The 144179-nt window shown below is 35.4% G+C and overlaps 10 protein-coding genes, 2 non-coding genes and 1 pseudogene across 21 annotated transcripts; 9 read left to right on the top strand and 4 right to left on the bottom strand.

The window, feature by feature from the left end:
* Positions 1-25872: 25872 nt before the first annotated feature.
* Positions 25873-28065, top strand: LOC116126045 (40S ribosomal protein S13). The gene is made up of 5 exons (XM_031411739.1): positions 25873-26007; positions 26098-26170; positions 26270-26408; positions 26770-26956; positions 27842-28065. Exons 1-5 carry the CDS (start codon positions 25985-25987, stop codon positions 27873-27875), a joined length of 456 nt encoding a protein of 151 aa, XP_031267599.1. The 5' UTR covers positions 25873-25984; the 3' UTR covers positions 27876-28065.
* Positions 28066-28960: 895 nt separating this feature from the next.
* Positions 28961-31931, top strand: LOC116126074 (chloride conductance regulatory protein ICln-like). Its single transcript, XM_031411783.1, has 7 exons — positions 28961-29259; positions 29408-29531; positions 29620-29734; positions 29867-29926; positions 30051-30110; positions 30209-30300; positions 31683-31931. The coding sequence occupies exons 1-7, from the start codon at positions 29093-29095 to the stop codon at positions 31749-31751; spliced, it is 687 nt and encodes a 228-aa protein (XP_031267643.1). The 5' UTR covers positions 28961-29092; the 3' UTR covers positions 31752-31931.
* Positions 31932-46464: 14533 nt separating this feature from the next.
* LOC116126011 lies at positions 46465-56203 on the bottom strand (annotated as a pseudogene).
* A 19158-nt stretch (positions 56204-75361) lies between these two features.
* LOC116126042 (cytochrome P450 CYP736A12-like) lies at positions 75362-91723 on the bottom strand. Its single transcript, XM_031411735.1, has 3 exons — positions 90721-91723; positions 90197-90538; positions 75362-75738 (listed from the first exon to the last, which is right to left on the bottom strand). Exons 1-3 carry the CDS (start codon positions 91603-91605, stop codon positions 75466-75468), a joined length of 1500 nt encoding a protein of 499 aa, XP_031267595.1. The 5' UTR covers positions 91606-91723; the 3' UTR covers positions 75362-75465.
* A 6326-nt stretch (positions 91724-98049) lies between these two features.
* On the top strand, positions 98050-98121 carry TRNAW-CCA. The gene has a single exon. It is a non-coding gene; the product is annotated as a tRNA-Trp (tRNA).
* Positions 98122-98412: 291 nt separating this feature from the next.
* Positions 98413-103248, top strand: LOC116125957 (pentatricopeptide repeat-containing protein At4g39620, chloroplastic-like). Of its 4 annotated transcripts, none has more exons than XR_004127419.1 (3): positions 98413-98828; positions 99497-100760; positions 101222-101464. XR_004127419.1 is itself a non-coding variant. In XM_031411669.1 (3 exons), the coding sequence occupies exons 1-3, from the start codon at positions 98460-98462 to the stop codon at positions 103234-103236; spliced, it is 1482 nt and encodes a 493-aa protein (XP_031267529.1). In that variant the 5' UTR covers positions 98413-98459; the 3' UTR covers positions 103237-103248. The 4 variants fall into 4 exon arrangements, 2 of the variants coding, with proteins under 2 accessions (XP_031267529.1, XP_031267527.1); XR_004127420.1 differs by having other exon boundaries at positions 101200-101464; XM_031411669.1 differs by lacking the exon at positions 101222-101464 and adding an exon at positions 103212-103248 and having other exon boundaries at positions 99497-100584.
* Positions 101570-109896, bottom strand: LOC116125959. Of its 2 annotated transcripts, none has more exons than XM_031411672.1 (6): positions 109551-109895; positions 108566-108901; positions 108418-108464; positions 102881-102943; positions 102158-102290; positions 101570-101882 (listed from the first exon to the last, which is right to left on the bottom strand). In XM_031411672.1, the coding sequence occupies exons 1-6, from the start codon at positions 109669-109671 to the stop codon at positions 101866-101868; spliced, it is 717 nt and encodes a 238-aa protein (XP_031267532.1). In that variant the 5' UTR covers positions 109672-109895; the 3' UTR covers positions 101570-101865. The 2 variants fall into 2 exon arrangements, with proteins under 2 accessions (XP_031267532.1, XP_031267531.1); XM_031411671.1 differs by lacking the exons at positions 101570-101882; positions 102158-102290; positions 102881-102943 and adding exons at positions 106819-107132; positions 107408-107540; positions 108133-108195 and having other exon boundaries at positions 109551-109896.
* On the top strand, positions 103300-103371 carry TRNAW-CCA. The gene has a single exon. It is a non-coding gene; the product is annotated as a tRNA-Trp (tRNA).
* Positions 103663-106714, top strand: LOC116125958 (pentatricopeptide repeat-containing protein At4g39620, chloroplastic-like). 3 transcript variants are annotated; one of them, XR_004127421.1, is made up of 3 exons: positions 103663-104078; positions 104747-106010; positions 106472-106714. XR_004127421.1 is itself a non-coding variant. In XM_031411670.1 (2 exons), exons 1-2 carry the CDS (start codon positions 103710-103712, stop codon positions 105857-105859), a joined length of 1482 nt encoding a protein of 493 aa, XP_031267530.1. In that variant the 5' UTR covers positions 103663-103709; the 3' UTR covers positions 105860-106714. The 3 variants fall into 3 exon arrangements, 1 of the variants encoding a protein (XP_031267530.1); XR_004127422.1 differs by having other exon boundaries at positions 106450-106714; XM_031411670.1 differs by having other exon boundaries at positions 104747-106714.
* A 1087-nt stretch (positions 109897-110983) lies between the features above and the next one.
* LOC116126040 (glutathione hydrolase 1-like) lies at positions 110984-115639 on the top strand. The gene is made up of 7 exons (XM_031411733.1): positions 110984-111245; positions 111987-112333; positions 113634-114152; positions 114248-114483; positions 114591-114855; positions 114955-115092; positions 115225-115639. Exons 1-7 carry the CDS (start codon positions 111239-111241, stop codon positions 115441-115443), a joined length of 1731 nt encoding a protein of 576 aa, XP_031267593.1. The 5' UTR covers positions 110984-111238; the 3' UTR covers positions 115444-115639.
* Positions 115640-116328: 689 nt separating this feature from the next.
* LOC116126038 (pentatricopeptide repeat-containing protein At2g22070) lies at positions 116329-119331 on the top strand. 2 transcript variants are annotated; one of them, XM_031411732.1, is made up of 2 exons: positions 116329-118896; positions 118997-119331. In XM_031411732.1, the coding sequence occupies exon 1, from the start codon at positions 116392-116394 to the stop codon at positions 118747-118749; it is 2358 nt and encodes a 785-aa protein (XP_031267592.1). In that variant the 5' UTR covers positions 116329-116391; the 3' UTR covers positions 118750-118896; positions 118997-119331. The 2 variants fall into 2 exon arrangements, with proteins under 2 accessions (XP_031267592.1, XP_031267591.1); XM_031411731.1 differs by having other exon boundaries at positions 118994-119331.
* A 2852-nt stretch (positions 119332-122183) lies between these two features.
* Positions 122184-126541, top strand: LOC116125964 (alanine--glyoxylate aminotransferase 2 homolog 1, mitochondrial-like). Of its 3 annotated transcripts, XM_031411679.1 has the most exons (9): positions 122189-122626; positions 123359-123589; positions 123752-123922; positions 124380-124523; positions 124636-124815; positions 124967-125192; positions 125875-125988; positions 126063-126149; positions 126266-126537. In XM_031411679.1, exons 1-9 carry the CDS (start codon positions 122384-122386, stop codon positions 126307-126309), a joined length of 1440 nt encoding a protein of 479 aa, XP_031267539.1. In that variant the 5' UTR covers positions 122189-122383; the 3' UTR covers positions 126310-126537. The 3 variants fall into 3 exon arrangements, 2 of the variants coding, with proteins under 2 accessions (XP_031267539.1, XP_031267540.1); XR_004127425.1 differs by lacking the exon at positions 126266-126537 and having other exon boundaries at positions 122184-122626; positions 125844-125988; XM_031411680.1 differs by lacking the exon at positions 123359-123589 and having other exon boundaries at positions 126266-126541.
* Positions 126542-128436: 1895 nt separating this feature from the next.
* LOC116126010 (TMV resistance protein N-like) lies at positions 128437-134082 on the bottom strand. Its single transcript, XM_031411708.1, has 8 exons — positions 133598-134082; positions 132596-132802; positions 131743-132460; positions 130362-130426; positions 130036-130309; positions 129411-129575; positions 128706-129010; positions 128437-128574 (listed from the first exon to the last, which is right to left on the bottom strand). Exons 1-7 carry the CDS (start codon positions 134080-134082, stop codon positions 128771-128773), a joined length of 2154 nt encoding a protein of 717 aa, XP_031267568.1. The 3' UTR covers positions 128437-128574; positions 128706-128770.
* Positions 134083-144179: the final 10097 nt, after the last annotated feature.

Here is a 144179-nt window from a genome sequence, read left to right as displayed (position 1 = left end):
TCAACAAATCAACAAGCATATACATTATTTCCAACATAATACCAAATAAAAATTAGACTTGCAGCTCATCAATTTAACTACATGTCCATGTAATAAAGTCATACATATTGTAATACCCTTTTGGGATTTTATTAATTTTCGTTGGGATTTTTGGGGGTGAAATATAGTTTTTGAAACCTTCTGGGGGCGTTTTGAAGAAAATCCGAGGTGGCAGGGTCAAGGAAATAAATGAATCTTTGAGGCAGATTTATAATTTAGAAAATTGTTTATAAGAAATGGGTTGTTCGCCCAAAATAAATAAGAATCAAGAAGAGGGAGAGAAGAGTGAGAAAAAAAAAAGAAGAAGATTTCCAAAGTTGAGAGAGAGTGAGCCGAATGAAGAGGAAGAAGAAGAAGAAAGTTTTGGACAAATAGGTAGTGGAATATTTTTGTATTAAGAGAATTCATGGTGTTTTATATTTGTTTTAGTTTTAAGTTGTATATTGTATGTTTTTGTGTGTGGGTGGATATTGATTTGGTTTTGAATAGGTGTGGTTGAGTGAAAACCAACCATTTTTGGAAGGGTTGAGAGTTGTTAAGAGAGAGATGGGTTTTGGGTTGAATTATGGGATCATGGAGATCTCAACTTGTGTGTTTGTGTTTATGGTATGTTTAGGATGGGTTATTGTATGTATATGATTGTTAATGGAGTGAATTTCGGTGAGGAGATGGATTAGGAAGTGAGGAAAATGGATTGGTGTTAGACTTGGCCAATGGGCGGGCCGGGTTATGGGTAATGGGTAAACGGGCATAGGTAAAAAATTTCATGGGTAGGAAAATGCATGACCCATTCCGCATGGATAGTACGAGTCGACCCGTGGTCACCTGTTTATTTTACTTTTTAAATTTTTCCTCTCCAATTTTTTATTTGTAAGTTTTTTCTCCCGTTTATTTCTCTACTCTAATATTTCTCTTTCATCTTCGTCTTCTTCTTGTCTTTTTCTCCCTCCCCGCTTTTGCATATTTTTTCTTCTTCAATTTGTCTCTCCCTTTCCCTCTCTCCAACTCTTCTTTGTCTTTTTCTCCTCTCCACTTTTTCATATTTCTTCTTCTATCCCTCTCTCCAATTCTCCTTCGTCTTTTTCTCCCTCTCCATTTTTTCATATTTCTTCTTCTTCTTTATTCTTCACCCTTCCAATTCTTCTTTGTCTTCTTTTTCTCCCTCTCTCTTACTGAAAAGGGATTTAAGTTTTTTCCTCTCCCATTTTCCTTGTTCTTTGTGTCTCATTTTCCATTTTCCATTTTCCTTCCTCTTTTATAAACTAAATTATTATACATCTATACTCCCATTATCTCCATTGGTAAGGGGTAGCATGTGTGGCGTTGTGGAAGGCTGCCATTGAACAGCAACCACTTCACGACTTGATCCATGCCTTCTCTTGTTATTATGTGCTTTATTTTTGTTGGTATGAATGTTGTATTGTGGTTTATTTTCATTGTTATGAATGTGATCTATGGTTTATTTTTATTGGTATGAATGTTGATTTGTGAGTTTTTCTTGTTGATATTATTGATTGTTTTGGATTTAAAGATTTCTTCTCCTTCAATTTTCATTTCACGTTGTTTTTTTTTTTTTTTTTTTTTAAATTTTGTGCGGGTACCTACGGGCATCACCTGACCCATTCGTTTTTTTATGGGCGGTTAGGTATGGGTAAACCTGATATGGGTAATTTTTTTACCGTACCCAACCATTTACTCAGGTACCCATGACCCGCAGGTACGGGTCCAAGTTGCCAAGTCTAATTAGAGTGGAGAGAAACCTAGAAAATTACATGCTTCCCTTCAATTTGGATATTGTTAGTTGAAATACCATGTTCTATTTTTTGTTATTACTATTATTATTATAGTTGTTGAGCTGGTGATTGGGTTGTTTTGGGAGGACATTGTGTGTTTGTAAAGTTGATTGGGGATTTAATGGATGAATGGGAGTGTTGAAGATAAGTATTGAAGTGGTTGTGTAGAGAAACCCAAGAGGTTGGGTTCATGTTGAGGTAAGCTGGTTATCACTATTAAGGCCTAGTTGGTTGTCTAGTCTAGGGTTTTATTTAAGGAATTGATGGGTTAATTAAATGTGTGAATTTAATTATTTAGTGGGTTGACCTAAGAATTTAGGCCCAATCTTTGGTTTGGGTAATTAGACTTATACTATATATGGGCTTAATGGAATTAAAAGGACCAATCATATCGTTGAGTTATAAGATATGTTTTAAAAATTGACCCGGGATAAACTCGACAAGAGGACTAGGTCCCAGGTCGATCGGTTTAATCGGTTAATCAGCTGGTTCTACCGGTGAACAGTAACTTGATGATGTCAGCATGATGACGTCATCAAAATACTGTTCACAGAATACTTTCTTTCCCTGTTTTACTCCAAAGTCCAAACCATAAACTCCAAAATAAAAAATCCATTGCAAAACATCATCAAACATTATTATATCATAATACAAATCAAATACAAAATAAATGAAGAAAAATAACATAATAGCTGTTTCAAGTTTCCAACTTTCAGTCAACGACTCAACATTTCAACATTCTAACAAAAATTGTCTTCCCAAATGGTCTTCAATCAATCAATCCATCATTCTATCCCAATTAAAATTGACAATTCACACACCACCTGATGGATGATCGTCATCATTTAACATCGGCGACATCATCTACAAAAAATTCTAGCACAAAAAGAAAAACCATAAGTTAATCTTCCCATTTAAATTAATTGAATATAAACTACTAATACCAAATTGAAATTGCTTAAAAAATTGTAAATAACCTTCTGAGCATCTATTGAGTCATAATAAGAAGGGTGATCACCAGATTCACCACCACTACATGAATAGCTCCTTCTCCAATAATATTTGTTCCAATTCATCATAATTAAGCTCACCAACCTCCTCTTCCTCATCAACTACCACCATTCAGTTTTTATCAATACTCTCATAATCAATAGGATCATATGTAATTTTCTTGTAACAACTCCTGAAATAGGAAAATTAATATTCAATCATGACCAATAAAGACATCAATAAAAAAACAAAATGAAGAAGACTTATACCTATTTTGCAAACGCAGTTATAATGATTGAAACCAAATCATTCAACCGTGGATGCTCCAATCTATTCATCTTTTTAGTATGTATGCGTCAAAAACACTCCAATTTCGCTCACATCCGGAAGAGGCCAAAGTTTGACTTAGAATTTTGATTGCAAACTTTGCAAATTTGGAGTACTAAACCCAATGTCCTCACCATTCATCTAATTGGAATAAAAATATAATTACATAAGAAATAACACAATTTCATAACTTAAAAATTAGACTTAAAAAGTTAATAACTATTACATACCTGGCCGTGTAGTTTTGCAGTTTGAAAAGCAAGCTCACGAGAAAAGCTTTCTAGACATCTCGATATAATCTACTCTCTTCTAGTAACGTTGTCTTGCTCATTTTGAATGCACTTGCTTTATTGTCAATAGTGTCAAGAAAACCATACATGACCTCAGGTTTTTGAAAAAAGTGTCTCCGTCATATTTAAAGGCAGGATTCAAATAATATGCGGCTGCATGAAGATCACGGCGCACATCCTATCCCAACGCATCTTGATAATTGTTATATAAGGCTTGTACAAATTTTTCTTGTTCTTAAATAGCTTCTTGATTCCCATCCTCGTTCTGTACATGCCATCTCACACATATCCTATTGAACCTCTCATCTGGTCTACAATCCGGAGCATACGCATCAATGAACTCATAACTTTGGAAACTATACCAATGTCATCCCAGAATTGGTTATCTAGAACTTGAAAATAAGGCTTTGCCTTATTAGTTTTTGCATTCGCACTCCACAAAAGTTCTATCTGTCACTGTAGATTGCAAGTTATGTTTGTGCTAATGTAGGCTGCTCAATGCAATGAAAGTTGTGGCAAAAGGGTTGCACCTAGGTGTATAATTTCTGTCCAACCCTATTCAAGTGATAGAAATAAATGTTAGTACTTGGTAAATTATAAAAACTGTACATATATAATATATCTTGACAATGTAAATTATAAACATATGAAGTAAAGGTATAGAACCTGTTTTTTCCTCAACAAAGCCAACACAAAGGAATGATTATACACAAACTTTGCAACCTCAATGCACGGGTCGAAAGGTTGACTTATGACTCATCTCAGCTAGTTCTTTCAACACAAATTAATGCAATGTGCTGCCACAGGAGACCAAGTAATACTGCTATATTTTTCAGACAACATTCTTCCAGCAGCTTTATAGTTTGCTCCATTTTCAGTGACAAGATGGACAATATTGTTTGGTCCAACCCATAAAGCTATTTCCTCAAACAAGCCAAACATGTGGCAGCATCCTTTACAACATCTGAAGCATCCACTGGATTTCACAAACATACTCTTTTAGGACAGTACACTAGAAAATTAATCAGCAAACTATGTGAATGATATGTCCAACCATTAGCCATTAAAGTACATCCAACATCCTCCCAGTTTTCTTGTAACTATCAACAAGTGATTGCACTTCTTCTTAGCATCTTTCAATAAATTCACATGCAAATTATGGTAAGTTGGGATTTTATACCCAGGACCAATTACAGCTATAGCATCCGCCATAGGTTAATTATAACTTAGTTGGGATGCAAGAATCATAAAATAACCTTGCAACAGCCATGTTCGCTCTCCACTTAGCTTCTTTTCCGGCTAAAACACTCCTAATTGAGGCTGACACCCAGCCTTAGTCCTCGGAGCAAAATAGTCACCTATCCCAATAGATTTTTTTCTTTTACTGCTTGCAGTTGAAGTTGGAGCTGGAGTTGGACATGGAACACTCTTCACACTCTTGATCTTCATCTACATATCACCCTCAATGTTGTACACTAGCTCCATATGGGTTGCATTCTTACGAAGTTCAACTTTTTGTTTATTCTTGGCCCAATTTCATTTAATGCTTCTCCAATCTTGAATTTAACACCGAAAGGAACTTTAGGGCACTTTCCATCTTCTCCCTTTACACCTGCTAGATGCAATTTAACTCGATAAATTCCTCCAGGTCTGATTATCTGCCACAGTAAAGACATGTTAATATCTTCTTCCCATTTTCATCCACCCCTCATTAACATGTGCCTATGCTATATCATTTCTTCCTCGAAAAGTTTGGAACATCCATGGAAGCAGATTGTTGACAAGACCCAATGTGACATATTCTTTGCCTTTATCTTGATCTCTACCCTGTGACACAATACAAATAAGGATGATGATCTTTTACAATCAAAGTATCAAACTTTAAGATTTATTCTAGGTCCCATCTCAGAGAGCAACTAATCAATCATTTTTCACCACAAACACTTACAACTTACAAGTTACAACATTTGAGAGCAACTACAAGTTACAACAATTCAGTAAGTTACAACAAGTTACATCAATCAGAGAGCAACTACATTACAACAACTACAACTAATCATCAGAGAGCAACTAATCTTACTGTATTAATATTCAGTAAGATTTATGAACTGAAACAAACAAACTACAACGTACAATAATTCAGAGAGCAACTAATCAATCATTTTTCACCACAAACACTTTGCAACACTCATACTATCAATATATTTAATAAGAATATTTAACAACCATCAGTAACTCAAATATCAAGCCACGCAGAAATCATATCAAAGTACCAGGAAACAAAATTGAACCAATCTAATTACTCCAAATTTAACTCTGAAGTTTGAACACATTAATCAAAGAGTATCTAAATCAATGACTGTTAAGTGTTAACTACCAGACCAAAAACTCGATAAACATTACAATTTACATTAAATAAAAAACATAAAATAAAACACAGACGACAGATCAACTTAAAAAAATCAAAGAGTAATAGATACTAACAAGTCAATGCTGAGACAATGGGACTCTTGCTAATTACAAACGGCAATATAAGTTATAAACTATAAAGTATAAAGTATAAACATTGTAGTAAAAAACTAAAAATGAAAAACATAATAAGTAATAGTGTTACAGTAACAAGAATGATAAACATAATTAGAAACTTGGAACAGAGACAAAATCATACTTCCTGTTGTTGAAGACTGAAGACGAGCTACCGTTGACCATGGAGATGTGGAGCTCGACTGTGACGGACGACACTTGAACACTGAACAGAGCAGAACCGCAGAAGAGAAGAAGAGATCGCGACTGCCCACAGTTCGTCAGTTCCTGAGAAAGAAGAAATGACAACGATGGTGCAGCTTCCAGATCGACGGTGATAAGAAACGAGCAGATCGCGGTGAAGAGAGAGAGTGAGAACAGATCGCGAAATGGTGAAGGGGAGACGACGAGATTCTACGGTGAACTGGTGACGTGAAGGCTAATGCGACGAGATTCATGGTGAAGTTAGTGAACTGGTGAAGGGGAGTTCGTGGATGATAAAATTGAATGCAAAATGGTTCAGAGGAGTTTAGACTTCAGAGTTCAGACGAAAGGAAAGTAGCGTGAAAATGTAGAATGGGGGGAAATGTTGATACTGTTTAAGTGTGTACTGTATAGTTATATAATTTATTAAATTTCATATTTTATTTTTTAAATTTTGTATTAATGTATGTGATTTTGGCATGACCCGGTTTGTAGTAAAGTTATCGGTTGGACCGGTGGGTGCTACAGTACCCGGTCCAACTGCGGGTCAAACTGGGCAGAGTAATTCTACCAATTATATGGCTCACCTGCCCGGCTGATTGGCCGGGTCCCGGTTTAACCGTTCAACCGGCTAGGCTGGGTCGGGTTTTAAAACATTGGTTATAAGTGAATTAGTGATTAGCCCATTCTTAATAAGACCCAAAATTATGATTGGGTTTTGGGTTGGAACTAGATGAAATTGGTGGAAGGACTCTCAGGGGCAATTTGTTAGCTTTGAATATTGAAGCACAAGTAGGGTGTAAATTGTAAGAATTCAAAATGTTTGGGACTAGAGAAATGAATGAATAATATAGAGGTAAATTGACAATTTACTGTTCATATTTCGCAACATTACACTCGTTTGTACATGTTGGCGTTATTATGAACTGTATGCTATATTGCTCCCATGAAATATCATTAAAGGTTGGGGATGTGTGATGTGTTGAATGTCAGGTAAGTGTGTAAGAATGTGCTTGGCTAGGAGTGAAAGGTATGTTGTGTTTGGATTATGATCACCCTTCTATAATCCGTCCCTCTTCAGACATCAGCTAGCCCGTATTTTGTTTCTTAGCCTCCCGTGTGTGTTGAGATGGTTCGTACTACCACATGGTGGTAGCTTCCTATCAAGATAGTACGATGCCTAAGGAGCTCCAGGCTGGATATTTTGGATACAATATCATGATGTCCTGAGGCTGGACTGTGGATCAAGTATGATTATCCAGTGATGAGTATACCATCCCAAGGGTAGACTGTGGATAGAACCACCCCGAGGTAAACTGTGGGTGGGATATTATTAGTCTTATGCATGCATGGAGATGGCTTGTACTATCGTACGATGATATTCCATCCCTTCCTACAAGGACAGGATGGGCATTTGATGAGCTCCAGGCAGGATTTCACCTTAAGGTAGATTGTGGGTGAGATATTGTTACTTGACCCCCCGAGGGTAGACTGTGCAGGATTTATTATTTTGATGCCTATCATGATGCCCCAATGGTAGACTGTGTGTCAAGTATGGTCTCATGTGATGCTTTAGCCATCCTGAGGGTAGACTGTGGAAGCCCCACCTCAAGGTAGATTGTGAGTGGCCTAGTTGTTTGTCTGTATTAGAGACAGGTGTACTAGTGTGTAGTGATCGTGGTTATAGTAATTGCATTAATTGAATGGGTGGACTTTGTGGATATCCTACAGGTATTAGCTAGGTGGAATTGTGGATGTTCGATGAGTGTATGCTTGTGTATTATATATATACCAGTTTAGGTGAATTTGATATGATGACTCATGATCAAAATTTGGTAGGAGGGCGTGGATTACTTTGGCTAGCATGAGTTTGTATGATTCAAGGTTCTATGGTTTTCCTCGGCATGTTTTTAAGGTTGAAAGCTTTTTTGTATAAAATGTATTATCCACTCATTGGCTTCCCAGCTCACGATTTTATGTTTTTCCCTTAGGTTTGCGTATATAGGTATGTGAGGCACATGCTATATGTTTTCGGTTGGCCATATACACATATTCTTCGAAATTATACTGTACATGCTAGAGCAACTTTGATACAATATAATTGTTTTATGTAACTATTTCTAAAATTTATGTTTTTAGAACTATGTATTGTGTTGTTTAAAGACATTAAATGTTTTATGAATGGAGTTTATAAATGGTTTCGAAAAATTTCACCCTCCTCTTCTCAAAGCACCTAGATCCAACGGGATAGGGACTACTCAGGAGGGGACATGACACATATTCTCCAATTCACTCATGCATTTCATCATAATCAATTCATCACCTGACCAAAACCTGATAATTCTTCACATCATGCATATACATGTCAACAATTCACTCCAAACACAAATAATTTAATTTTAATTCACTCTCACAAACTGAAATTATAATCAATACAGGGCCGGCATGATGCACTATATAATAATATATATAATAATAATATATATAATATCACCCGTTTAACATTTCTATGGAACAAACAACAAAATTAAATTTTGGTGTCATAGATCGAAGAATCTTCTCTACTATGGTCACGTCCTTTGTCTTGTCCCCGTGGATCCGCATCTTGTTCACGATCGCCATTGTTCGAGAGAAATAATCTGTAACTGATTCTCCTGACTTCATTCGAAGTGTTTTGAACTCCGTACAAAGTGCTTGAAGCTACTGCCTCTTTGCCCTTGCAGAACCTTGGTACTTCTTCTCATGGAATCCCAAATATGTTTCGAAGTGTCTTTGCAAAGAATGGTTTCCAAGATTGAGCAATCAATTGCTTGGAAAAGATAATTCTTTGCCTTGAGATCTTTCAACCGCTACCCTTCTAGCTCTGTTCTTTGTGCTTGTGTCATTGTCGTACTATCTGTTGGTTCCTTAATTCCTTCAGAGACGACGTGCCAATACTCTTTAGATTTTAGAAAGTTCTCCATTAGCATGCTCCAATGATCATAATGACCATCAAAGCGAGGAATGGATAGTTGAACAAAGTTATCGGTGGCCATCGTTCACTGCTGCTGCAAAAAATAAAACAAAGTGAAGGAGAAAAGAAATAAAGTTGCTGCAATACGTCCTTTCGTTCTCACAAAACTCGCCCTTTTTTTTATTCTCTCAACCTCACTAGCATACACCACACTTTGTTCTTTCTTCTCTCACTTTTTGTCAAACTCCTCACTATTTTTTTGTTTTAACCTATGATACCAAATGTTGACAAAATAAGAGAAAGAGACAAATAGTTTCTAAGACAAAAGACAAGATTTATTTATTACTTCACTGCAAATTACAATGACTCAAAAGCAAATTGCTCTATTTATAGAGCTAAATGCCAAACGACTATGTGCATAAAGAAAATATCTAGCCACTAACTCCTACATAAGTGCCCAAAGACTAGGACTTGTAAAAATATCAATTTAAGCATTATTTCACTAATAACATACTCCAATGGACTCAGACAAAACAATAGACTCATAATGTAAACAAAGAGACTTAATCAAATAAACCCACGTGACTCAACATGATTCAATGTTTGTATCACTTCGAAAAACCATACTCATCTCTTTTTTTTCTTTTTTTTTGGTATCTGAGGATGTTTGGACTAGTTTGCGCGCCCCTCGATTATTCTTGAAGGACTATGAAATTAACGGCCAGATAAGTTTCTAGTGGCTACCTCTTATTAATAATCCTGGAAATTCGAACTCATGACCTCTTGAGTAATACATCTAAAAGTCTTAAGCGAATTGCTAAGGTATCTAAAGGTAGTTAACTTTACTCATCTTGCAGCTGCATGATATTTCGATTTTCAAATTGATCTGAAATTAAACTTATATATCTCTGTTCCTATTTTTTTTCTTCCTATATCTATCTATATATATATATATATCTAGTATTAATATTAAATATGTTAAGTCATTCTGGAAGTATAATTCGTGTTTGCTTTTTTTTATTATTTTCTGAAATCACTCTTACTCTTAGCTAGCTTCACTTGATCTGCATATCTGATTTATATATAACTTATTTCACTTTGAGGATGAAAGTTTAATTTCATTTATAGAAGATTAGTCTGAAAATTAGCAAAATATGGAGAACCAGGCTAGTAACTACACGGAGCTAACATTTAAATTTGAGTTTGAATTTTGGGTTTTTCAAGCTAGAAGAAACCAGAGTCACTTTCCCCTTCATCGTCTAAGATGCATGGCAAGTATAAAGTGTATATATTTTTGGTCCTACGATCATCCATGCATAGCTTTGGCCATTGGGGTCTCATAAGCTGAATGTACTTTTAGGGTTCAAAAGATGACGAGATCTTGGTGTAGCAGTCCGGGTTTAAAGTCAAGAGCAATAGGTTTTTGACTTTAATAAAATCATAAATAACCCTTGGATTTATAATGATTATCTAATATTTAAATTTTTTTTCCTTTGATTATTTCTCTAATTACTATTATACTCTTAATTCAAATATTCTTTTCCGGGGATCAACACTCTAAAGAAATTATCTATGAGTCGATGGTCTGTTTACACCAAATAATATTTGCTTCAAGATAACCGATGGGCTATCAGATATAATATATTTGGAATATTTATTTGCAATTTATCTAAAACCACTTTTCTAAGGTCCAACGACGATTACAGTAATTTCTAGTTTTTTGAAGGGAACTTAAGAAAAAGAAACCAATCAACATCGATTACTTCCGATCATTTTTTTTTTTTTTTTTTTGGATGATTGAGTGTGTTTGAGCCAATTTAGTAGACCTCAATTAATCTCTTCAAGATCCTAGAACATCGGTCGAGTAGGATATTCTAGTGGCTACCTTTTGTTAGGCAACCGCAGGAATGATTCAAACTCAGATTCTTGAGTAATATACCCAACAACCTTAACTTCTGATCATTTTTTTTTTTTTTTTGGATGACTGAGTGTTTTGATTATTTTATGTACACCTTAATAATCTCTCAGCATCCTGGAACACCGATCGGTAGGAGTTCTAGTGACTACCTCTATTACTCAACCCAGAAGAGATTCAAACCAAGAATGTTTTGAGTAATTATCCCAAAAATCCTTATTGCAACCGTTTCAGGTATCTAGAGATAATTAACCATTAATAATATTGCGGTAAATATCTTTGCCCTAGCTTCATTAAAGTTTTGAGCAATGCTACAGTTACCGAAAAAAATACCCGAATTTACGCACCAACATACGTGGCATCATCTGCTTTTCTTAAAAAAAAAAAAAATCATAATTATGGATGATCAAGATAGTGTCACGTCTGTCGTGCGTGAATTCCGGGCATATTTTTTGCGGTAACTGTATCATTTTTTCTAAAGTTTTAATCTGAATTTTCCCTGTTAATTATTTTGCATAGTTCACCGTCTTTTCAGTCCTCAAGGAAATGCTCTTCTCATTTAAACATCAACCTAGTCACATGAGCACGCTTCCAAGGTGACTGTAAAAAAGAAATTATACTATTAAGTAATGTTTCTTGATGCATTTAATTCTTAGGAACATTAAATTGGGTATCCCTCTTGATTAATTAGTAGGCATATTTATGATATTCAAGTGTACACTTCCATAGGCTATGTATAGGATAGTACGAGAGAGAGAGGAGAGAGGAGATGAAGAGTATATCCTGAAGGTAGACCAATTTATCCCTCAACTTACTGGCCAGTAAACTTATATCGATCCCACTATGGATATTGTTTTTCTACCTTGGATATATGTAATCTTTGGCTGGTGGTGGTTCGCCCATTTTGCTCATGAAGGTTATGGTTAAGATCCGCCCGAAGCAGTCACAGGGCAACCTCTCCTTGGGCAAATCAACGGGAATCAAATAAATGCAATTGCTAAACTTAGCCACAACACCATCTATTGCACCAATTATCACCACTGCCTGGCCAATGTCAGAGGTGCCCTTCAGACTGGTTTGCTTATCAGACGGTGTCCTTGCTTATACCGTGTCTTTCTGTGTGGTTATTGGAGCTGGAACAGAGACTTAAGTACAAGGAGTGAACTAAGAAGAAAAGATAAGAGAGCTTGCTGACAAAAGTTTTTGCCAAATTCATTAAGAAAAAACCAAGTTTATACAACTTTGTGTCACTATTGTACCTAACTCATACATATTTTAACTATCAAAATACATCCTACCTATACAACTTTAACACTAAATTTAGATCACATTAACATGAAATAAAGGTTGACAGCTTAATGTGTGCTGAATCCAGCAAAAACAATCACGTTCATCATGGCCAAAAATCAGTTTCGGTGAACTGCTCCGAGGACATTCTTCATCACTTCAATTCTGCATTTGGCCACCAATTTTCCAGCTTTAGTTGACAACCAAAACGGTTTGTTTCATAGCAAAATATCATCACTTTGAACCCTCCTTGATATTTTTGCTTGAACCCCACAGTTTACGCTTAAGACCTTCAACTTGGACTTGGCATAGGGCATTTGTAAAGATATCCGCCAATTGATCTTCTCCCCTGTACATTGAGTTCAATCTAATTTCCTACATTGCTTAGGCCTCTCCCATTGCATGAATTTGCTTTTTTATGTGTTTAGTTCGATCATGCATGACTGGATTCTTGCCATAGCTACAGCCGATTCGTGGTTATCATCAGAAAATTTCAATAGGCTCACATTGTTTCAACCTCTCAAATTATTCAGCATATTTCCTCAACCATATGGCTGATTTACTACGACGCAGATGAGCTTACTGGAGCACCTATGTTATTCCTTTTTGTAGTGGATTGAGCCATTGTTTCTTGCTTTTTTGATGAACACAAGGCTGCCACAATCCAGCAAGAAAAACATATCCCTATTTGCTTTGCTATCATCACAATAACCCCCCCAATCCTATCTGCATCCACCAATTTGAAGTTTTCAGACTTCTTGAACGCAGATTCGCTCACTAACAACATTATGCCTTCTCTAGCCCATGGCATTCATTAATGCTTAAATAGTATGAATTTGTGTAGCTAATGGTTTAGCTACAAATGCAATGTTTTTGTAGGTTATCGTAGCTAGAAGTGGCGCAACTAAAAGTTAGCCATGTAACTTTTTTGCTTACGTAGCTAAACAGTTTATATTTTGCTTTGGATGATGGATTAATAATAGTAACTAAAACTTAAATATTTTTTGTCTTAACAATAATAAGCTTTATCAAAAGATTGCCTTTATAGCCATGGAAAATACTGTATAACTATGTTTGCCTTTTAGCTACACAAATTACAATTTATAACTAAACTCTTGAAAATGGTCCTACAACAATATCATCCATGACAAATATATAACCTTTTAGCTATGTGACCAACTAAAATCGTAACTAAATAAAATATCATTTGCCACATATATAGTGAATTCGTAGCTAAATATTAAATTTTTTGCCCACAGAAATATAGAATTCATCTATACTAAAAGATTATTATTATGGACTAGTGTGTTAATATGCTAAATATTGAAATTACCTTGTTATGAATACTTTTGATTTGTTAAAATTTATATTATTTGCGTATGAACAATTGAAGTCTATCTATATATAAATTCGCATTGTCATGGACAGGTGTGTAATAGCCAAATATTGAAATAACTTGCTATGAGTCTTTTTTTTGTAGCTCAATATTATAATTATTTTTGCAATGGAATAATAATTTATATAAAATTTTAATTTATTGCTTCGATTAACATTATTGTACAAATATTGCTATAATTAAACAAATTAATAATAATACTAAATTTTATAGCAATTCTTTTTATATGAAATAGAGAATATTACAATTCATATGACAATTTCTAATATAAAAAATTAAACCTTAATAAAGTCCATTTCCAACCAAATAATTGCTACTCATAAAATCCTTCATCCTATAATTTAAAATAATCAACTAATTTTTTTAGCAAAATATGAACATTCTATGTCAAGCAATCTTTCCTAACCATTTAAGAAATTTCCACCACCTACAGTATCAAATTTAAAAAAAAAAAATTAGATTTAACATATAAACTTAATGAATCCTTGGCATCACTTTATGTATAGTAAAGAAAAATGGTTTTTTATATATATGCAGTTTTCAAAATACCTTACAATTTCATCCAAAGGGATTTGATTATTTGTTGAAATTGTTGACGATTGAGTTGTAAGCATCATCATGAACTTCTCTTCCCATCGTCTATTCACTCTTCCCTTCCATTTGCTTTTTTACTTCTAATTTCTCATTTGCTTCCCATCTTTGCCTCCTCCGCCCCTTCATTTGCTTCCTCTAGGTGTTTTGTACTTGTTTTCATAAGTTGTGTTTTAGTTAGGTCCTACTTCCAAAATATTTAGTAATACTCCTTTCCGGGACCATAGGCACGCAAATATCATTCTTCTCTGGACCAAGACCTCTTCAAATATTTCATCATCTTCAATAAGATTTGTTTCTTCTACTTCTTGTTTTTTTAATCGATCAAACTGTGATCGCAAAAAATTTTATGGTATATGCTTGGATGTGTGTGCATAATAAAAATCAAGAATTTAAGAGAATACAAACATTATGATAATGTCTTCTATATTGGATTCAACTTGGCTTATCTTTCTTTCTTTTGCGAGATTCTATCCAAACTTCAACACTAGAAGGAGTATAATCCTTTTTGCTTTGCTGTCATAATAAAAGTTATGGACATATTGATTAAAAATTAATGACTGTGAATTATTAAACTTAATCTCATATTTGAAAGCAAACTTCTACCATTTGATGTCCGAGTTCCGAACCATAACTTTTGGTTCTTGTATAGGAGCAGACCGCTTGATCTTATGTGTCCTTATTCTTGTTACTACTCCTTTTCTATATAATGATAATAAATAATAATTTATATCTTATAATTACATATTAATTTTATTGCAAAATGTAACTTAAATAGATGAATATTAAATAAACTACAAACAATAAAATAAGAGTGTACATGATAGCCATAACATTGATTGTTTTGGTGATCCAAAAGTATTAAAAAATAAATTACTAACTGATGTTGACTCAATAAATCAGTTTGCTCTTTCTCGGTTGTATAAGAAAATGGTGATATACATGACTTCTCATACTCTTTGTAGTAGATTGCACGCTTATTGGTTGTGTTTCATGATGAGTTTTTTTGCATATCTTGAGAGTATACTATTGGCAAATACTCTTTTTTTGTTAGTGGGATTAGCTTCTTATTTTTTTCCTTTACCTAAATCCTCCATGGCCTGCTTCAGTGTTGTTAGTATTCTAAAAAGGTATTATTTACAATAAAATAATCATTGAGTTAAAAAAAATAAAGGAATGAAAAAAAAAAAAAGACATTATTAAGCTATGACCATAATATTTCTAGAACATGAGTTTACACATTATGATATCGGCAGCATATTTACATTTGATAAAGTAGTCTTAAAGTTAAAATTTAGTATTTTTAACTTCATTGCCCTTAAGGGTGTTTGTTCAGGGATAGTTGGATTACTAGGAATATGGATTACTGGATAAGTTAGATTACCGCTTGAAAATTTACTGGGAGATCTTAGGAAAATGTGTTTGGTTATTAGTAGGTATGTTATATTAATATGTTTGGTTGGGAGGAATAAATTGGGCGGGTATGTTATTTAAATTACTGAATTGTCCTCTATTAATTATTATTATTATATATTATTTTTTATATTGATTAATTATAACCCCCCCCCTAATTTAAAAACTTAGCAAAAACAACTCCATAATAAAAGTTGAAAATCAACAAGCACCCCCACTAACCCAGCCTTGTCGGCCGTCGTGCAACCATCGCAGGCTGCCGGTGCCACAACCTAACGGCGCATGAGCGGGAAATGGCCTCCGTGCACCGTATGGCCATTTCTAGCCAGAGATCTGTCGGAATGGCCAGACGTGACAAATCTGCCGTTGACGCCTAGATCCGTCGATCTAGCAGTGAACGCCCACATCGAACGAGCTGGCCTTTGATGGCCAGATTAGATCTGGCCCGTCACCGACCAGATCTAGCACGATATGCTATTTTCGACCAAATATTGGTCGGAAATGGCCATATGCGGCGCACGACGGCCATTTCTCAGCTTCCGTGCGTCGTTTCGGCGGCGACTGGCCACGGCGGTTGGTTGCCCGACGCAGGTGGGTGGGCTGAATTTGTTTTAAATTCAGGTAATTTTGTTCCAAAAAATTAATTTATTAGGGTAAATAGTAAAAGTCATATTCATGTAATAAATTTAAAATACAGGCATTTTGTCCTAAAATTTTATTAATAAGGGATAGAAATTGTACACAAAAAGATACCTTGTAATCTTAGAATACCAAAGAAAATGGAGGTAATCAATTACCTCCAATATTACCAATCGTAACCATTATTGGTATTTGAAGATTGTCAATATCTTATATTACTTGCAACTAAACATGTAATCAATAATATAGATAACTTATCCTAAATCCCACATAACCCCAACCAAACGCTCCCTAAAGGGAAGTGTGGCTTCAGCATTAAAGACATTATTGCTCATGATGTGAGATAGGTGTGGCAAATGCAAAACAAATAAAATTTAATTATTTTTTTAAACAATATTATAAAAATATAAGATGTTAATATTCATTTAAATAGTTATTAACTGTTAGTAATGTGTTTTGTATTTTGAAAGCATTATCTGATAATTTTCAATAATATTTTTTTTCTTTGTATAAATATTAGATTTTACTTTTTTACTTGTACCAAATAATCTTCTTCAACTTGTACTTCTAGATACGCATAAGATGACATTTTAGAAATAATTAATCTTAAGATCTGTACACTAGACCAAGCCAACCCTTCACCCACAAACACACCAGCCACCAGCCGCGGGACCTGCAATAACCAAAGATAAACTGCCCACCACGCCCAAAACAACAGCAGCGGCCAGACTTTGCGCACACCACAACCCCGCAACAGACCAAGACCACCAAACCCCAAGAGCCCACGCCACCAACCGAACACAATCCCCTAAGACCATCCTCCAATCCATGGCACCAATTTGAGGTAAGTTGGTGTAAGTTTTGCATCAAATTGGTGTAAATTTGGTGTAAAATACTATTCCATCTTCAATCCACTATACCATATTACATTAAAAAGATATTCTTTTTCTTTTTCTTTTCTTTTATTGTAATAATCAACAATTAATCTATTTCACTCGTTTTTTTGTATATTTATTATTATTTGAATGTTTTTAAATTAGTGTTATATTTATTTTGAGTTATTGTAGTTTAATATGTGTTTGAATAAAGTTTTTATTTTTATATTTTTCATCATTTTTTGAATTATATCATTATTATGAATTTATTATTATAATATAATCAAATTAATTACATACAAATAATCAAATTTGGTGTGATTTTTTGTTTAAAATTTAATACTCAAATTAACTTAACAAAATAAAATAAAATAAAAAATATATATATTTTAATGGCGCTTGGCGCATGGTTGGAACAACAAGCCACGTCATTTTGGCATTTTTTACACCAAAATGGCGTGGGTTGGAGATGCCCTAAGCAGAAAAATCAACCCGAGCACAAAAAAGTAAAAACAACCTAATCTATGAAATCTAGTTATTATTATTGTTATTATTATTATTATTATTATTAACATTATTTTATATTTATAAAGAAAGAAATTGGAATTACAAGCAATGCTACAATTTCAGATGGAGAAATTCATTCCATCCTTCAGAAATCATTTATTCACTTCGGCATTGTTTTAAAATCCGGATCGGAGGGTAACCTGTTTTGCTACTCAGGTCATGGGTCAACCGATCCAACCGGTTGGACCAATGATGTCAGCGACAATTTTATTTTTAAAAAATTACATATTAATCCCTTAAATTTTAATATATTACAAAAATTCCCTTACAAAGTTTGAATTAATCCCTAAAATTTTTATTTATTTCATAAATACCCCAAAAAATTATCAATTAATCCCTAAACTTTTGACATATCTCCAAAATACCCCAATAAAATTACAAATTAACCCTTATACTTTTGAAATATTACAAAAACTCCCTAAGACCTGAACCGGACCGAAGAAACTACCGGGTCCCGGTCTGACCGACCGGTCTGGTCCGGTTTTTAAAATAGAGCACTTCGGCATAACATATTCTTTCCTACCATACAAGCCCATTCAACTTCCCAACTTTGGAAAAGAAAATGATTATCATATCAGGATTTATCTCATAGATTCAAATTAAAACCCTAAATTATCACTGGATATTAAAATATGAAAAAAAGTAAAGCAAACTGACCTTTGAAGCCCGAATCTTGCCTGGGAATTCTTCCAAAGGTTTTAATTATTTGCTTGCTCCTTGTTTTTTATTCCATCATGTTTATGGTAAATTAAAAGCTTAGAAAAAAAAAAAAAAAAAAAACCCTAAAAAAAGGCGCAATATGATAAATTAAGGAGGGATAAATAAATACCGCCACTTTTATATTTTGGAGAAAAAATATAGTCTTTATCCTATTTGAAGTATAAATATGAATTTTAATTGAATCAGCAACAATGAACTTGACCTAATTAAATAATAATAAGGTCCATGGGCTTAAACTAATTAAATAATAATAGGGCGAACGACTTATTGATACCCAAAGTTTGTCAAAACGACAAGTTGGTACCTAAAAGGTTTTGAAATGACAAACAGGTACCTTCCGTCATGTTCTGTTAGTGATTTTCATTTGATAATAGTGAAAAGACTAAAATTCCCTTAAAAGTTTAATATTTTAGTTTTTTATAAATTTAAAAATATCTAAAAAACCCCCAGGTTTGCTAATTTGACTAAATACCCCAATATATAAAAAGTTTATAAAATAACAAATACACCCCCGCCACCCACAGTGCCAGATTCCGGCCACCGCCGCCGGAACCTGGCCGGAAAATTGCGTTACGACACAGACCCATCGGATCTGTGTCGTAACGCGTAGATCTTTCATTTTCCGGCAAGATCCGTGGCTGATCTGGCCGGAAAAGGCCAGATCTACGGCCGTCGAGACCGGGAACTTGCCGGAAAATTGTGTTACGACACAGACCCATCGGATCTGTGTCGTAACACCTCGATCTGGCATTTTCCGGCCAGATCCGTGGAGGATCTGGCCGGAAAAGGCCAGATCTGGCCGTCGAGGCCAAAAAAGGCCAGACGTAGATCTGGCCTTTTCCGGCCAGATCCGTGGCGGATCTGGCCGGAAAAGGCCAGATCGGTGTGTTACGACACAGATCCGACGGTTCTGTGTCGTAACACAATTTTCCGGCCAGATTCCGGCGGTGGTGGCCGGAATCTGGCACTGTGGGTGGCGGGGGTGTTTTTGTTATTTTATAAAATTTTTATATATTGGGTCATTTAGTCAAATTAGCAAACTTAGGGGGTTTTTAGAAATTTTTAAATTTATAAAAAACTAAAAATTAAACTTTCAAGGGCATTTTAGTCTTTTCACTATTATCAAACGAAAATCACTAACAGAACATGACGGAAGGTACCCATTTGTCGTTTCAAAACCTTTTGGGTATCAACTTGTCGTTTCGACAAACATTGGGTATGTATAAGTCGTTCTCCCATAATAATAAGGTCCATCATGACTAAGGTTAAACAAATTATCATATTAATTAATCTTATAATTACTAAAGTATATAAATTATTTATTAAATTATTTACATTTAAAAGATAAATTACATCAATTATGATGAAGAGAATTAAATTCTACATATTTAAGATAAATAATTTGAATTATAAATGATGAATAAGATAAATAATCTTTACATAGTAGGGTTGTTACATAAGCTAATTAACCATAGTTTCATGTGATTCATTAAGTTCAATTTTTATAAACAGACTTATATTCTTATTATAAAGAATACGGAAAGATATTGTGAATTAAATCACGAGTGGTTTGAATCAATTGTAATTGATACCTTGAGAACAATTTATTAAATCATAAGGAGACGAGACCCACTTAAATCCTACCAACTCTGTAATGAACTCTTTATTTCTTGTTCATAGAATGAACTTGCAAATTGATCTCCAACTTATTGATTAATGGTGTGGAACGTATAGCAGATGAGTACATGGAACAGGCTGAGCATCAGACCAATGATTAGAGAACCTGTTAGATATGGTTCATACTTTGTATGGGCTTGAAGCCTACGCAGACACATTCGAGGGTCTCACCCTTATGAAAATGAAAATTGGTGTGAAGAAAGAGACAAAGAATGAAAGAAAAAAGACTACCGCACCCTTATAGGTTTCTTGTTAGTTGTTTCCTACCATATCCATTTTATATTTTTTTCTATTGGACATCCTTTCTTGTTTTACTTCAAGTTTTACTTAACGGCATCGTTTCTATTATTGTTTTTTTCTTTCTTCCGATGGCCTCAATCTTGTTAAAAATAGATGGTGTTTAGATCATATTAGATTAAAATAGTTATAAATCAATTAAGGAAAGTTTATTATTAAAATAGTATTTCTCTAAATTAAAATTCAATTAAATTAAAATTGTTTATTGAATGGATGATACATCCCACATGAATTTTCTTTTTCCCAAACTTTATTGCTTTTCCTATTAAAGTCACAAAAGTATAAAATTTTGATGATACTATTAAAGATAATAATTAAAATATTAGCAAAACCCTCTTCACCAAGGCAAGATATGATGAAAGCCTCCTCCTCCACACTGGGCTCCAACTCTCATGCTCACTTGAATCCAATTTCAAACATCCAATTATATTTTTCTTGGTTGTCCACTCAACAAATCCTTGCTACTTTTATTCTTAAAGAAATGTTATATGTACAGTCTTTGTATAAAGTGATGTGGCAACAGTCATACCACTATCACACCACTAGTTTGTGAAAAGAAAGATAAGATTAATGTAAAACTAGTGGTGTGGCAGCTGTCGCATCGCTTTATAGTATTTCTTTTATTCTTATCTATTTAGACTTATATTATATTATATGTTTAAATAACATAAATACTTTGTATAGGCTTGAAACCTACGCAGACTCAATCGGTCTGAACTAAATATATTATCAATTATCATAATTAATGGTATTAACAATAATTAATAATAAACAAATAGTGTCATTCTCAAATATAGTATTATTAATGCTATCATTATCATCTAAAACATATATACAGGTTCATATATATAAAGATGTAACATTATCAATTTTTATAATATCTCATATCTCATTCTTAAAACCATATATATTTCATAAAATGTTAGTTTTAAATTATTATAAGAAAAAACAAAAACCTCAGAGATCCTTTAAAATAAAATTTCCCACAATGTTCTTTTAAGTTAGCTATTGATTGAAGGTTTTAATTTATTATTGACCTTAGCGGTGTAATTAACATTATTTTGACTATAACTATTTAATTCATAAGTAATAAATATATAATTACTTGCGGGATAAATTAGAATATAGAAAATTAATTTTCACATTCTTTATTTGCCACAAATTCAAATAATTTATAGCTACTACACACATATTAGCTATATATTTAAACTATTAGCTAATAATAATACTATAATATTGATATTACCATGAAAATAAAATTTGTATAACTAAATCCCTTAATTAGCTACAAATTTCAATATTTTATAGCTAATGCACAAATAATAGTTAAAAGTTCCAGTGGCTACCTCTATTAACAACCGAGAAGGGATTCAAACTCAATATCTCTTAAATACTATACCTCAGAGTTCTTAGAGCATCTCTAATGGTGATCTTTATTTTGAAGAACATCTTTTATATAAATAAAGAGCATCTTCATTAATTTTTAAATATAAATAACACAATTTTTATTCAAATCCAATAGACTTTTTAAATTTAATGAAGATGCTCTTTATTTTTAAGAAAAGGACTTAATGAGAAAGAGAATTAATAAATAAAATGCATAGGAACTTGTAGTTTATTAATTAAAATTAGGATAGAGAATGAAATTTGACTCTCTAAATGTGGAGAGCCAAACTCACTCTCTAATTTATATTTTAAAAATAAAGAATATGTTGGACTCTTGTATTTATGGATAGACTCTTTATAATAAAGAGTTAAGATCATCTCCAATGATACTCTTTATTTTGAAGAGCATCTTTTATATAAATAAAGAGCATCTTTGTTAATTTTTAAATATAAAGAACACAATTTTTATTAAAATCCAACAGACTCTTTAAATTTAATGAAGATTCTCTTTATTTTTAAGAAAGAGACTTAATAGGAAAGAAAATTAATAAATAAAATGCATAGAAACTTATAGTTTATTAATTAAAATTAAGATAGAGAGTGAAATTTGACTCTAAATATAGAGAGTCAAACTCACTCTCTAATTTATGTTTTAAAGATAAAGAGTATGTTGGATTCTTGGTTTATGAATAGACTCTTTATAATAAAGAGTTTGGATCATATAAAAAGTCTTTTAAAGATATTTTTATTGAACCACTCAATTATCTAGAGATAATTAAACCATTAATAATATTGCAGGTAAAAATCTCTGCCCTAGCTCCATTAAAGTTTTATCTGAATTTTCCCTGTTAATTAATTTGCATAGTTCACCGTCTTTCAGTCCTCGACGGAAATGCTCTTCTCATTTAAACATCAACCCAGTCAACCATTGATGCATGCTTCCAAGGTGGCTGTAAAAAGAAATTACATATTAAGTAATGTTTCGTGATGCTTTAATTCTTAGGAACATTAAATATGGGTATGCACTCTTGATTAATTAGTAGTATATTTATGATATTCAACTGTAAACTTCCAGTATATATATATATATATATATATATATATAGAGAGAGAGAGAGAGAGAGAGAGAGAGAGAGAGAGAGAGAGAGAGAGAGGAGATGAAGTGTATATACCTTGAAGGAGACCCAATATTATCCATCAACTTATTGCCAGAAACTTATATCGATCCCACTAATGGATTGTTTTTCTACCTTGGATATATGTAATCTTTGCTGGTGATGGTTCGCCCATTTGCTCATAAAGGTTATGTTAAGCCGAAGCAGTCACAGGGCAACTCTCCTTTGGCAAATCAATGGGAGGCAGAATAAATGCAATTGGCTAAACTAGAGCCACAATTTGCACCAATAATCACCATTGCCTGCCAAGTTAGAGGTGCCCTCAGACTGGTTTGCTTATCAAGACGGGTTCCTTACTTGCTTATACTGCTTTCTGCAGAATTTGAGTTTTTTCTTGAGCTTCATGTTTCGCCTCTGGACGGGCTTTATAAGCACGTTGATCGGGCTGGGGCAGCTGCGCAGGCAGCAGAAGAGAATAAACCAATAAAGAAATGGCATATGCTTGAGGGTTATATGCCAGGGATATCCTTAGAAGCTGCTTTTTTTTGGGGCTGCCTTTTGTTCTTTATCTTCTCCATACCTAAATGCTGAAAAATCATTCCAGGCATTGAAGATTCTCTCACTTTAGAGGGTGAGAAAGCAGTTGAGAGGAGATGCCTCTTCGTGATTTCAAAGTGGCAGGCTGGCAGCCTTATATGGAGCTGTAACATTATGAATTAATATTAATTGACGGTTAGGATTGTATTACGTTATTTGATGTATAAATTTAGTGTGTATTCTTCGATGTTGCTCTATATATATTAACATATTTTTAAATCATATCTCTAATCTCATATTCCTTCCTTTTTTTTTTTTTTTTTGTATTTTTTTGTATTTTTTATGTAATTGTTTTCCTTTAACTTGACTTGAATTTAATGTGATACTTTTCTGATTTTTATGTACAGAAAATCTCACTTCTAGGATAAACAACCATAAGTAATATTATAGTTTTCTTTATGTATTTGATACAATCTTAATCTTAACGATATATAAAAACCTCCATTTCTTTCACAGAATTCTCTTCGGATGGTTTTCATCTTAATAACTATTTTTAGCTTTCAAAGTTCATACTTGTTTGGAGAGAATAAGGTATTCATCAATTTGGAACCAAAAGTTTCGCTACAACTTAATCCAAATTTAATGGCTTCGTTTGGTTGGATTTTGGGAATACTACTTTTAGTATTCCCAAAAAAGTTAAACAGTAAAATACCCCCAAACTCACAATATTATTCAACTTTATTCAACATTTTTTAAACCCCCTAAATTTGTTAATTCAATTAAATACCCCTTAATATTTTTAATGTTTTTGTTACGGCGACTCCGGCCACCCTCCGGCGGTGGTGGCCGGCTGTCCGTATTTGAGGGTGGATTTGGGGTGTTTTTGTTAACTTTTAATGTTTTATTATAAGGGGTGTTTTGTAAAAAAACAAACATAGGGGGTATTTTACATTTTGTAAATCTTACATCGTAATACCCGCCCAATTCAACTTTTTTTTTAACTTTTTTCAAAAAACTTTTCTCAAAAACACAAAATTATGAACCAAACGGAGCCAATGTTATTACTGGTTTGTATAGGTTTCAGTTGGACTATCACTTTCAAACAAAATTCAAATGGATTAATGATGAATTTTATGTAAGTAAAGTCATTAATCTAATACAATTACACTGACGTAATTTATAGATGCAGTTTAATTTATTAAAATCAGTGAAACCCAACTAATAAATTCATTTGCTTTAACAAAACCCAAATTGCGAGAAGAGAGGATCTATTTGTAAACATTAGACTAAAGAAGCCATATTTTTTCTAGTTTAACTACATCTGGGTGGCCGAGTGGTTCGATAGGAACTCTTGGCTGTATTACTGAAGAGGTCATGAGTTCGAGTTCCTTCTCGGTTGCTAATAGGGGTAGCCACTGGAGCTCTTACCCGATCGGTAGTTATAGCGTCCTGAAAGATTAGTAGAGATACGCGTAAGCTAACCCAAATACCGTTGGTCCTAAAAAAGAAAAAACCATACTCTTAGCTATAAACTTAAGAGGTCATGTGTTCGAGTTTATTCTCGGTTGCTAATAGGGGTAGTCATTTGAGCTCTTATCCGATCAGTAGTTATAACGTTCCAGAGGATTAGTAGAGATACGCGTAAGCTAACACAAACACCCTTGGTCCTAAAAAAGAAAAAAAGCCATACTTTTTAATAAATTCTACAATTACACATTCATTCTTATATTAAATTGTTAAAATTAATCTTAATTTCTTATTCTTTACAAATACTTTTGACACCCACTTTTTTTTATTAAATTCAAATTATTTTTAAGACAAGAAGATAGTTCAAAAGAGGAAGAAGATTTACAATGAGATATATCAGGTTACAAGCAATACAAAATTAATACTTTTTAATTGCTTTTCATATAAATATATTGTTATTTTTCTTCTAACTATTGCTAACTATTTTAATTTATATATTTTCTTTGTGTTGTTTAATTGTATTATGTTTTTGAAATTATTTGTAAGGATTTTCTCTAGTTTTGATTTTTTTGAACTTCCAATTTAATTATCAAAATTATTATTGGAATATCAATGATGGAGGAATATAGCATAAGTCGAGGGAATAAAATATTAACCATTTTAAAATATATATAAAAAAAATGAAATGAAATGAATAACATTATGAAATTTATGGGACGCCACTGTATCTTTAGGCCCAAGATAGAGTAAGGAGCACTTGGGCTTTAATTAGTGTCCCTAAAGCCCAAACTAATGAGGACATGTTTGTCAATTAAGGAAATGAAAAGGGGTAAACAGAAGATTCAAGAGTCAAACGATATAAAAAGTTATAAACCCTAAATATAACATCCAACCATAAGGAAGCTAGGGTTTGCAGCTGCGGCTCGTAAGCAGAGGTATAATACACAACAGAGAGCTTCAGTTTCACCTCCGTTGCCGTCACCATGGGTCGTATGCACAGTCGCGGGTATGCCTCTCACTCTCTATCTCTCTGTGTTTGTGTGTAAATGTGTGCGTTTGTTGATCTTTACACTTGTTGTGTGTTGTTTGGTTGTAGTAAGGGTATTTCATCCTCAGCTTTGCCTTACAAGAGAACTCCACCGAGTTGGCTGAAGATTTCTGGCCAAGATGTGAGTCAAATAATCCTTGTACTCTTTTAGCTTATTTTTTTTTTTTTTTGTTTTCCCGATGAAAATTAAAAAAGAAAATGATGTGATTTTGTTTGTTAGGTTGAGGATAACATTTGCAAGTTTGCAAAGAAGGGTCTGACTCCTTCTCAGATCGGTGTTATTCTTCGGGACTCTCACGGTATTGCTCAGGTCAAGAGTGTTACTGGAAGCAAGATTTTGCGTATCCTTAAGGCTCATGGTAAGTGAAAAGTCCCTTGAATGGTGATTATTACTATTGGTTATAGTCATGCTTATATTGATTTAAGTTCTGATGAGGTGCTTGAAGACTGGGGGACTAGTTTTTTTGGGCTCACATTTAATGATTCAAATGGCATCTTAATTGAGCGAGCAACCCCTATATTTGGGATAGCTTTTCTTTTTTCTTTTTTAAAGAAAATGTTTAGGTTTAATGGCTTGCGATATTGATTAACGATGTTTGATAGTATGTTTTTTATTCTTCTTAGTTTGCGCTTTTTTTAAATAATTTGATACTTGTATAAATTCTCGTGTGGTTGTGACTATTTTTTTATTGATTGTACTGTTGATCTTTGTTTTTGTAGGACTTGCCCCTGAAATTCCTGAGGATCTGTACCACCTTATCAAGAAGGCTGTTGCAATTCGGAAGCATTTGGAGAGGAACAGAAAGGACAAGGATTCCAAGTTCCGTTTGATTCTTGTTGAAAGCAGGATCCACAGGCTTGCTCGTTACTACAAGAAAACAAAGAAGCTTCCTCCTGTCTGGAAATAGTAAGCCTTCACCACTGTTGCACATTTTTAATTTATGTGAAATAATATGGTTTGGAAGCATGTGATTTTTTTTATTTGTTCTATTAGTGTTAGTTTTCTTTTTGTATTTGCTTGTGTGAGTATAAATCTGTAACTGCTTTAGAAAATTATAGAAATTGATAGTTTCAACAATGTTACTTTGGAATAAGTTTTCTGTTCTCAAATTTGATTAAGATTTAGTTCTTGTTGTTCCTTAGAAAAATTTAGGCAGGCATGATGGGTTTGCGACTGTGAATCATGTTAAATGGTGTGAATATTTCTTTTGGTGTGCATTAGAGTATGTTAGAAGGTGTAGTGCTAGCTTTGGGAACTTGTTTTTGTTGCTGTTAGACCTTAAATAATGTAATCATGTAACCTTTTAGTTGATAGACTGAATCATGTAATCAAGTAAGCAAGGGGGTTTAAAAATTGAAATTTGAAAGATTGATATGGGAAGGTAGAAACTTTAACAGAAAATGTAATAATGTTTTTTCTTTTCCTTGTATTATTGAGTTAAACTGTGACATGGATTTTTTTAGAATTTTTTTACTATCCAGTCTTAACTAGGTGTTGGTTCATCCAGTATTTTTTTACTATCCAGTCTTAACTACTTAATAGTTTCCCTTAAAAAGTTGAAATTGTTTCATACGAATTCAGTTGGTTGCTCACATCAATGCATTGGTACTCTAATTTTGGTAGTGGTGGCAGTAATTGTATTCAGCAGTAGCTAATACTTTTAGTTTTCCGGAATTATCAGGCTCTCTCTTGATCTATCTTTCACTCTCAATAAATAATGTTGTATTGCATTGCTCATTGTTTGTTTTTAAAATCTATTATTTTGTTGTTAATTCCACTTCCTTTTTGCAGCGAGTCCACCACCGCCAGCACCCTTGTGGCTTAAGCTAGGTTTTGCATCTTGGGGTGGCAGCAATACTCTTTATGAGCAAGAATGATGTTTTCATTGTCTAGTATATTCCAGATGTAAGACCTTTATTCATAGATTTTAAAAGATTTTGTTTTGTTTTGTTTGGGAGAACTTGGAAGAGAAATTTATAACTTGTTCTGTTGCTGAATGTTTGCTTCTTTTTTGAGCATTTGTGTTTTGGATTAACCTTTTGGGCAAAAGATCCTTTTATTGTTTCCTCATTATTAATCACCATTCATAGATTGGATTAAAAAAGAAAGTTAACAATCTTAGGATTAATGGGATTATGTCTGCAATGTCCGAAATTCATACGCATTTGAGCCCTTTGGGGGTTGAGTGGCAGATGAACAGTCACATGAAAGTTTAATAAATCTTCATAAAACCCAGCCATCACCGGTGGCTATATCGCTGGCTAGAATCATGGCTTGGCCTGGTTAGATTGGTGGCAGGCCGGCTGGTCAGCAATCTGGCCACTCCACGCTGCACAACTAAATTCTCAGCCGTTCAACAATCTCACACCACAATGGCCACAACCCACGTCAAAATCTCCCTCACTAAAACAGTCACAAATCGAGCAGTCTCCATTACCCAAAATAACACCATTAACCCGAACCTCTTCATCTTCATCATAATTTCAACACAGTTAGAGAAGTTGGAGGAGCCAAGATGCACATGCTTTATAAATCATCAAGCTGGAAACGAAGCCAAGGGAGAGCATTTGAACAAGAGACAAACTTTCTTGATTTTTAAGAATTCATAAAAATGATTATTGGGCTCCTTTTTAAGAATTCAAAACTTGTGTCTTTTAATATCATTTTATAATAATTTTGTACCTAAATCGATAATATTCCTAGATAAAACTGTGAACTTAAATTAAATTATGATATTCGAATTTAACATGATTATATATAATTACAACCAATATGATTTTTCTTCTGAAAAGTAAATTACCAAAAACATAAAAATAAAAAAATTAAGTATATATTAATTAAAGCTCTGAATTTCGCGAAACATCTCTAAAGTGTACGTTAATTTTAAGTAGCAGAAGTTTCGACTTGAGGTGGTATAAAATTTATTCTGAATGGGCTTTCAACAGCTGAAGCGCAGGGCTAGCTGCTTGGAGAAAAACCCTTAAAAAGAATAAAAAAAGGTGAAGCCAACAGAAGCTAAGTGACACTAGGGTTTTAGAGAAAATGGTTTTAGGGCTTAGACAATTCAGCCAGAGAACCGGCGACGGTGCTGGACAGCCAATTCTCGACACCGACAATGGCGAGGAACTCATGCACGTCCAGCCTTCTGTCTCCATCGTCCTTGGAAATCGTCCTCCGGACTCCCCTGGCACTCTCTACATCACCTCCAAGTACTCTCTCTTGCTTTTCCTTTTAACCTAAATTGTTACAACTTTTAAGTTCGTTCAGTTGTTTTAGTTCAAAGCAATTAATTTAGAATTTTCTATATTGTTGCGAGATTTTACTTTTGATTGGTTGATTGTGGGGGGGTTTCTGTAGGCAAGTGATATGGTTGAGTGACGTGGATAAAACAAAAGGTTATGCTGTTGATTTCTTGTCTCTGTCCCTTCACGCCGTATCCAGGGATCCAGAGGCCTATACATCTCCTTGTATTTACACTCAGGTTGGGAGTGCTCAACTGACTTTATCAAAATTCTTACATCAAATTGTTTCGTTGTATATCTCTGATACCTGCTGTTATTTATATATAGATTGAGACTGAAGCTCTTAATGAAGATGAGGATGATGAGGATTCAGAATCGGGTGAAGTTTTAGACTTATCGAAAGTCACGGAGATGAGACTTGTTCCTTCTGATGCTAGCTTATGTAATTGTTCAATCTTTTCAATGAAAGATTGATTGTCTTTATGCTCTTCTTGCTGCTGTTTTTAAATACTCTGGTTGTGTAGCCGTTGATTTGATGGTAAATTCTAACATTTCTTTGACTAAATGTGTGTAGTGGATACCCTGTTTGAGATATTCTGTGAGTGTGCTGAGCTCAATCCTGAACCTATTGAAGGTGAGTTTTATTCTCCTATATATATTTGAATGGACTGATGTAAATTTATTTACTTGATTCTGTATTGCTATGTTTGCATTTTAGTTGCATATTGATTTCCTATATTTTCTTATGCCTTCATTAGATGAATCAGAAGGGCACAATTGGATTTTTAGTGCTGATCAGCTGGAAAATGAGGCTTCAGGTATGGGATGGAACTGCATTGATGTTCTCTGAAAAATTTTGTCCCTTATGTGTATTGATGTGGACTTATTATCCTTGAAAAATTGTTATGTCCAGTAGGGGAAGATGCTGGATGGCATTTTTTTCAGGATCCGACAAACTCAATTGGTCATTCAAATGGAGATCACGACCTTGCTAACACAGTGCTTCAGGTATGCCTTTGCATGTTCATATTACTAGCTTGTTTATGCCTGGAGTTTTTAAATCTAATGTCTTAGGTTGTTTGCTTTGAATCTTGATTTATATGGTTTTTAGCCCTCTATCTATAATGTGAGTGTCAACAAAAAATGTTGAAAATCTAGTAAGATAAAAGTCACTAACATGAACATTGAGTTCTATTCACAATAGTTTGCCTACTTATGATTTGATGTCTTCTATAAAAATAAAAAATTAAAGATTGAAAATAGAAAATAGAAAGGCTGATTACAAGAAAACTGATCAAAAGTTTCTTTTTTTTGGAGAATGTGTTCTATTTTGTACTGTAACAACAGATCAGGAATTTTAGAGCTCTCTTATAGTTGGATCTCTGTAATAAATTAATGAGTAGTTCAACATAGGTGAACAATGAAGAAGAAAATTTCGTTTTTATTTGGGAAATCAGTTATGTGCTATTGTTTCTGAGGATGTGGGGGTCCATTTAAGGTAAAGATTGAACTTTTAGAAGTGGGAGTTCTGTTCTAGTTGATGGCTGTGAGCTTACCTCATTAGGTTTTGAAAAAGAAGAAAAAAAGGTTACTAAAGATTGGAGCAATGATTTGCTTGTTAGTGAGAGTTTGGCAGGATAATTTATTAAGGTAGAACAAGTTTTACATAATTCATTTCAGGATCACTGAATTTTTTTAGGAGTTGGAAGCCCTAAATCCATAGAATTGTAGTCAAACAAAAGAGTACTAACCATCTTCATTAAAAGATAAAGTTTAATGATGAGATATAATTATAAGTAAAATAAAAACTGATTATTGTTTTTCTGTAAATACTATGTACGGTCTTTCATTAAACATTTTCATTGGATAATTTTTTTGACTTCAAAGATTCTCATATTCGATGATTTAGGGGGCAGAGGGAATTCTTTTTAAGGATGGGGTCTTTTCATCTAATAGACTAGTTTTTTCCTTTGAATATATGGGTTTCAAATGGTATTCCATGTCTTGGACTTAGGTATTTGGATGAGAAGGTTGGTGTCGCCATATATCATTGAGGGTCTAGTTTGATGGGGGGTTTTGTTGAGTCCCTAGAATCTCACAGTGGATAATTTATTTGGGGGATGAGATCACTCGCTTGGGCCTCTTTCAGAATCTACCTTAGGGCATGTTGTTTGTATTTAAATATTTTTATGTGCAATATATGAACATTGAATCATATTTTGATGAATGTTGATGAGATTTATTGTTTATAAGGCTTCACAATTTTTTGTTTTGGTTGGAAATTTGTTTTAGACCTTAGTTTGGTTTAGTGCTCAGTTGAAGTTTGTATTGGCTCCTTTTACACCTTGAACAACATTTCCCTTCAGTTTTCACATTCATATACATTGCAGCTTCAAATCAATGATCAACGCTTTGAGGATGCAGAGGAGATGGAACATGAAAGTGATGGCAGCCATTAGTGAGCCTTAAGACCTTTCTGTCAATTCATAATATGGCAGAGGTGAGTCAGTTGTTCTCTTTTTAGTTCATGTTAATTGTTCTCCCCTACATGGAGATTATCGCTGTACATGTCTATAGACAATATCTTAAATTACTAATGAGTAGCGTGAGATGGCAGCAGAGTCCACTTTTCATGTGACTTGCCTTTTAACCTTTTATTTATTTGTTTTATCAGACAATTAATGTAGAAGTATTAAAGATATGGATGAATGTGTGATTAATAAGATTTTGTTTTCACCTTGTGTTCTAATGTGGACTTTCAATTTACTGCTTAAGAAGAGAGAAAATGGTCGGATGGCGAGTCGCAAATTAGTCATTGAACAGTACCAGTCTCATGCTAGCAGATTGAATTCTTCCGTTCCGGATGTGTATGGTCCTTTTGATGATTATTAATCGAAAGGGAGGATCATTCCACTTGGAACTGGAATGAAGACTTCGGCTTCTAATTCTGGTGGTGGGCTTGTGTCTCACTCAACTTTAGTAAAAGCAGGAATGTTTCCGTATGTTTTCATATTGCCTCTCAACATTTATTTTTACCATTATTTGTTATTTTATAGGCTGAAATTTATTTATCGACTATCTCTTAGAGAGTCGATGATCCTTGATATACAAATACATTTGAATTGCAATGGTTATGTTCTTTGACGAGTCAAAACTCTTTAACTAATTAACATTATGATTCTTGCCCATATTAAATACTATGTACGACACATGCATTTCTATTTATACAATAAAAGGCAGCATTTAAGATATATTAAGCATAATGCAACATACGTTATTTTGACAAGGACAACATTCTACAAAGTAAGGTTATGGATGGTATACTTGTTGAAAATTTGTGGGTACCCATCTTCGGCATATAAATTGTCCAAGGACTTCCATCATTCCATGTAACTTCATAATGCTAAAGAAAATATTACTTTATTTTCTTCTATTTCTTAAAATAATATATGTCCAAAATTGGTTTTCCTTCATTATTTTGCTAAAACCAACCCCGGGTGAAACCTGACCAAGGGACTGGGTCCTGGGTTGGGTGGTTCAATCGGTGGGTCAGATCGGTGCTAACGTCAGCATGATTCAACCCTTCAAAATTGATAAATCCTGAAATAAAACAAACAATGAAATTGGTGGTTGTTTCATCATCTTCTTCTTCCTCATAACCCAACTCCTTCACAATAAAACAAACAATAGCCTACTACATTCAAATCACAAAAACTAGAAGACTCCTCTCAAAAACCCAACAACCTTCTCCATTCAAATCCCTAAATCAACCAAATCACAAAAACCAAACCGCCTACTCCATTCAAATCGAAAAAACCTAGCCAAATCGTAAAAACCAATAGCCTTCTCACAAAAACCCAGTAGCCTAAAGTGAATCACCGCCTCCCCTCCCTTTCCCTTATCCAACCATGTCGTTAACCACCACCCTATACCCCATCGTCGGTCTGATAAGCCTCCTCTAACCCAAATTACCCAGATTTACAACAAGAAGAAAGGGAGGGGCAGAAAGAAGAATTGAGTGGGGAATTAGTTAAAAGGGAATCTGCCACGTGGACTCTAAAAAAAAGGGGCATTGAGAGTGTGACTTCATTCTAGTACATAGGAGGGGAAAAACCATGTAAAAATCATTAGTAAATTTTAGAAATTCTTGGGAGGTCGCTAGCTCCTCGAATTGCTAGCAGCCTGGGTTTTGTTGTTTCCTTTATCATCTTTTATATCATTGTTTTCTTTATTATCATCTATCTTAAATACTTGTCAATTGTGTTTGGTTGAGCAATATATCAAAATACATTCAATCAATTCTGGATACTCTTATTTGTGTGAGGATTATTGGATTGTTTTGTTGGGTTGTTTTTGGTTTATTCCCAACAAATTGGTATCAGAGCCAGGTTGGGGTGTGGTTAAATCTAAAATGGAAAATAGAGTGGATGGGCTGGAAAAAGAAATGGGAAGCATGGAAAAGGAAATGGAGTTAATGAGGGAGGACTTAGGAAGTGTCAAAGAGTATCTCCTGGAACTCAAAGAGTGGATGAGGTTGAAGGATGAGAAAGAAAAAACTAGAAATCGAGAGAGGGACATAACCCATACAGGGAACATGTCAAACAACGAGGAAGGCAGCAATAGTTGAGAGGGGTTAAAGGTAATTGAAAATAGCAAGGAAGATAGGAAGGTGAAGAAGTTGGAATTACCAGTTTTCAACGGGGAAGATCCAAGTGGGTGGACATTTCGGGCCGAGCGGTATTTCCAGATGAACCATTTTGAGGAAAAGGAGAAAGTGGATGCTGCCGCTGTGTGCATGGAAGGGCGTGCTCTGAATTGGTACCAGTGGGTCAAGACACGATCGCCGATCTTATCTTGGAGTGCCTTCAAGTCGGCGTTAGTTGAGCACTTCCGACCGTCGTACAAGGGGTTCGCCTACAAAGCCTTGGTGGCTCTAAAACAGACTAGAACGGTGACTGAGTATGGAGAGCAATTTGAAGAATTATTAGCACCCTTACGCGAGGTAGGAGAAGAGCTTCTCATGGGCATATTTGCTAATGGGATGAAGGAAGATCAGTCGGCCGAAGTAGGATTGAGTGAGCAAGCCCAAAAACCTTTTTGATTTAATAGACCAAGCCCATCGCACTGAAGAGAGAAATTGGGTTTTAGATCAAATGAAGCCCAGGTTATCTAGGGCCCAAATAGGTTGACCCAAGTCCTATACCCAAGTCTCATCCAACCCGGAACTCACTTGCCCAAGTTGGTGGAATTCAACAACTAAGGGGAGCAAAATCTGTGCAACCAAAGTTGGAACTGGGAAAGAGGAGGAAAACGATGGAAGGGATGATGATGCCAGCCAGAAGGGATGGATTCCGACGACTAACAGAGGCTGATCTGCTGTATAAAAGGGAGAAAGGTTTGTGCTTCCGATGTGATGAAAAATTTGGCCCAAACCATCGGTGCAAGAGCAAGTCGTTACAAATCCTATTGGTCCTGGATGGTGATGAGACTGATGGAGGAGAATTGGAAGTCGAAGCTGAAGTAGAGACTCCTGAGGAAAGTAAGCCCTTAGCTCTATCTATAAATTCAATAGTGGGAATTACTTCTGACCAAACCATGAAGCTTAAGGGGCAAATTGGAGGGGAGGATGTGGTTGCATTGGTGGACAGTGGGGCTTCCCACAACTTTATCTCGCAAGAGTTGGTGAAGGAGCTAGGAATCACGGTGGATGGGTCTAAAGCTTTTGGGGTAATTGTGGGGAATGGGGTTAGGATTAAAGGGGAGGGTATTTGCCAGGGAGTTAAATTGATGATTCAAGGGGTAGAAATACAACAAGATTTTTGTCCGTTTAAGTTGGGAAATGCTGATGTGGTGTTGGGTATTACATGGTTGAGCTCCCTGGGTGATGTGTGTTCGAATTGGGGAAAATTGACTATGGAGTTCGACAGGGAAGGAAAGAGAATGGTGCTCAGAGGGGATCCTTCATTGATTAAGACTGGAGTGTCTTTGAAGTCCATGATTAAGACATTACAATTTAAGGATATTGGGTATTTGGTAGAGCTTAATTCCATTAAGAATAAGGGAACACCAGGGGAGGAAAAATTTGACCCAGTTGTGGTAGAAGTAATGTAGGAGTTCCAAACCATTTTTGATCAATCCACTAAGCTACCTCCACAGAGACAACATGACCTTGCCATTGTGCTCCAAGTAGGAGCCAAAACCCCAAACATTCAACCCTATAAATACCCCTACCACCAAAAAAATGAGATTGAAAAACTGGTTGAGGAAATGTTGACTGCCAGCATCATACAACTTAGCACTAGCCCGTTTGCCAGTCCTGTGTTGTTGGTAAAAAAGAAAGATGGAAGCTAGACGTTCTATGTTGATTATAGGGCATTAAACAACCTTACTATCCCTAACAAGTTTCTCATACCAACCATTGAAGAATTTTTAGATGAATTAGCCAGGGCTATGGTCTTCTCTAAATTGGATTTGAAATCAGGTTACCACCAGATTAGAGTTAAAGAGAAAGACATGCCCAAGACAGCCTTTAGAACTCACGAGGGACACTAAGAGTTCTTGGTCATGCTGTTTGACTTGACTAATGCCCTGTCAACTTTCCAAGCCCTCATTAACACAATTTTCAAGCCGCTGTCAAGGAAATTCATCCTCGTTTTCTTTGACGACATACTTATTTATAGCTCTGATTTCACCACCCACTTGTAGCACTTGTGGCAAACCTTCTGAATCCTTCAAGAAAACTCCTTGGTGGTTAATAGAAAGAAATGTTCATTTGCCAAACAAAAATTGGAATACCTAGGTCATCTAATATTAGCCAAAAGTGTGGAGGCAGACCCCCAAAAGATATAGTCGATGATCTCTTGGCCAGTTCCACAAAATGTGAAAAACTTACGGGGATTTTTGGGCCTTACGGGGTATTATCGCCGCTTTGTAAAGGGATATGGTGTGATAGCTCAACCCCTAACCCAATTATTGAAAAAAGATTCTTTTGGGTGGAATGAGGAAGCATAAAGAGCTTTTGACAATTTCAAGGTTGTTGTGACCACTATTCCTGTTCTCATGGTGCCCAATTTCGACTCTCCATTTGAGATTCAAACTAATGCTTCCGGCTATGGGATGAGAGCAATGTTAATCCAAAAAATTCAAAGCCAATTACCTTTATCAGTAAGGCCTTTTCAGCTCAATCTAAAGTAAAGTCCGTATACAAGCGCGAACTTATGGCCATTGTCTTTGTCGTCCACAAATGGAGTCATTATCTTCTTGGCCGCAAGTTTACCATCAAAACGGACCAGCGAAGCTTACAATTTTTGACAGATCAGTGGGTAAAAACATGGAAACAGCACAAGTGGATTTCAAAATTGATGGGGTATTCGTTTGAGATCCATTACTATCCGAAAAACTCTAACAAGGTGGTTGACGCCTTATCAAGAAGAGAGGCAGAAAGGGAACTCTCAACCCTTACCACTGTCCAGTTTTCAAAGTACAAAGAGTTGGATGTTGAAGCACAGCGAGATCTGAATCTCCAGACCATTATTCAGGACTTGCGCCTTGATTCCAACAGCCACCTTCACTACAAGCTCCGCAATGGTTGTCTCCTCTTCAAGAACAGGTTAGTCATTCTTCGCCAATCACACTTTATTCTAAGAATTAAGGCTGAGTTTCATTGTAGCCCCAGTGGGGGACATTCGGGGTTTTTTCGCACTTACAAAAAGGTATCAGGTGTTGTGTATTGGGAGGACCTTCGTCGGGATGTTTAGGAGTTTGTTAAATCTTGTAGCACATGCTAATTAAACAAACATTCCTCCCTCAAACCTACCAGACTATTACAGCCATTGCCAATTCCCACCCAAGTCTTTGAAGACCTGTCCATGGACTTCATAGAGGGGTTACCAAGAGCCAAGGGACATGATACAATTCTGGTAGTTGTTGATAGGCTCACCAAATATAGCCACTTCCTCTTCTTAACTTACCCTTATACCGCCAAAGAGGTAGTTGCCCTATTCATACAAGAAATTGTCAAACTCCACGGCTTTTCGCAATCCATTGTGTCGGATAGGGATAAGGTGTTTATGAGTCAATTTTGGCAAGAAATGTTTAAAGCTACGGGAACAACCCTTAAGTTTAGTTCAACCTACCATCCTCAAATGAATAGCCAAACGGAGGTAGTAAATCGGTGTGTGGAAGCCTACTTGAGGTGCTTTTGCAATTCTCAGCCTAAACCGTGGCCTAAATGGTTATCATGGGCTAAATTTTGGTATAACACAACCTACCATAGCTCTACAAAAATGACCCCATTTAAGGCCCTCTATGGATGAGACCCCCCCATCTTACTCAAATTGATCGATAGTCCTTCAATGGTAAAAGATGTCAATTGACAACTTCTGGACAGAAATGTCATGTTGGATACACTCAAGCACCATTTAACAGTAGCACAATGTTAGATGAAAGAACAAGCTGATCAGCATCGATGGGAAGTCATTTTTCAACCTGAGGATCTGGTGTTTTTGAAGCTCCAACCTATCAATTTCGCTCTTTGGCAAAGAAGGTGAATGAGAAACTAAGTCCACAATTTTATGGACATTTTGCGGTTTTAGAAAGAATTGGCCAAGTTGCTTATCGGCTGAACTTACCCCTTTTAGCTCGGATTCGCCCGGTGTTCCATATGTCTCAACTCAAAAGAAGCTTCCATAGTTCAGTTATGGTCCAATTGCTGCCTCATTTCCTTATGGAGGACTTGGAGCTGTAGGTGCAACCAAAGACTGTCCTCTCAAGCCACCAATTGCTAGATGGTTCCCGGGAAGTGCTCGTCCAATGGAAAGACCTGCCTTTATTTGAAGCCACTTAAGAAGCCTACGATGTAATTAATGTCCAATTTCTAGAATTTCACCTTGAGGACAAGGTGGTTCTTCAGGGCTCCCCAGGGAGGGGAAGGGGGAGGAAGGGGGGTGGTAAGTCACACTCTCAATGCCCCTTTTTTTTAAAGTCCACATGGTAGATTCCCTTTTAACTAATTCCCCTTTTTACCTCTCCCTTTCTTTTTGTTGTAAATTTGGGTAATCTGGGTTAGGTGGTTCTTTTTTTTTTTTTTTGGGGGGGGGGGGGGGGGGGGGTCCGGGTGTGTATTGATAAGCCTCCTCTAACTCAGATTTACAACAAGAAGAAGGGGAGGGGTAGAAAAGGTAATTAAGTGGGGAATTATTTAAAAGGGAATCTGCCACGTGGACTGTAAAAAAAATGGGGCATTGAGAGTGTGACTTCATTCTAGTATATAGGAGGGGAAAAATCATCAGTAAATTTCAAAAATTCTTGGGAGGTCGCTAGCTCCTCGAATTGCTAGTAGCATTGGTTTTGCTATTTCCTTTATCATCTTTTATATCATTGTTTTCTTTATTATCATCTATCTTAAATACTTGTCAATTGTGTTTGGTTAAGTAATCTATCAAAATACATTCAGTCAATTCTGGATACTCTTGTTTGTGTGAGGATTAATGGATTGTTTTTGGTTGATTCCAAACACGGTCTCACTTAGTCATCATCAACAGCCTTACCCCACCACAAACAATAGTGGTGCCAACCTTTCATCTAAGTGACGACAACCCCCACCTCCATCAAAGCGACGACAACCCTCACCTCCATCTTGTCGTTGTGTGCCCCCACCACCACCGTATGGCACCCCGTACCTCGCCTAACCCACTTCTCTTCCCACCCAGATTACCCAGATTTTGCAACAAGAAGAAGGGGAGGGGTAGAAAGGGGAATTGAATGGGGAATTAGTTAAAAAGGAATATGCCATGTCGACTCTAAAAAAAAAGGGGCATTGAGAGTGTGACTTCATTCTAGTATTTAGGAGGGGAAAAACTATGTAAAAATCATCATTAAATTTCGAAAATTCTTGGAAGGTCGCTAGCTCCTCGAACTGCTAGTAGCCTAGGTTTTGCTATTTTCTTTATCATCTTCTATATCATTGTTTTCTTTATTATTATCTATCTTAAATACTTGTCAATTGTGTTTGGTTAAGCAATATATCAAAATACATTCAGTGAATTCTGGATACTATTGTTTGTGTGAGGATTATTGGATTGTTTCGTTGGGTTGTTTTTGGTTGATTCCCAACATGGTCTCACTTAGTCATCATCAACGGCCTTACCCCACCACAAACAATAGTGGCGTTAACCCTCCATCTTAGCAGCGACAACCCCAGCTCCATCTAAGCGACGACAACCCCCACCTCCATCTTGTCGTTGTGTGCCCCCACCACCACCCTATGGCACCCCGTACCTCACCCAATTCACTTCTCTTCCCACCCTATTGCCCATACCTCTCATAGCCGCCCATCCTATTTTCTTCACATTTTTTTCCCTAAAAAATTTCATGTTTTTGAAATGCTTTGATTGATTTGTTTTTCTGTTTGAAATATTGCATAAATGAATTTGAGGTGGGCAAAAAAGGATTTCAGTGTTGATTATGAGGTCGTGTGGGTTAGGAATAGTCTTGGCAAAATAGGTGCGTGGGTCGGGCCCAAAACGGGTCAAATTATATGGGTCCAAAATATTGGACTCGAACCCTACCCTATACGGGTACAAGTGGACCCATGGGTGCCCATTTTGTCTCTCTCCAATTTTCAATTTATGCAGTTACAACCCCAAAATTCCTGCAGTTTTCATTTTTATTAATTAGACCCCACATAAAACTACTCCAAATAATATCCTCGATTAAAAAAAAACATCTATTAAAAATTCATAAATAATTTCCTACTCAACCTAAAGTCAATCTCTGATTCCCAAGTCTATTTTACTATAGTTATTGTCTACGTTTCTACGTAAACTCAATTACTCAAACTTCCTCCTTTGAATATCCTACTCAACCCAAAGTCAATCCTAGATTCCCAAGTCTATTTTACTGCATTAATTGTCTACGTTTCTCCATAAACTCAAACTTCCTCCTCCGAATTTTGCCATAACAGCAAATTCTTCATCACTCTCATCAACATAAGAAGTGAAAATCACTTTTGTGAAAGAAAAATCTAGCTGTGGAGACAAGAGAAGCAGAGATAGGAGAGTGAATAGTGGAGACAGGAGAAGCGGTGACGGCGATGAGAGACGGCTGATGATGACGACGATGATGATGAGTCTTTTATAGAAGGCTAATAAGAGTCAACATTTGAGAGAAGGCTGATGAGATGAGAGACTGAGCTAGAGAGAAGGTTAGGAATTCATTTGGTTTCATGATTTAGGGCAAAATGAAAGGGAAAAGGTTTTTTTTTTTTTTTGGGTAAAAAACGGGTACCTGCGGGTGGACCCATGTGACCCGCTGGCAAAATGGGTCGGTCTAGATATGGGTCAATACAAAGTTTAAAGACCCGCGCCCTATATTATTTTCCCAGCTTTGGGTCGACCCGTGGGTTCGGACTCGTTTTGCCAAGTCTAGTTAGAAATATGGTATTACTTTGGTGGTGTGGGTGGGGATTGTATATATTGATGGTTTGTTAGGGAAGGATATTGGTTGCTTGTGTTAATTGGTTAGGGGATTTTTTTAATAATCGAAGTGAAATGAAGGTGTAGCGAAGAACTGAAGAGATGAGATGAAGAAATCGACAATGGAAGAGAGAAAAATGGGTTAGGGCTCAACTGAGACTGAAAAAATAGGGAAAACCGTAAAAGAAATTCATTTTTACGGCTAGAAAGCCAAGTTAATAGTTTACCCGATTTTCCCCTAAAACTGGTTGGACCTACAGGTTGCTACAGTAACCTCGATCCAACCACAGATCAAACTAAGTGGATTGATACCCCTGGTTTAAAGGCCTACCTGGCCCGGTTCAATGGCCGATTCCTAGATGAACTGATTGAATCGATCGGGCCGGGCCGAGTTTTAAAACATTGTTATTTTGATTAATTATTTGATCATAGTGTTAGAAATAGAGAATTAGAAAAGGCTACATAAATTAAATATGTTTATTTATATTAATTATTGATTATTTGATATTTCAAGCTATTATGTGTATTATTAATATGTAGAAAATACATACACAGTTTGGATGAAAGATCCAATTAACTTAATTTCGTTTATTTCAATGAAGATATGAAATTGGATCTTTTCTCGTAAATTCTTAATAAAAATTGAGAAGTAAAGTGTTGATGCATGATTTTGACACCAACGACTTTGCACGTACAAAATACTAAGAGATCACACGTGAGATAATGTGCAAAATGCTAAGAGATCACATGTGAGATAATTATGAGAGTTGATTAGGGTACTGTTTTCACAGTAGCATGCAAAGACATAAGGTTTTTATAGTGGTTCAGATGCTTAAAACGAATCTTGCATCCACTATTTTTTTTTATATGAGTGTGTTCATGGTCGTTAGCCAAGACTACAATAGGTCGTGAATAGCGATCTGGGTTTACAAGTGCTTGGAGCATAAGCGTTCTTGGGCTCAAACCATTTCTTTCCCTTTCTTTGATCTTCATTAGCCTACTTGTGATCATTCCTCTACTACTTTCTCCATAGAATTCATCCCTTCGACTGGGAGCACTGGTCGAAGGCCCAAGGTCATGGCAATTTAGAGCTGCCACAAAGTTTTCAATTCCCAGATATTTCTTTGTCAGGTTATAGTAGCGAGTAAGGGAAATATCGTCTTTTGATTGCAGCTTGTTCCAGAAGTTGGTCTGCGGGCGAACTCCAACAATGATCAGAGTTCGAACTGATCTTTAGGCGCATTAGCCACCTTATTCAGTTCCCTGTGAAACCTGTCAATGTAAAACTGGAGATACTCATTCTTCTCATGTCGTGTGTTGCTTAGATAGTTGAGCGGCATTGAGAACTTCCAATTCATTAGAAATGTCTCAAGAACAATGAACTCATTTGTTGCCATGAGTTGATGAATCCTGGTGGAAGCGATCTGAACCAACGTTTAGCATGGGCAGTCAAATTCATTGCGAAGCAGCGACATTTCGCCAAGTTTGAAATTTGGTGAAGCTCCATGAGGTCGTTAAACTCATAGAGATGATCCTAAGAATTAGAATTCTCATAAAATGCCTTCATGTCTGGCATTTTGAATCTTGGCAAGAGAGGTGTAGTCAAAACTGCTGGAGAAAAAGGAGACGCCTTAGCGATCACTCCCTGCTCATTTTGCTAAGCTTGAAGCTGACCTAGAGCTCATTGTAACTCGTCAATCTAAGGAAGCGGAGCCCTTGGGGTACCATTCTCGGCAATGTGAGCACATTCTCGATGATTGCAGTTGATGAAAAATCGCAAGTCAGTGCTTTCTTTGCTTTGACCGGAGCTTTTGGCATGCCTTGACACTTGCGAGCCTAAACCATGTGAAGGTGCTAAGTGGCTAGGGGAGCTTCCCTATCCCTGCGGTGGTCGAAACCAATGCGCTAATGGTGGGTACTTCCCTCGCGATGGTGGTTGGAACCATCATGCTGGCGATTGTGGGAATCTCTATGCCTGGCACTTTCATGCGAGTGGCCCTACAACATGCCATGAGTCTACTCTAGGTGCGAAGTATTTCCAAGTCGTTGAGCCAGAGAATTCTTTCCTTGCTCGCGACTAGTATTCACATGCCCTTTTTTAGCCTTTCTGCCCTTGATCGGCTACGTGTTTACCCTTATTCTTTTGTGTTGTAGTACGAGTGGTATGAGCCTACGCTCGTTTCCACGCTTTAGAGCGACTCACAGGCGTCTTTGGAGGTAGTACCACCTTGTCTAAATTTGGTGGCATGACCTAATCCAAACGATTTAACCTTTGGTTCATCGTTTGTAGGGTGTTATAAAATTTCTCTAGGTAACAGATCAAAGCAGGTTCTGCCTGGGAGGTCGAGAGGATGCTCCCCGCAACATTCCAAGGAGTTGGAACTACTTCGGGAGGAGTAGTTTCCTGATTATGAGGAATCTCCTCATTGTTGGTGCTTGTGTGCTTGGTTTTGAAGCCACGAGCCATAAGAATTTGTGGTTGATCTTCGCAGATGAAACTAACGGATCAGTTAAGATTACCAGATAGAGAGTTGATGTGAATCTAGGCCCTCTTTCTAGCGCCAATGCTTAAAGCGAATCCTACACCCATTATTTTCTTTTATATGAGTGTGTTCCTAGTCGTTAGCCAACATTACAATAGGTCGAGAATTGCGATCTGGTATTACAAGTGCTTGGTGTTCTAAGGATTCTTAGCGAAAGTCAAGCCAGTCTTTTTCTCATAGTGTGTCTTTGCTATTTTCTTTGTTGAATTTAAGAGCTCTAGTCTCGATTTTGTGAAGGGAAGTTGTCTATTTATACCCGCTATGCTCAAGGTAATGATTACATTTCTACAAGTGGGTTGGTGCCGTGCAAATCATTCCTGTCTTCCCATTAGTTGAGAGCTCAAAGAATATACTTAAATTAAATGAGGCTTGGACAAGTGTGTGAAACAGATTCACTCATAGGCAAAACTTGAGTCGTTTGGGTTGTTGACAGCTATATTCTTTTTGTCTTTGGAGACGTGACAGATTCTGGATGATGAGAAACCTTCTTGAATTCTGATTGATACTCACTGACATCAGCATACGTAATCCTTTTTATTAGGCATAATATAAAGTTTCAAACATATTAATACAAAGAACGAAAAGTGTGAAGATCTTTTGAAAAGTATTGATCTTCACACTTTTCATCGTAGTGTGTGTGTATATATATATATATATATATACAAACACACACTACGATGAAAAGTAGGCATGGCAATAGGGCGGGGTGGGGCGAGGCGGGGCGGGGCGGGGATCTCATTCACCGTACCCATCCCTACCCTCAAAATCATTCCCCACCCCTGCCCCATCCCCATTACGGGGATAACAGGAATTCCCCTTCCCCGCCCCAAAAGGGAATGTTGGAGGCCCGTCCCCGCCCCGTTAATTTTATATAAACATAAATTAATTTGAGCATTATCAAACACAATAGTTAATTATCGTCCACATGACAAACACTTAAATTAATCGTTTAAACATAATTAATTATACATAAATATGGGTCAGGGTTTGTTCTTGTTCAATTGTTTAGGGTGAGAGAAATTATAAAAATATGGGTTTATATAGGTAGGATAATTGTGTAATTATGTGAAATATAGAGATATTAGTGAAAAGTAAATATATATATACATTTTTTTAATTTTATATATTATATACAGGGTGGGCCGGGGGAGGGGCATCACCCACCCTCGCCCCATTCCTAAGGACGGGGATTAAAACACCCCCCACCCCCGCCCTTATCCCCAAAAAAACTGGGGCTATGGGGCGGGGCGGGACGGGTCCCGAAATCCCGGGGAACATTGCCATGGCTAATGAAAAGTGTGAAGATCCAAGAATAATCACTTTCATAATTTCATCGTTTACAGTTGACCAATTAATTAATTTGATATTTATTATATATAGTAATATTTGAGGTTTAAAGCTTCATAAATGTGAAGAAGGTTAAACATTTTTTTCTTTTTCTGATTTGATAAAGGCAACCTCTGCCAACTAATTAACCATTATTTAGGAAATACCATAAATTATTTATTTTTTATTGATTATTATAATATATAACTAAATTAAAAATGGCACCTGCGAACAAATTTTCTATTTTCTAAGATGTCTTCATAGTTGCACATGATTTCTCTTTCAATTCTTTCTTTTTTTTAATATAAAATCACTTCTTATTTTCCATGTTTGAATATAAAAAAGACTGTTATAGGACTCGTGCCAAGAAGAGCATTATTATAAGGGAGAACGACTTATACATACCCAATGTTTGCTGAAATGACAAGTTGGTACCTAAAAGGTTTTGAAACGACAAATGGGTACCTTCCGTCATGTTCTGTTAGTGATTTTCATTTGATAATAGTGAAAAGACTAAAATGCCCTTGAAAGTTTAATATTTTAGTTTTTTATAAATTTAAAAATATCTAAAAAACCCCCAGGTTTGCTAATTTGACTAAATACCCCAATATATAAAAAGTTTATAAAATAACAAATACACCCCCGCCACCCACAGTGCCAGATTCCGGCCACCGCCGCCGGAACCTGGCCGGAAAATTGCGTTACGACACAGACCCATCGGATCTGTGTCGTAACGCGTAGATCTTTCATTTTCCGGCAAGATCCGTGGCTGATCTGGCCGGAAAAGGCCAGATCTACGTCTGGCCTTTTTTGGCCTCGACGGCCAGATCTGGCCTTTTCCGGCCAGATCCTCCACGGATCTGGCCGGAAAATGCCAGATCGAGGTGTTACGACACAGATCCGATGGGTCTGTGTCGTAACACAATTTTCCGGCAAGTTCCCGGTCTTGACGGCCGTAGATCTGGCCTTTTCCGGCCAGATCAGCCACGGATCTTGCCGGAAAATGAAAGATCTACGCGTTACGACACAGATCCGATGGGTCTGTGTCGTAACGCAATTTTCCGGCCAGGTTCCGGCGGCGGTGGCCGGAATCTGGCACTGTGGGTGGCGGGGGTGTATTTGTTATTTTATAAACTTTTTATATATTGGGGTATTTAGTCAAATTAGCAAACCTGGGGGTTTTTTAGATATTTTTAAATTTATAAAAAACTAAAATATTAAACTTTTAAGGGCATTTTAGTCTTTTCACTATTATCAAATGAAAATCACTAACAGAACATGACGGAAGGTATCTGTTTGTCTTTTCAAAACCTTTTAGGTACCAACTTGTCGTTTTGACAAACCTTGGGTATCAATAAGTCGTTCGCCCTTATTATAATAATAAAGTTATAGACATGGAAGGTTTCCATTGAAATTTTGCACCAAATGACATGTCACCTAAGTCAGACGCATCCACGTAGCACATTAACAACTATTCCGCGAATGAACGGCTGTTCATCCAATATGGACGAGCGTTTATGATTATTGGACGACCGTTTATTTTAAATAGGTTTTCGTCCATGCGAAAATAACAATGGACTCTCGTTCATATTATATGGACGAGAGTCCACTTACTATGGACGGGCGTCCATTAAAAAAAATTTAAAACAAAAATCATGGACAAAAAAAAATCAAAATCTTCTTCCTCATCTAGCTCTTCAATGCCATCCATGCTTTCAGTTTGGTTTTTAAGTACTTCACCGTATACCTTTAAAAGATTTATAAGGCCTTGAATCATGGTTGTATATTTTTTTTTCCATGGTAGTGTTTGTTTGTATTGTAAACTACAACTAGACTTTACCTGTGGTGGTAATGGGTAAAAGAGTAGTAGTGCTAGTGCAGGCAAGAGAGGAAGTATCGTCTTGATTCTCTCTCTGCCTTTTAGGAGTCTCTCCTCGAAACTGTTGTTCTTCTTCTTGTTGATTATTTTGTTGTTGTTGTTGTTGCTGGTGTTGTCGTTGCGAAGCTGATAGTCGTTGCTGCCTCTCTCGCCTTTTAGCAGCAGGAACACAAGTACTCTTGACGTGAGTTTGGCACTGAAACCCTCGGCTCTTACAGCAAGTTCTGCATCTCATATGAACAGTCTTTCTTTGCTTGGTTACCACAATCTTGGCAGTTCATTCCTCCTACTCCTCCTCCACATTGTCTTGTCACAGTAAAACCCGATCTTGATGAGTTATTAGAAACGTTGATGAAGTTTCTTCGACTAGTACCCACTCCAAAAAAGACATAATTGTTCATATTTTGTTGTTGTTGCTGATGATACTGTGGCCATATTTCAAATCTTTTGTTGTAGATCTCCTCGATTAATCTGTACAAATAAAGGCTTCATCCGGGTAGTTCATTCCTTTTTTTTTTTTCGGCTGTTTAGATTACTAAAAAACCAAACTGAAAGCATGGATGGCTTTGAAGAGCTAGATGAGGAAGAAGAATTTAAAGAGAAGATTTTTTTTTTTTTTTTTTTTTTTTTTTTTTTTTGTCTAATAGGGACACTCGTCTATAATATATGGACGGGCGACCATATTTTTGTTTTAAAATTTTTTTAATTTAAACTATGGACGGGGATCCATTCTAGGTGGGCACTTGTCCATAATAAATGAACTCCTGCTTATATAATATAGGCAGGAATCCATTATTATTTTTGCATTGACATGAGTCCATTTAAAATTAACAATCGTCCAATAATCATGGACACTTGTCCATATTTGATGAACGGCCGTTCATTTGCGAAATAGTTATTAATGTGCTACGTGGTTGCGTCTAACTCATGTGACACATTGTTCGGTGCAAAATTTTGGTGTAAACCTTGGGTGTCCGTAGTATTATTGTTATTATAATAACAAGAATCTGATTTTTTTTTTGACTTTTTCTAAGACTCTGAGCGAAGTTTCATTAAACTAAAGTAAACTAAGCCTCTCATAATTTTAAAATGTACATCGAAAAAACTATGAAAAACATGCCAACCATCCTGCAATTTAATAATCGAAGTGAAATGAAGGTGCAGCGAAGAACTAAAGAGATGAGATGAAGAATTGAAGAGATGAGACGAAGAAATTGACAATGGAAGAGAGAAAAATGAATTAGAGCTCGACAGAGACTGAAAAAATAGGGAAAATCATAAAAAAAATTCATTTTTATGGCTTGAAAACCGTGTTAAGAATTCACCCGGTTTCGCCTAAAATTGGTTGGACTAGCGAGTTGCTACAATAACCCCAGTCCAACCACGAATCAAACTGAGTGGATTGATACCCCCGATTTTTAGGCCTACCCAACTTGGCTCACTGGCCGGTTCCCAGTTGAACTAATCGGGTCGGACCAAGTTTTAAAACATTGTTTTTTTTATTAATTATTTGATCATAGTGTTAATAAGAAATCTAGAATTAGAAAATAGTAAAAGTTGCAGGCTACGTAAATTAAATATATTTATTTATATTAATTATCGAGTATTTGATATTTCAAATTGATTATGTGTATTATTATTATGTACGAAAATACATACACAGTTTGGATGAAAGATCCAATTAACTTAATTTCATAAATTTCAATGAAGATATGAAGTTGGATCTTTTCTCATAAATTCTTAATAAAAATTGAGAAGTAAAGTTTCAAACATATTAATACAACTTATATACATATTACTAAAATGAAAACTCTGAGGATATATATATATATATATATATATATACACAATGAATACAAAATCACTTCTTAATTTCTATGTTTGAAAATAAAAAAGACTATGTTATAGGACTCGTACCACAAGGGTTACTAGACCACAAGGGTTACTAGACCTTAGAGATGCTGTCAGAAAATCATGGAGTTTATGCATGTGGGAAACTATGATAGCCGACCCAAGCGGAACCAATCAACACAACGATCGGTCTAAAAATGGTCAAGGCCCTCCTTTTATCCCACACACACGTACACCCACACAGATTCTAACATCATCTAAAAGGGCTAGTGAATATTAAACAACAACATAAATGGAGAGCGTAAAAATAAATGAAGAACATGAACAAGAACATAAAGTAAAACATAAATATTAAACATGTTAAAGAACATAAATTAAAATATATATGGGATCTTTTGCTATCTATAACATTTTCAGAGTATTACATCACCCTTGAGGTTGAAGAAAACTTAGAAATATGAAAGAAACATGGAAGAAGTATAGGAAAGATGTGTAGAGAAAGTATGGAAGTGTAGAGAAAATATGGAAATTGATAAACCAAAAAAAAAAAAAAAAAAAAGGTCAACTTATAAATTCAAAAAATTATAAATAAACATGTCACTTAATTTTTAGAACTTATAAACTAGTTTAACAGCTTATAAGAAAGAATTATCTTAAGTTGCTTACTTTTTTTTCTTTATGTTGGTCGCCCTGTGTATGGTGCAAAAAAATATCAAGAAGGTAAATTACATATACCTTCCTGACATTGGGAACAAAAACAGTGATAACCGTAACGTTCCAAAATCTAAAGCTTTTCGTTTCCTTTAATTGGACCAGATTTGTAAATTTATTAGTGGCCTTGGCTTCGTGATTCAAACATTTTCCTTAATAAAAATAAAATAAATATTACTGGAAAATCAAGAGAGAAATTATTGTTGTTCACTTTATTAAATTACACAGGGGTATTATTTGTCACTAATAAGAAACTTTTTTTTATATATATAAAATATATTGATGAATATATTTTAATAATATTTGAAATATGTATGATAAAATTTTTTATGATTTCAATCTCTTGACTAAAAAGAAATGGTAATTCTAATGTCATTTTTAGTACAGCACAATTTCTTAAAAAAGGAATGTGTTTTTTTTTTTTTTTAAAGTTTCTTTTCAAATTATTTTAAAATTATTTTTAGAAAATATGTACTATTTTTTTTTTTTGTAAAGTATTTTTAGTATTTTTAACATAAAAGTTAATTTTTTTTTTTTCAAGAAAAACTACAAGTATTTACAAATAGAACATATCTTATTATAAACTATTATTTTTTGAACTAAACAATATAACATAAATAAACAATATAGCTTATAAACAATACTGGCTAACAAATACAAACTCAACTTGTTTTTTTGTCTCTATAAATAGTTTAGTAAAATAACGCTCTTCATCATAAGGACCTCATACGAACATTTAAAAAAAAAAAAAAAAATTAAGATTCAGCGAAAATGCATTGAAGGCACCTCTGCATGTCTTTTGTAAAAGTAATTGTTGAATGTAAAAAGTGTACAGTTAGCTTGAAAAAATCAATGCTAGTCAACATGGAATAACGTTACTGGCACTCCTGAGTTAATCTGGTCCATATTGCACTATTTTTCCAACCACCTTCTCTACGGCTAAATTTCCCATTTGACCATTTTGACTTATGAAATGACCAAATCACCCTCAAAATAAGTTTCTTTAGAATTAACAAAATTCAAACATCGAAAATTCATAAAATTACCTAAAATATATGAAAATAAACAATTAAAAAACCGATAAATGACTCAAAAAGCTTGTTTTAGTTGTAGGCTTCTATCCTCTTGCAATTTTATTTTCAATAATCTATTTATCATTGGTTGTAGAATGAGTAGAAAACATTGGATATAACATTGATAGAGCAGATCAAATGAATGAATGAACTTTAGCCAAAAAAAAAAAAAAAACTAACTGCCCTTTTTTCGTCTGTTTTCACAAATTCTTTGTTTATATCTCGCCGCTTTACCTACTGATTTTTTTCAGTTACTTCTTACTTGAGTCATTATTAGCAAATCTATAGACCTTAGTTTTCACATATTGTGGTACTCAAAAATTGGTATGTCATGCTACTTAGAACTTAAAAGGGTTATTGAACCAATATAAAGAAATCTGTTCTACACGTTAGAATTTTACAAATTAGGAAGGGTACAAACTAACATGAACATTCGATTTGTAATTAAGGAAGGGTTACTTTGTTGCGGCCTGGTTTCCAAAACTTCCCAAAACTCAATATGGGCTCTTGGTAGACTTTGTGTGTATGTAAATCTATCTTATAGAAGATGTTCGTATGAAAACTTGATAAATGGTTCATTAAAAATTGAATGAGGATTCATAAGTTTGTCCTTCCCATTAAGAGTCTTGCCAAGTAGTGTTTGTGATGCATTGCAAAAGTCTATTACATAGAGGAGACACGTTTTTGCATAGGTTTACATTGCTAAAATGAAGTCACATGATGAGCCAGATTCAGGGACATAGCCAGAAATGAAATGTAAGGGAGTCAAAGTTAAAGAACAATACAATTTTAAATAATAATAAGCACGAGTTTATATTTAAAATTCTTATTAACAATACATTATAATTTTCTCGGCGAGATTTCATCTTTGAAAAAATTTGAAACCTAGGTTGTTAAGAGAAAGAATTGGTCTAGGAAGGAGAAAGAGGGATTAGTTTTGAGTTTGACAACCAAAAAAAAAAAAAAAAAAGAGTTTAATTTATTTGGTGGATTGAAGTTCTTGGAATTTACTTTTCATTTAAAGGCAATTCGTAAAATTTATAAAAAAAAAAAAAAATAAATCTTAGAAGAGTCAACTAACCCCCTGACACCCGCCCGCTCCGTCCCTGGCCAGATTGGATGATTTTGTTCTCTGTCATTTGAGGATTCTTTTCTTCACCATGCTTATTCTCAGGTGTGAAAGTAATCATTGGTTTGTAATAAATTATTTTATAGATAAATCCTAAAAATTATTTGTGCATAAACATCATAATACTTTATAAAAATTCACCAACTCTAAATTAACCAGAGGACTTCAAACAATTTGTTATTGTTTGGGGCTTGTGCACCCAATCATAGAACTAGAACTCCAATTACTACCACAAATAGAAGAACTCTGATGGTGTCTTTATGGGTTGTCGATCTGAAATGTTTGAGCTCACATAGTAAAAATAGGAACTACAAGTCAAAATTGTGGCTTTTTCATCCATAGCTCAAGCTGACAAACAAAAATTTAACCCATGTCCGGCAAGATCTCGGCCAATAACATACTAAGAAACACGGCTTGGGCTAATCACAACCGGCTAGGAGTTGCTTAGTGTCATGACCAGCAAAACAAAATAAAACCCATGTTCGGCAAGATCTCGACCAACAGCGTACAGGAAACATGGCCTAGGCTAATCACAACTTGCCTACGAGTTGCTCAATGTCATGACCCTAGAAGAATCATACGACCTTAGTGCATAAACAAGAGATCATATACTAAGTAAGCCTAGATAACCCACAAACTCTGTTTGATAAATAAAAAATAAAAAAACAAAGATGGACAGGAAAACTCTATTGTATTGCTCTTAGTTGAATACAATGCTTTGAATATGAAAATAATCTAAAACTAGCTAGCTTTATATAGGAGTACAAGTAGATCTAACGGTCCAGATCCGTACATTTCATTAAGGTGGATGGTCGGGATTAATTTACAAACTAGGCATGACAATGGGGCGAGGCGGGCGTGGGATCTCATTCACCGTATCCACCCCACCTCAAAATCATTCCCCACCCCTGCCCCATCCCCTTACGGGGATATAGGAATTCTCTTCCCGCCCCAAAGGGAATGTTGGAGGCCGTCCCCGCCCCGTAATTTTATATAAACAAAAATTAATTTGAGATTATCAAACACAATAGTTAATTTTTACCACATGACAACACTTAAATTAGTCTTTAAACATAATTAATATACATAAATATGGGTCAGGGTTTTTCTTGTTCAATTGTTTAGAGGGGGGAAATTAAAAATATGGTTTATTAGGTAGGATAATTTGTAATTAGTGAAATATAGGAGTATTAGTGAAAAGTAAATATATATATTTTTTTAATTTATATTATATATACGGGCAGGGCAGGGGAAAGGCACACCCACCCCTGCCCTATCCCCAAAAAAATCGGGCTTCCCGCCCCATATGGGGTGGGGCAGGACCGTCCTCGAAATCCTGGGGAACATTGTCATGCCTAATACAAACAATATAATCCTAGTCCTATTCTACTGGCATTTGGTGAAGGAACATTCTAGAAGCTTTTGGAAAGATTCTCTAGTATATTGTATACTGCTTTTGGGTAACTCTAGGTCAAGCTCTTGAACTGGGCCTCATACAAACTTAGGCTTGGGCGGATGAGACAGTAGGCTCTGATATATTCAGCCATGATGGTGTAATTGTTTTAATTTTTAGTTTTAGCTTTAGTCTTAAATTGTTTTTTAGGGTTGATTTGTGAGGTTTAAGAGTATTTAGTTTGAAAGGGTATATTTAGTGTTAGATTATTTTAGGTTTTATGTATTGGGTGAAAGGACTTAAATGCCTTTTTATTGTTAATCTTAATGGTGAAATTGAAAAAAGAGTGGAACATTAAGGGTTTTACAAACTCAGAGTAGCTCGACATACGTAGGTTGGGAAGAGGTTATTCAGCCTTTCAAGCGCAACTTCAACTACAATGTAAGAGTTATGCTGACTGTTGCATCCCAAGCCAATTGAGAAGAGTGTGTAATTATCCACAATGTGGTGAGCTCTGTTGCACTTGTTAGCCTCGTGTTTTTTAAGCTGAAACAATAACACAAGATTATTTTGATAAATTGTAATGAAAGTCGGCATCCTACAAATTTGACGTAATGAACAATCTATTTCATAATCTTATAAGTTATATACTCAGGGGTACGTTTTAGGGTTATATTGTTAGATCTTGAATTTAAATTAGTTATAAAAATAAAAACTACATAAACATTGTTTCATAACAAGAAATATCAGCAGCTTATTATGCAAAAGACGACTACAAAACAGTCATATGGCTATTTTTGTCCTTTACATATACTATATGTAATTTTTTAAAGGCACAACAATGTGAATTTTAGAGTCTACCAAATATTTGTAACGTTTTTTTCTAGAAAAAAGAAAAAAAAAGATTGATTATTTCAATAAGATAGTTAAAAGTCCTAACACGAGCCCTTATTTTTGCTTCTCTATGTCGCTTTCAATTTTGCGGCTCTTTTAGTTTATTTAAAGAGTACTCTTAACCTACAATCGGAATAAGATAGGAGCTATATTAAAGACAATATGAGTGTCCTTCATGGATTGGAATGAAATAAGAATAGGAATACGAATGGAATGGGAAAAGGAATGTGATAGAGTGTATGAAGAAATGAAATATGATTAACTAGTTACTTGGATACTAAGCAAAGAATCCATTTAATGTACTCTAAAAAAAAATAGAATCCAATTCTAAAGAGGAAAAAGGAAGAACAAGGAAGTAGAAGTGAAAAAGTTCCAAATGAAATCCAATATTCCAAAAGAATTGGAATCCATTTAATGTCATATTAATTTATTTATAAACAAATATAAAACTATAAATTTATTTAAATAAAGAATTAAAAATAATATTTGAAGGATATATGGTTTACTGATCGATTGATTTGGTAACTAGCCATGATGTCACGTGGCCAAAACCCGCCTAAATAGATAGATCTTCGATCGGTAAGTTAACACCTTACGCGTCGGGGTGGTTCAGGGTGATTGTGGTTGTGTGTTACTCTGAAATTAATTGTTGTATGTGATGAACATGATGAGATTGAGAAATAATTCATGTTAAGCTTCATGGGTAATAACCATTATAGTATTGGATGCTAGAGATAGATTCAAGAATTAATGAAATCAATTTAGGATTCTTGTGCTTCATGATTTAGAATTGTTAACCTTCAATTTGTTGGGTGCGGAATGTTAATAATGATGAATAGGAAAACATAGCCCGAGAGGATATGTTATCATAGTAGTGAATCCGATTTACAACCACTGCATGTGAATGTGAAAATAGTGTAACTTTTAGGTATAACCCATAAATAATCCAAACGAAGTCAAAACCCTACCCGTTTTACTTAAATTGAATCTTTGTGTTCCATTTGTTTTCCCTTTTAAGGATTAATTTCTTGTTAGATTTCATTTTGTTTTCTTTCAATTACAAATTGCTCCCACAAATCCAAGATTTTCGGTTGCTTCAACTTGTTAACGTTAGGGAACTTAGTGCTTTGCTACCAGTCCTTTTGGGAATTATATCCTACCTTTCACTCTATTACTTGAGCGACTAGTGCACTTGCTAGTTTTGCATGTTGTAGAAAACACGCATCAAGTTTTTGCAATATGCCTTAGAATTTACTATTCCCCGGTTGGACTATAGCCCCTTGGTCCCGGTTTCGAGTGGTGTGGGAGGCGAGAATAAATCCCTTAAGGGGGGGGGGGGGGGGGGGGGGGGGGGCGGGGGGGGGGGGGGGGGGGGGGGGGGGGGGGGGGGGGGGGGGGGGGGGGGGGGGGGGGGGGGGTAAGGGGGGGACAGTTCCTAGTGAGTGGGGTCGCCGGGGCTATGTGCCGAATCCGGGGCTGCCACACTTTCCTTCCTAGATAGATATGCAATATGCCTTAGAATTTACTATTCCCCTCTTTATAATAGTCTTTATGTATGCCTATACCTCTTATTTGAATATTAGCATGTTTCTTCATTGATCAAAATTCTATGTATGTTAAAAGAAGTTTCTAAAACTTAACTTTCTGTATTGAATTATTCATCAATTTTTACATGACCAACTCACTCCTTATATACAAAAGGCAAAAGCTACTAACTAATATAGAAATTTGACTAACCACCGGTACTAACTGCACTGTACACGTGTACAGCACTAACAAACAGCGTTAACTAACCGAACTTTACTAGTCTGACTTAGCTAAGAACAAACTAAACACTTTAGTCAATGTGTTATCCTGTTTTGTTTTCCTTTCTTCCTTTATTTATTTTTTGAATAAAAGCTAATACCATATATATAATTAATTAATGTCATACAAATTGATGTATATGATTTGATTGACACATAATGAATTTACTAAATTTATTTAATTTGTCAACTTGTGTCAGATAATTTTTTTGTGAAGTTTTTAATTGTAGCTTATTCCTCACAAATGCATGTGAATAATTAATTAGCACATGAATACAATTAGGTAACAGTTAAATTAAGATACAATCAATCCTTTTTATTATTAAACAGTAGATAAATCTTTACCCATCCCTAGCATCCCATCCGGAGATATCAGTCACCTTTTTTAGAGCTCTCCTCCATGCTTGCACCTTCTCTATGTTTTCGCTAAAAGTTTCTTCATGTTTAACAAATGCTTCCTGAAACTTTCCAATTTGTTTTCGTACCATTGATGGATCCACATCATAGAAGACTAGAAGTACCATTTGCCCTTTTGCGTTGATACATTGAACAATTTTAACAAGTTCATCTAAACACCAAGTTGAAGAAGCATAGTCTTTTGAGAAAACAATAATTAAAAATCTTGATTGCTCAATTGCTAGAAGAACTTCTGCTGAAATGCGTTTTCCTCTCTCAAATTCTTTATCATCTCTAAATACTTCAAGTCCTTCTCGATCCAAAGCAGCATAGAGATGATTTGTAAAATTCTTTTGCGTATCTTCACCTCTAAAACTTAAAAAGATATCATATTTCCAACTAGAAGGCATATGTGAAGACTCTATTTGGGTGCTCATTGAAATAGTGAGTTTAATTACAAGAACTGAACAAAAGATAAATAAATATTTAATCAGTTAAATTCAACTTAGATATTCAGTTGGCGAGTGAATGAAAATTAGTATCGCATCAAATAAAATTTCATGTTTCTTATGTGAATATTCAGTACTAACTCTCAAACAAACTTGGCAGATGCATCAATTTCTTAAAATATATATAAAAAGAAAAAAAAAAAAGTTTAGAAAATTAAAGAATGTGAGAAAGCTTACAGGTTTGAGGTGTTGCAGTACTCCAACTGAGTAATTACTTCAAAGAAGCCAGATGATTTCTTTAATTATGAAGAAAATTATTTCTCATGATTTTCCTCTTTTCTTCCCACCTTTATTATTTTAAAATTAAATAAGGATAATGTAGTAATATACTTGGTCAAACTAACTTATAAGTAGAGTGCTTATAAGCAAAAAAAAAAAAAAAAAAAAAGGTTCAACTTATAAATTCAAAAAAATTATAAATAAACATGTCAACTTAATTTTAGAACTTATAAACTAGTTTAACCAGCTTATAAGAAAGAATTTTATCTTAAGTTTGCTTACTTTTTTTTCTTTATGTTGGTCGCCCTGTGTATGGTGCAAAAAAATATCAATGAAGGTAAATTACATATACCTTCCTTGACATTGGGAACAAAAACAGTGATAACCGTAACGTTCCAAAATCTAAAGCTTTTCCGTTTTCCTTTAATTGGACCAGATTTGTAAATTCTATTAGTGCCCTTGGCTTCGTGATTCAAACATTTTCCTTATATAAAAATAAAATAAATATTACTGGAAAATCAAGAGAGAATATATTGTTTGTCACTTTATTAAATTACACAGGGGTATTATTTGTCACTAATAAGAAACTTTTTTTTATATATATATAAATATATTGATGAATATATTTAATAATATTTGAAATATGTATGATAAAATTTTTTATTGATTTCAATCTTCTTGACTAAAAAGAAATGGTAATTCTAATGTCATTTTTAGTACAGCACCAATTTCTTAAAAAAGGAATGTGTTTTTTTTTTTTTTTAAAGTTTCTTTTCAAATTATTTTTAAAATTATTTTTAGAAAATATGTACTATTTTTTTTTTTTTTGTAAAGTATTTTTAGTATTTTTAACTAAAAAGTTAATTTTTTTTTTTTCAAGAAAAACTACAAGTATTTACATAAATAGAACTATATCTTATTATAAACTTATTATTTATTTGAACTAAACAATATAACATAAATAAACAAATATAGCTTATAAACAATACTGGCTAACAAATACAAACTCAACTTGTTTTTTTGTCTCTATACATAAGTTTAGTAAAATAACGCTCTTCATCATAAGGACCTCATACGAACATTTAAAAAAAAAAAAAAAATTAAGATTCAGCGAAAATGCATTGAAGGCACCTCTGCATGTCTTTTGTAAAAGTAATTGTTGAATGTAAAAAGTGTACAGTTAGCTTTTTGAAAAAATCAATGCTAGTCAACATGTGAATAACGTTACTGGCACTCCTGAGTTAATCTGGTCCTATATTGCACTATTTTTCCAACCACCTTCTCTACGGCTAAATTTCCCATTTGACCCATTTTGACTTATGAAATGACCAAATCACCCTCAAAATAAGTTTCTATAGAATTAACAAAAATTCAACTAAACATCGAAAATTCAATAAAATTACCTAAAATATATGAAAATTAAACAATTAAAAAACCGATAAATGACTCAAAAAGCTTGTTTTAGTTGTAGGCTTCTATCCTCTTGCATATTTTATTTTCAATAATCTTATTTATCATTGGTTGTAAGAATGAGTAGAAAACATTGGATATAACATTGATAGAGCAGATCAAATGAATGAATGAAACTTTAGCCAAAAAAAAAAAAAAATCTAACTGCCCTTTTTTCGTCTGTTTTCACAAATTCTTTGTTTATATTCTGCCGCTTTACCTACTGATTTTTTTCAGTTACTTCTTACTTGAGTCATTATTAGCTAAATCTATAGACCTTAGTTTTCCACATATTGTGGTACTCAAAAATTGGTATGTCATGCTACTTAGAACTTAAAAAGGGTTATTGAACCAATATAAAGAAATCTGTTCTACACGTTAGAATTTTACAAATTAGGAAGGGTACAAACTAACATGAACATTCGATTTGTAATTAAGGAAGGGTTACTTTGTTGCGGCCTGGTTTCCACAAACTTCCCAAAACTCAATATGGGCTCTTGGTAGACTTTGTTGTTATGTAAATCTATCTTATAGAAGATGTCTCGTATGAAAACTTGTATAAATGGTTCATTAAAACTTGAATGAGGATTCATAAGTTTGTCCTTCCCATTAAGAGTCTTGCCAAGTAGTGTTTGTGATGCATTGCAAAAGTCTATTACATAGAGGATGACACGTTTTTGCATAGGTTTACATTGCTAAAATGAAGTCACATGATGAGCCAGATTCAGGGACATAGCCAGAAATGAAATGTAAGGGAGTCAAAGTTAAAGAACAATACAATTTTAAATAATAATAAGCACGAGTTTTATATTTATAAAATTCTTATTAACTAATACATTATAATTTTCTCGGCGAGATTTCATCTTTTGAAAAAATTTGAAACCTAGGTTGTTTAAGAGAAAGAATTGGTCTAGGAAGGAGAAAGAGGGATTTAGTTTTGAGTTTGACAACCAAAAAAAAAAAAAAAAAAGAGTTTAATTTATTTGGTGGATTGAAGTTTCTTGGTAATTTACTTTTCATTTAAAGGCAATTTCGTAAAATTTATAAAAAAAAAATAAATAAATCTTAAGAAGAGTCAACTAACCCCCTGACACCCGCCCGCTCCGTCCCTGGCCAGATTGGATGATTTTGTTCTCTGTCATTTGAGGATTCTTTTCTTCACCATGCTTATTCTCAGGTGTGACTAAGTAATCATCTGGTTTGTAATAAATTAATTTTATAGATAAATCCTAAAAATTTATTGTGCATAAACATCATAATACTTTATAGAAAATTCACCAACTCTAAATTAACCAGATGGACTTCAAACAATTTGTTATTGTTTGGGGCTTTGTGCACCCAATCATAGAACTAGAACTCCAATTACTACCACAAATAGAAGAACTCTGATGGTGTCTTTATGGGTTGTCGATCTGAAATGTTTGAGCTCACCTAAGTAAAATAATAGGAACTACAAGTCAAAATTGTGGCTTTTTCATCCATAGCTCAAGCTGACAAACAAAAATTTAACCCATGTCCGGCAAGATCTCGGCCAATAACATACTAAGAAACACGGCTTGGGCTAATCACAACCGGCTAGGAGTTGCTTAGTGTCATGACCAGCAAACAAAAATAAACCCATGTTCGGCAAGATCTCGACCAACAGCGTACCAGGAAACATGGCCTAGGCTAATCACAACTTGCCTACGAGTTGCTCAATGTCATGACCCTAGAAGAATCATACGACCTTAGTGCATAAACAAGAGATCATATACTAAGTAAGCCTAGATAACCCACAAACTCTGTTTGATAAATAAAAAAAATAAAAAAACAAAGATGGACAGGAAAACTCTATTGTATTGCTCTTAGTTGAATACAATGCTTTGAATATGAAAATAATCTAAAACTAGCTAGCTTTATATAGGAGTTTACAAGTAGATCTAACGGTCCAGATCCGTACATATTCATTAAGGTGGATGGTCGGGATTAATTATACAAACTAGGCATGACAATGGGGCGAGGCGGCGTGGGGATCTCATTCACCGTATCCATCCCCACCTTCAAAATCATTCCCCACCCCCGCCCCATCCCCGTTACGGGGATGATAGGAATTCTTCTTCCCCGTCCCAAAGGGGAATGTTGGAGGCCTGTCCCCGCCCCGTTAATTTTATATAAACATAAATTAATTTGAGTATTATCAAACACAATAGTTAATTTTTATCCACATGACAGACACTTAAATTAGTCATTTAAACATAATTAATTATACATAAATATGGGTCAGGGTTTATTCTTGTTCAATTGTTTAGAGAGGGGGAAATTAGGAAAATATGGATTTATGTAGGTAGGATAATTATGTAATTAGGTGAAATATAGGAGTATTAGTGAAAAATAAATATATATATTTTTTTAATTTTATATACTATATACGGGGCAGGGCAGGGGAAAGGCATCACCCACCCCTGCCCCTATCCCCAAAAAAATCGGGGCTTCCCCGCCCCATATGGGGTGGGGCAGGACCGTCCTCGAAATCCTGGGGAACATTGTCATGCCTAATACAAACAATATAATCCTAGTCCTATTCTACTGGCATTTTGGTGAAGGAACATTCTAGAAGCTTTTGGAAAGATTCTCTAGTATATTGTATACTGCTTTTGGGTCAACTCTAGGTCAAGCCTCTTGAACTGGGCCTCATACAAACTTAGGCTTGGGTCGGATGAGACAGTAGGCTCTGATATATTCAGCCATGATGGTGTAATTGTTTTAATTTTTAGTTTTAGCTTTAAGTCTTAAATTGTTTTTTAGGGTTGATTTGTGAGGTTTAAGAGTATTTTAGTTGAAAGGGTATATTTAGTGTTAGATTATTTTAGGTTTTATGTATTGGGTGAAAGGACTTAAATGCCTTTTTATTGTTAATCTTAATGGTGAAATTGAAAAAAGAGTGGAACATTAAGGGTTTTACAAACTCAGAGTAGCTCGACATACGTAGGTTGGGAAGAGGTTATTCAGCCTTTCAAGCGCAATCTTCAACTACAATGTAAGAGTTATGCTGACTGTTGCATCCCAAGCTCAATTGAGAAGAGTGTAGTAATTATCCACAATGTGGTGAGCTCTGTTGCACTTGTTAGCCTCTGTCTTCTTTTAAGCTGAAACAATAACACAAGATTATTTTGATAAATTGTAATGAAAGTTCGTTGCATCCTACAAATTTGACGTAATGAACAATCTATTTCATAATCTTATAAGTTATAGTAACTCATGGGTACCGGTTTAGGCGTTATATTGTTAGACCTTGAATTTAAATTAGATTATAAAAATAAAAATTTCATAAACATCGTTTCATAACAACAAGAAATATCAGCAGCTTATTATGCAAAAGACGACTACAAAAACAGTCATATGGCTATTTTTGTCCTTTTACATATACTATATGTAATTTTTTAAAGGCACAACAATGTGAATTTTAGAGTCTACCAAATATTTTGTAACGTTTTTTTCTCAGAAAAAAGAAAAAAAAAAGATTGATTATTTCAATAAGATAGTTAAAAGATCCTAACACGAGCCCTTATTTTTGCTTCTCTATGTCGCTTTCAATTTTGCGGCTCTTTTAGTTTACTTAAAAGAGTACTCTTAACCTACAATCGGAATAAGATAGGAGCTATATTAAAGACAATAATGATGTTTCCTTCATGGATTGGAATGAAATAAGAATAGGAATACGAATGGAAATGGGAAAAGGAATGTGAATTAGAGTGTATGAAGAAATGAAATATGATTATACTAGTTACTTGGATACTAAGCAAAGAATCCATTTAATGTACTCTAAAAAAAAATAGAATCCAATTCTAAAGAGGAATAAAGGAAGAAACAAGGAAGTAGAAGTGAAAAAGTTCCAAAATGAAATCCAATATTCCAAAAGAATTGGAATCCATTTAATGTCATATTAATTTATTTTATTAAACAAATATAAAACTATAAATTTTATTTAAATAAAGAATTAAAAATAATATTTGAAGGATATATGGTTTACTGATCGATTGATTTGGTACTACTGCACATGATGTCACGTGGCCAAAACCCGCCTAAATAGATAGATCTTCGATCGGTAAGTTAACACCTTACGCGTCGGTGGTGGTTCAGGGTGATACCACAAGGGTTACTAGACCTTAGAGATGTTGTCAGAAAATCATGGAGTTTATGCATGTGGGAAACTATGTTTTTTTTTGCTCTGATACCACAAGGGTTACTAGACCTTAGAGATGTTGTCAGAAAATCATGGAGTTTATGCATGTGGGAAACTATGATAGCCGACCTAAGCGGAACCAATCAACACAACGATCGGTCTAAAAATGGTCAAGGCCCTCCTTTTATCCCACACACACGTACACCCACACAGATTCTAACACCATCTAAAAGGGCTAGTGAATATTAAACAATCACATAAATAGAGAACATGAATATAAATGAAGAACATGTACATAAATAAAGAACAAGAACATAAATGAAAACATAAATATTAAACATGTTAAAGAACATAAATTAAAACATATATGGAATCTTTTGCTATCTATAACATTTTCAGAGTATTACAACACCCTTGAGGTTGAGGGAAACTTAGAAATATGAAAGAAACATGGAAGAATATAAGTGAAGATGTGTAGAGAAAGTATGGAAGTGTAGAGAAAATATGGAAAAGAAGAGTGAGAGAAATAAACAAAAGTATTTGCAAAGTTTTTACAACAAAGTTTCTTCTCCTCCCGGGAAGAGGAAAGCCTTTATTTATAGATAGCAAGGAGACAAGCCCTCATAAATGAGGCATTAAGTACAAGACAAACCTTTTTGACTTTGGTTTTTTTTTTTTTTTTCATTAAGTAGCCTACAATTGTTGACAAAGCTAAAGCTTACAAACCTTGACTTTTTTACAATGGCTACGGGAGATATTACAATGAAAAGGCAAATTGCCATTTAGTCCACTCCTATTTTCCATAAAGGACACCACCATTTAATATAAGACACGCAGATCTTTAATCATCTGACAAGTTGGTAACGTGCCACGATTCTTCATCCTGGAAGTCGAGACAACCCATTGATTGAATCCAGTCAGCAGGGATTTGTCGGGGAGATGTATCTGGATGAGTATCCGAAGAAATGTCTGGAATCTGAGATGTTGGCGTGGCAGATGTACGTGGTGCATTCATGTATTGTTGTCGCCTGGATTTATGGAGATAGTAATCACGAGACTGCTGAGGCTCTTCTTCCTGCACAGTATCAGGCTGTGAGTCCGGGTACCACCATTGTGGATAAGATGAATTGTCATCGGATTGAGCATTGATGGAACGTATGCATGTCTGTTTGGCGTGGAGTAATTTCTCAGTTTAGTCTGGAGGAAAGAGTTCCCACGGAGCATCATCGTGAAAGGATGGCCATAGTGCATTTGGAATGATCTGATTTTTTTCAAAAAGGATTTTTTGAATTGATCTAGTCTCAACAGGATGATCAAACATATTATGGACAAGATCGTATGGATAAGACCGATGAAATGTGACTTGATGGTGAGAAAAATATAGGCCATCAGAGCGGATAGAGTGATGTCTGTGAAAAAACATTATAGACCATGCCATTTTGGTAGACATAGGACCTTTGTATCGGGCAAGTTGATGAGCAAACACAAATTTCCATTTGTCGAGGGTTTTGAACCATCGGAGAAAAGTCATCAAAGTGTGCAATTCAGGGGTTGAGGTTGACTGGTATTGGGAAATTATTTTTAACATATGATGGATCGGGAATTGAACAACAATGTGGTATTGATGTAACATATACCAAAAGAACCATAATAATTCTTCTGGAAATATGATATCAAGACCTTGAGGTAAACAAAAGATTTTTGAAAAAGGGTAATCTGGATGGACCCCTAACATATCATACATGGATTGACCACATTTTTCAATGCATTGAAGTTGGTAAGAAAACATGAGAGTGGTAGCATTTTCATCAATGGTACGAGTTCGAACAAGGTCATCAAATTCAGGAGGTACATCGGGAGGACGGTTTGGTGCAGAGATGATGAACAGGAAATGGACTGGGTTAATGGTTGGAACAAAAACATGGAAGAGGTTTGGATCTAGGGTTCAGGAAACCAACTTGTTTAGTTTTAGGTCTGGAAAATAATCTGCAATGGTGTGGTGTGACCTTTGATATGCTGGACGGTGGAAGGAATATTTACTGAACCATTCTGCCCAACGAAGTAACTGTTGATGTGGAACCTTTTTCTTATGGAAACGAAGCATTTGATCAAAAGACTTCATTCCGTTTCAACAAAGAAATGATGTACCAAGGTGGAATTCAAACCTTTCAATGGCATTTTTGACTGCTAATACTTCTTGAAAGTAGAATGATAATGCTTGCTGGTGTGGTTTGAATTGTCCACTCTGGTATCCGCACATAGTCGGACCTTGTCGTCATCTTGTTCCAAAAGTACTGCACCCCAATGAGTGTCACTAGCATCCGTCTGAAGAATGGTTTCCCCGAAGAAGGACTTCAATGGCTGTGTATGGAAGGATGAGCGCTTGAGACTCTTGACTGCATTTGTCTGCTTTTCAGACCATTCTGGAGGATTTTCTTAAGCATCTGGGAAAGTGGAGTAGTGAAACGAGAAATTTGGGGATGAAACAGCGCATGTAATTGGCAATTCCCAAGAATTGTTGTATTTCTTCTTGGTTGTGGAACATCTGGGAATTTTGCAATTCATTAGCAATATGAGGCTGAAGATCATACTTGCCGTCAGCAATCACCATACCGAGAAAATCAATCTTTGTTTGCCCCAATTGCATTTTTTTCAGATTGATGAACATAAGTGTGGATGATATCAGCAATCACGAAGAAGACGATATGAGATTCCTCGTCTTTGAAAAGAGAAGGATATCATCGATATAAATGAGACATGTATGCAGAAGGGGAGCAAAAAATCTTCGTCATGGCTTTTTGAAACAGGGAAGGAGCGACTTTAGTCCAAAGGCATGACTGTCCACTGGTAGTGGTGATTGGGTATACAGAAAGCAGTCTTATGACGATCATCAGGATGAATTCCAAGTTGCCAAAAGCCAGCTTTGAGGTCAAATTTTGAAAACATCTTTGCATTATGGAGATTTGCAAAAAGAACTTGTCTGGAAGGCAGAGGAAATTTATCATCACGAAGGAAGAAATTCAATGGCTGAAATTGATGACAAGTCTGAGTTTTCCTCTGGCCTGTTTGCCCGTTTATGACATAAAACTTCACATGCCCATTGAGAGTCGGTGGTTCAAGCAATCCTTGTGATAAAAGCTGAGTACATTCTTGTTGGGCGAGACTGAGATGTTCTGGTGACATGCCGGAATGACTAGCTTTAGTGGGATTGATATCTTCGCTCTTGATGAATGGAAGACGGATAAAGAAATCTGATTCTTCCATAATGGATGGAACATTAGTGAGAAAATCAGCATGAGAATCTGCGCAAAAACGAGAATAAGCTGGTTCTTGATCTGCAATAGGATTGCCCAATCTGGAATAAATTAGGCTGTGTGGTCCAGGATTGGAAAAACATCTTGTAACGAACACCATCAGGGAGGATTCTAAGTTTACTGGGTTTAGAATAAACATCAAAACCTAGAACCATGTCTTTGCCAGGTGATCGGAACCAAGAACTTTATGAAAAGTGAAACAGCCGGGGAAAATTTAGATTTTAATGGGTTTGCTGATCAGGTGAGTAGTGAAAGTCTCACTATTAGCGTGTAGAATATTCCTGATGAGGTTTCCACTGGAGGCTGGAAGGATCTTAGGATTGATAATAGTACTAGTAGCACCAGTATCAAAGAATGCAATGACTGAAACAGGATTTGAGTATTTAGTAGGGAAGATCTGAACTTTTGCTGTAGGTATGTGACATGAGAAGGCTAATGAGGGAAGGGATGTGGTGCTTGTTGGATATGGTAGAAATAGTGACAATCATCTGAATCGAGTACTCAGTATCAGTGGCTGCAAACGGAAAATGGTGTCTGAGGGGGTTCGTCATCCATTGAAAACCAACTTTCAACATCATCATCAGAAAAATCGAATCTGTGAGCTGAGAAAGTTGTTGCATCATTTTGACTGACTGCTTAGATTGTTTGGACAATTTTTGGCAAAATGACCCGGGCGGTTGCATAAATTACACCGATTAGACCGTTTGCCTTTGTGTTTCCTTTTGCGAAAAAACTTGCGGTTCTTGAAACGTCGAAACTTGCGTCGAGCCGGAGCATTAGGTGGAGAAAACTTGAAGGTCTAGAATGAAATCTTCTTGGTAGGACAAGAACATGAGCGACGATGCACTTGATCTGCAAGTGGTCATTGACAAACCTTTGTCAACTATTTAGAACGTCATATAATCATCAAAAAATTGTTTTTGAGAACAGAGCTTTTCCAGAGCAAGAATAAACTGGTAAATTTCACCAAGAGAAGTGGAGCCAAGTTGTTTGTTCTGGGACTGCATAAGCTTGGTTGCTTCATGAATTAGGGAATCAGGAATTGATGCCAAAAAAGCTTGCTTCATATTAGGATCATCCATACCCTTAAGTATAGATACCTTTTACCATCTCTTTATAATGCCTGTCAAGATCTTTCTTTTTGAGAGAACAGCATTGCATCTTAAAATATTCTTCTCTGACTTGGTTTCATAAAGATGAGGTAATCCATAGAACTATCATACAGGAGATACAGGGCTTGGTTGATATCGGCATTTGGATGAACAATTTTGTCTATACTCCTGAAGACTTATCCACCATCACGAAGAATGCCTCCAAATCTAGCTGTAATGCGTAAGTACAGTAGAGACTGGGCATTAGGTTTTAGCATCTTAGCTTGTAACCAGGCCTGAAATTCATACATTCGAGCTCTCCATTGTGTGGAGGAAGACATCGACAGTAAAAGTGTGGAGCTTTGCTGAAGCTGTATAAGAGTAACGTTCAGCCGAGTATGACGAGATGTCGATACATAGGCGGAGAGTCTGGAATGGAGTCATCACCTTCAGGCATCTCATATCGATCTCAGAAACAACGGGTGGTCTGGACGATTCAGGTTGATGGGTCATCAGTTGGGGATAACATGAGGATGTTGATAAAAGCATCACTGTCAGGTCAAATCACTTTCAAATGATTTATCAGGTGAAGGTATAGTGGTTCTGATTGATTCTGATTCTGTTTGGAAGGTTGATAGAGAATCTCTCAGAAAGACCCGAAGCGGCAAGACGTTGCCTTTCTGCATGTCTCGCAAAAAAGAGATCCATAAAATTGGAGGAGACCGGATTTTCGGAAGAGGCAGGTTAGCAGAAGGTTGGCGGTCTTCCATCATCATTATGTGCATTGGAGCCTTATCCTTAGATAAAGGACGCTGAGGCTAGGAGATGGGAGATCAGAGTGACTGGAAGAGAAAGAGTCAGGAATATCAGCGGATGGGACCGCGGTTTAGCAGAATACTTTTCTCTCTTCTTTTGTTCTCGTCAGCTTGATCTTTTCATCACGTTCTTTACGGAGCTGGCATATAATTGTTCAGTGTTGCCAAAAGCTTGAACAGCACCAGAGGTATATGAGGGAGACCAATGGTGGCTAATTTTTGGGAAAGGGGAAAAGAGGGTTGTGGCCATGTGTTGTAGAATCAAAAGGGTTTGGTACCCACGACATTTCAGGGAAAGTCGTGGTTGTCTGAGTTTTTGCTTAAGATATTCCTGTTGAAGCGATGCCATTTGGGTTTTTAATGACTTCATTTCTGCTTCCTTCTGAAGAAACTGAGGAATAGCCATGAGAGCTACTGACCATGTGCATTAATTTAACGGAGCTGATCAATCCGGTTTTGGAGATGATCAATTTGCTTTTAGCCGAGAAATCAGCAGAGTTTGGTTTTGAGACGAGAGTCCACCTGATGAGCTACTAAATCCCGTTTTGTTCAAGTCTTGCCATGGTTTTGTTTTGGGCTAAAGCATTTTAGTTTGCCAATTGAAAACTGCTTCAGCTTGGGAGAGGTGGGTGTGGATCCATCAGGCTGTATAGCTTTGGAAGGAACCACTTTTGGTTGTTGAGTGGCAGTTTCTTGAAGGGAAGGAAAATCTGTGGCATAATTGGAAGTTGTCCTATCTTTGTGGGCTCAGGGGATTGGATCATCATGACGGACTGAACAGGTGGAGTATGAGCAAGGGGTGAATGGGTTGGTTTTTTTTCTTTGGCAATCCACCGCAGAGACTGTTGATACATGGTAAAGGCTGTTTGAAGTAAGGTGATTTTACAGGTTTGGATAGTTTTAAAGGTGATTTGGGTTGAGGTTTCGGAGGGATGTCCATGAGGGATTACTGGATGGTGAATTTTTCTGGGGTGGAGAATATTTGACAAATAGTCAAATTTACCAGATGGTTGACCAAGAAGACCAACTTCAGGATCATGTTCTTCAAATCGGGAATGAAGATCTGTCTGACTGCAGCGAGCTTTCTTTTTTTTCTTGTTGAAATAGTTTCGTCTGGAAGATAATGCTCATCGATTTTCCAAATAGGATCATCACGGCTTTGAGCATTGGCAGTCAAGATCAAATGGAGTGTGACCAGTGACTGGATCATATTGATGGTAGACAGGAGCACCAGATTGTTGAAAAGAATGAATGGAAAGTCCAGGTTCCCGTACTATGGTAATGGGTTGAACGGAGTAATCATGAATTGAGTTTGTCGAAAACTCAAAGGTGGAGCACTGGGAGTTGCTGGAGACTTAAATCTGATAGTTGTTGTTCCGTCACTGTTGTCAGCATGGTAGATTCTGTAGAAACCACCGGAGTGTCTTTTTGTTAAGAGACTCGTAACTCGTCACCCAAGAGTCGGGTAACAATTTAATCAATCATCTCTGGAAATTTGCCTGGGAATATTGATGCAATGGGAGTATTCTGAGAGTCAACAGTAAGGAGCAGTGCATCAGTAGTCGTAGGGATAGCGAGATCAAGAGCATGGTCTTGGATTCGCCAAACCATTTGATAATGCAAAGTAGCTGCATACTTCCTAGATTTAATTCTGCACCAACGATCTGTAATTGAACTTAAGAGCCTTAGAGCAATGAACATCAGAGAGAGACATGTTGAAATTAGGAAACAGCGTCATGATGACTGTCCCAGATTCAAAGTTGTCTGTGCTGTCCCGATACAAGCATGTTGATATTGGACAAATCTATTGTCCAATAAAGCAATTCGAACTGAGACCGGAAGTCCTTTTCTGCATGATAAGAGAGAGCGAGCGGATGGCACCAAAGTGCACATGAGAGTATCCTTCACGGATCCATTGAGTAATGGATTCTTAAGGGATTTCCAAGTAACATATTGTTCTTGGATGTGGGCTGGAATTGACACTTGTCAAATGTGCTAGTCTGGACATACCTTTGACTGGCTTTCTGGAAGGACAGACAAGAGTTTTAAGGTTTTAGAAAAGAAGACGTAGACTTGGAAAAGGCGGTGTAAGGATTTACAATGGGGGAATAGTGTCTTGGATTTTTGATTTTCTGGGATATAAGATATTTCATACAGACTGTCTACTTAGAAGAAGATCTAGATAAACTAGTATTTATGGGAGCAGTAAACGTAGAAAAGCTGAGACGATTCCATGACGTAATTCAACCTTTGGATGTTGTAATATCACCTCAAACGGTAAAGATAGCATAAGACCCGAAGATTACATATAAACATAATTTAATAAACAGTGAAATAAAACATAACATATGAAATAGAGAAAGAAAACATAACCAAAACTTAAAGGAGCCAATATCCGAGGGGAGGTAATCCTCCGCACACACAGAAATTGGAACCAATAAGTAACTTAAAGAAGCTAATATCCGAGGGGAGGTAATCCTCCGCACACACAGAAATTGGAATCGATAAGTGGCTCTGATACCACAAGGCCATTAAACTTCTTGTGGTGGTTAAAACTTGAAAGGATGAGGCTATATGTATAAGCTAATAATACAGTTGAAACAAATCTCTTAGGATAGGTTTGGTTCAGAGAATATTAAATTATTATGAATGTTGGATTACATGAAAGTTGGATTACCTTAAAAATTATTGAGAATATTTAGGAAAATGTATTTGGTTAGTTGGTGGGTATGTTATATTAATATGTTTGGTTGAGAGGAATAAATTAGTGGGTATGTTATTTAAATTACTGAATTGTCCTCTAATTAAATATTATCATTATATTATTTTTTAATATTGATTATTATTTGGATTATTACAACCCCCCTACATTTAAAAACTTAGCAAAAACAACCCCATAATAAAAGTTTGAAAAATCAAAGCATCCCCACCAACCTAGCCACTGTCGGCCATTGGCAACCACCACAGGCCATCGGCAGCCGGCAATCTAATAGTGCACAGAAGGCAGGAAATGGCCTCTATACGTCGTATGACCATTTTTGACCATCGATCTGGCAGTTAACGGCCATCAATCTGGTCGTTGACAGCTAGATCTGTCACGATCTGGCCATTTTAGGACAAATATCTAGCCGAAAATGGCCATATTAGTGCACAACAACCATTTTCGGCCTTCCATGAGCCATTACGACGGTGGCGGCGGCTGGCCGCAACAGTGGTTGCCAGCGGCAGATGGGTGGGGGTGGTGGCTTGGGTGGGCTGCAATTTGTTTTGAATTCAAGGGTAATTTTGTCAAAAAAGTTAATTAATTGGGGTGAAATAGTAAAAGCCATATTCATGTAAATAAATTTAAAAATAACGGCATTATTGTCCTAAAATTTTATTATTAAAGGATATAATTGTAACAGAAAAAAGATTACCCTGGTAATCTTAAAATACCTAAAAAAATGGAGGTAATCATATTACCTCCAATATTACTAACAGTAACTACTATTGGTATTTAAAGATTACCGGAATCTTATATTACTTAACAACAAAACATGGTAATCAAGTAATATAAGATGACATAACTCCAGTAATCCCACATTACCTCTAACCAAACGCCCTCTTAGGGTCCACTTGGGAGTTTCATGGTAGCGATTATGGAGGTAAATTACCGTAACGGTTTTAAGGGTAAACCACCGTAGTGGTTTTTAGGGGTTTTTTTTTGTACGGGTTTTAAAACACCCATCCTGTGCTTGGGAGATTATTTTCCAACGATTCTGACAGTTTTTTATAATTATAAATTTATATATATGCCCATAAAAATATCTAACTTCAACCAACACTTGGGAGTTTTGTTTTTTCAATTGCAAGGTAAAGGTTCTTTATTTGTTTTCTACTTATTAGTATTTTATAACATCAAATGTGATAAACTCTCATTATCTTTCTTCGCCATTCTTTACAGCATGTGGAATTATTAAAAATTGTAGCTCCACTTCTACGAGAAAGCATTTAGAAATGAGATTTTAATAATTTTTTTTAATGATTGCTTAAAATTATTTATATTTAATATGGTTGGAGATGCGCATTATATGATTAATTTTTTTTTGGATATAATTGGGATAGTTTTGTAGTGGATAGGGTATTTGTGGAATAAAATTTTAAACCAGCCAAAACACCCTGATTTAGGATGTTTTATAAACCCCTCAGAAATACATTGCATTGGTTTTGGAGGGTTTTTGAGTTAGTCAAAACTAGTAAATAAAAAATTTGACTAATAACGATTTTAAAACACCTCAAAACTAATCTAATAAAAAGAAAACTCTCAAACATATCTTTAGTATGCCAACTTTTGTGACTAGGTTTGGACTCGACGTAAATGGGTTGAGTATAATTCGGCTTGGGTTTAAATTGTTAGACCCGGTTTAACTCGAGTAAACAAAACTCAATATTCAAGTTTAACAATAATGAATAGGGGTGTTCGGTTCCGGGTACCCTGCATTTTATGAAGGAACCGAAATCGACAGTTCCTTGAAATTTGGAACCGGAACCAGAACTGACGGTTTCAGTTCCTAGGTACCCAAAATCGAAACTTGTAACAACGGTTCCGGTTCCCGTTCTAGGTACCCTATAAAATTCATTACCCCCCAAAAGTTTTTAATGGCAAAAAAACCCTCAAAAACTTACAAATACCCCCCACCTTGGCACTTGTTAACAAAAATAAAATTACAAATTATAAATTCAAAATTCAAAATTACAAACTCCATTACTTTATAAAGGTAGATTCTCAAAAGTCAAACCAAATTACTTTAAATGTTATAAAATATAAATATAAATGTATTCACATTACTTTTTCTACAAAAGTTTTTATTAACCCCCCCACTCTTTAATTTTATTTTATATTAGTCTTGGTTCTCGGTTCCGGTTCCTAACTATAGGAATCAGAATCGCATAATAATGGTTCCAAAAATTTAGAACCGGAACCTACCCGTTGACGGTCGGTTTCGGGTAGGAACTAGAACCAAACCTCAAGTACCCGCTAGTTTCGGTTCCAATCGATTCTTTTGAACACTCCTAATAATGAGAGGTGATTACAAATTGATTCAAACATGCCCGATAAAAATAAATAAATAATGAGTCCTAGTCAAAACGAAACGCAGATGTCAACTCAACAATAATGCAAAAGTAAAATAATGCAAAAGTAGGAACATATTTTATCCCAAACTACCCTAATAATAATAAAAAATTTCGATAATCTTCTCATACTAATAATAATAATTGTAAATTATATAAGAAATAATCTAAATATCACCCATTTCTTTACTATATTAAGATTACTTAATGATATTAATTTTGTTATAATTTTATCATTAATTAATAACATTATTAATAATATAATATAGTAATATTATTAATAAGATAATAATAATGTTATTAATAATATAATAGTAATTGATGTTATAATATAATAATATTATCAATAATTTAAAATAATAATTATATTATAATACAAGATAATAGATTATATTAATACTATTCAAAGACAATGAAAATTTAGTAAACAACTTCCTTCATAATTCTTTTATTCTTCCAACAAACATAATAATTATTTATATTTACTAATTTATTCCAATCTCACTCTAAGTATTTAATATAATATTTCTAATAATCTATAAATAATTTATTTTCCCATTTATATAACATTTGCAGATATACAAAATTTTTTGAACCAAGCACCTCTATTATATTATAATGCACAAGTATAAAACTGAAGGGTAATTTAGAACTTTCAGAAACTAATGAATAGACATTGAGTTAAGAAAATATCTGTCATTCATGAGAAGAGAGTAATATTTATTATTTAGCATGCCCCTACCATCCTACAAACTTTCCTGAGTTCCTCTACGGTGCTTAAATTACACATAAATGCAATTATGCAAATTATCTTCTATTGGAATTGGATTCTTTGCTAGTAGGCAAACAATCAAGTAATTGGTCAAATTACAATCCTAACCCTGTTACATCATTAGAGTATTATACCGATTATAATTAAAAAACAATTAATATTTATTGTTTGTTTATTATACACTATATTAGAGTTAACACTGTTATATACTTGATTACAAATGTAATTTTTACACAAAAAATTCCAATATTTTAGGATCGTTATAGTTACTGTAGTCGTTCACCAGAGACTTAATCACTAGCTTTCATCATCAATCATTTATAGAAACCTCAATAAGTTGATTTTTTTGTCATCGATTCATCAACTTTTTTAACCTTTGAACACTCGTCAAACTTCACTTATGGACATAAGCCTCTATTTTTATTTTTATTTTTTGAAAAAATATGATACTATATCAGAATAAATGTTATTATAGGAGATGGATATATCATATCATTCGTACGTTAATATATATGTAACAAGTTTCTACAGAATGAGTATACAAATGATATGAATATATTTTTATTCCCCCATACTTTCTCCTATATCAATTAGGGCATACCGAAATATCATTTTGACAGTAGAAACCATCACAACTTTGGTTAAAAAGCCTTTCTAGAACTTGTATCCTCTTTTATTATGTTGCATCTAATAAGATTCACAAATTTTATGAGGGTTTATGACAATTTCTTCCTCAAGGTTTGTTTATTCTTTTTTTTTTTTTTAGTATGTAATTTAATTAAATTTAGTTTTTTTTTTTTAGTTTATTGTATAAAATTGAAAAATAATTGAACTATTCATATATTTATTTTAATTATAATTTATTACATAAATTGGTTAATAAATATTTATATTTATATAAATAAAATAAAATAAAAATTGAAGAAATAAAAACTTAAAAGAATATAGAATTAGATAAAGGATGCTATGAAAGTAATCAATTGTTTTAATACATTTATTGCTTTGTAAATCTCTTGGGTGTATTTGTTACTTTCCTCCAATCTTGAGGAGGAAATTGTTATAAACTCAAATTTATGATAATGTTAAATGACTTAATATACATAATTTAGTAACCTAAATAATATAAACATTAATTGTGAAGTCATATCTTATTATTATTATTATTATTATTATTATTTTGTTGACTAGGGTGTACTGGCAAGCTTACATATACCCCGACTAATTTCTTGGGACTTTGAAGTTAATGATCAAGTAAACCCTCCAGTAACCACACCTATTAGTAACTGTCCCTATTAGTAACTAAGGATAATCGAACTCAATGTCTCTTGAGTAATACACCCAAGAGTCCATATCGTCTTGTTAGGTTAGCTCGTTTCAATTGCACAACTAATTTGATGTTGAAACTCACCAACCATCGAGAAAATCACAATTTCATCTCTAAGGTTTAGGCTAAGTAACACTTTAGTCATGTAGAATTTGTAAAAACATTTTGGTCCATGTCAGTGTTAGTGTCACTGGGAAACCTCAAGTACCAAAATGTTACTAACAAAGATCAAAACGTTACTAAGAAATTTTATAAAACAAAAATGTTACTTAAACCAAACCTCAGGGACGAAATTGTTATTATGCCCAACCATCTAATTTAGCCACACAGTTTTATTTGCTTATCTTATTTATATCTCTCCTTATAATGATAGGATGCTTGTTTAAATACAGTAGACTTTCCATTTAAGAGCAAGCATGCACTTAATGGAGGATTGTTTCAACAACAAAAGCAATCCTTCCGGAAATTTGGTGGGAAAAACATTTTCAACAAACTACCGAGTCATAATATAAAATCAGAGTTTAAAATTAAAGATAATTTAAACAAAATTACAGTGGATGACATGGGAATCATACAGAATTTCCGTATCAATTTGTATGAACTAATGGTTCATACGGGGATAATGTATCTTGCTCTCAGTACCGTATTGTTCCAGGCATGTTAGACATGCATTAAATATAAAGTAAATACAATGTTGTCACATCACGTAATGCTTTTGAGCTGTGTTAGATTAACAAAGGTTATATAATTTGTAAACTGAAGTCGGCCATTGTTGGTGAAGATGAAGAATCAGTAGTATATCAAGCTGAAATATAATATATCGTTGTGTCAAACGTTACATAATTTAGCAATTGAAAATAGATTCAGAATTGAAGTTAAGTTGAGTTTAAACTTTATAATTCTACTCCTCTCCAGAGGCTCTAGCCACATTATCATTTCTTAAGACGATAAGTAGGAATAGCCAAGAGATGCTTGGCTCTAGGAGTCACAAGACCAAACTCCTCACTCATTTCCAATTCACTCGGCAGCATCCCATTTGGAAGATCCCAATCAAAGCAATGCACAAGTTGTGCTACCACTTGCCTCACCACAGTGAGTGCCAATTGCATTCCAGCGCAGCCTCTGCGGCCAGCACCGAATGGGAGAAGCTGAAAGTCGCAGCCACGAAGATGGATTTTATTCCCAACAAACCTTTCTGGGAAAAACTTCTTAGGATCAGTCCAAGCTTCAAGATCTCTTCCAATTGCCCATACGTTTATAAAAATGCGTGATTTTTTGGGTATGTGGAAGCCGTTTACCGTGCAATCTTCCACGGATTCATGCGGAAGTAACAAAGGAACTACAGGATGTAGCCTCGAGGTCTCTTTCACATCCATGTCTAAGTATTCCAGTTTCTCCAAATCTGATTCTTCTACCATCCTGTCAAGTCCCACAACATTTTCCAACTCTTTTTGCACTTTCTTCATAATCTCAGGATGCTTGATGAGTTCTGAAAGCGTCCACCCAATAGTGCTTCCTGAAGTGTTAGTTCCAGCTATAAGCATATCCTGATCACATTCACATCAAGAAAAAGAAGATAGTTTTAAGATTGTGTGGTATAATCGGATATGAAGATTAGAAACATTTAATAGAAATTCAAGAACAATAAAAGTAATTGGAAACAAAAGAAAATTTAAAACTTTAAATTTGGCAATTAGATTTCACGTCTAACAATTATAGGATTGCTTACCACGAGTATGGCTTTAATGTGGTGTCGCTCAATTTTGGATGTATGCAATAGAAAACAAGGTTTTTTTTTATACATGCTAACCAGTATGGAAAAGCTTCAAAAGAACATCTCTTCTTATGGTCGGATGATAAACCTTTAGTCATTAGGGTTAGTTATATTCAGAGAGTTTTGTGTTCGAGTCGCAAGAGAGATACGTATCATATTTATACAATTACCTTAGTCCATTGGGCCTTGAGGATTAGGCAGACCCTATGTAGGCCTAGATACCTCAAATACCTAAAAAAAAAAGCTTTAGAATCCTGAACTAGAGGTGTTCAAAGAACTGGTTGAAACCGGAAACGGTGGGTGACCCTGGGTTTGGTTCCGGTTCCTACCCAGGAACCGTCGTCGATGGATAGGTTCCGGTTCCAAATTTTTGGAACAGTTACTGTGCGGTTCCAGTTCCTATAGTTAGGAACCGGAACCAGGAACCGAGACTAATATAAAATAATAAAGATTATGGGGGTAATAAAACTTTTGCAGAAAAAAGTTATGTGAATACAATTTATATTTATATTCATAAATTTAAGTAAGTTGGTTTGATTTTGAGAATCTACATTTACAAAGTAATGGAGTTTGTAATTTTGAATTTTGAATTTATAATTTGTAATTTTATTTTTAACAAGTGCCAGGTGGGGGGTATTTGTAATGTTTTAAGGGTTTTTTTGTCATTTTAAAAACTTTTTGGGGGTCATGTAATTTATAGGGTACCCAGAAACAGAACCGGAACCGTTGTTACAGGTTCTGGGTCTGGGTACCTAGGAACCGGAACCGTCGGTTTCGGTTCTGGTTCCAAATTTCAAGGAACCGTCGGTTCGATTCCGGTCCCTTCAAAAAGTATAGGGTACCCAGAACCGAACACCCTACCTAGAACACATCGAATTGAGTTATGACTTCTTGTCCCACATATATTAATTACGAAGGAAAATCTACTAATAAAACTAGCTTTAATGAATATATAAGTCTATTTTTTTCCCCAAGAATAATTTAATATTCACGAGAGAAGTAAAGAGATAAGTAGGAATAGCCAAGAGATGTTTGGCTCTACGCGTCACAAGACTAAACTCCTTAGTCATGTCCATTCACTCGGCATCATCCCATTTGAAGCAATGCACAAGTTGTGCTACCCCTTGCCTGACCACAGTGTGTCCCAACTGCGATCCAGGGCAGCCTCTGCGTCAGAACCGATGGTAGAAACTAAAGTCATGGCCGCGAAGATCAATTCTACTTCCAAACAACCTTTCTGGCAAAAAACTCCCGTATCAGTCCAAGCTTCAGGATCTTTCCAATTGCCCATACATTTATAAAAATGCGTGATTTTTTCGTAAGGAACTAACAAGGGAATTACAGGATGGAGCCTCAAGGTTCTTCACAACCATGTCTAAGTATTCCAGGTTCTCCAAATCTGATTCTTCAACCATCCTGTCAGTCCCACAACACTTTCCAACTCTTTGCACTTCCTTCAAAATGCAGGATGCTTGATAAGTTCCGAAGCGCCGCTCAATAGCGCTTGCGCTTGCTAAACTGTCACTTGCACCTAAAAACATATCCTGATCACATTATGCAGAAATATTCAGAAGATTATCTTTAGATTTAGAAGCTAACAAATCAAATTAAATAAATATATTATTTTTCAGTTCGGTAGTTGGATTTGCTTAGATGAAAATACAAGCACCTGCTGTGGAATATTTTTTTTTTTTTTTTTTTAAATTCTGTGGGTTCTTGTGAGAGTCATGTAAAGACAAAGTAGAGACTTTGGATTCCATGTGAAAAAATTGAAAGTTCTTGAAGCCACAAAGAAATTAATTAAAATTGAAATATGTAGAGTTATATAATTAAATTAGAGAACAGAAGATTGATATAACTGCAAATTAATAAATAATAAAATTAAGATAAGTGATTCTGGAATTTGATCGCCATCCAAGGGGATATTTAGATGAGCTGAACATTTTTTTTTTTTTTTTAATAAATGTTACCAAATCTGAAGACGGAAACCCAGATGAATCTATTCTCCTGTATATTTGTCTTCAGTTAGTGGCTTATATTCTATAATAAAATAATAGACTTCCAATTCCAAATGGTTAGGTTACGTTTGGTTAGATTTGCCGTTGAAAGTTATACAATTTAAAAACTTTTTTATTTGATGACATTATATATTAAAGACGCATTTTTTAACCCGAAGATTGTATTAAAATAAGATGAGTAATAGAAAATAGTAAGTCAATAAATTTTTACAATTATCACCATGGGTGGTCAATTAAAACCCTTAAATGTATTATTAAAAAAATTTAAATTAGATTCACATCGATCCTTAATAGGAGTTAATAGGAGTAAATAGCAGAGATTTATCTGTATTTAACTTTAAAACATTAAAGGTTAATTGAAGTTACGTAAGTTAATAAAAACTATAATCATTAAATTTTCAATGAGATGGAAAGATTGGATGTGACCCACCAAGATGGATGTTTTCGCCTTATCCAATAATGATGAAACGTTAATGCTATTTTTTTTTTTTTTTATGAATTTGATAGATAAGGTCAACAAAGTAGTCTAGTAGTTTGGCAGAAAAGCATTTTTTTTTTTTTTTTTAGAAAATCATGGAGTTTATGCATGGGAAACATGATAGCTAACTAAGCGGAACTAATCAACACAATGGTCGGTCTAAAAATGGTCAAGGTTCTCCTTTTATCCCACACACAGTACACCACACAATTCTAACACCATCTAAAAGGGCTAGTGAATATTAAACAACCACATAAATAGAGAATATGAATATAAAAGAAGAACATGTACATAAAAAAGAACATAAACATAAACATAAATGAAAACATAAATATTAAACATGTTAAAGAACATAAATTAAAACATATTGAGATCTTTTGCTATCTATAACATTTTCAGAGTATTACAACACCCTTGAGGTTGAGAGAAACTTAGAAATATGAAAGAAACATGGAAGAATGGAAGTGAAGATGTGTAGAGAAAGTATGGAAGCGTAGAGAAAATATGGAAAAGAAAGTGAGAGAAATAAACAAAAGTGTTTGCAAAGTTTTACAACAAAGTTCCTCCTCCTCCCGGGAAGGGGAAAGCTTTATATAGATACCAAGGAGACGAGCTCATCAATGAGACATTAATACAAGACTAACCTTTTTTACTTTTGTTTTTTTTTTTTGTTTTTTTTTTTTTTTTTCATAAGTAGCCTACAATTGTTGACAAAGCTAAAGCTTACGAACCTTGACTTTTTTACAATGGCTACGGGAGATATACAATGAAAAGGCAAATTGCCATTTAGTCCACTCCTATTTTCCATAAAGGACACCACCATTTATATAAGACACGCAGATCTTTAATCATCTGACAAGTTGGTAAAGTGCCACGATTCTTCATCCTGGAAGTCGAGACAAACATTGATTGAATCCAGTCAGAGGATTTGTCGGGGAGATGTATCTGGATGAGTATCGAAGAATGTCTGGAACTGAGATGTTGGCGTGGCAGATGTACGTGGTGCATTCATGTATTGTTGTCGCCTGGATTATGGAGAAGTAATCACGAGACTGCTGAGGCTCTTCTTCCTGCACAGTATCAGGCTGTGAGTCCGGGTACCACCATTGTGGATAGATGAAGTCATCGGTTGGGCATTGATGGAACGTATGATGGTTGGCGTGGAGCAATTTCTCAGTGTAGTCGGAGGAAAGAGTTCCCACGGGCATCACGTGAAAGGATGGCCATAGTGCATTTGGAATGATTGATTTTTTTCAAAAAGGATTTTTTGAATTGATCTAGTCTCAACAGGTGATCAAACATATTATGACAAGATCGTAGTATGGTAAGACACGATGAAATGTGACTTGATGGTGAGGAAAATATGGCCATAGAGCGGATAGAGTGATGTCTGTGAAAAATATTTAGACCATGCCATTTTGGTAGACATAGGACCTTTGTATCGGGCAAGTTGATGAGCAAACACAAATTTCCATTTGTCGAGGGTTTTGAACCATCGGAGAAAAGTCATCAAAGTGTGCAATTCAGGGGTTGAGGTGACTGGTATTGGGAAATTATTTTTAACATATGATGGATCGGGAATGAACAACAATGTGGTATTGATGTAACATATACCAAAAGAACCATAATAATTCTTCTGGAAATATGATATCAAGACCTAGAGGTAAACAAAGATTTGAAAAAGGGTAATCTGGATGGACCCCTAACATATCATACATGGATTGACCACATTTTCAATGCATTGAAGTTGGTAAGAAAACATGAGAGTGGTAGCATTTTCATCAATGGTACGAGTTCGAACAAGGTCATCAAATTCAGGAGGTACATCGGGAGGACGGTTTGGTGAGAGGATGATGAACAGGAAATGGACTGGGTTAATGGTTGGAACATAAAACATGGAAGAGGTTTGGATCTAGGGTTCAGGAAACCAACTTGTTTAGTTTTAGGTCTGGATAAATAATCGCAATGGTGTTGGTGTGACCTTTGATATGGGACGGTGAAGGAATATTTACTGAACCATTTGCCCAACGAAGTAACGTTGATGTGGAACCTTTTTTATGGAAACGAAGCATTTGATCAAAAGACTTCATATCCGTTTCAACAAAGAATGAGTCCAACAAGGTGGAATTCAAACCTTTCAAGGCATTTTTGACTGTAATACTTCCTTGAAAGTAGAATGATAATGCTGCTGGTGTGGTTTGAATTGTCCACGGTATCCGCATATATGTCGGACCTTGTCGTCATCTTGTGTCCAAAAGTACTGCACCCCAATGAGTGTCACTAGCATCCGTCTGAAGAATGTGTTTCCCCGAAGAAGGAATCTTCAATGGCTGTGTATGGAAGGATGAGCGCTTGAGACTTTGACGCATTTGTCTGCTTTTCAGACCATTCTGGAGGATTTTTCTTAAGCATCTGGGAAAGTGGAGGAGTGAAACGAGAAATGTTGGGGATGAAACAGGCATGTAATTGGCAATTCCCAAGAATTGTTGTATTTCTTTTTGGGTGAGAACATCTGGGAATTTTTGCAATTCATTAGCAATATGAGGCTGAAGATCATACTTGCCGTCAGCAATCACCATACCGAGAAAATCAATCTTTGTTTGCCCCAATTGCATTTTTTTCGATTGCATGATACCATAAGTGGGGATGATATCAGCAAAGTCACGAAGAAGACGTATATGAGATTCCTCGTCTTTTGAAAAGAGAAGGATATCATCGATATAAATGGACAATGTATGCAGAAGGGGAGCAAAAATCGTCATGGCTTTTTGAAAGGGAAGGAGCGACTTTTAGTCCAAAAGGCATGACTGTCCACTGGTAGTGGTGATTGGGTTACAGAAAGCAGTCTTATGACGATCATCAGGATGAATTCCAAGTGCCAAAAGCCAGCTTTGAGGTCAAATTTTGAAAAACTCTTATATGGAGATTTGCAAAAAGAACTTGTGGAAGGCAGAGGAAATTTATCATCACGAAGGAAGAAATTCAATGGCTGATAATTGATGACAAGTCTGGGTTTTCCTCTGGCTGTTTTGCCCGTTTATTGACATAAAACTTACATGCCCATTGAGAGTCTGTGGGTTCAAGCAATCCTTGTGATAAAAGCTGAGTACATTCTTGTTGGGCGAGACTGAGATGTTCTGGTGACATGCCGGAATGACTAGCTTTAGTGGGATTGATATCTTCGCTCTTGATGAATGGAAGAGGATAAGAAATCTGAATCTTCCATAATGGATGAGCACATTTAGTGAGAAAATCGCATGAGAATCTGCGCAAAAACGAGAATAAGCTGGTTCTTGATCTGCTCAATAGGATTGCCTTCATCTGGAATAAATTAGGCTGTGTGGTCCAGGATTGGAAAAACATCTTGTAACGAACACCCATCAGGGAGGATTCTAAGTTTACTGGGTTTAGAATAAACATCAAAACCTAGAACCATGTCTTTGCCAGGGAGATCGGAACCAAGAACTTTATGAAAAGTGAAACAGCCGGGGAAAATTTAGATTTTAATGGGTTTGCTGATCAGGTGAGTAGTGAAAGTCTCACTATTAGCAGTGTAGAATATTCCTGATGAGGTTTCCACTGAGAGGCTGGAAGGATCTTAGGATGATAATAGTACTAGTAGCACCAGTATCAAAGAATGCAATGACTGAAACAGGATTTGAGTATTTAGTAGGGAAGATTGAACTTTTGCTGTAGGTAGTGACATGAGAAGGCTAATGAGGGAAGGGATTGTGGTTTGTTGGATATGGTAGAAATAGTGACAATCATCTGAATCAGAGTACTCAGTACAGTGGCTGCAAACTGGAAAATGGTGCTGAGGTGGGTTCGTCATCCATTGAAAACCAACTTTCAACATCATCATCAGAAAAATCGATATCTGTGAGCTGAGAAAGTTGTTGCATCATTTTGACTGATCGCTTAGACTTGTTTGGACAATTTTTGGCAAATGACCCGGGCGGTTGCATAAATAACACACCGATTAGACCGTTTGCCTTTGTGTTTCCTTTTGCGAAGAAACTTGCGGTTCTTGAAACGTCGAAACTGCGTCGAGCCGGAGCATTAGGTGGAGAAAACTTGAGCGTAGAATGAAACTTCTTCTTGGTAGGACAAGAACATGAGCGATCTGTTTGCACTTGATCTGCAAGTCTGGTCATTGACAAACCTTTGTCAACTATTTAGAACGCTTCATATAATCATCAAAAAATTGTTTTTGAGAACAGAGCTTTTCCAGAGCAAGAATAACAAACGGTAAATTTCACAAGAGAAGGGAGCCAAGTTGTTTGTTCTGGGACTCAAAGCTTGGTTGCTTCATGACTAGGGATCAGGAATTGATTCCAAAAAAGCGCTTCATATTAGGATCATCACTACCCTTAAGTATATGATACCTTTTTACCATCTCTTTATAATGCCTGTCAAGATCTTTCTTTTTGAGAGACAGCATTGCATCTTAAAATATTCTTCTCTGACTTGGTTTCATAAGAGAGGTAATCCATAGAACTCATCATACAGGAGATACAGGGCTTGGTGATATCTGGCATTTGGATGAACAAATTTTGTCTATACTCCTGAAGACTTATCCACCAATCACGAAGAATGCCTCCAAATCTAGCTGTAAATCGCTAAGTACAGTAGAGACTTGGGCATTAGGTTTTAGCATCTTAGCTTGTAACCAGGCCTGAAATTCAACATTCGAGCTCTCCATTTGTGTGGAGGAAGATCATCGACAGTAAAAGTGTGGAGCTTTGCTGAAGCTGTATAAGAGTAACGTTCAGCGGATGACGAGATTGTCGATACATAGGCGGAGAGTCTGGATGGAGTCATACCTTCAGGATTCATCATCGATCTCAGAAACAAAAGGGTGGTCTGGACGATTCGGGGATGGGTCATAGTTGGGGATAAACATGAGGATGTTGATCAAAAGCATCACTGTCAGAGTCAAATTCACTTTCAATAGATTTATCAGGTGAAGGTATAGTGGCTTCTGATTCGATTCTGATTCTGTTTGGAAGGTTGATAGAGAATCCTCAGAAAGACCGAAGCGGCAAGACGTTGCCTTTCGTGCCTGTCTGCAAAAAAGAGCTCATAAAATTGGAGGAGACGGATTTCGGAAGAGTCAGGATTAGCAGAAGGTGGCGGTCTTCCATCATCATTATGTGCATGGAGCCTTATCTTAGATAAGGACCTGAGGTTAGGAGATGGAGCATCAGAGTGACTGGAAGAGAAAGAGTCAGGAATATCAGCGGATGGATCCGCGGGTTAGCAGAATACTTTTCTCTCTTCTTTTGTTCTCGTTCCAGCTTGATCTTTTCATCACGTTCTTTACGGAGCTTGGCATATAATTGTTAGTGTTGCCAAAAGCTGAGACAGCACCAGAAGGTATATGAGGGGAGACCAGGTGGGTAATTTTTGGGAAAGGGGAAAAAGAGGGTTGTGGCATGCGTTGTAGAATCAAAAGGGTTGGTACCAAGACATTTCAGAAAGTCTGTGGTTGTCTGAGTTTTGCTTAAGATATTCCTGTTGAAGCGATGCCATTTGGGTTTTTAATGACTTCATTTCTGCTTCCTTCTGAAGAAACTGAGAGAATAGCCTGAGAGCTACGACCATGTGCATTATTCTTAACGGAGCTGATCAATCCGGTTTTGGAGATGATCAATTTGCTTTTGTAGCCGAGAAATCAGCAGAGTTTGGTTTTGAGACTGGAGGCCACCTGATGAGCTATAAATCCAGTTTTGTTCAAGTCTGGCCATGGTTTTGTTTTGGGCTAAAGCATTTTCAGTTTGCCAATTGAAAACTGCTTCAGCTTGGGAGAGTTTGGGTGGTGGATCATCAGGCTGTATAGCTTTGGAAGGAACCACTTTTGGTTGTTGAGTGGCAGTTTCTTGAAGGGAAGGAAAATTGTTGCATAATTGGAATTTGTCTATCTTTGTGGCTCAGGGGATTGGATCATCATGACGGACTGAACAGGTGGAGTATGAGCAAGGGGTGAATGGGTTGGTTTATTTTCTTTGGCAATCCACCGCAGAGACTGTGATAACATGGTAAAGGCTGTTGAAGTAAGGTGATTTTACAGGTTTGGATAGTTTTAAAGGTGATGGGTTGAGGTTTCGGAGGGATGTCCCATGAGGGATTACTGGATGGTGAATCTTTCTGGCTGGTGGAGAATATTTGACATAATAGTCAAATTTACCAGATGGTTGACCAAGAAGACCAACTTCAGGATCATGTTCTTCAAATCGGGAATGAAGATCTGTCTGACTGCAGCAGCGTTTCTTTTTTTTTGTTGAAATAGTTCGTCTTGGAAGATAATGTCATCGATTTCCCAAATAGGATCATCACGCATTTTGAGCATTGGCAGCAAGATCAAATGGAGTGTGACCAGTGACTGGACATTTGATGGTAGACAGGAGCACCAGATTGTTAAAGAATGAATGGAAAGTCCAGGTTCCCGTACTATGGTAATGGGTTTGACCGGAGTAATCATGAATTGAGTTTGTCGAAAACTCAAAGGTGGAGCACTGGGAGTTGCTGGAGACTTAAATCTGATAGTTGTTGTTCCGTCACTGTTGTCATGCATGGTAGATTTGTAGAAACCAACGGAGTGTCTTTTTGTTTAAGAGACTCGTAACTCGTCACCCAAGGTCGGGGAACAATTTAATCAATATCATCCTGGAAATGCCTGGGAATATTGATGCAATGAGGAGTATTCTGAGGTCAACAGTAAGGAGCAGTGCATCAGTAGTCGTAGGGATAGCGAGATCAAGAGCATGGTCTTGGATTCGCCAAACCATTTGATAATGCAAAGTAGCGCAATACTTCTAGATTAATTCTGCACCACGATCTGTAATTGAACTTTAAGAGCCTTAGAGCAATGAAAATCAGAGGAGACATGTTGAAATTAGGAAACAGCGTCATGATGACGTTCCAGCATTCAAAGTTGTTGTGCTGTCCCGATACAAGCATGTGATATTGGACAAACTATTGTCCAATAAAGCAATTCGAAATGAGACCGGAAGTCCTTTTTGCCATGATAAGAGAGAGCGAGCCGGAGGCCCAAAGTGCACATGAGAGTATCCTTCACGGATCCATTGAGTAATGGATTCTTAAGGGATTTCCAAAGTAACATATTGTTCTTGGGATGTGGCTGGAATTTGACACTTGTCAAATGTGCTAGTCTGGACATACTCTTTGACTGGCTTTCTGGAAGGACAGACAAGAGTTTTAAAGGTTTTAGACAAAGAAGACGTAGACTTGGAAAAGGCGGTGTAAGGATTTACAAGGGGGGATAGTGTCTTGGATTTTTTGATTTTCTGGGATATAAGATATTTCATACAGACTGTCTACTTTAGAAGAAGATCTAGATAAACTAGTATTTATGGGAGCAGTAAACGTAGATAAAGCTGAAGACGATTCCATGGACGTAAATTCAACCTTTGGATGTGTATATCACCTCAAACGGTAAGATAGCATAAGACCCGAAGATTACCTATAAACATAATTTAATAAACAGTGAATAAAACATAACATGAAATAGAGAAAAGAAACATAACCAAAACTAAAGGAGCCAATATCCGAGGGGAGGTAATCCTCCGCCACACAGAAATTGGAACCAATAAGTAACTTAAAGAAGCTAATATCCGAGGGGAGGTAATCCTCGCACACACAGAAATTGGAATCGATAAGTGGCTCTGATACCACAAGGCCATTAAACTTTGTTGGTGGTTAAAACTTGAAAGGATGAGGCTATATGTATAAGCTAATAATACAGTTGAAACAAATCTCTTAGGATAGGTTTGGTTCAGAGAATATTAATTATTATGAATGTTGATTACATGAAAGTTGATTACCTTAAAAATTTTGAGAATTTAGGAAATGTTTGTAGTTGGTGGTAGTATATTAATATGTTGGGGAGGAAATAAATTAGTGGGTATGTTATTAAATTATGAATTGTCCTCTAATTAAATATATATTATATTATTTTTTAATATTGATATTATTTGATTATTACAACCCCCCATTTAAAAACTTAGCAAAAACAACCCATAATAAAAGTTTGAAAAATCAAAGCATCCACACAACCACTGTCGGCCATGGCAACACCACAGGCCATCGGCAGCCGGCAATCAATAGTGCACAGAAGGAGGAAATGGCTCTATACGTCGTATGACCATTTTGCCACGACTGGATAGTTAACGGCCATCATGGTCGTTGCAGCAGATCTGTCACGATCTGGCCATTTTAGGAGCAAATATCTAGCCGAAAATGGCCATATTAGTGCACACAACCATTTTCGGCCTTCCAGAGCCATTACGGCGTGGCGGCGGCTGGCGCACAGTGGTTGCCAGCGGCAGAGGGGGGGGTGGTGGCTTGGGTGGGCTGCAATTTGTTTTGAATTCAAGGTAATTTTGTCAAAAAAGTTAATTAATTGGGGTGAAATAGTAAAAGTCATATTCATGTAAATAAATTTAAAAATAAGGGCATTATTGTCCTAAAATTTATATTAAAGGATATAATTGTAACAGAAAAAGATACCCTGATAAATACTAAAAAATGAGGTAATCATATTATCATATATAACAGTAACTACTATGGTACTTTAAGATTACCGGAATCTTATATTACTTAAACACAAAACTGTAATCAAGTAAATAAGATGACATAACTCCATAATCACATTACCCAACCAAACGCCCTCTTAGGGTCCTGGGAGTTTCATGGTAGCGATATGGAGTAAATTACCGTAACGTTTTAAGGGTAAACCGTAGTGGTTTTTAGGGGTTTTTTTGTAACGGGTTTTAAAACACCCATCCTGTGCTGGGAGTTTATTTTCCAGCGATTCTGACAGTTTTTATAATTATAAATTTATATATATGCCCATAAAAATATCTAACTTCAACCAACACTTGGAGTTTTGTTTTTCATTGCAAGGTAAGGTCTTTATTTGTTTTCTACTTATTAGTATTTATAACTCAAATGTGATAAAGTCTCATTCTCTTCGCCATTCTTTACACATTGGATTATTAAAAATTTAGCCCACTTCTAAGAAAGCATTTAGAAATGAGATTTTAATAATTTTTTTTAATGATTGCTTAAAATTATTATATTTAATATGGTTGGAGGCGCATATATGATTAATTTTTTTTTGGTATAATTGGGTAGTTTTGTAGTGGATAGGGTATTTGTGGAATAAAATTTTAAACCACCAAAACACCCTGATTTTGATGTTTATAAACCCCTCAGAATACATTGCATTGGTTTTGGAGGGTTTTTGAGTTAGTCAAAACTAGAATAAAAAATTTGAAATAAGATTTTAAAACACCTCAAAACTAATCTAATAAAAAGAAAACTCTCAAACATATCTTTAGTTGTCAACTTTGTGATAGGTTGACTCGACGTAAATGGGTTGAGTATAATTCGGCTTGGGTTTAAATTGTTAGACCCGGTTTAACCGAGTAAACAAAACTCAATATCAAGTTTAAAAATAATGAATAGGGTGTTCGGTTCGGGTACCCTGCATTTTTGAAGGAACGAAACGAACTTCCTTGAAATTTGGAACCGGAACCAGAAACTGTACGTTCAGTTCCTAGGTACCCAAAACGAAACTTAACAACGTTCCGGTTCGTTCTGGACCCTTAAAATTCATTACCCCCCAAAAGTTTTTAATGGCAAAAAAACCCTCAAAAACTTACAATACACCTTGGCACTTGTTAACAAAAATAAAATTACAAATAATAAATTCAAAATTCAAAATTACAAACTCCATTACTTGTAAAGGTAGATTCTCAAAAGTCAAACAAATTACTTTAAATGTATAAAATATAAATATAAATGTATTCACATACTTTTTCTACAAAAGTTTTTATTAACCCCCCCACTCTTAATTTTTTTTATAGTCTTGGTTCTCGGTTCGGTTCCTAACTATAGGAATCGAACGCAAATACGGTTCCAAAATTTAGAACCGGAACTACCGTTGACGGCGGTTTGGGTAGGAAATAGAACCAAACCTCGTACCCGCTAGTTTCGGTTCCAATCGTTCTTTTGAACACCCTAAAATGAGAGGTGATTCAAATTGATTAACATGCCCGATAAAATAAATAAATAATGAGTCCTATCAAAACGAACGCAGATGTCAACTCAACAATAATGCAAAAGTAAAATAATGCAGAAGTAGGAACTATTTTCCCAAACTACCCTAATAATAATAAAAAATTTGATAATCTTCTCATACTAATAATAATAATTGTAAATTATATAAGAAATAATCTAAATATCACCATTTCTTTACTATTTAAGATTACTTAATGATATTAATTTTGTTATAATTTATCATTAATTAATAACATTATTATAAATAAATATGTAATATTATAATAAAATAATAAATGTGTTAATAATATAAGTAATTGATATAATATAAAATATTATCATAATTTAAAATAATATAATTATAATAAAGATAATAGATTATATTAATATATTCAAAGACAATGAAAAATTGTAAAACAACTTCCTTCATAATTTTTATTCTTCCAACAAACATAAAATATTTAATTTACTAATTTATTCCAATCTCACTCTAAATTTAATATAATATTTCTAATAATCTTAAATAATTTATTTTCCTTATATAACATTTGCAGATATACAAAATTTTTTGAACAAGCACCTCTATTATTATAATGCACAAGTATAAAACTGAAGGGTAATTTAGAACTTTCAAACTAATGAATAGACATTGGTTAAGAAAATATCTCATTCATGAGAAGAGAGTAATATATATTTAGCATGCCCCTACCATCCTACAAACTTTCCTGAGTTCCTCTACGGTGCTTAAATTACACATAAATGCAATTATCAAATTATCTTCTATTGGAATTGGATTCTTGCTAGTAGGCAAACAATCAAGTAATTGTCAAATACAATCCTAACCCGTTACATCATTAGAGTATTACCATATATTAAAAAACAATAATATTTATGTTTGTTATTATACACTTATTAGAGTTAACACTGTTATATATTGATTACAAATGTAATTTTTACACAAAAAATTCCAATATTTTAGGACGTTATAGTTATGTGTCGTTCACCAGAGACTTAATCACTAGTTCTCATCAATCATTTATAGAAACCTAATAAGTTGATTTTTGTCATCGATTCATCAACTTTTTTAACCTTTAACACTGTCAAACTTCAATAGGACATAAGCCTCTTTTTATTTTTTTTTTGAAAAAATATGAACTATATCAAATAAATGTTATTATAGGAGATGATATATCATATCATTGTACGTTAATATATATGTAACAAGTTCTACAGAAGAGTATACAAATGATATGAATATTTTTATTCTCCCATACTTTCTCCTATACAATTAGGGCTACCGAAATAAAAAACTTCTCAGGATCAGTCCAAGCTTCAGGATCTCTTCCAATTGCCCATACGTTTATAAAAATGCGTGATTTTTTGGGTATGTGGAAGCCGTTTACCGTGCAATCTTCCACGGATTCATGAGGGAGTAACAAAGGAATTACAGGATTGAGCCTCAAGGTTTCTTTCACAACCATGTCTAAGTATTCCAGGTTATCCAAATCTGATTCTTCAACCATCCTGTCAAGTCCCACAACATTTTCCAACTCTTTTTGCACTTTCTTCATAATCTCAGGACGCTTGATGAGTTCCGAAAGCGTCCACTCGATAGTGCTTCCTGAAGTGTCAGTTGCAGCTACAAGCATATCCTGATCACATTCACATCAAGAAAAATAAGATAATTTTAAGATTGTGTGGTATAATCGGATATGAAGATTAGAAATAATTAATAGAAATTCAAGAACAATAAAAGTAATTGGAAACAAAAGAAAATTTGGAACTTTAAATTTTGCAATTAGATTTCACGTCTAACAATTATAGGATTGCTTACCACGAGTATGGCTTTAATGTGGTGTCCCTCAATTTTGTGTTCGGTTTCTTCTGATCCCAAGAAGCTCAACATGACATCAACAAAGTCCTTGTTTCTATTTTCATCCTTGCATTGAACATGCTCATCAATAATATTTTCTAAGAAGTCATCGAACACCTTGGAAACAGCCTTCATGCGCTTTGTCAGCCTCTGGAGATCAAGTGAAGCAATATGCGGAATGTAATCATTCAAGTTGGGCTTGGCTGCCAATGTTGTGGCCTCTTTGATCACAGTTTCGAACCCTCCACCACCAAACTCTTCATCCATATATTTCTTCCCAAACACCATTAGACAAGTCATGTATGCATTGAGAGATGAGACCTTGGCACTTAGATCGATAGCATCTCTAGCAGCAGCAGCCTCTTTTATGTAGCCTATCAAGAGATCGAGTTCTTGCTTTCTCATGGTCCCGAAAGCACCAATCCTAGAGTGGCTAAGAAGTTCCAGGGTGCAAATCTTGCGAACGGTTCGCCAATATGATCCATAGGGACTAAAAGAGAGATTATTTTGCCCATAACATATGTACTTTAAAGCTTCGACAGGAGGCCTGCTGGCAAAAACAAGGTCATGAGTCTTCAGAAACTGCTCAGCAGCGTGAGGTGATGAGACTACAACAGTTGGACTCAAGCCTAAACGTAAGAAGATGATACAGCCATATTTTTTGGAAAGTTGATGAAAATCTTTGTGAGTAAACTTCCCTAACAAATGAAGGCTTCCGAAAATCGGGAACCCTCTTGGACCAGGAGGTAACCTATGACTCTTTGTACTTGATCTTCTCCATTTCAATGCTTGCAGGAAGAAGAAAAGAGCCAAAACTAGTGCCAGCAAGGTCCATGTCCAGGACATAATTAAGCTGGCTGTAAGAATCCCAGGATCGAATGCAGAAAAATCCAGAAATAACACTTCCCAGAGAAACAAACAGATAAACTTGAGAGAAAAACAGAATTTTCCAAAACTGGAAATTTTATTAACATCTGCTGTACTTACAGACTGATTCTTGAACTGTTTTTATACTAAAAAAGAGTCCACGTTGGAAATCCGTGTGACTCTTACAGATTAACAAACACCGTTGATTAAAAAGAAGCACAAATTGACTGTATTTCAGCCGTTGATCTCTTATCCAACTTGATGAACTTCAGCCGACATAAAAATGAGAACCCAGCAACTTTGATTTGAAACGGCAGCGTTTCCTGAGCTGTTAACAGAGTTGATAACTCCGTTTTTCATTTCAACATAATTTTAACAAACTCTGATAACCACCGTTAATCTAACCATTGGGTTCAGAAAGCTTTTCCGCAAAAACACAAATTCTTTAGCAGCCAAAAGGGAAAACAGGGTCGTAAGAGGAGTTTTGATCTTCCTCTCTGCTTCCTGCTTCCGACTCTAGACTAGGAAGTAATCTATAACTCTTTGTGCTTGATCTTCCCCATTAGTCGAAATGTTCGTAAACTAGGTCAGACACCAAGTTATATAAATAAGAGTAAAGATATGTGAAATATGTTATTTACGTTGTGAATTAGCACAAACAATTATCATGCAGATCAGTTCTTGAACAAACCTTAGTTTCTTGAGAATTAAGGCTTTTGCAAAAAGAACAGTAATGAAAGCTTTAAAAAAATGCAAGGGTTTAAGTAGTTTAGTTCACAATTATCAATTATGTGAACCTTCATCCATTGTTGTTGGTGAAAAATGTTGAAAAAGATTCTTACAACTCAAATGCAAAATTAAAGCAAGCAACAAAAAATAAAGCAAACCAAACACAAGAATTTTAAAGTGGTTCGGCCCAATCAATATAGCCTACGTCCACTATCCACTCAAACAATCCACTAAGCAAAAACTTACAACTGTGCAATTCTTACCCATTTTGGGTAATTACCTTACGGTGAGTGATTGTATTCAATTAAGAAAAAGTTTATACATGCTAACCAGTATTGGAAAAGCTTCAAAAGAACATCTCTTCTTATGGTCGGATGATAAACCCTTTAGTCATTAGGGTTAGTTATATTCAGAGAGTTTTGTGTTCGAGTCGCAAGAGAGATACGTATCATATTTATACAATTACCTTAGTCCATTGGGCCTTGAGGATTAGGCAGACCCTATGTAGGCCTAGATACCTCAAATACCTAAAAAAAAAAGCTTTAGAATCCTAGAACTAGAGGTGTTCAAAAGAACTGGTTGAAACCGGAACCGGTGGGTACCCTGGGTTTGGTTCCGGTTCCTACCCAGGAACCGTCGTCGATGGATAGGTTCCGGTTCCAAATTTTTGGAACAGTTACTGTGCGGTTCCAGTTCCTATAGTTAGGAACCGGAACCAGGAACCGAGACTAATATAAAATAAAATTAAAGATTATGGGGGTTAATAAAACTTTTGCAGAAAAAGTTATGTGAATACATTTATATTTATATTTCATAATATTTAAAGTAAGTTGGTTTGACTTTTGAGAATCTACATTTACAAAGTAATGGAGTTTGTAATTTTGAATTTTGAATTTATAATTTGTAATTTTATTTTTGTTAACAAGTGCCAGGTGGGGGGTATTTGTAAGTTTTTAAGGGTTTTTTTGTCATTTTAAAAACTTTTTGGGGGTCATGTAATTTTATAGGGTACCCAGAACCAGAACCGGAACCGTTGTTACAGGTTCTGGTTCTGGGTACCTAGGAACCGGAACCGTCGGTTTCGGTTCTGGTTCCAAATTTCAAGGAACCGTCGGTTCCGATTCCGGTCCCTTCAAAAAGTATAGGGTACCCAGAACCGAACACCCCTACCTAGAACACATCGAATTGAGTTATGACTCTCTTGTCCCACATATATTAATTACGAAGGAAAATCTACTAATAAAACTAGCTTTAATGAATATATAAGTCTATTTTTTTCCCCAAGAATAATTTAATATTCACGAGAGAAGTAAAGAGATAAGTAGGAATAGCCAAGAGATGTTTGGCTCTACGCGTCACAAGACTAAACTCCTTAGTCATGTCCAATTCACTCGGCATCATCCCATTTGGAAGCAATGCACAAGTTGTGCTACCCCTTGCCTGACCACAGTGTGTCCCAACTGCGATCCAGGGCAGCCTCTGCAGTCAGAACCGAATGGTAGAAACTGAAAGTCATAGCCGCGAAGATCAATTCTACTTCCAAACAAACCTTTCTGGCAAAAAAACTCCTCAGTATCAGTCCAAGCTTCAGGATCTCTTCCAATTGCCCATACATTTATAAAAATGCGTGACTTTTTCTTCGTAAGGAACTAACAAGGGAATTACAGGATGGAGCCTCAAGGTTTCTTTCACAACCATGTCTAAGTATTCCAGGTTCTCCAAATCTGATTCTTCAACCATCCTGTCTAGTCCCACAACACTTTCCAACTCTTTTGCACTTCCTTCAAAATCGCAGGATGCTTGATAAGTTCCGAAAGCGCCGACTCAATAGCGCTTGCGGCTTGCTAAACTGTCACTTGCACCTAAAAACATATCCTGATCACATTTACATGCAGAAATATTCAGAAGATTATCTTTAGATTTAGAAGCTAAACAAATCAAATTCAAATAAATATAATTATTTTTCAGTTCGGTAGTTGGATTTGCTTAGATGAAAATACAAGCACCTGCTGTGGAATATTTTTTTTTTTTTTTTTTAAATTCTGTGGGTTCTTTGTGAGAGTCATGTAAAGACAAAGTAGAGACTTTGGATTCCAATGTGAAAAAATTGAAAGTTCTTGAAGCCACAAAGAAATTAATTAAAATTGAAATATGTAGAGTTATATAATTATAATTAGAGATACAGAAGATTGATAATAACTGCAAATTAAATAAATAAATAAAATTAAGATAAGTGATTCTGGAATTTGATCGCCATCCAAGGGGATATTTAGATGAGCTGAACATTTTTTTTTTTTTTTTTAATAAAATGTACCAAATCTGAAGACGGAACCCAGATGAATCTATTCTCCTGTATTATTTGTCTTCAGTTAGTGGCTTCTATTTCTTATAATAATAATAATAGACTTCCAATTCCAAATGGTTAGGTTACGTTTGGTTAGATTTGCCGTTGAAAGTTATACAATTTAAAAACTTTTTTATTTGATGACATTTATATATTAAAGACGCATTTTTTAACCCGAAGATTGTATTAAAATAAGATGAGTAATAGACAAATAGTACTAGTCAATAAATTTTTACAATTATCACCTATGGGTGGTCAATTAAAACCCTTAAATGTATTATTAAAAAAATTTTAAATTAGATTCACATCGATCCTTAATAGGAGTTAATAGGAGTAAATAGCAGAGATTTATCTGTATTTAACTTTAAAACATTAAAAGGTTAATTGAAGTATACGTAAGTTAATAAAAACTATTAATCATTACATTTTCAATGAGATGGAAAGATTGGATGTGACCCACCAAGATGGATGTTTTTCGCCTTATCCAATAATGATGAAACGTTAATGCTATTTTTTTTTTTTTTTTATTGAATTTGATAGATAAGGTCAACAAAGTAGATCTAGTAGTTTAGGCAGAAAAGCATTTTTTTTTTTTTTTTTAGAAAATCATGGAGTTTATGCATGGGAAACTATGATAGCTAACCTAAGCGGAACTAATCAACACAATGGTCGGTCTAAAAATGGTCAAGGTTCTCCTTTTATCCCACACACACGTACACCCACACAGATTCTAACACCATCTAAAAGGGCTAGTGAATATTAAACAACCACATAAATAGAGAATATGAATATAAAAGAAGAACATGTACATAAATAAAGAACATAAACATAAACATAAATGAAAACATAAATATTAAACATGTTAAAGAACATAAATTAAAACATATATGAGATCTTTTGCTATCTATAACATTTTCAGAGTATTACAACACCCTTGAGGTTGAGAGAAACTTAGAAATATGAAAGAAACATGGAAGAATGGAAGTGAAGATGTGTAGAGAAAGTATGGAAGCGTAGAGAAAATATGGAAAAGAAAGTGAGAGAAATAAACAAAAGTGTTTGCAAAGTTTTACAACAAAGTTCCTCCTCCNTTCTATCTTTTTTCCAAAGCAAAGCTTGGAGGAAGAAGAAGAGAGCAACAAGAGCAAGTGAAGTCCATGTCCAAGACATGATTATGGTGGGAATCTTTTGTTCACAAAGGGCTAAAAGGTTGCTGCTTCTCTCTGGTGGAGAAGACAAATTAAGAGACTGTGAAGAGGTGAACTGGTGCCACTGAAATATTTGTTCAAATCTTGAGAAATGAAGACCGAAGAAAGGACAAATTGGAGATAAGTTCAATTGTGGCTACTTACATTATCACGATTCACGATGCGTTATCTTTTGAGGTAATGTAAAAGCACTCAGAATGACTCGGTAATGAATGCAAACACTCTTAAATTATAATTGCTGAATTTCGGTAATTAGATTTGGTTAGATGAAAAATCCAAACACTTACAATTGAATTATTTTTGTTTCAATTTTGCAAGTTCTTAGTTAACAATGATAATGATTTGTGAAGAGATTCTAAGTTCTGCCGGAGGAACAGTCGGAGTCATGTAAAGACAGACTCAAGACTTCGGATTCCTCAGTGAAAAAATTGAAATTAATTGAGAGTTGGAGATTTAATTATTATTAGAAAAACAGAAGATCGATAATTACTGTAAATTAATTAAAAAAACAGAAGATCGATAATTACTGTAAATTAATCAACTAAAAAGAGATGAGGATGTGTTGTTAAAAAAGCTTTTTTTCTTTTCTCCGAATTTATCTCACTTTTACTCTCAAAACTTGAAATATTAATGCACAATTGTAAAATATAAAAGTAGGCGTATTTTAAATATAATTTTAAGAAAATGACAAAAAATGTAAAATGGGTCAGTATCATTCCATTAAAATTTTGAATATGTCAGTATTTCATATTGGCCGAATATATATTGTGATAGATCACCCTAAATATAAAACATTAATTATCAAATCATATCTTTTTGTTAAATACGTTCACTCGATAATATCTTACTAATACATTTTTTTTTAAGTTGAGAAAATACAATATAATCTAAAAAAAACATGAAACATTACAAATTGAATTGATTTCTTTCTCCAATGGTTTAATTTTGACAAATTCAAGACAATGACTCCAACTGTTTCCTTTTCTTGACATTTTCGTTCAATACAAATATCACCATCTAGGAGAGTAGAAATCAAACATTGTAGCTATCGAAACTTTCACTCATACAAAATAACTTTAAAAAAATTTATGCTTCTTTATTTGATCTTCATTTTATTGCCTTGTTATGTTGAAGCATACTCTTTATCTTGAAAGAGACACATACAAAGATAGAGACCCTTAAATGTTATTTTTATTTTTCCAACCTTTAGCGGCAAGACAAGAAGAGAGCTGATATACCAATACTTTCTTAACTTAGCATTAATAATATTATTATTGACTTGATTTATTTGTGTATAAGTTTATACATCTCAATATATACGTAGATGGAATCAAAACAAAAACAATTGTGCATGAAAGCTTATTAGATTTAAATATTTATGTTAAGTTTTAGACATTTAAATACGAAACATTAAGAGTAAGTTTCATCGAGTGGATCTGCAGTGCAATGGTATACATTAAGTAGAATCAACATAAAAAAGAAAAAAGAAATAATGTTTTGTAAAGATAAATAACTTAACAGTTTTATTAAAATATGACTTTCCTGTGGTTAATATTGAAACTCTTGAGAAATAGTGAAATATAAAACGACCCATGATTCATTAGAATTTTTTTTTTTTTTTAAACACTTTTTCAAAGGGTAAACTATAATTTTAAGGGGTATAAATGATAATCAAATGAAGTTTACAATATTTTTTAAAAATCGTGGTTATGTTTAAAGATGGTAATAACACTCGATTTCATATATAATAACAATAAAACTAGGATATCAAACAATAAGTTAATAACAATAAGAGTTGTAATACATAATATTGAATCAGTAATACTACATCTACAAACATTTTTTTGCTAACTTTTTTTTTACAAATGGGACGTATCAACTCATGATTAATCAGTTCGTAATGGATCTCGTTTACCTAAATACGGCTGACCAATTACAAACTGTTACGTCAACGTCTACGAGAAATGTATGTCATTTTATCTTTATTCATACTAAATATAAGAGTTTAAACTTTTCAGTCAAATAGTTACATAAAAGTGGCATTAGAATTAAATATCTCTACTTTGGGAACACGAAAATTTATTAAGTTCTGGAATTTGTTTATTTATAAATAGCTATCATTAGGAGATAATCTCAACAAGTGGATCCGTGGCGCAATGGTAGCGCGTCTGACTCCAGATCAGAAGGTTGCGTGTTCGATTCACGTCGGGTTCAATCCCCACTTTTTTATTAATTTTGTAGTATGGGCATTTTCGTCATCTGAAGAAACTTTAATCTTTTTAAATCAATTTGTAGCATGGGCACTTTCGTCATGTGCATTGTACAATAGATATTTTTTTTTTACTTTATTAAGTTGTCATGGGCATTTATGTCAGTTAGCGTCAGCAAAATTTTTCTTGAACCCGTACAAATCATGGGTATTGTCGTCATTTAAGATAAACATAATTTCCTAAAACCCCAGACAAGTATCTATCTTTTCAAAAGACCCCCAAAGTCTCCATTATACTTATCTCAAAACCCCCCTGTCATCCTCTCCAACTTCACCCAAAATCATGCCTTTATCAAACTTATCATCATCATCGTTGTCATCCCACTCTCTGCAACTCTCTACTCTCTCTTCTTCCTCCTCATTCTCCCAAAAACCCTCTCAAAATTTTACCTTTGCCCCTCCATGGCTCCTTCCCGGGAAGCTCCCCGCGGCCCGAATCTCTTGCGTTTCGACCCGACCCAGAAGGAAATCGGGCCGGATTGGCGAGGAAACAGAGACCCTTGACCTTGTTAGAGAGATTATGAGGAGCTTCAGTGACAAAGCACCGCTAGTGAAGACGCTAAATAAGTATGTGAAGATGGTGAGGAGTGAACATTGTTTTCTTCTCTTTGAAGAGCTTGGCAAGACTGATAAATGGCTTCAGTGCCTTGAGGTTTGGATTATTTTTGCACTAAAAATGAGTTCTCTTTGTAGTTTCAGCTTCTGGGTTGTGATATTTTCTGGTTTTCTTGCATTACTGTTGTGGGTTTTTGTTTTAATTTTTAAGAAAATTTTGGTTATTGTCTACATGATTGAATTAGTATTTCGACGCAGTGAGATATCGATGCCACATATGATGACTAATCATTTGAGTTGAGACTCGAGATACTGCTTGGGATATGTAAAATCACTTTTAGGAAATTTATGTTATGTATATTTTTATTATTTCTGGCAATGGTACTAGGATTTACTTATGGTTTTTTGGCATTTTCAGAGTAGGATAATCACATTAATACTAAATCATATGAAGGAGGGTTACGGCGCCAGGAATCATATCGTTGTACTGGTGCTGGGGTTCGCAGTTTTAATAGTTCATAATGTTATTTTAGTAGGCATACAATCTCGTATGTGACATGGATTTTGTACTATAACCGGTTCAGCAACTTCGTCAGAGTAGTATCGGTGATCCCCTGAATGTTAATCTATATTTCGAATTATTGTGTGAATCTGTTAGGAAAATGAGTTTACTTCAGTGTAAGCAGAGATACTTAGATTATGAAGTTGGCATTTCCATTGGTAAATTTATGTAACTGTTTGTGTTTGTAAATATTGAACATTCAGGTGTTCAGATGGATGCAGAAACAACGCTGGTACATTGCTGATAATGGCATTTATTCAAAGTTGATAACAGTTATGGGAAGGAAAGGCCAGACTAGGATGGCCATGTGGCTCTTCTCTGAGATGCGTAATAGCGGGTGTCGGCCTGATACTTCTGTTTATAATGCTCTAATTACAGCCCACCTTCACACCCGGGATAAAGGAAAGGCATTAGCCAAAGGGCTAAGTTACTTTGAGAAGATGAAGGGAATGGAACGTTGTCAACCCAGCATTGTGACATACAATATTCTTTTGAGAGCTTTTGCTCAAGCTAGAAATGTTGCTCAAGTTAATGCATTGTTCAAAGAACTTGATGAGAGCTTTCTTTCTTCTGATATTTATACGTACAATGGTGTGATGGACGCATATGGGAAAAATGGGATGATCAGAGAAATGGAAGATGTACTTTCCCGCATGAAACGTACTCAGTGTAAGCCAGATATTATTACATTTAATTTGTTGATTGATTCATATGGGAAGAAACAAGCTTTTGATAAGATGGAACAAGTATTTAAGAGTTTGTTGCGCTCCAAGGAGAATCCCACGCTGCCTACATTTAACTCTATGATCATAAACTATGGGAAAGCACGACTTCGAGGGAAAGCTGAAGAAGTTTTCCTAAAGATGGCTGATATGAAGTACACACCAAGTTTCATCACATATGAGAGTCTCATTGCAATGTATGGCTATTGTGACTGTGTTTCTAGGGCCAGAGAAATATTTGATGAGCTGCTTATATCTGAGAAGGGGATAAAAGTTTCAACCTTGAATGCCATGCTTGACGTTTACTGCATGAATGGTTTGCCTATGGAAGCAGATAGGCTTTTTGACAATCTGCATGATATGAGGGTGACTCCAAATTCATCGACGTATAAACTTCTTTACAAGGCCTACACTAAAGCCAATATGAAGGGCCTTGTACAAAAATTGCTAAAGCGTATGGAGAGAGACGGTATAGTCCCTAATAAAAGATTTTTCTTGGAGGCTTTGGAAACTTTTGGGTCTAAAACGGCTAGTCCAGAATCTGCTAGTGCTAAAACTGATTTGAGCAAGTCACGGACTCTTGGAAAGACTTAGGTTGAAGTGAGAGATTTACTCATTTTTGCATTCTTCTGATCTTTTGCTGATTTAGCTGAGATTCAAAGCGAATATATAGCATACAAATAGTGGACAAGTTAGCACCTGATTATTCAGCTGTTTAGTGCATTGTTTGCTCTCATATGATCTGGTATGTATATCTTCGTTACGATGAAAAGTCTGTCCATGTTTCAAATTTTATTCTTTCCTAGTTTTCTTGAATTTATTATGGCCTCAATCATTTGAACATTCTCAAAAGTATTTAGGACCAGCAATAGTTTTGGATTCGACAAGTACTCTGGGGAAGTATCTTTTTTTTCATAAAAAGTCGTAGGCAACCCGCTTTGATCCATTGCATATGTACTTGTATGTGTTTGGAATTACATAATGAATCTGTTATTAAATTCAACCATGCACACAACAAAACATCTCAGTGTTGAGATATCACAGTTATGCTCATTTCCTATCAGTTGCTTCGATCGCTTTGGGTTCAAAGGTTCCTCAACACATCCATCTACAAGCTTGAAATAAAATTTTCTTGTTCTCAACTTTCATTTTCATGTTTGATAAACCAGCTGATAAATGTTTAGTTCATTTACTTGATGATTGCAGGCGCAGGATATTTAAGATCAGGATTGAGTATAGCGAAGCCAGTTGCGTAAAATATTTCACATTCCTGTTCTCTTATGAATGATATAACAGGAATCTCTTGTCGACTGACAACCAAGCAGCTGCTTTTACTTAGTGATTAGTATTTTGTAACATCGAATTCCCAGATTTTCTTTGCCTTCTTTCAATGGAGAATCTGTCTTGTATCTCATCCTTAAGAAATGCTTACGCGTTGTTGCTTGTTTAGGAGTTGCTCCCTTATAGATCTGTTCATGTTGATTAGTGTCTAAACCAAAATGTCTTTCATCAACTGAATGACTGATTGAAGACAATTACGATTTGTGAAAACCATCATCTAGACAATCATTTCATGCCTATGGAGTTATTATAATTTATATTGATGTGGCGAAAGAGCTACAATTCTTCTGTATTTACTAAATCATGGTAAAACTAAAAACCTTAAAACGGATTCGTAATATGATACACTCGTTTTAACTCAAAAATCAAAATCAGTGTCAAGATAACAGGTTTTCAGAATAGAGGTACAATTTCATGTACAATAATGCAACTACATTCAGACCAGCCTTGAGTGGGCAGCCATTGCAATGTCATAACCAATGACCAAGAAGAGAACAGCTTGAAGCCAGTCAATCCTCATCTGACTCTGCAATCAAGAATTCACAGCATCAGAACCAAACTAAAATATAGTACAAGTTTCAGGATTACATTAAACTGTCCAGTTCTGATATTGTGCCGTACAAATCGTTTATGAAACATTAAGGCATCTGTCATTTTCTCAAGTAAGGGAAGCAAACGTTACTTTTGTTACCCAAAATGATAAAGAGTAGTTCTATTTCCAGAACAAAATGGAAACTATGTGCCTCCACAGTACTGGTATCAATGACCGGAAAGAGATAAATTCTCTATGTAAATGCATACCTTGTATTGCTTCCATGTTCTCCTCCTTGTAGACACCAAGAGGTGAACCATGAACAGAAAGAAGCATCTCGCCAGGCTTAGGCAACCTTAAAGTTTTCGGGGTCATTCCAATAGATAGCCTTTGGCTGGTAGCCTGCAACCATAACAACAACCATTATAGTCACTTGATGAATCAACTTTCTGCTGGATAATTGATTAGATTCTCCCAAAAGTTTTCAGGATCTTCCACAACAAAGCTCAAAATATCATGCCACACTGTTGCAACAACTCATAAATTGTCTAAAACAAACAAGCTTTTACTTATGGATTCTGTTTCTCCACCAAATAAGAGTACGAGTAACTAGCTAATCATCACAAATCATTCTATTATAGTAACTATCCAATGTAAATAGCTAGTTCAACTTCAAAAGTATTAGTAGTTCAAGGTGTTTGGCTATCCTCGTCATTTGTTTATTTCCACTTCATCATCTGGAGTATGCAGATAGTTAAGAGTTATTCCACTTTAATTTTGCAAGGCCCAGAATAGCGTTTTTTAATTTGAAATTTTATGATGAACTTAATGTGTTGCTTAGATTGCTTGGCCATTCACTTTGCTTTGAAAAATAAAAAAATGAACTAATCTTCCAACTTAACTGTACAAGTACAGTAATAAGCCGTCATGATCAATGAACAGAAATAGTTGCAAGGCAAACAAAATAAAGACACCATGAAGAAGCTACAAACCCCAGGAGTACGAAAGGCATCATGCATTCCAAGCATCTGAGAATCACACAGCTCCTCCATAAACTGAAAAACAGAAATGTCAAATTTAGAACATTACAACAAAAAAAAGTTTATTCTTGAGTTGAATAAGCATTTGGATGATGCTATAAGATGCGATTTTGATAGCATGTCTATTAAGAAAAATAATCACAACGTAAAACTAGTCAAGGAAACTCAATTTAAACGGAAGATGTTAGAAACATGAAAATCCTGCCTAGTGGCAAGAAAGAAACAGAAAGTACATACAAACGGCTAGTCCAGAATCTGCTAGTGCTAAAACTGATTTGAGCAAGTCACGGACTCTTGGAAAGACTTAGGTTGAAGTGAGAGATTACTCATTTGTGCATTCTTCTGATCTTTTGCGATTAGTGAGAACAAGTGGATCCGTGGCGCAATGGTAGCGCGTCTGACTCCAGATCAGAAGGTTGCGTGTTCGATTCACGTCGGGTTCAATCCCCACTTTTTTATTAATTTTGTAGTATGGGCATTTTCGTCATCTGAAGAAACTTTAATCTTTTTAAACCAATTTGTAGCATGGGCACTTTCGTCTTGTGTATTGTACAATAGATATTTTTTTTTTACTTTATTAAGTTGTCATGGGCATTTATGTCAGTTACAGTTAGCAAAATTTTTCTTGAACCCGTACAAATCATGGGTATTGTCGTCATTTAAGATAAACATAATTTCCTAAAACCCCAGACAAGTATCTATCTTTTCAAAAGACCCCCAAAGTCTCCATTATACTTATCTCAAAACCCCCCTGTCATCCTCTCCAACTTCACCCAAAATCATGCCTTTATCAAACTTATCATCATCATCGTTGTCATCCCACTCTCTGCAACTCTCTACTCTCTCTTCTTCCTCCTCATTCTCCCAAAAACCCTCTCAAAATTTTACCTTTGCCCCTCCATGGCTCCTTCCCGGGAAGCTCCCCGCGGCCCGAATCTCTTGCGTTTCGACCCGACCCAGAAGGAAATCGGGCCGGATTGGCGAGGAAACAGAGACCCTTGACCTTGTTAGAGAGATTATGAGGAGCTTCAGTGACAAAGCACCGCTAGTGAAGACGCTAAATAAGTATGTGAAGATGGTGAGGAGTGAACATTGTTTTCTTCTCTTTGAAGAGCTTGGCAAGACTGATAAATGGCTTCAGTGCCTTGAGGTTTGGATTATTTTTGCACTAAAAATGAGTTCTCTTTGTAGTTTCAGCTTCTGGGTTGTGATATTTTCTGGTTTTCTTGCATTACTGTTGTGGGTTTTTGTTTTAATTTTTAAGAAAATTTTGGTTATTGTCTACATGATTGAATTAGTATTTCGACGCAGTGAGATATCGATGCCACATATGATGACTAATCATTTGAGTTGAGACTCGAGATACTGCTTGGGATATGTAAAATCACTTTTAGGAAATTTATGTTATGTATATTTTTATTATTTCTGGCAATGGTACTAGGATTTACTTATGGTTTTTTGGCATTTTCAGAGTAGGATAATCACATTAATACTAAATCATATGAAGGAGGGTTACGGCGCCAGGAATCATATCGTTGTACTGGTGCTGGGGTTCGCAGTTTTAATAGTTCATAATGTTATTTTAGTAGGCATACAATCTCGTATGTGACATGGATTTTGTACTATAACCGGTTCAGCAACTTCGTCAGAGTAGTATCGGTGATCCCCTGAATGTTAATCTATATTTCGAATTATTGTGTGAATCTGTTAGGAAAATGAGTTTACTTCAGTGTAAGCAGAGATACTTAGATTATGAAGTTGGCATTTCCATTGGTAAATTTATGTAACTGTTTGTGTTTGTAAATATTGAACATTCAGGTGTTCAGATGGATGCAGAAACAACGCTGGTACATTGCTGATAATGGCATTTATTCAAAGTTGATAACAGTTATGGGAAGGAAAGGCCAGACTAGGATGGCCATGTGGCTCTTCTCTGAGATGCGTAATAGCGGGTGTCGGCCTGATACTTCTGTTTATAATGCTCTAATTACAGCCCACCTTCACACCCGGGATAAAGGAAAGGCATTAGCCAAAGGGCTAAGTTACTTTGAGAAGATGAAGGGAATGGAACGTTGTCAACCCAGCATTGTGACATACAATATTCTTTTGAGAGCTTTTGCTCAAGCTAGAAATGTTGCTCAAGTTAATGCATTGTTCAAAGAACTTGATGAGAGCTTTCTTTCTTCTGATATTTATACGTACAATGGTGTGATGGACGCATATGGGAAAAATGGGATGATCAGAGAAATGGAAGATGTACTTTCCCGCATGAAACGTACTCAGTGTAAGCCAGATATTATTACATTTAATTTGTTGATTGATTCATATGGGAAGAAACAAGCTTTTGATAAGATGGAACAAGTATTTAAGAGTTTGTTGCGCTCCAAGGAGAATCCCACGCTGCCTACATTTAACTCTATGATCATAAACTATGGGAAAGCACGACTTCGAGGGAAAGCTGAAGAAGTTTTCCTAAAGATGGCTGATATGAAGTACACACCAAGTTTCATCACATATGAGAGTCTCATTGCAATGTATGGCTATTGTGACTGTGTTTCTAGGGCCAGAGAAATATTTGATGAGCTGCTTATATCTGAGAAGGGGATAAAAGTTTCAACCTTGAATGCCATGCTTGACGTTTACTGCATGAATGGTTTGCCTATGGAAGCAGATAGGCTTTTTGACAATCTGCATGATATGAGGGTGACTCCAAATTCATCGACGTATAAACTTCTTTACAAGGCCTACACTAAAGCCAATATGAAGGGCCTTGTACAAAAATTTCTAAAGCGTATGGAGAGAGACGGTATAGTCCCTAATAAAAGATTTTTCTTGGAGGCTTTGGAAACTTTTGGGTCTAAAACGGCTAGTCCAGAATCTGCTAGTGCTAAAACTGATTTGAGCAAGTCACGGACTCTTGGAAAGACTTAGGTTGAAGTGAGAGATTTACTCATTTTTGCATTCTTCTGATCTTTTGCTGATTTAGCTGAGATTCAAAGCGAATATATAGCATACAAATAGTGGACAAGTTAGCACCTGATTATTCAGCTGTTTAGTGCATTGTTTGCTCTCATATGATCTGGTATGTATATCTTCGTTACGATGAAAAGTCTGTCCATGTTTCAAATTTTATTCTTTCCTAGTTTTCTTGAATTTATTATGGCCTCAATCATTTGAACATTCTCAAAAGTATTTAGGACCAGCAATAGTTTTGGATTCGACAAGTACTCTGGGGAAGTATCTTTTTTTTCATAAAAAGTCGTAGGCAACCCGCTTTGATCCATTGCATATGTACTTGTATGTGTTTGGAATTACATAATGAATCTGTTATTAAATTCAACCATGCACACAACAAAACATCTCAGTGTTGAGATATCACAGTTATGCTCATTTCCTATCAGTTGCTTCGATCGCTTTGGGTTCAAAGGTTCCTCAACACATCCATCTACAAGCTTGAAATAAAATTTTCTTGTTCTCAACTTTCATTTTCATGTTTGATAAACCAGCTGATAAATGTTTAGTTCATTTACTTGATGATTGCAGGCGCAGGATATTTAAGATCAGGATTGAGTATAGCGAAGCCAGTTGCGTAAAATATTTCACATTCCTGTTCTCTTATGAATGATATAACAGGAATCTCTTGTCGACTGACAACCAAGCAGCTGCTTTTACTTAGTGATTAGTATTTTGTAACATCGAATTCCCAGATTTTCTTTGCCTTCTTTCAATGGAGAATCTGTCTTGTATCTCATCCTTAAGAAATGCTTACGCGTTGTTGCTTGTTTAGGAGTTGCTCCCTTATAGATCTGTTCATGTTGATTAGTGTCTAAACCAAAATGTCTTTCATCAACTGAATGACTGATTGAAGACAATTACGATTTGTGAAAACCATCATCTAGACAATCATTTCATGCCTATGGAGTTATTATAATTTATATTGATGTGGCGAAAGAGCTACAATTCTTCTGTATTTACTAAATCATGGTAAAACTAAAAACCTTAAAACGGATTCGTAATATGATACACTCGTTTTAACTCAAAAATCAAAATCAGTGTCAAGATAACAGGTTTTCAGAATAGAGGTACAATTTCATGTACAATAATGCAACTACATTCAGACCAGCCTTGAGTGGGCAGCCATTGCAATGTCATAACCAATGACCAAGAAGAGAACAGCTTGAAGCCAGTCAATCCTCATCTGACTCTGCAATCAAGAATTCACAGCATCAGAACCAAACTAAAATATAGTACAAGTTTCAGGATTACATTAAACTGTCCAGTTCTGATATTGTGCCGTACAAATCGTTTATGAAACATTAAGGCATCTGTCATTTTCTCAAGTAAGGGAAGCAAACGTTACTTTTGTTACCCAAAATGATAAAGAGTAGTTCTATTTCCAGAACAAAATGGAAACTATGTGCCTCCACAGTACTGGTATCAATGACCGGAAAGAGATAAATTCTCTATGTAAATGCATACCTTGTATTGCTTCCATGTTCTCCTCCTTGTAGACACCAAGAGGTGAACCATGAACAGAAAGAAGCATCTCGCCAGGCTTAGGCAACCTTAAAGTTTTCGGGGTCATTCCAATAGATAGCCTTTGGCTGGTAGCCTGCAACCATAACAACAACCATTATAGTCACTTGATGAATCAACTTTCTGCTGGATAATTGATTAGATTCTCCCAAAAGTTTTCAGGATCTTCCACAACAAAGCTCAAAATATCATGCCACACTGTTGCAACAACTCATAAATTGTCTAAAACAAACAAGCTTTTACTTATGGATTCTGTTTCTCCACCAAATAAGAGTACGAGTAACTAGCTAATCATCACAAATCATTCTATTATAGTAACTATCCAATGTAACTAGCTAGTTCAACTTCAAAAGTATTAGTAGTTCAAGGTGTTTGGCTATCCTCGTCATTTGTTTATTTCCACTTCATCATCTGGAGTATGCACAGATAGTTAAGAGTTATTCCACTTTAATTTTGCAAGGCCCAGAATAGCGTTTTTTAATTTGAAATTTTATGATGAACTTAATGTGTTGCTTAGATTGTTTGACCATTCACTTTGCTTTGAAAAATAAAAAAATGAACTAATCTTCCAACTTAACTGTACAAGTACAGAAATAAGCCGTCATGATCAATGAACAGAAATAGTTGCAAGGCAAACAAAATAAAGACACCATGAAGAAGCTACAAACCCCAGGAGTACGAAAGGCATCATGCATTCCAAGCATCTGAGAATCACAAAGCTCCTCCATAAACTGAAAAACAGAAATGTCAAATTTAGAACATTACAACAAAAAAAAGTTTATTCTTGAGTTGAATAAGCATTTGGATGATGCTATAAGATGCGATTTTGATAGCATGTCTATTAAGAAAAATAATCACAACGTAAAACTAGTCAAGGAAACTCAATTTAAACGGAAGATGTTAGAAACATGAAAATCCTGCCTAGTGGCAAGAAAGAAACAGAAAGTACATACAAAGTCTCTGATCTGCAGGTTATCGGCACCTAGAACCCTTGTTTTAACTGCGCAACAAAAGAAAAATATCCGTGTCAAACACAAACAATTCAAACGTAGTCCATATTCCAGTTCTAAATATCAATGAGGACAGTTAATTCACCATTACCTGATTGGCTTGATAACTCATAGCCACCGAAAGAGGGAGCAGCAGAGCAAAAAGGATAAGCAATGGACATCCGATGCAGAAGAGAAGTGTGTAAATCTCTTCCATCAGCATTGTACATACATGAATTACCATTATTATCATTCCATTGCACTTCAAAATGCCCATTTTCTTCATTTCTTACAATTGAAAGGTCTGGAAGATTTTCATTGAAAAATTGAAGCACAGGGGTTTTCAGCTGTTCCTCACTAAAACATGATCTGAGTAAACGCAACCCAGTGAGTGTATGTTCAATCTCCACATCTCGAATCGCCCTAGCTGCAGCACTTTCTCGTTCGACTGAAACAAAATGGTGAGAATTATGAAACTTCTAGTAGTGAACCAAAACTCACTAAAGAGTCAAAAAAGACAAGCACGATGCCAAAAAGTTAGAACTGCAAAATCTGAGATATCAAGACATAATCCATATTCAATCAGGGTCTACAAAAACAAGAAAAGTCCAATAATTCCCATAATATCGGCGCATATCTGAAATGAGAAGCATACAAAATGCTCTTCTATATCAAGTCCAAATCTTGCCATCGACAAAATGGTAACTTAACATAGTATCATAATGCTTAAACTTTTCGGTTCAAGTAATTATAAGTCAAGTGATAAGTTAACCTTGTACTAAAGTGGAGATTTCGAAATCAAATCCCGCGCGAATCAATAAGTAATAACTTAACTTGATCTCATAGCGTTTAAACTTTTCGATTCAAAGTGAGTACTTATGATTATACTAAACCACACTGCAGAGCAACTTAGAATGAACCATCTCTCCACCTAACATAAGATTAATATTGCTCAGCCACTGAACCGCACTCAAAGTTTAATTTTTTACAAAAACCCACCTCCCATCTTTCAATAAACAGAATAGCTTGATTAAACAACATAAAACACCTCACAGTTGTAAAACAAGAAATTCGCAAAAACAGACAGATAATCACACCTTCTTGGTGCAAAATCTCAGATTCTTTGTCTTCAATTTCAGATTCTCTCGCGGCTTCGGCATCTGAATCTTGTGCTGAAACCGCTTTCTTAGCGGGTTTTCTCCCTCTTCGTTTCGCCATTTACGCCAATTTGAACAAAACTTCAAAGTACAACCAGATATTCTCAGGTCGACAAAATGACACGCCGTTTCCTCAGACGACGGCGAAGGAAGCAGCGAAGTGTTTGGGGATTAGCGGCGTCTCCTCTCTCTGCCGTCCGATCAAATCTCCTCTCTCTGTCTCTTTGGTTCAGAAGCAAAGCGGTAGAGAAAATGAAACAAATTTGAATTTCGATGTTTGAATTAGAGATAGATGGATCTTATTCGGGTTGACTCGTTAACCCATTGGTTTGGGCATTCGGGTGAGAGCTAATTTTTTGTACACCCCTATAGTTTAAAACTTATCAATAACTCCCTTAACATTGTACATTGAATGTTGATTATATTATACGTTGATTTTTTTCTCAACTTAATATCATTAACATTGTGTGTTGATTATATAGTTTTAAAGAGAAACAGTATATTTAGATCAAATAATTTTTTGACATACTGGAATATGTAATTTTCAATCCTAAATATCTAATCTTCTTTGGCCCTCTCATTTTCTGAACTTGACACTTTAGCCCTCCTAAATGCAACCTCGAGACATATTTTTTATACTACATCTTCCTCATTTGTCAAGCATTACACTTTGGCCAGCCAGAAAAATTTCTTGCTCCACCCCTAGTCATCTATGTATGATTCATGACCGTACTCATATTTATACTATTGTTTTAAAACTCGAATCGGACCGACCGATTCAACTGGGAGCAACCCTTAACTCTGGTTCGGGTTAATACACTTACAAGTGAAATTTTAAAACATCACACTTTGACCCTTTAAGAAAACTTTTTCCGACTCTACCCTTGATCATATATGTATTAATTTATGGTAGTGCTCATGTAATGAAATAACAAAGTAGAACAAAGACTATCACCCACAAGTAAATCTATTATACGGTTTGGTATGTCCAACCATCCAACCATCCAACCATCCAACCATAGCACATCTATATCACGTGTGATGATAGCCCCCCATGATTGACTGATTGTATTTGCATGTAGCCATAGACGGAGGGAGTGGGGGTGTCAAGGGGGTCACTTGACCTCCTTGACTTCGATTTTTTTTTAAAAATATATATGTTTTCAAAATTTTCAATAATTATATTGATCAAATATATCAATTATCAAATTTTGCAAAATATCTCAAAAGTATAGTCTTTTGTTTAATCATACAAAGCACAGGATATAGTTGACTAATTTAAAAGACTGCGACTTTGTGCAAGGCCGAAGCCTCAACTTTCTCCATTTGTTTAACTAAAAAACAAAGAATAAAAGTAGAAGTTGAAGTTGAGTTCAAATTCAATCACAACTCTTCAGAAGAAAAAGCCTAGTGCCTTTTGAATGTCATCAGTTAAAATTTCCAAGCACCACAAAAAGTGCAAAAGACCCACCAGTCACTCTCTTTATCCACTTCTGCGCAATGACCCCTTGCCAAATGCACCAAAAGGCGATCACTTTCATGGCACTTTCAGTTAAAGCTAACCCCTTTATGCTCATGGAAGGTGGAGAAGGGTTTTGTTTATTCTTTGTAGAGGCGATTCAAAACCTATGTCAAGTGAGTCAACTCATTCTTAATTGGGATTTTGTTTTGTTTTGTTTTGAATTTGTGATTAATTTTCTGTTTAAAGATTTAAACTTTGAATGAAATTTATGAAGGGTGAGGTGGGAATGCCTAGAGATAGCATGTTTAGCTAAATGAAGCTCTCAATGTTGATTATAGTTGTAATCAAAGCTTTTTGACTATTTTTTTAGATCTTTTTTTTCAATTTTGGGTATGAATTTAATGCAATGGAGTTTGCTTCTATGTATATAAAATATGAAATCAATGAGCTTTTAGATATTGAATGTTTGGAATCTATAAATGGAGCACACAGAATTTGATTTTTCATTTGGTATTTGGTTTAATGTTATGAAGAAAACGGTGATCATAAAAACGTATCTTATACACTTTGATTTTACAAGATTATGTGTTTGCTCAATTAATATAAACAATTAAGGAAATTGAATGAGATTGATGTCATAATTAGCTAGTTAAGTTGGCAAAAATGTGGCCTTTTAGCTAATAACTATGAAGGGAAAGTTGCTAAAATATTTGCCTATATAAGGGGGTTTAGATCATTCCTACAAGCTAATCTAACAGCGCCGATTTTAGCTTGCTTTGTGCTTATTGAAAACCTTTGGCTGGATAATTGATATCGACATGTAAGCAATCTAAAGTTTTCTTTGTTAACAATCTTATATTGCGCGATCTAATAGTCAAATTGATTGTGTTGATGTTGTTTGTTGTTCGTTGCAGATTTCCCATTTCTATGGCCTACCATTCTGTTTCACTTGTTTTTGATATTGGCTCCGAGTTCAAGCCTTGACAATTTGAATGGTCACACAAAACATAGACGCGAGGTGATTGTTACTCATCATGGCGTTGTTGCGACTGATGATGGGCGTTGTTCCAAGATAGGGATGGATGTTCTTCGTGCCGGAGGTCATGCTGTTGATGCTTCTGTTGCTGCTGCTCTTTGTTTAGGAGTTGTCAGCCCAGCATCAAGTGGCCTTGGAGGTGGAGCATTCATGTTGATCAGGCTAGCCAGTGGGAAAGCGCAAGCGTTTGACATGAGAGAAACTGCTCCGATGAAAGCTTACAAGGTTCTTGACTCACAAATAATCTGAAATGGGCCATTTAAAGTTTCTGCAAACAGTCAAATACAGTTATCTAGGCATATAGTATGAAAATTCTAAAGTGCGAATGTCCACACTTCTTTGAATTGAAAATCAACAGTTGGCTAATGTTTTTCAGGTGTAGAACTTGCATTTTGTTAAGCTTGGAAACATTAACAACCTATTGCTCTGCGCATTAAAAATTTGTAGATGTCTGCACCTGAGATTTGACTATATATATAATCATCCAGTTGAAGTAGTATTATTGTAACTATTGATGGTAACAATTTATGTTTTCTTATATATAAGTACATAACTGTTTAATTGGGAGCTTCCATAAGTGAGTGTCGGAAGNCCAATTTTAGCTTGCTTTGTGCTTATTGAAAACCTTTGGCTGGATAATTGATATCGACATGTAAGCAATCTAAAGTTTTCTTTGTTAACAATCTTATATTGCGCGATCTAATAGTCAAATTGATTGTGTTGATGTTGTTTGTTGTTCGTTGCAGATTTCCCATTTCTATGGCCTACCATTCTGTTTCACTTGTTTTTGATATTGGCTCCGAGTTCAAGCCTTGACAATTTGAATGGTCACACAAAACATAGACGCGAGGTGATTGTTACTCATCATGGCGTTGTTGCGACTGATGATGGGCGTTGTTCCAAGATAGGGATGGATGTTCTTCGTGCCGGAGGTCATGCTGTTGATGCTTCTGTTGCTGCTGCTCTTTGTTTAGGAGTTGTCAGCCCAGCATCAAGTGGCCTTGGAGGTGGAGCATTCATGTTGATCAGGCTAGCCAGTGGGAAAGCGCAAGCGTTTGACATGAGAGAAACTGCTCCGATGAAAGCTTACAAGGTTCTTGACTCACAAATAATCTGAAATGGGCCATTTAAAGTTTCTGCAAACAGTCAAATACAGTTATCTAGGCATATAGTATGAAAATTCTAAAGTGCGAATGTCCACACTTCTTTGAATTGAAAATCAACAGTTGGCTAATGTTTTTCAGGTGTAGAACTTGCATTTTGTTAAGCTTGGAAACATTAACAACCTATTGCTCTGCTCATTAAAAATTTGTAGATGTCTGCACCTGAGATTTGACTATATATATAATCATCCAGTTGAAGTAGTATTATTGTAACTATTGATGGTAACAATTAATGTTTTCTTATATATAAGTACATAACTGTTTAATTGGGAGCTTCCATAAGTGAGTGTCGGAAGCCTCACATGGTCAAATATTTTTGCCTGGCTGAAAATCAAATTTATGCTGTTGCTGCTTCTCTTCAGAATATGTATGCCAGCAATGCTTCTCTAAAGACTAGCGGCATCCTCTCTGTAGCAGTTCCTGGTGTACTCGCAGGCCTTCACAAAGCTTGGGAGCAACACGGGAAGCTTCCATGGGAAAGGCTTGTGAAGCCAGCAGAAGTTCTTGCTCGTAGAGGGTTTAAAATTTCTCCATACCTTCACATGCAGATGGAGAAAGCAAAATCAGGGATCTTAGCAGATAATGGACTGCAGAGTATATTCACATCAAACGGTGAACTTTTGCAGTTAGGTGATATTTGCCGCAACAAAAAACTAGCGAAGTCACTGAAAGCAATATCAAAATATGGCTTGAAAGCATTCTATAATGGATCAATTGGTTTTCAATTGGTAAAAGATGTTCAAAAGGCTGGAGGGATATTAACAATAAAGGACTTGCAAAGATATGCAGTTAAAGTGAGAGATCCAATTTCGGCTTACATTCGAGGCCTTAAAGTAATGGGAATGCCACCTCCTTCTTCCGGAGGTGCTACAATGATACTTGTAAGTATATTTTTGTTTGCTTTACCTTATTTTCATAAAAAATTGTTAACAATAACATTCACGATAATGTAAGTTTCATATTTTAACTTCAACAGATGTTAAACATTCTTGCTCAATATGGAGTTCCTTCAGATGTTTCAGGCCCCCTAGGTATCCATCGCCAAATCGAAGCTCTGAAACATAGTTTTGCTGTGAGGATGAATCTCGGTGATCCAGAGTTTGTTAATGTTTCTAAAGTTTTATCCGATATGCTCTCGCATAATTTTGCACAGACATTAAAGAAAGCTATATATGACAACATGACTTTTGATGCTTGGCACTATGGTGGCAGGTAAATTGGCAGCATAATCCTACATAACAAACCAAATTTTTTCCATAGTTAAAACATCGATCCTTTCATCGTATGTTACTTTATATCGAATCCTTTCTCTTGAACAGGTGGAATCAAATCCATGACCATGGCACTAGTCATGTGTCCATTGTAGATCATGATCGAAATGCTGTCTCCATGACTAACACAGTGAATGCATACTTTGGAGCAAAAGTATTATTGCCAAGTACAGGAATAATCCTCAACAATGAAATGGATGATTTCTCTATCCCTTCAAATGGTGATAAAAATACCCCACCACCAGCTCCAGCTAATTTCATCAGACCAGGGAAAAGGCCTTTATCATCCATGGCACCTACCATAGTATTGAAGGTATAAATGCTACTTTGTTGTTCTCCTCAAGTCGTCTTTCTTTCCATTTTCAACTCGCCGGATTACACTCTCCTGTGCGCCTTATTTATGCTTCTGCAGGATGAGAAACTGAAAGCTGTGATAGGTGCCAGTGGCGGAGCCATGATTATTGCCGGAACTGCTGAGGTTTTCTTGAATCATTTTTTCCGCGGAATGGATCCTTTTTCTTCAGTAATGGCACCAAGAGTCTACCATCAGGTATTCATCTGAGCCCATTCTGTTAATTCTTGAAGCTCGCATATATGCTCTATGTTGGATTGTCTCTAACGGAGTACAATTCTCAACCTCAACATAACTTCACCTAAACTGAACTTTCTTTTTTCTACATAGCTGATACCAAACACGGTGTATTATGAGAATTGGACGACAGTGATCGGCGATCACTTTGAAATTCCAACCGAGATCAGGACATCTCTTCAAAAGAAGGGCCATGTTCTCGAAAGCCTTGCAGGTGGAACCATATGCCAATTTGTGGTACAAGAATTCGAGTCTGGAAAGCTTGTGGGTATTAGTGACCCAAGAAAAGGAGGATTTCCGGCTGGTTTTTGATACTGAAGGATTTTTTTTTTTTTTTAGGTTACTGATGGCCTCCAAACATCAGCTTTAATTAAACATCCACATCAAAGTACACCATGAAAGAAAATTATGCTTCTTACAAATGTATTGTTCGAACCAAATATGTTTAAGTTCAACTAAAAATATCATGATATTGATTACATAATAATAAGAAGTTTATGATTTATTATATCAAAGATCATCTAATATACATTAAGGGGTTCCCAAATATAGGGCTAATTTCATTCATCTTTATTGCGGGAAGTGTCAAACATCTCAACAATTTTTGAAAACTGTTAAATAGTTGGTCTTACCATGTTATTAAGAGTAAGATAACGAAACAGTTACACTAATCTTTTTTCGATGATGTTAGAAAGTGTGTGGTTGTGAGATAAGAGGAAAGTCTTGACCAAAGATAAGACCGACTATCATATTGATTAATTATTTTCATGAACGTCGACTATCAGAGTTTTTCACATGCATAACTTATAACCTTTTAGCACCATTGATGGAGGTTAGTGCCATCTTTTATAATTGATTTTTTATACAAAATGAAATACTACAATATATGCACATGCATTAGATAGACTATTAATGTTAACTTTATATTGTAACTTTTTTTAACAAACATTTCATAATCTAATGTGGAAAACATTATTATAAGTGTTTTTTTTTTCTCTTCAATTACATAATAATTTCTCAAAGTTTTGAGATATTATAATAATATTTAATTATCACAAAAATTATAATTGAAGTTTCCACAATAATATACTTTAAACATGGAATGCTTCAACCATAGTACAGTATTACTTTTTAACTGCTAACCGTCCGTCTCCCGCCAAATTCAGTCAATGAAAAATCCCTCTCAATACATTTCATTGAACAAAACCCTTTAAATTTAATCTCGAGAATTCCTAATCATAGCATTCAATCTGGCCTCTAATGGAGCCCCTAAACCCGGGTTCTTTCACTTCCCCATTAGAGTTTTATGCTCATCTTCTTCAGAGAAGCCTCAAATCCAAAACCCCATTTGTTGGGAAATCGATCCACGCCCTTATAGTGAAGTCCGGGCTTGAGCTAAGTGTCTTTTTGAAGAATAACTTAATGAATCTTTATGCGAAAACGGGGTCAATTTTTGAGGCCAAGAAGGTGTTCGATGAAATGCCTGTGAAGACTGCTTATTCGTGGAATACGCTTCTTTTGGGTTGTTCGAAACAAGGGAAAGTGGATTTGGCATGTGGGGTTTTTAATTCTATGCCGTATCGCGATTCTGTTGCGTGGACTACAATGATTGTGAGGTATAAAGAGATGGGTCATTTCGAGAATGCGATAAGAATGTTTGTAGAGATGGTTAAAAAGGGAGTTGTGCCGAACCAGTTCACAGTTACTAGTGTACTTGCTTCATGTGCAGCTGTTGGGGATTTAAGAGTGGGGAAAAAGGTTCATTCGTTTGTGGTTAAGTTTGGCCTTAGTGGATGTGGTAATGTTGATAATTCTTTGTTCAATATGTATATTAAGATGGGGGATAAAGTGATGGCAAAGGTCATTTTTGATGGGATGAGAGTAAGGAACCTATCAAGCTGGAATATTGTGATATCGTTGCATATTCAGTCTGGTAGGCTTGATCTTGCTCGAGCTAAGTTTGAGCTAATGAGTGAGCGGGATATTGTTACCTGGAATTCAATGATTGCAGGGTATAATCAGCATGGATATGATATTGTAGCTTTGGATATTTTTGCAAAGATGTTGAAGGATTCTTCTTTAGAGCCTGATAAGTTCTCCTTTGGTAGTGTTTTAGCAGCTTGTGCCAAGCTTAAGAAGTTGAAAATTGGGAAAGAGATTCACGCTTATATTGTTAGAACTGGGTTTGATGCCTCCGGGGCAGTGGGAAATGCTTTAATTTCATGTTATGCAAAGTCTGGTGGGGTTGAAATTGCTCGAAAGATTGTAGAGCAGATGGGAATTTCGTATCTTAATGTTATAGCATTTACTGCACTACTAGATGGATACATCAAGCTTGGGGATGTAGGCGCAGCCAGAAGGGTCTTTGACTCATTGAGAGACCGTGATGTGGTTGCATGGACAGCCATGATTGTTGGTTATGAGCAGAATGGCTTGAATAATGAGGCAGTGGACCTTTTCAGAACAATGATCAGAGAAGGGCCCAAGCCAAATAACTACACTCTAGCAGCCATGTTGAGCGTCGCTTCAAGCTTGGCTTCTTTGGACCATGGCAAACAAATTCATGCAAGTGCCTTAAGATCAGGACAAGCATCTTCAATTTCTGTTAGCAATGCTCTAATTACGATGTATGCCAAAGCTGGGAGCATAAACGGGGCAAGGCGAATATTTGATTTGATTCATTGGCAACAAGAGACAGTATCTTGGACTTCCATGATAATAGCTTTGGCCCAACATGGTCTTGGAGAAGAGGCAATACAACTGTTTGAGAAGATGCTGGCACTTGGTATTAAGCCAGACCATATAACATACGTCGGTGTGCTCTCTGCCTGCACACATGTGGGATTGGTAGAACAAGGGCAGAACTTTTACAATTTGATGAAAAATATGCACAAAATTGAACCCACCCCAAGCCATTATGCATTAATGGTTGACCTGTTTGGGCGTGCTGGATTGCTACGAGAAGCATACGATTTTATAGAAAATATGCCTATTGAACCTGATGTAGCAACATGGGGTTCTCTTTTATCTGCTTCTAGGGTCTATAAGAATTTGGAGCTTGGAAAAATTGCCGCGGAAAAGTTGCTCCATATTGAGCCTGACAACAGTGGAGCCTATGCAGCCCTTTTTAATTTATATTTAGCTTGTGGAAAATGGGAAGATGCTGCTAAAATTAGAAAATCAATGAAGGATGGAGGAGTGAAGAAAAACCAAGGATTTAGTTGGGTTCAGATCCAGAACAAGATCCATGTCTTTGGGGTTGAAGATGGATTTCACCCTCAGAAAGATGCAATCTACATTACGATGGCAAAAATTTGGGAAGAGATCAAAAAGATGGGTTTTGTTCCTGATACTGAATCTGTATTGCATGACCTTGAGGAAGAGCTGAAGGAGCAGATCCTTAGACATCACAGCGAGAAACTGGCTATTGCATTTGGGCTAATAAGTACTCCAGAGAAGACTACATTGAGGATCATGAAGAACCTCAGAGTTTGCAACGACTGCCACTCTGCCATTAAATTTATCTCCAAGCTTGTGGGAAGAGAAATCATCGTTAGAGATTCTACTCGTTTTCACCATTTCAAAGATGGTTTGTGTTCATGTCGGGACTATTGGTAGGCTTAAAAATGGGATGCTGGATTTGAAGAATTTCCTCTGTCAAAGTGGAACAACTTCTCAAAAAGTTTCTAAACTGAAGTTGTGATCGTTTCAACTGTCCCACAGATTCTGCACGCCTGTGATGAACAATTACTTGACCCTTACAAGGTTCTGTGCTTGTTTGAAAGACAAGTTTTACAATTCAACTATATTTGATGGACTTTATTTTCTAAATGATGCTAAATTAATTTTTCTCCTTTGCTAGAAGTCAAAGATTGATCAGAAGATTATGGTGGAGAAGCTTGATACCACTCTAGAAAAGAGGAAGATATGTCTTTGTAGCCGCCATTGACACGGTAACTTCTGAAGCAAAACTAGTAGTCGGGACAAGATATGATTTGAATCAGTTTCTGCTTTGTGTCATACTCATTCCTTGTCATGCCTTAATTAAATTGACTCAACTTGCCATAATTTCTTTATTCATGTCTTCACAATTCTTATAAGAAAAATTCTTATATGGATTAGGCCTATTACATCATCTATACATCGCTGTATTGGAGATTCATCGTCACGTGTATATTAACTTTTAAAATTGTAAATCATATGGATTATGTTGTCTTATTTAAGAATTTTTTCTAGTTTATTGTCGTGCGCTTGAGCACGTATCATATTTGCATCAATATTTGCAAAAGGTAGTGACTAGGTCTCGGGTGAGCCGTGGCCATAACTATAACGATCTTAAAGTATTGAAATTTCTTGTGTAAAGATTACATATATAATCAAATTAATAACAAAGTGTTCACTCTTAAAGCAGACAAGTGATAAATAATTTTTTTTATTATTATTATTAAAATCAGTCTAATGAATTTAACAGGGTCAGGATTGTAATTTCTAATTGTTCGTTTGTTTGCCTACTTACAAATAGGGATGTTCAAAAGAACCGGTTGAAACCGGAACCGGCGGGTACCCTGAGTTTGGTTCCGGTTCCTACCCAGAACCAATCGTCAATGGGTAGGTTTCGGTTTCAAATTTTTGGAACTGTTACTGTGCGGTTCCAGTTCCCATAGTTAGGAACCGGAATCGGAACCAGGAACCGAGATTAATATAAAATAAAATTAAATATTAGGGAGGTTAATAAAAACTTTTGTAGAAAAAGTAATGTGAATATATTTATATTTCATAACATTTAAAGTAAGTTGGTTTGACTTTTGAGAATCTACCTTTACAAAGTAATGGAGTTTGTAATTTTGAATTTATAATTTGTAATTTTATTTTTGTTAACAATTGGGGGAGGGTATTTGTAAGTTTTTAAGGATTTTTTTTTTTTCTATTTTAAAAACTTGTGGGGGGTTATTGTAATTTTATAGGGTACCCAGAACTGGAACCAGAATCATTGTTACAGGTTCTGGTTCTGGGTATCTAGGAACCGGAACCGTCGGTTTCGGTTCTAGTTCTAAATTTTAAGAAACCGTTGATTTTGGTTTTGATTTTGATTCTTTCAAAAAGTGTAGAGTATCTAGAACCGAACACCCGTACTTACAAAGAGTCCACTTGTCCATGAGAAGATAATTTATTTATATAATTGTATTTATGTGTAATTTAAGCACCGTAGAGGATGGCTGGTAGGATTGTGGGGGCCATGCTGAATATTCTCTTCTAATGATTGACAGCTATAATCCTTGTGCAATGTTTTTCATTAGTTTTCTGAAATTTCTGGGTGTGAGTGTGAGTGTGAGTGGTAGTGGATTTAGAATAGGATTTTTGAAAAAATTGGAATGGATTATTATTACAATAATAAAATTTGAATTTAAAAATATTTAAATTATTTGTTAGTCCCCTATATTTGTTAATTTAGTTTAACACCTCGTATAATAAAAATTTTTAAATCAACAAAAACACACCATCCACCCATTAAATATCGATAGTTGATCATCACTATCGGACAGTGGCTAGAATGATGTACGATTGATTAAATATGGTCGGTAGTGTATCGATCTAGTCTTTTTAGATTAGATCTATTATGGATCTGGTCGAAAATAGTTAGATTTACAATAAAAGATCTAACCTTTGACGGTTAGATCTGATGATTGACGACGGTCATATCTTGGCCGTCAATGACCGGATTTTTTGTTGTAAATCTGACTTTTTTCGGTTCGATGGATCAGGTCGAAAAAGGTCAAATAAGTACACAATCGGTCACATCCAGCAAGTCGTGGGTCATTTTAACATATTCTAATCACCTTCTAGCGGTGGTGGCGAGCTGTCGAGAATATGTGAGTGGATGGGGTTTTTTATTAATTTATAAACTTTTATTATTGGTAGTGTTTAGTTAAATTAATAAATCTAGGAGATTAGAAAAATCTAAATATTTTAAGTTAAAAATAGAATAGGATTAGATTTTGAGAATATTGAAACAAATATTTATTTTGAATTGGGAATCTTTGAGGGTAGTTTGGGAACGTATAATGTTTATTATGTAATATTCATTTGTTTTATAAGTATTTTTTTTTTTATACGGAAATTATATAAATGCGGCAAAAAAAGATTTGAAATTTCACATAAGTAATGGGGGTGCCAAAAGGCGACAGGTCCAGCGGATATTCTCGATTCTAGATTTGATTCCAATTCAACCCAAATCATGGTTACCTTGAGTTAGATTAAGTCTAACAATAAAACCCAAGTCAGATAATACTCGACCTAATTATCCTGGGTCTAAGCCAAGTTAAACTCGAACCTGAGTGTTGTTGACTCGAGATAGGTTGGAGCTAACAATTTAAACACAAGTTACCTCGACTCCTCGAGTTTAATCCGGGTAAAAAAAAATTGACATCCCGACCCTGAAAGAGTATCTTATCAAGAGTAATGCTACAGTTATCGATGGATGTACACCGAATTTGTACACCGAATGACGTGACACAATACTGACCGTTTATTTATTATCAGTAAATATTAATAAACGGTAAGGATTTTTTCACGTCATTCGGTGGACAAATTCGATGTAAACTTTCGATAACTTTATCATTTTCCATCTTATCAGCGGTGCCATACGCCTATACAGTTGCGCCCATACGGATCAACAATAAGCAACTGGTGGGCTGTCTGGCTGAGTGGCTCTATTTGATTTTGGCAGTTATGATGTCATTATCTAGTATTTGTCCTTTGTCTATATAGAAAAAACTTCATAACGTTTACATAGGTTGAATACATATGCATAAATATTTTGTGAGGGCATTTAATTTTATCGTTTCCGATAAAAAAATGGTATTTATATATAAATATTATAAAACCTCGTGATTATATAAACTCTCTTTTGATAATATTTACGGTGCAACAACTCATTAAATAAAAAATACATATAGACAATTGGAGGAATGCTTAATCTACCTCAGGATGATGTGTTGTGTCTATCAACATCGCACAATCCAAATACATACGTAATCATAATCACAATCAAACATTCATTAATTAAGTTAAATGAATCCAAAACGAACCAACTCCCCTAGTTATTAGTGTTCAGTGAACTTCATGACTTGACAAGCGCCAATTCATCAAATTTATTTATATTCCTTGGACCCTTCTGCTTTGCATTTTCACCTGGTGCTTTTGTCTTTTCGTTTCTGGTAAAGGGAAGGTTCGGGAGGAGAGTGGGGTTTTAATGGCGTTTTTGCAGAGGCTAATCTTGAAGAGGAAGCTGGTGCTTTATGGGAACTGTAGGAGGAATCTCTGCAGTTCGGTCTCTGCGGTTCCTACTGATGGTGATTCTTCTTCTTCCTTGCCGCACCAGTTGCCGCCCTTTGATTATCAGCCTAAGCCTTACTTGGGTCCTTCTGCTGAACAAGTTCTTGAGAAAAGAAAGCGCTTTTTGGGTCCTTCTCTGTTCTATTACTATCAAAAGCCTGTAAGTTTTTGTGTTTTTGGGAAATGCGTTTGTTTTTAAAATTGTCATTTTTGAATGTTTTTGTACTAAAAATATGATCTTTATCTTAAAGTTGAACTCTTTTTAAGTTGTGTTGTTTGGGATTATTAGCTGTTATGGAGCTTAAGTTTTAAGTGTTTTTTTGCATTTGAAGGACAAACAGTAGTTTGCTTTTGTCAAATGGATTTGTTTAGTTCATGGCTTGTTATTTTGTTTATGAATTAAAATATATTCTTTTGTTTAAAAGTAGAAATCGTTTCTAATTTGTGTTGTTTATAATTCTTTGTTGTTTGTTGTGATGAAGCTTTAGTGATCCTATTTAGGTGAAGTATGTTGATGTACTATGACCTTCTTTTGGGCCTTTGTATGAGCTTGAGTCGTAAAATTTTAGTTAATTTTATAAGCATACTAGATATGAAGTTAAGAGAGTTGCACAATTGCTTATTTCTACTTTGATTATCACTTTCTATCAAAGAATCCATTTAGTTGTTTATTGATTTTGAGTTATTGCTAATATTATTGAAGAAAATTGGAATATCTATGTGACAAGAGTGCTGAGCTTTTATGAACTTGTTTAAATTTTTGTAATGTTTGGTTTGTAAAGCAAAGTTGGACGCAAATACTAAGCCAAGTATATTGCATGTTTGGTTATTCTTTAATTTTGCTGTTCCTTATTGTGATTAGCCGGTATTATTTCTTTGTTTTGGTGTACAGCTCAATATTGTTGAAGGGAAAATGCAATACTTGTTTGATGAAAGTGGAAGGCGGTACCTGGATGCTTTTGCTGGAATAGTTACTGTGTCTTGTGGGCATTGCCATCCTGATATTGTGAATGCTATTACAGAACAAAACAATCTTCTTCAGCATGCAACGACTATATACTTACACCATGCTATAGCTGACTTTGCTGAGGCATTAGCATCAAAAATGCCTGGAAATCTAAAGGTTTGTTCTCGAGTCTAGCTTGATGTCATTCTTTCTCTTATATGTGATATTTTTTGGATGAGATTTTCATTTTATAACATTACACATTAAGATGGCCACTTAATAACAACATTATGATGACAATGTAAACATCTATAATTTACTTTGAGATTTGAAATGCAGGTTGTGTATTTCGTCAATTCTGGGACAGAAGCAAATGAACTAGCAATGTTGATGGCCAGACTTTACAGTGGTAATCTCGGCATGATTGCCCTAAGAAATGCTTATCATGGTGGAAGCTCCAATACAATTGGACTGACTGCCCTAAACACGTGGAAGTACCCCATACCACAGGTTTGTCGATGTTCTATATGTTCGGAGGATATGTATTTAACATGGGTTTTTGTTTGATAAACTTTTCATATCTGGAATTGTTTGCAACAACAACATAGTGTGAAACTCATCATCTCAGGAACATTAGGGATTAATAGCATTTCTTTCTTCTCTCATACACTTTTCGCAAGGGTAAGCTGGTTTAGTAAATGTCCAACAATGTTAACATGGGATGTGAATTACAGCTTACTTTACAAATATTGGCCGTGGCATGCTTATTTTTTCAGTCTTGTCTTCTGACACACATCCATAACTGTAGCAAGTTTTCTGAAAATTTTTATTGAAGAGTAAATTGATTTTCATCATATATACATAGTTTATTCTCTTTGTTTGTTTGTTTAATGAAAAAGAAAAAATAAATAACATGTTTAAGAGTGAAATTCAACTTGTGTTCATAATCTGACCTGCCACTTTGCAGGGTGAAATCCATCATGTTGTAAATCCAGATCCATACCGCGGAATCTTTGGCTCAAATGCGGCCCTTTATGCCCAAGACGTACAAGATCACATTGATTTTGGAAGTTCAGGAAAAGTTGCTGGTTTTATAGCTGAAACCATTCAGGTTTTTATTGATAGTTGTCCCTATAGATATATTTAAACTTGGTGCTTTCAACAGCCCTGAATTGGTCTCTAAACATTGCAATTCCCTTTTTCAAAATTTTGACTGAATTTAGGGAGTTGGTGGATCAGTGGAATTGGCCCCTGGATACTTAAAACATGTTTATGACATTGTGCGCAAGGCTGGTGGTGTCTGCATTGCTGATGAAGTGCAAACTGGATTTGGTCGCACTGGAAACCACTACTGGGGCTTTCAGACACAAGGGGTCATTCCCGACATAGTTACCATGGCAAAGGTTTTGATGATAATCCTTTGAGTTCTTAATCTTTCCCTATACATAAACAATTAACCTCTTTCAATATTATCACCAATTTAGTTTTTTTTTTTCCCTTCTTATGGTTCTCATTCAGATAATTCATTTACATTACGATAATATGATTTTCCAGGGAATTGGTAATGGTTTGCCATTAGGAGCTGTAGTGACAACACCAGAGATAGCTAATGTAATGGCTCAGAAGATTCAGTTCAACACTTTTGGTGGAAACCCGGTATGTTCTGTTGGTGGGCTTGCGGTGCTTAGGGTTATCGATAAAGAGAAGCGTCAAGCACATTGTGCTGATGTTGGTTCTCACCTGATTGGACGCTTGAGAGCTCTACAAGAGAGACATGATAGTAATTACTCTTGAACTAAAAACTTCTCAGAGTTTTTTTTTTCCTCTTTTTTTTTCTTAATTGACTGTGTTTGACCTTACATTAAATTAAACTGCAAATTTGGCGAGATCTGGGCTATTTGACCATATTTTCTATATCATGTAAACAAATGTTTTAGACAGAGTTTCTGAGTAAGCTCATTACAGTCATACTAAGACTTTGAATTAGTGTGTATATGCCAGCATGCGCACATATTCTTTCTACTCCCCTCCAGAAATTTATGAACTAAGCTCCTCAGGAATATGTATATGAGTGGAAAACCCAATTGTGGATCTATTTTCATTCTATAGGTTTTCATGCAGCACTGAAAATAAATCATCCTTCTTATAACGACATTTGGAGATGTTTGGCAGAAGCACCGATTGACATCACATCATCATATTGAAATGATGGTGTGATATGACTACTATAGAGACTAATAATAACATGTCCTGTGCTGCTGATACACAATGTCTACTTATTCTGAACATCCTCAGTGTTCACATAGATCTGACGAAGTTTTCTGTGCTTTCTGATTCTCTCTCGCTGTATCTATTTTTGTTCAATTGAACAGCTGTTTGAGTACCTGAGATTAACTGTCTTATGCTTTGGAATTGCAATTTTATTATGCAGCTTTTCTCACATTGATGAAATCTTGTTTCAGTCATTGGAGATGTGAGAGGGAGAGGACTCATGGTGGGAGTAGAATTAGTAACTGACAGGAAGGAGAAGACACCTGCGAAGGCTGAAACTGCAATCTTGTTTGAGAAACTTAGAGGTACAATTAACCAACTCTCTTCTTCAGATAAAAACTCTTAATTAACATTTTACATTGACTCATTGCAATTGCAGAGCTCGGTGTTCTTGTTGGGAAAGGTGGACTACATGGAAATGTTTTCAGAATCAAGCCACCAATGTGTTTCACCAAAGATGATGCAGGTAACTTCCTGTAGCTTCCTTTCATCCAATAGATTTTACCAGTAGCCGTTGAATCTGTTATTGTAAATTTATTTTGTCATAATGTTTAATCACACTGTTCTGTTGTGGAAATGCAGATTTTCTTGTTGATGCTTTGGACTATGCAATGTCAAAGTTATGAGAGTATGTTTTTTAAGCGCCTGGGTAAATCATGTAAATCTTCCAAATCCTTTGATATTCAAACTCTTTAAGAGAGCTTATTTTCAATAATATCAAGCATGTTTCCAAATTTCAGCTCACTGTTAAATGATGAAATGTATATTATTTCACAATATTTCTAGGCTCACCATGGATTTTGATCATGCCAGATATTCATATATAAATTCTTATGTGTATATATCATGTAGATTTAACATACGGACCAAAGATTAGTGTTAATTAGGTAGCTGTTTTGGTTTTACTGAAGCTAATGACTAGTTGTTGACTTTTGATATGCACCTGCCTCTGTAAAAAAGATTGGCAATAACTATATATATCTTTCGGAGAATGATTTGAGTTTTAATAGAGATAGAAGTATGTTAATTGAGCAGTTTATAAGTTCTGGTCCCATAGCCATATAAAAGAAACGAGCCAATTAACCAAACACAACATCATAAGAAGACCAGAATAAACCAGTGATAGCAGTTTACAAAAGTGAAAAGAGTAATCAACATCATTTCACTGCCAGCAAACCAAACTTGACCCAACGTAGATAGTAACTCTATTGAAGAGCAACAGAAAAACCGTCCGGCAGTAAAAGATTATGTAGAAATCTGGAAATATTTTTGATATTATTGAATGCAATTTTGATAAGAAGTCCAACTATCTGGAAACAAATCTGATAATGCAAAATAAAAGACGAAAGCAGCCTCAGAAGGCAGAAACATCAGGAAAATTTTAAGTTCACAATAAACTAGTGTTTCAAACAAAACAGAACATTCACATAATGTCGGCTTACAACACTATCAAAGTACAGTCAGCATCCTTTCACAGTCCAGAAAACCAAACACGAGAAACATTAAAACAGCATGTATCCACTCACAGTAGTCCGCTAACATAATTTGATTCCAGGGAAGAAAATCTAGAAAACATTAAGTTGCCTGCTAAATCATTAGCATGTGCACACGAGATCAAGCCGGTCTGAAACAACAAATAACATAAGAAGAAAAGCTACTTCATGATTCTTGAATAGAATGGAGAGTGGCAGAGCATAGGACATGAATATAAATTGCTGAAGGCTAGCTGATAAATTGCCATGAGTGTAGAGCTCCACGAGTTACATATATATGTTGTAAAAAAAAAAAAAAAAAAAAAAAAAAATCCCTTCGTTTATCCCCAGAAATGGAGTAAAAGCCTTGATTTTCCAGCGGAGGGTTTCCGACCAAAGCAAGAAGAAAGCTGCTGTGCTGAATTTGCACAAGCGCCAGCCATCATTTTACCACTGGCGGGACATGGGGAAGTAAAAGGGAATCATTCAAGTTGTTCTAATAACCTCAAGTAATAAGCTCATCGGTTTGGAGTTACATCACCCTTTCTTTAAGAAGTCTCCAACCACCAAGTTTGACTAAGGTCCAGCCCAGTCCATGTGCATACGCTACCCGATATACACTTTGCACCAGATATACACTGAACTGTAAAATGTAATGAATATATACATCAATAAAAAAAAAATAAAAAAATAAAAAAAAATATTGACATAGCCATATGCTATTTCTACATGTGAATAAATAATGCAAGATCATTTTCCATGCATTATGATTCATGATCATTGTACAATCCTTTCCTTCTTTTTTTTCCTTTTGAAATAAAAAGTTAGTTATGCTTCACCTATAAATCAAATATTAGAAACCAAACAGAAATAATTTCGCAAATTTAATCCAACTTACTAATCCCTTCTTATTGGTGGCTTGTACATTTCTAAATGTGGGGACCAGCTGTCTAAAATGTCATATGGTTTATTTTTATCCATTTCATCATGTTTCTCGCAGCAATGGAGATAGCACCTCAAGCAGCCATTTAAAATTGGAAATCTCAGGTCTCTGTCCATTCTTGCATCTGTTCTCATATAATTTTTTTTTGGCGCCATGATATCATAGTCATATCCTAAGAATACATGATCTGATTCAATAACCTCATGTGCATATTCATTGAACAAACAGCCAGCAGAAACAAACTCCTCGTTAACAACCAGAAAACAACAAACTTCCAAAGCTCCAGCCTCTTCATAGTCTCGGAATGATGCAAGAACGCAAAAAGAAAAACCAATTAAGTCATCATTGAGCCAATCTGATGGAAACTCTATATAACCAGTCTGACTTGTAAAGATAAACCAATCTGGAATTTCGCTTCCAGGGTAACATATAGAAGCCTTTGGCAGGGTAACCCTTAACAGCAATGTTGTGTTTTCCTGTGCAAAGAAAACCATCAACTTTTAACCTTCCTAATTTCAAATATTCTATAACATTTTATTTATAAAAGTAAATAAATTTTCATATCATATAATATGAGAAAGAGAGAGAGAGAGAGAGATAGACTTACTTCAGAGCTAAACCATAGATCTACATCTCTCTCAATATTTGGCAGAGTATCTGTCAAATCTAGTTTCAGATTGAACAGTTGATGAAGCTAATTTCCTCCTTGCGTCTCCCCATACTTAGGCATTGAGTTGGTAAACCTGATACCGCTTCTGGTGATGTGCAACCCTTTGCTTCTATACGTAGTGACTTATCTGGAAGTTGCGGTAAGGATTTCAACCTCTGGCAATTCCTTAAATCAAGCTTATACAACTTGGAGACGTCTTTGATACTCCTCGGCAAACTCTCAAAATTGTTTCCGCCAAGATATCAAAATGCCAGTGAGTATAATTTGTTAAGAATTTTGGTAACACTTCGATGCAACAGTCTCCCAGATTTAGCTGCCCCAGTTTGTGGCAGGTGGTAACCGTGACAGTAGGGAAACCGATGGCTTCTGAAGCCCACATCTTAGGAAAGCTAATTTCTTAAGGTTGTTCAAACATGTTAAAGTCAATGACGGTATATCTGTTATACCAACTCCCTCCACTTCATTCAGTGCTTTTAAATTTTTCAGGCCATTAGGCTATCTGTCAAGTTTTGAAGAACCCGAAAGATAAAGAAATTGAAGAGATTTAACCTCACAAATGCTCTTTGGAAGATTCTATAGTCTTAGACAATTTTTAAGGCTCAACATTACTAGTGCAGACAGATGCTCTAATGGCAGCAATTATTCAATTGCAGTTCCATCTAAAAATAATGCTTCTACACCACAAGGGATGCATGTAACTGTTTTGATGTTCGAACAATTGGAGAGAATAACTATTCGAAGATTTTCTGAATCACCAACACTCTCTGGGAGACTCTCTAGCTTTAAACAATTTTCAAGACTCAAATACTTTTAAACTGGAAAGATGCTTAGATGATGGCAATTCTTTTATTGCAGTTCCATCTAAATATAACTCTTCTACTATATAAGGGATATATGGAACTGTTTTGAGATTTGAACACAGGAGAGAATAAGTTTTCGAAGAGATTTGCAAGCAGGGTTGATTGGAAGACTTTCAAAGCATTTACATTCTCATAGATTCAAGACGAAAAACTTATTTAGATCAGGGATAGATGAGAAATCCTCATACAACTCTGTACAACCTTGTAGAATCAAGCTCTCAAGATTTGGACTTAATTAGGGATTTGGCATTTTGAATAGATGCTCGGAGTGACTGAGGTCAATATGTTTCAATTTATTAAGATGCTGTAACAAAAGAACAAATTGAATAAATTAAAAAATAATAGAAATAACATTTAAATATTTACAATTTAAAGCACAACATGGTAATATAAAAATTAAAAAATACCTTGATAACAGTCCAAAGTCGTTTAAGTTTGCTATAAGTCATGTAGAGTGCAACAAGATTCTCTGGATTAAAATTTCGTGGCAATGATTCAGCCGGATAATTATACCAACAAAGGTACCTTAGCTCGGAGAAATCAGACTTAAAGTCTTCAAAACCATATACCTTGTTACCACACGTGAAGCCATAGGCTTCCAAGAACCTTAGGTTATGCATCTTGTTGAAAGCTTTAGGTTGTAAATGTATCTCTCTTGCTTTAGACACATCCAAGCTTATGCTTCAAATCAACGTTTTCATAACCAACCTGGTCAATGACCCGGTCACCTGACCAAGTCCCGGGTTGATTGGTTGAACTAGCACGATCGGCAGGCAAGATCGGTGATGTCATCATACTCTGGACAAAAAATTAAGAAAAACAACAGGTTACATTCTAATTGATGTTGGTTTGAATGGTTTGAGAAAGTCGTAAATCAGATTTGTGCCAAATAAAAAACATTATAATTACAAGTTAGACGGATATACTAGCAAATTATGTAATATTTTGCCTGTTTTACAATCCAGTATCTGCAATTTATTTTTCTTTTTCTCGACATATATAAATATCAAATGATTAACGGGAAAACCAGCCAATCTCTAATGAAATTCGATGATGAAAAAAAGAGAAAAGGAAAAATTACAAAAAAGACGGCATGTGCCTCAATAACACCAGTCTTAAATCACGGTCGTTCCTCTAATTCTTTAAGAAACATTCAGACTCACTCGCCTAATGCCATAAACAAGACTGGTGAAACAGAAACCACAAATGTACTATAAGGCAGCATCAATGAATGGGCCTGATAAGTCTGGAGAATGGAATTATATAACTATCTGTGGCATTTGATCGAACAAGTAGAGAGCAATAATTGTATTACATCTTCAAAAAACTGAGGAAATTCTGACCCAAATTACAAAGCAATAACACAAACTCAAGCAGCTTCACATAAGAACTTCATACCATAAACACTTAGAAATGCATTCAAATCCAGCAACCAAGCACGGTGAGATCAGGTGAAGTGAAGAATCCGAAGATGAAACGAAAATAGGAAAGTTGAAACACAAACAAACCTCGGCGGACGGCGAGTAGGCGATTGCGGCCTGCGGCGGTCGACCGAAGAAAGGTGTGAAGAATCTGAAGATGCCGAAGTTGTTTGATGGTCGAAGTTGTCTGGTTACTGGTAGATGTCGAATCGAAATTGCAAAAATAATTAGGGATTTAGGTTTTAGACTTTTGGTTACATTAACCCGGTTTTGACACGAAACCGGTTGGACAGAAGGTGTGCTACAGAATTTTCGGTTCAGTTGCGGATCACACCGAATTAACTGTACATAACGGTTTTTTAAACTAACCGATCCGGTCTCTCTCCTGTTTCCCGGTCCGACCGGTTGAACTGACCGGTCCAGACCGGTTTTTAAGACATTGCCAATTGAGCTAATTCCCAAGAATAATATTTGGAATGTTAACAAAAAAAAATAATTAATTATGATATAAAACATTTATTTTTCGAACTTTCTTCTCAAATATGTAAAATATAAGACATCTAGATTCTCACCCAATCGTTTTGCCAATTGAGCTAATTCCCAAGAATAATGGAAGGAATATTTTGCAAGCTAATATTTTATTATATCTCATATGTAAATTAGAAATAAAAAATTAGCATCTTTGGCTCTCACCGTATTATTTTTAAATGCTGGATAGATTTCCTTGTGATCCCACAACTTACTACATTCGTTGGGATTATTAGCAGATTCTTGACGAATAATTTTACTACCCATTTCTTGAAGTAAATCATGCATTGTTATGATATTGGATGAGGTAGTGATGAGTGACTTTTCAATGAGATCATTTATACAAATACGTGAGGCAAAGCCACAGGCATCCAAGACTTCTTCTATCAAATTTCTTTCAAACCCTCTCAAGAAGCATGCAATATCTAAAAATACTTCTCGATGATTGTAATCTAACTCATCATAACTTACTTTTAATACACTATGGATATCCTTAGGCGGATTTTTTTTCAAGTTTTTTAGAACCCTTTCCCAATCTTGCTTTGTCCTCTTTAATAGAGAGGCACCTAAAACTTTAAGAGTTAGTGGAACACCTTCAGCATATGGTACTATCTTTGACGATAGCTCAGAATAATCTTTTGTTGGACTGTTTTCTCCAAAGGCATATCGGTTCAAAAGTTGACAAGCTTCACTATTAGATAATTCTTCCATCTTAATTATGTGTATGGGATCCACTCCACATTCTTTTAAGACTTGTTCATCCCTTGTTGTTATGATTATTTGACTTTTGGAGTCCGAGTAGTCAAAATCTTCCATTAAATAATCCATTTGTTCTAAATTTCTCACGTCATCAAAGACAATAAGAACACGGCCAAGCCCTTTCCTTTCCAAGGTGAATCCAATATCAGAACGTTTATATCATAAAATTGTAGAATGAAGTCTTTGGCGCAAGTCATTTAATCCCTCCATTTTCTTTGATTCTTCTCTAATATTCCAAGCAAAGAAAGAAGTTGTAAACTGTTTAGAGATTTTTCTGAATACAGCATCAACAAGAGTTGTCTTACCTATACCTCCAATACCCCAAATTCCTAGCGTGCAAACACCAGTCCTTAATAAATTTTCAATTTTCTCAATCTTTAAATCCAATCCAACTAGGTTCTTGTCAATTTCTGAGCACTTATCATTCAATTTCTTCAAAATATCTTTGATAAGTTCAGATTCTTGCCTAAAAAGTAAAAAGTAAAGAGTAAATAAATAAATAAAAAAATACTAAAATTAGATAAATGAAAAAAGATGCATACATGACATATACAAGCATATAAATTTGATAGTTAATCCTAAAAACAAGCTAAATGAAATTTTAGATTATAAATAACGCATATCATGTACAAATTTAATAATTAATACAGTCAATAACTAAGCCCAAATAAAATTTTAGATTATAAATAAATAAAAGACATTTTATACAAACTTAATAAATTAATATTTTTATTATATAGGATAAATACATATTATCTAATAATCATATTCTACTTTTGTCGGTTTTCCCATGTTAGTGTGATTTCCTTTATTTGCTTTATCATTTATTCTGGAAGTTATAATTATATTGATAAAAAATAATAACAGTAGATATTAAAGTTTCAATATTTATTATTATAAAAAAAAAAAGTTAAAACATATTATTTATATATATATATTCATTCTTCAAGTACTGCATATCGATATCTTATTGTAGAAATCTAAATTAATTTCATCAAACATTTAGTGAATATAAAACACAAATATTAGAATTAAAAAAAGAAGAAGAAATATATTAATGTTCATAGTTGCAGTGAGATAAGTGGAAATAAAGTAACGTTCATAGAAAAAGAAATACTTCGATAACTATTTTTTTTTTTTTTTTAGTTGTAAATATCTGCGTTGTTCCAAATGATCATTCTTTGAAATATCTATCTGCAGTAAATTCCAAAAAAAAAAAAAAAAAAAAAGAAAGAAAAGAAAAGCTGAAAGTTAAATTAACAGTTGCCTATAGTTTTTTGAATGAAAACCAGATAGGTTGGCTGCATCCCTTAAAGCAGTCCTCCATCTCTGCAACATCTCTGAATCATCCTTAAAACGTTCTTCAAGCTTTGAAAATGCTCTCCCAAAACTGCCAGTTTGATTCCTGACATCAGATGGAGCTACATGATAAAACACTGGAATTACAATCGGACCATTGCATGCAAGAATATCTTCAAGTTCTTTGAGACACCATCTCGAAGAAGCATATTTTTCTGAGAAAATGACAACCGAGATCTTCGACTGTTCGATTGTATTCGAAAGAGAGTGGGCAATTGGATATCCTCTGATAAGTTCATTATCAATAAAAGTAGCAATATTTTGCTGACACAATGCTGCATACAGATGGCTGGTAAAGTTTTCCCGGGTGTCCTCACCTCGGAAACTAAGAAAAACTTTGTACTTAAGTTTAGGAGTAGTGGAAGAAGAACAAGAAGAAGAAGCCATTAACTTCTAGTGATTACAGGTATTTCACGTTAACAAAACATAAAAGGGCTAAACACACATCACATAATCTAGAGTAAATGAGTTTATATTCCACTATCGAGTCAAAATACTTTTGCTCCATTAAGGTCCAGTAGAATCTGATAGTCACACTTAGACCCTTGTAAGGTGGCAGCTTTTAATTTTTTTTTTTTAGAAGTCTAAAATACATCTAATATTTTCTTATGTAAATAAAATTAAAAAATTAATAGTATTAAAAAAAAAATCAGGCGCTAATTGAGAATTCTAGTACATATTTGGAACAGTTCCATTAATTATAAGAAAATAAAAATTAATAGATTAAGGGAATTTTAGATATTTATTAAAAAAAGTTAAAACAATTTATACAAATCCATCCAATTGATACTTACCACCCATTCAATTGATCATTTTCTAAAATTTGAATTTGTCATAATGTTATTACTTTATTGAATAATTCTACAAATATAAAGTGGACATATAAGGACTTTCATATAAAGTGGCGTGTCACCAAATAAATGGATATATTAATATAAGAAATCAACATAACAAATTGCTAATAAAATGAGGTTAAATGAATTGGCAATAAAAGGATTGGATAATACTTCATGTAGAAAGTTTTTATACAATCTCTCTCATACATATTAATGTGTTTTAAAATGACTGAATCATTTTAAATTCAATAATATTACACTCAAAATCTTTTTATACAAACTTTTTCTTTCAAATTTATGTGGCAAAAAATGATTGTGTGTTGTTTTTTATACACAGTTTGTACCTAGAGTGTTATTTTATTTTATTTAATAATATTGATTAGTTGGTTATTCATGTTCTTGATAACTTAATTTAGTGTAGTAGGTATTGCAATCACGTCATGTTCATGACTTTCTTAATCCCTGATGTCACTTTAATTAAATTTTGAAATAAGTGGTGAATTTTTGGATTAATGTATTACAAAATTAATGAATCTTGGAATTTGAAGGATTTTGGCCCATAAATTATATGTAAATATTGATAATTAAATTTTGGTTTGTGTGTTTAAAAATTTTAATAAAGGATTTTGAAATTTTAAGAGTGTTTGCTATTCTAATCATTTCACTAATTAATTTGCTTCACAACCATTCATCACCACATTATTCTTAAAAGAACATGTAAAAACAAAACTCATAAAGAGTAAGGCAATGCATCTTCTGAGAAAAAAAGATGAAAGTAAAAATAAAGTATAACAATTGTCACATAGTGGCCTTGATTACCTGCACTGAAAGAGATAGCAATTTTTTTTAAAGTACTTGAGACAAATTGAACTTCAATTTCAACATGGAAAAAGCTAAAGGACACTAAAGCACAAAAACACTCAAACAAGCACAAAGTGGGTCTGAAATTCGAATTCTCTAGTGGACACTCATATGATTAAAGGGTATTGTGTCTTAGTTTTTCAAATATTGACGCATATACGATTAAAGATTATTATTTTTTGTTTTCAAAAAATTGTAAGATTCAGAGGAGTTTCCAATTTTAAAATTGGGTTTGCAAAAGAAGTTTGAGGAAATTTGGAATTACCAAAAAAACAAAACAATAAAGCAGACTCGGCAATGGGTAGTGTTGAGTAAAGGTGGAAAAGCAACTCGCCCGGCCCGGCCCAACCCAACCCGCGGTGGGTTGCTGCAAATGGCGGGTCGGTCTTGACTCGCCCAGTGACATTGGCGGGCCAGGTTAGGCCCGTCAACATTAGAGAATTGGCTGGCCCAACCCGAACAGCCAACCCTAACCCATCGGGTTGGGTCGGGTTAACCCGCTTTTTTTTTTTAATTTTATTTAAGTTTAAATGTTTAATTAACTTTTCAAATGAATAATTAACAATTTATAAATGTAATTATTTGTAGTTAATTGTTAATTTCTTTTCAAATATCAATAATTAAATTAAATTAATTTTTTTTTGTTAACATTCCAAATATTAATTCAATTTTAATACATTAAAATTGGATGTCGAAGAAATAAAAATTAAAGAAAGAGAATTGGAGTATGGAAATTGGAATTTGGAAAATTGGAAATATGAATTAAAAATTAGAAAAACTAATAAAAATTAAAATATGAGCAAATTGCAAAAACTAATAAATGAATAATTGAGACTTGAGAGATTAGAGATTAAAGAATATGAGAGAATGAGAGAATTTGAGTTGTGAGAAAAATGTGAGAGTTTAGGGCCAATTTATAGGAAAAAATGGGAAAGAAAAATGACGAAAAAGACCCATTCAACGGCTATAAAACGGCTATATTTCAAGGGTAAAAGGGTAATTTGAAAAAAAAAATTTTATTTTTTTTAACTTTTTCGGCCAACCCGCCGAGTTGGCTGTTGCAACTCGACGGGTTGGCTGGTTGTAACGTACAAACCTTCGGGTTGCACATAGCCAACTCGGCGGGTTGTCGGGTCTCTTGCAAAAGAGACAAAATAGCAACTCGCCGGGTTGCGGGTTGCCATTGTGCAACCTGGCCCACCCAAGGGTTGCTGCCGGGTTTAACCCGTATTTTTTCAAGTTGGGTTAGGGTTGACCCACCTAACCCGACCCAAAATTTCCACCTTTAGTGCTGAGTCATTTTTGTGTTGTGCCACATTCGTGAAATGTCAAAATTTTTTAACCAAACTCGACCCATTAGCTTATTGGGTCTAATCATGAAAACCCAAACCCAAACATTATTTTATCGTGTTACCTTAACTTGACCCATTAAAAGCTTTTTCATTTTTAACTTTTTTCTAATTAAACAATAAAATATAAAATGGTTGAACTCTTACAAATAATTTCATACTAGAATATTAAACTATATTCCTAAACACATAAATATAAAATGTGTATAAAAATTCGTAACCATTTAATTTCACACATTGTTTTTATTATAATTTTTTTACGGTAGCAATAATATAAAAAAATAAAATTCAATACTAAAGTTTCATTCTGAATTTTCAAAGTAGTATATAGAACATAAATGTCCTTCCATTCTAAAGTTTCATCATTGAAACTATAAATAAATATTAAAAGATTAAAATAGCAATATTACTTTTATTAAATTTAAATATGATGGTTAGACGACAAAAAATAAGACTTTTTTCTTACCTTGAGCAATAATAGAAATTAGGAATAATAATAGAGCAATTAGGTTAAAAACGTAAAAAATGAATAAATAATCAAAATATATTTAATTAAAAGGTCAAATTAGTCAAATGGGTCACACTTTTTTTTTAAGCCTAAACCGAACGCGGCCCATTACTCTTAAATACTAATAGCTTCTCAAGGGTGGTTTTTATTGTTTACTTTTTATCTCAATTGACTGTGTTTGACTTTTCATTAAATTGAACTGCAAATTTGGCGAGATCTGGGCTATTTAACCACAATTTTTATATCATGTAGACAAATGTTCTATACAGCATTGAAATGATGGTATGGTATGGCTACTATAGAGACTAACAATGACATGTCCTGTGCTGCTGATGCACAATGTCTACTTCTGAACATCCTGGGTCTTCACATAAATCTAACAAAGTTTTCTGTGGCTTTCTGATTCTCTCTCGCTGTATCTATTTTTGTTCAATTGAACAGCCGTTTGAATATCTGAGAGTAAATGTCTTATGCTTTGGAATTGCAATTTTATTATGCAGCTTTTCTCACATTGATGAAATCTTATTTCAGTCAGGAGATGTGAGAGGGAGAGGACTCATGGTGGGAGTAGAATTAGTAACTGACAGGGACGAGAAGAGGCCTGCGAAGGCCGAAACTGCAGTCTTGTTTGAGAAACTTAAAGGTACAACGGACCAACCCTTTTTTTAAGAGAAAAACTCTTAATTCACATTTTACATTGACTTGTTGCAATTGCAGAGCTCGGTATTCTTGTTGGGAAAGGTGGACTACATGAAAATGTATTCAAAATCTATTATGCCTAAAAAGTTATGTTGATGTCAGCTTAATAAGTGCATAAAAGACAAAGTGTACTTCTTGTCAAGTCCATACCGTTTCAAAGATATCTTATACTAACCCTATCTCATTTTAAGAGAAGATCGGATGAGAACTTTTTATATGTCAAGGCAACTTGTAAAACACTCATTACATTGACCTCAAAAATGTATAAATTGACATATCCCTTCACGAAAATAGGAGGCTGAACAGATAAGAACTAGATATAGATTTAAGCTTTATTATTTCTCTATGTAAACAATGTTTTAAAAATCGGACCGAACACTAACTCGATCAAGAGTCCGGTTTTGGTTTAACCAACAGTTGGACGGTTGACATCATTTAAAAAAAAAATTATTAAATACATACAAACTTCAATCTTTGTCACTTTCTCCTTCTCACTCCTTTTCTTCACCATTCCTCTCTTTAATTAATTTCTTTTCGTTGCATGTTCCCAAATCCCAAGTCCCAACACTTTTTCAATTTTGAATCTCCATTCTCCAGCCCCCTCTTTCATCAGCAAAAAGCCTCTTTTGTTTCTCTCTCCTTTTCTCCACCACTCCTTCTTCTTCACTCTCATTAATTAATTTATTCTTTTGCATATCCTAACACATTTCAATTTCAAATATCAAGCTTTCCTTTTTATCAATAAGTAAAAATAAAAAAAAAGCAACAATTGTTAATTAATTTTCATGAGACAGACTGAAGAACAGAGAGGAAAGTGAGGAGAAATGAATAAAATCCATGGAGAAGGAAGCCAGGGAGGCGCATGGATAAAAAGCTGAGAGGAAAGTTATGGACTGGTTCATTTTACTGCTTCTCTTTTATCAATCAATAAAAGCAAAAAAACAGCAATTAGTTCTCATGGGGAAGACTGAAAGCAGCGAACGGAGAGGGAAGTGAGGAAGAAATAAAAATAGAATCCATGAGAGAAAGAAGCTAGGGGAGGCGTGTGGATAAAAAGGTGAGGGGAAAGTTGGGGGCCATTTTACAGATTTAGCAAAAATTTTCATGGGAAAGACTAAAATGGATGAGTTCCGAGAATTGGAGAGAGTTAGGAGTGAAGATGGGTATTTTCTTAGTGACCTGGTTTTTCTACTAGATTGGTTGGACCGGCGGTTTGACATTGTTTAGACGGTCCAATCCGGGCTAAATGATATAAACGATTTTGATTATGTTTTATATCGGATAGATGACCGGTCAACGGTCTAATCGGTCCAATCGGTCGGTCTGGTTCGGTTTTTAAAACACAGTCTATAAACCAAGTATTTCTCTATTTTTGCATGTATTACAGACAATATCATAGAAATAGCCAGAGAATAATAAAATAACAAGCAAAATATCAAGAACCAAAGCTCTTGCACATGTAGGCTTCCCTCAGCGCTCGGGGTATTGAGACAGTGAACATCCGCTGCTTGTACGAGGCTATGTGATCATCTGGGTCGGTTGTACCGTCGTAGGGTTTCATGTTGGGGATAGCAAACTTGTGGGCATGTCGGCTAGGGCGATCTCATCCACAAAGGGCAAATCCGCGTAGCAGTGAGGCCTGCTTTTCTTGGTAGGGATCGGCATTCCTGGTATACACCTCATCACTGCCTCTACATCAGCCAGCCTCTTGGCTAGTATCTATTCCATTGGAGAGGGGGATACCACTAGGTCATCCCGTCTGACTGGGTCGGCCATTGCATTCGTCCTCGACATATTTTGTTGGGTCATTCCACGTGGTGTAGCTTAGTGGATCATTCCTTCGTGTGCGCCCTAGTAGCCCGGATCATTATTCACTCCCTTTGGTTGGATGACTCCCATGGTAACCGATCAGGTGTTTCGCCCTACATGAATGGTCAAAGGGGTTTTTTGGTATTCGCTCAGTCCGTTAGGATGGGAGGACTCGAGCGGGATAGTTTGGTTTGATTGGCTGTTCGACCCGCGAGGGTGAGCCGAGCCGAATGGTGTTTGTGTAGGGATGGTTGACTGGAGGTAAGGTGGGATGGTAAGGATGGGCTGGTCTTGCTAGAGCGGGCTTTCTGTAACTTTGGCGCCTTGATCTTGAGACTAGGGTGGATCGGCTAAATGGGGTTATGTTGGCAGATCCTTTTCTCCATGAGTCAGGACTGAATCGTCGACCACTAATGAACTTAATAGACATAGCCTTTTACCGGAGGCCGTGGGTCCGTGTTCTGGGGTTTAAAGAGGTTGCATAGATGGAACCAGGGCACAGAATCGATTGGGAGGTACCTGGCAAGGCAGAAGCTCAAGATTCGTAAAACTCACTCACCTTCTCTTTTATAGGCTAGTTTCGGCCCTGATGGAGGTGTTTTCGGTCCGAATTGCAATGTTCTCAACTTCCAGTGTGGCCACCTTTTCTGAATTCTGTTGCATGAGGATGGTCAGAGCCTCCAGTTTGGCCTTGAGGCTGGGGTTAGCGTCGTCCAATGGTCAACCACGGAAAATTCCTTTACGTAGCAAGGTTTGTTGAGTTGAAAGATTGCTAGAGGCCCCATGGTGGGCGCCAAACTGTAGACGTAAAAATCTATCTGTACGGAAGGAGGGTCTGATCCCGTGAGGTTGAGACCACTAGCGATCTGATGTACTTGCACACGTAGAGAAACAAACGTGAAGCGATGAAAAACACCGGGGTGGTGTTTGCCTTAGGCACTCCGACGCTCAAGTTAGCAAGGCTGAAAGAGGCTGATTTAGTGAGGGCTAGGGAGTAGAGAGGTTACCAGAAGTCTAGTCAGGGACTGTGACTACGACGATGATGTGAAGTACTCAAGCAGGAACTCCGGGTATGAGGGTGTAGTGTAATGTGTCTTGTGAGAGGGTTGGCCTCTGTTTAAATAGTGACTGTCTGGTCTCCCCATCCTGGTGGGATTGGGAGTTCTCGTGGCAATCCGTTTCCTCCAAGGATATATCCTTTGATCCCCTTATCATAGCGTGAAAGGGAATCCTAGTGTGACTCTGACACGGACCTTGGAGGAGTTGGGGTGGTAGTGTGATACCTTACCAGTGTTCAAATAGGAATGTGATCTGTGGGTGACCGTGGGCTCTGGATTTGTTCATAGGTCCAGGAAGTGAACTGGGATTAGGAGGCTTGTGCCCGGATGGTTTGGGCCGACTATACCTCGTATCCAATGGGCATAATCTGGATTGGACCGCATCGGGATTGGGTCCGGTCTTTTCCTCATTGTCAGTCCTATTTTCCTATTTAAGCCAAGGACGATTTTTGGCCCTAACAGTTTTCAAAATCAAGCCACCAATGTGTTTCACCAAAGATGATGTAGGTAACTTTCTGTAGCTTCGTTTCATCCAATAGATTTTACCAGTCGCCGTTGAATTCGTTATTGTAAAGTTGTTTTGTCATAAAGTTTAATCACACTGTTCTGTTGTGGAAATGCAGATTTTCTTCTTGATTCTTTGGACTATGCAATGTCAAAGTTATGAGAGTATGTCTTTTAAGAGCCTGGGTAAATCATGTAAATCTTCCAAATCCTTTGATATTCAAACTCTTTAAGAGAGCTTATTTTCAATAATATCAAGCATGTTTCCAAATTTCAGCTCACTGTTAATTGATGAAACGTATATTATTTCACAATATTTCTAGGCTCACCATGGATTTTGATCATGCCAAATATTCATATATAAGTTCTTATGTGTATATATCTTGCAGATTTAACATACGGACCAAAGATTAGTGTTAATTTGGTTGCTGTTTGGTTTTACTGAAGCTAATAACTAGTAGTTGACTTTTGATACGCACGTGTCTCTGTAAAAAAGATTGGCAATATCTATACATATCTTTGGGAGAATGATTGTGATAATCTTGAATGCATTCTTGATTGAAAGTCCTAACTATTTGAGTTTTAATAGCGATAGAAATATGTTAATTTATCAGTTTATAAGTTCTGGTCCCATAGCCATACAAAAGAAACATGCCAATTAACCAAACACAACATCATAAGAAGACCAGAATAAACCAGTGATGGCAGTTTACAAAAGTGAAGAGTAATCAACAACATTTCACTGCCACCAAACCGAACTTCAGCCAAAGTAGATAGTAACTCTGTTGAAGAGCAACAGAAAAACCGTCTGGCAGTAAAAGATTATGTAGAAATCTGGAAATATTTGTGATAATATTGAATGCAAATTTGATAAGAAGTCCAACTATTTGGAAACAAATCTGATGGTGCAAGTAAAAGATAAAAGCAGCCTCAGAAGGCAGAAACATCAGGAAAATTTTAAGTTCACAATAAACTATCAAGTTTCAAACAAAACAGAACATTCAAATAATGGCGGCTTACAACACTATTAAAGTGCAATCAGCATCCTTTCACAGTCCAGAAAACCAAACACCAGAAACATTAAAACAGCATGTATCCACTCACAGTAGTCCGCTAACATAATTCGATTCCAGGGAAGAAAATCCAGAAAACATTAAGTTGCCAGCTAAATCATTAGCATGTGCACACAAGATCAAGCCGGTCTGAAACACAGCGAATAACATAAGAAGAAAAGCTTATGATTCTTGAACAGAATGGAGAGTAGCAGAGCATAGGATATGAATATAAATTGCTGAAGGCTAGCTGATAAATTGCCATGAGCTTAGGGCTTCATGAGTTTCATATATATGTATTTAAAAAAAATTTCCCTCCGTTTATGCGAAATGGAGTAAAAAGCCTTGATTTTCCCGTGGAGTGTTTCCTACCAAAGCAAGAGAAACCTGCTGTGCTGAATTTGCACCAGCATCAGCCATCATTTTACCACCGGAGGGACATGGGAAAGTAAAAGGGAATCATTCAAGTTGTTCCAATAACCTTATATAATAAGCTACATGGGTTTGGAGTTACGTCACCTTCTTTTCTTTGAGAAGAGTCGAGCCTCAGAGTTTGGCGAAAGTCCAGCCCAGTCCATGCGCTTCCAATGCTCATGGTGTACAAGCACTTCGCACCCGATATACGTTGAACTGTAAAATACAGTTAATATTTTAATCAATAAAATAATAATAATAATAACATAGCCATATGTTATTTCTACATGTAAATAAATAATGCAAGATCATTTTCCTTGCATTATGACTTATGATCATTGTATAATTCTTTTTTTTTTTTTTTCTTTTGAAATAAAAAGTTAGTTATGCTTCACCTATAAATCAAATATTAGAAACCAAACCGAAATATTTCGTGACTTTAATCCAACTTACTAATCCCTTCTTATTGGTGGCTTGCATATTTCTGAATGTGGTGACCAGCTATCTAAAATTTCATATGGTTTTTTTTCGTCCATTTCATCATGGTCCACGCAGCAATGGAGATTGCACCTCAAGCAGCCATTTGCAATTGGAAATCTCAGTTCTCTCTGCACTATTGCATCTGTTCTCCTATAATTATCTTTGGCGTACTACAATCTGACTCCACACCTTGCTTCTTTTTCTGCAATTCTTACTTTCATGCTCAACAAATTAAGAACTCCACGTGGCCGTCGCTATTCAAACTCTCAGTGAGCAATTCCAAGGCCATGATATCATAATCATATCCTAAGAATACATAATCTGATTCAATAACCTCATGCCCAAATCCATTAAACAAACAGCCAGCGGAAACGATCACCTCGTTAACGAACAGATGACAACGAAGTTGCAAAGCTCCAGCCTCTTCATAATCTCGGAATGATGCAACAGCGCAAAAAGCAAAACCAATTAAGTTATCATTGAGCCAATCTGATGGGAAGTCTGTATTCTGACTTCTACAGATAAACCAATCCGGAATTTCGCTTCCAGGGTAACATATAGAAGCCTTGGGCAGGCTATCCATTGACAGCGATGTTGTGTTTTCCTGTGCCAAGAAAACCATCAACTTCTAACCTTCTTAATTTTAAATATTCATATAATATAATATGAGAGAGAGAGAGTTACTTCTTCAGAGCTAAACCATAGTTCTGCAATTCTCTCAATATTTGGGCAAAATATCTGTCAAATCCGACTCGAATCTAGTTTCAGATCGCAACAATTGAAGAAGCTAATCTCCTCGTTGTCTGTCCCCATACTTAGATATTGAATTGGTAAATGTCATGGCATGACCACATCTATCCTACGGATTAGTCGATATGCTTTATCCACAAAAGAATACGTCCCTCGACTTCTTT

Source organism: Pistacia vera, unplaced genomic scaffold (genome assembly GCF_008641045.1).
Source record: "Pistacia vera cultivar Batoury unplaced genomic scaffold, PisVer_v2 Contig174, whole genome shotgun sequence".
Taxonomy (NCBI): Eukaryota; Viridiplantae; Streptophyta; class Magnoliopsida; order Sapindales; family Anacardiaceae; genus Pistacia; species Pistacia vera.
The sequence above is the reverse complement of the archived record's forward strand: the minus strand, read 5'-3'. Positions and strand labels throughout refer to the sequence as shown.

Coding starts and splice junctions, on each gene's coding strand:
- LOC116126045 (XM_031411739.1), top strand. CDS start 25,985: ATGGGTCGTATGCACAGTCGCGG. Junction 26,008..26,097: donor GGTCGTATGCACAGTCGCGG/GTATGCCTCTCA, acceptor GTTTGGTTGTAG/TAAGGGTATTTCATCCTCAG. Junction 26,171..26,269: donor TGAAGATTTCTGGCCAAGAT/GTGAGTCAAATA, acceptor TTTGTTTGTTAG/GTTGAGGATAACATTTGCAA.
- LOC116125958 (XM_031411670.1), top strand. CDS start 103,710: ATGCCTTTATCAAACTTATCATCATCATCGTTGTCATCCCACTCTCTG. Junction 104,079..104,746: donor AATGGCTTCAGTGCCTTGAG/GTTTGGATTATT, acceptor TTGAACATTCAG/GTGTTCAGATGGATGCAGAA.
- LOC116126042 (XM_031411735.1), bottom strand. CDS start 91,605: ATGTCCTGGACATGGACCTTGCTGGCACTAGTTTTGGCTCTTTTCTTC. Junction 90,539..90,720: donor ACATTAAAGCCATACTCGTG/GTAAGCAATCCT, acceptor GAATGTGATCAG/GATATGCTTGTAGCTGCAAC. Junction 75,739..90,196: donor CTTGGACTGATCCTGAGAAG/TTTTTTATTTCG, acceptor GATCCTAAGAAG/TTTTTCCCAGAAAGGTTTGT.
- LOC116126010 (XM_031411708.1), bottom strand. CDS start 134,082: ATGGCTTCTTCTTCTTGTTCTTCTTCCACTACTCCTAAACTTAAGTAC. Junction 132,803..133,597: donor TCAAAAAACTATAGGCAACT/GTTAATTTAACT, acceptor TTTACTTTTTAG/GCAAGAATCTGAACTTATCA. Junction 132,461..132,595: donor TTCAGAAAAATCTCTAAACA/GTTTACAACTTC, acceptor CACCTTGGAAAG/GAAAGGGCTTGGCCGTGTTC.
- LOC116126038 (XM_031411732.1), top strand. CDS start 116,392: ATGGAGCCCCTAAACCCGGGTTCTTTCACTTCCCCATTAGAGTTTTAT.
- LOC116125957 (XM_031411669.1), top strand. CDS start 98,460: ATGCCTTTATCAAACTTATCATCATCATCGTTGTCATCCCACTCTCTG. Junction 98,829..99,496: donor AATGGCTTCAGTGCCTTGAG/GTTTGGATTATT, acceptor TTGAACATTCAG/GTGTTCAGATGGATGCAGAA. Junction 100,585..103,211: donor GCTAAAACTGATTTGAGCAA/GTCACGGACTCT, acceptor TGATTTGAGCAA/GTCACGGACTCTTGGAAAGA.
- LOC116125964 (XM_031411679.1), top strand. CDS start 122,384: ATGGCGTTTTTGCAGAGGCTAATCTTGAAGAGGAAGCTGGTGCTTTAT. Junction 123,923..124,379: donor GGAAGTACCCCATACCACAG/GTTTGTCGATGT, acceptor GCCACTTTGCAG/GGTGAAATCCATCATGTTGT. Junction 126,150..126,265: donor TTTCACCAAAGATGATGCAG/GTAACTTCCTGT, acceptor GTGGAAATGCAG/ATTTTCTTGTTGATGCTTTG.
- LOC116126040 (XM_031411733.1), top strand. Junction 112,334..113,633: donor CTCCGATGAAAGCTTACAAG/GTTCTTGACTCA, acceptor GCTTCTCTTCAG/AATATGTATGCCAGCAATGC. Junction 114,856..114,954: donor CACCTACCATAGTATTGAAG/GTATAAATGCTA, acceptor ATGCTTCTGCAG/GATGAGAAACTGAAAGCTGT.
- LOC116126074 (XM_031411783.1), top strand. CDS start 29,093: ATGGTTTTAGGGCTTAGACAATTCAGCCAGAGAACCGGCGACGGTGCT. Junction 29,927..30,050: donor CAATCCTGAACCTATTGAAG/GTGAGTTTTATT, acceptor TGCCTTCATTAG/ATGAATCAGAAGGGCACAAT. Junction 30,301..31,682: donor TTGCTAACACAGTGCTTCAG/GTATGCCTTTGC, acceptor TATACATTGCAG/CTTCAAATCAATGATCAACG.
- LOC116125959 (XM_031411671.1), bottom strand. CDS start 109,671: ATGGCGAAACGAAGAGGGAGAAAACCCGCTAAGAAAGCGGTTTCAGCA. Junction 108,196..108,417: donor ACCTGCAGATCAGAGACTTT/GTATGTACTTTC, acceptor TCTGTTTTTCAG/TTTATGGAGGAGCTTTGTGA. Junction 107,541..108,132: donor ATGCCTTTCGTACTCCTGGG/GTTTGTAGCTTC, acceptor TTATGGTTGCAG/GCTACCAGCCAAAGGCTATC.